The sequence below is a fragment of the Copidosoma floridanum genome, unplaced genomic scaffold (assembly GCF_036245765.1).
Source record: "Copidosoma floridanum isolate Cflo_tuat_1 unplaced genomic scaffold, Cflo_Japanese_pri ptg000009l, whole genome shotgun sequence".
NCBI lineage: Eukaryota > Metazoa > Arthropoda > Insecta > Hymenoptera > Encyrtidae > Copidosoma > Copidosoma floridanum.
In genome coordinates this window covers 1,289,035-1,412,648 of record NW_028321886.1, presented here as the reverse complement: position 1 = coordinate 1,412,648, position 123,614 = coordinate 1,289,035, and the positions used below count along the sequence as shown (strand labels likewise).

At 38.4% G+C, this 123,614-nt stretch overlaps 11 protein-coding genes across 28 annotated transcripts; 5 read left to right on the top strand and 6 right to left on the bottom strand.

The window, feature by feature from the left end:
- The first annotated feature begins 5,564 nt into the window (after nt 1-5,564).
- Nucleotides 5,565-10,010, top strand: LOC149375233 (dietary and metabolic glutamate transporter-like). Of its 2 annotated transcripts, none has more exons than XM_089589644.1 (11): nt 5,565-5,775; nt 6,904-7,034; nt 7,338-7,459; nt 7,660-7,826; nt 7,921-8,026; nt 8,181-8,265; nt 8,524-8,741; nt 8,811-8,954; nt 9,063-9,195; nt 9,445-9,689; nt 9,796-10,010. In XM_089589644.1, the coding sequence occupies exons 2-11, from the start codon at nt 7,007-7,009 to the stop codon at nt 10,000-10,002; spliced, it is 1,455 nt and encodes a 484-aa protein (XP_089445770.1). In that variant the 5' UTR covers nt 5,565-5,775; nt 6,904-7,006; the 3' UTR covers nt 10,003-10,010. The 2 variants fall into 2 exon arrangements, with proteins under 2 accessions (XP_089445770.1, XP_089445771.1); XM_089589645.1 differs by having other exon boundaries at nt 5,565-5,779.
- Nucleotides 10,011-11,398: 1,388 nt separating this feature from the next.
- On the bottom strand, nt 11,399-46,826 carry LOC106645847 (cGMP-dependent protein kinase 1-like). Of its 4 annotated transcripts, XM_089589867.1 has the most exons (11): nt 46,115-46,826; nt 45,740-46,036; nt 27,279-27,445; nt 15,932-16,151; nt 15,534-15,597; nt 14,974-15,146; nt 14,730-14,882; nt 13,132-13,572; nt 12,423-12,722; nt 12,274-12,336; nt 11,399-12,018 (listed from the first exon to the last, which is right to left on the bottom strand). In XM_089589867.1, the coding sequence occupies exons 1-11, from the start codon at nt 46,483-46,485 to the stop codon at nt 11,853-11,855; spliced, it is 2,415 nt and encodes an 804-aa protein (XP_089445993.1). In that variant the 5' UTR covers nt 46,486-46,826; the 3' UTR covers nt 11,399-11,852. The 4 variants fall into 4 exon arrangements, with proteins under 4 accessions (XP_089445993.1, XP_089445992.1, XP_089445991.1 ...); XM_089589866.1 differs by having other exon boundaries at nt 13,132-13,593; nt 14,754-14,882; nt 45,740-46,826; XM_089589865.1 differs by having other exon boundaries at nt 45,740-46,825.
- LOC149375232 (uncharacterized) lies at nt 23,839-24,583 on the bottom strand. Its single transcript, XM_089589868.1, has one exon. The coding sequence runs from the start codon at nt 24,476-24,478 to the stop codon at nt 24,053-24,055; it is 426 nt and encodes a 141-aa protein (XP_089445994.1). The 5' UTR covers nt 24,479-24,583; the 3' UTR covers nt 23,839-24,052.
- Nucleotides 46,827-52,657: 5,831 nt separating the features above from the next.
- LOC149375231 (uncharacterized) lies at nt 52,658-54,928 on the bottom strand. 2 transcript variants are annotated; one of them, XM_089589578.1, is made up of 2 exons: nt 54,767-54,928; nt 52,658-54,575 (listed from the first exon to the last, which is right to left on the bottom strand). In XM_089589578.1, the coding sequence occupies exon 2, from the start codon at nt 54,564-54,566 to the stop codon at nt 52,788-52,790; it is 1,779 nt and encodes a 592-aa protein (XP_089445704.1). In that variant the 5' UTR covers nt 54,567-54,575; nt 54,767-54,928; the 3' UTR covers nt 52,658-52,787. The 2 variants fall into 2 exon arrangements, with proteins under 2 accessions (XP_089445704.1, XP_089445703.1); XM_089589577.1 differs by having other exon boundaries at nt 54,771-54,928.
- Nucleotides 54,929-57,006: 2,078 nt separating this feature from the next.
- AGO3 (Argonaute 3) lies at nt 57,007-63,384 on the top strand. 2 transcript variants are annotated; one of them, XM_089589583.1, is made up of 14 exons: nt 57,007-57,162; nt 57,340-57,531; nt 57,710-57,914; nt 58,890-59,320; nt 59,531-59,665; nt 59,730-59,928; nt 59,995-60,308; nt 60,383-60,650; nt 60,720-61,064; nt 61,144-61,397; nt 61,469-61,619; nt 61,761-61,961; nt 62,040-62,228; nt 62,297-63,384. In XM_089589583.1, exons 4-14 carry the CDS (start codon nt 58,893-58,895, stop codon nt 62,624-62,626), a joined length of 2,814 nt encoding a protein of 937 aa, XP_089445709.1. In that variant the 5' UTR covers nt 57,007-57,162; nt 57,340-57,531; nt 57,710-57,914; nt 58,890-58,892; the 3' UTR covers nt 62,627-63,384. The 2 variants fall into 2 exon arrangements, with proteins under 2 accessions (XP_089445709.1, XP_014217276.2); XM_014361790.2 differs by lacking the exon at nt 57,710-57,914.
- An 8,520-nt stretch (nt 63,385-71,904) lies between these two features.
- On the top strand, nt 71,905-83,276 carry chico (insulin receptor substrate 1 chico). 6 transcript variants are annotated; one of them, XM_089589818.1, is made up of 12 exons: nt 71,905-74,594; nt 74,688-74,833; nt 74,911-75,208; nt 75,866-75,982; nt 76,929-77,240; nt 78,537-79,018; nt 79,417-79,838; nt 80,263-80,698; nt 80,843-81,529; nt 81,593-81,789; nt 81,900-82,264; nt 82,424-83,276. In XM_089589818.1, the coding sequence occupies exons 1-12, from the start codon at nt 74,072-74,074 to the stop codon at nt 82,585-82,587; spliced, it is 4,149 nt and encodes a 1,382-aa protein (XP_089445944.1). In that variant the 5' UTR covers nt 71,905-74,071; the 3' UTR covers nt 82,588-83,276. The 6 variants fall into 6 exon arrangements, with proteins under 6 accessions (XP_089445944.1, XP_089445942.1, XP_089445941.1 ...); XM_089589816.1 differs by having other exon boundaries at nt 79,420-79,838; nt 80,843-81,789; nt 81,900-83,276; XM_089589815.1 differs by having other exon boundaries at nt 80,843-81,789; nt 81,900-83,276.
- Nucleotides 83,277-85,128: 1,852 nt separating this feature from the next.
- LOC106645844 (histone-lysine N-methyltransferase NSD2) lies at nt 85,129-87,179 on the bottom strand. 4 transcript variants are annotated; one of them, XM_089589822.1, is made up of 5 exons: nt 87,004-87,179; nt 86,890-86,923; nt 86,191-86,680; nt 85,720-86,093; nt 85,129-85,657 (listed from the first exon to the last, which is right to left on the bottom strand). In XM_089589822.1, the coding sequence occupies exons 2-5, from the start codon at nt 86,890-86,892 to the stop codon at nt 85,340-85,342; spliced, it is 1,185 nt and encodes a 394-aa protein (XP_089445948.1). In that variant the 5' UTR covers nt 86,893-86,923; nt 87,004-87,179; the 3' UTR covers nt 85,129-85,339. The 4 variants fall into 4 exon arrangements, with proteins under 4 accessions (XP_089445948.1, XP_089445947.1, XP_014217283.2 ...); XM_089589821.1 differs by having other exon boundaries at nt 86,890-86,934; nt 87,004-87,178; XM_014361797.2 differs by having other exon boundaries at nt 86,890-87,179.
- Nucleotides 87,180-98,082: 10,903 nt separating this feature from the next.
- LOC106645838 (uncharacterized) lies at nt 98,083-106,224 on the top strand. 4 transcript variants are annotated; one of them, XM_014361789.3, is made up of 5 exons: nt 98,083-98,571; nt 101,750-102,226; nt 102,773-103,318; nt 103,400-103,736; nt 103,821-106,224. In XM_014361789.3, the coding sequence occupies exons 2-5, from the start codon at nt 101,761-101,763 to the stop codon at nt 104,062-104,064; spliced, it is 1,593 nt and encodes a 530-aa protein (XP_014217275.2). In that variant the 5' UTR covers nt 98,083-98,571; nt 101,750-101,760; the 3' UTR covers nt 104,065-106,224. The 4 variants fall into 4 exon arrangements, with proteins under 4 accessions (XP_014217275.2, XP_023246673.2, XP_014217274.2 ...); XM_023390905.2 differs by having other exon boundaries at nt 101,747-102,226; XM_014361788.3 differs by lacking the exon at nt 98,083-98,571 and adding an exon at nt 99,443-99,689 and having other exon boundaries at nt 101,747-102,226.
- A 76-nt stretch (nt 106,225-106,300) lies between these two features.
- LOC106645846 (ubiquitin-conjugating enzyme E2 T) lies at nt 106,301-107,235 on the bottom strand. Its single transcript, XM_014361802.3, has 2 exons — nt 107,112-107,235; nt 106,301-106,944 (listed from the first exon to the last, which is right to left on the bottom strand). Exon 2 carries the CDS (start codon nt 106,929-106,931, stop codon nt 106,461-106,463), a length of 471 nt encoding a protein of 156 aa, XP_014217288.2. The 5' UTR covers nt 106,932-106,944; nt 107,112-107,235; the 3' UTR covers nt 106,301-106,460.
- Nucleotides 107,236-111,600: 4,365 nt separating this feature from the next.
- Mcr (macroglobulin complement-related) lies at nt 111,601-118,107 on the top strand. Its single transcript, XM_089589717.1, has 12 exons — nt 111,601-111,836; nt 112,323-112,676; nt 112,749-113,273; nt 113,355-113,730; nt 113,814-114,317; nt 114,415-114,825; nt 114,902-115,250; nt 115,339-115,726; nt 115,829-116,972; nt 117,048-117,241; nt 117,327-117,607; nt 117,720-118,107. The coding sequence occupies exons 1-12, from the start codon at nt 111,601-111,603 to the stop codon at nt 117,920-117,922; spliced, it is 4,965 nt and encodes a 1,654-aa protein (XP_089445843.1). The 3' UTR covers nt 117,923-118,107.
- Nucleotides 118,108-119,110: 1,003 nt separating this feature from the next.
- On the bottom strand, nt 119,111-120,946 carry Coq5 (ubiquinone biosynthesis protein COQ3, mitochondrial). The gene is made up of 5 exons (XM_014361796.2): nt 120,635-120,946; nt 120,143-120,555; nt 119,985-120,073; nt 119,777-119,900; nt 119,111-119,690 (listed from the first exon to the last, which is right to left on the bottom strand). The coding sequence occupies exons 1-5, from the start codon at nt 120,810-120,812 to the stop codon at nt 119,601-119,603; spliced, it is 894 nt and encodes a 297-aa protein (XP_014217282.2). The 5' UTR covers nt 120,813-120,946; the 3' UTR covers nt 119,111-119,600.
- Between the last annotated feature and the right edge of the window lie 2,668 nt (nt 120,947-123,614).

The window sequence follows — 123,614 nt, the reverse complement described above, 5'->3', positions numbered from 1 at the left end:
GAGTGAATTTTTCACTCGGCAAATTGATCACGGAGTGACGTTGTACGAAGCAACAACAAAGCCTTCTGTCCCGCATAGATGACTCACGTGAAATGGTAATACCATTGGTACCATCCATCGTCTCCTCGCTGTGTCGATGAAAACTAAGGCCAGAAAAATCCGTCGAATTTGAACCGCGTATAGGAAACTCTGGTGCCTTTAACGGGTACACTTGGAACCACAACTGCACACTTTCAGCGCTTGAAAACCAAACCAGGCATAATGCACGTGGTTTTAGAAAAAATAAAAAATAAAATAAAAGGCGCACACTCGCTGTAATGAAAAGAGGTGCGTATACAAAGACCCACGGAGCAGCCCCGGCGAAGGATGATGCGCTCGTCAAGATTATACAATATGTATACACACGCGTCAGCCAGCACGTGGCGGCGTAACGTCGCGAAACACGCCCGTACATATACATGTATACATACGCTACTTTGAAAATTGAATAGCGAAGGGAGAAAGTACCTACGGGAAAGTGCGCCCGCCGAATGAATAATGAATAAGGTTATCATTTGGCTGATACTCCGCGAGTGAGAGCGCGTGTATCCACGTATATAAAGGATGGGCTGGACTCGTCGAGCTCATACATGCGTGTGTGTAGATTGTATAAGTACAGGAAGAGATCAAAGCGCGATCGGTGCATATCTATTGTGTGAGCGCAAATCGTTCCTCGCAGCTCATCGTATGGGGTCTTTGCGCGAGTTTTTCACCACAATCGCTCGAAGAAGCCTCGTGTATTTGTATGTACATGCGTGCACCGATCGAAAGGTCGATTCGATCGGTGTCCATACATCATGTATATTATACGCCCGATAGCCGTAGCGCGGATGAAAAAATGGGAGGAGTAGCGAGCGCTGCGGGGGCAGGGACAGATGGAGGCACATAACGAGTACACAATGCGATGCAAATTGGCCGCCGCGCCCCTCCCCTCCCCTCCAGTGCTTCTGGTATATATATATATATATATATATATATATATATACACACATCCTCCCTACCGCTGTGCTATTACTAACATCGCTATTCTATTATGATATTACGGTTCGCCCGAGCCGCTGCAACCACCACCAGCTATATTATCTCCCGCCCGTGGAAGCAACCCCCCCAGGCGTCCAATCAGCTAACTCGCTGACTAACTGGCACCGAGCGAGGGGGATACCTTGCTGTTATTGCTCCGCGTGCGTGTGTATGTTCATGTGTCGGACACCTGCCCCCTCCCCCGACACCCCCCAAGGCTGTACTAAGCGAGAGAGTAGACGTACCGGGGGTGCGAGGCGCTTCACAATTGCCTTATGGCTTATCAACTCCCTGATATTGCGCCAAATGTATTCTCTCTTCCCTCCCCCGCGCTCCTTCCTTCTCCGTCTCTATGGGAGGGAGATCATTGCATTGTGGCCCCCCGCGCAATCTTCCAGCATGCGGTGGCGGATCGAGTTGCCAAAGTGAAATTCCGCCGTTGATGCTAATGTTATTTGCTTGGCGGTCGATTGCCTCCCCCCCCCCTTCCATTGACATGGGGAGCGTGGGACGGAAGGGCGGGGGCGTTGAATTTTAGAAATTTTCTCTTCCAGTTTTAGGTTTACCGAGAGTATCTTTCCTTTTTCTTTTTTTTTTTTGTTAATCTCGCGTCGCGGGTGTTACTCGATACTTCTTTCTTTAGAGGGTCCCGCGGGAACACTTTGTACGCGTCGGGAGCGCGGTTTCGGCCTCGTTATGGAAACTCCATTGCGTTTGCAAGTTGGCTGCTGCATTTCGAAGCACGGGAACATTTTTTTTTTTTTTTTTTTTTTTTTTGTACTTTCATCGAGTTTGAATGTGTTTGGGGTGATGCGGGAATAACGACGGATTAAAGGGCACTCGAATTCTTCCTTGAACTATTATAAATTCATAAATAACGTAACAATGGCTCTATTGGCTTACTGTACTTTTGCACATGAATATTTGAACATGTGAAAAATCACTAAAACAAAGTTACCTGTTCTACAAGTGCACAGTCATAAAATAATAAGGTCAATGAAAAATGCTTAAGAATACACAATTTATTTGACAAAACAAAAGTTATTTTTAACTGATATTAGCAGTAACTTTCTTTTAAATTCAATTAAATTAAACTCGTATGAAATACAAATACACAACTTTTATGCCGATAATTATGGTCGTGATGTCACCACTAAGTATTTTTTTTTTTTTTTAGAAAATAAAATAACGTACATCATTTCACGAAACTTGAAAAAATATTTAGTTATTAAGAAATGATTTGTAACCCATTAAATTTAATACATTTTACAAGTTTCTGATACTCTTTCAAAGCTATGTCGAAATATCCTAAGTAAAAGTTTCATAAATGTTTATGATTTTTTCAGAATTCCGATTTTGGTTGAGTCATCAGAACAATCATTATTATTCGTGTATTCCGTCATATTTTTTACTGAAGTCATTACAAATTGTATAACGCTAATACGCATAAAAAAAAATCACCTACAATTTTTGCGATATAAAAAGGCTTATCACTCTAAATGATATTTTATTTTAAATGATTTTTGAGTTGAATCAAAATTTATGGGCACAATAAAGATTACTTTTTTGATTAAACCAAGCGTTTTGTTGACTTTAAATCTTGTTTTCAAACGCAATTTTTTTTATTTGTGCAGTTGAAATTCTGATAGTTGCTTAATTTTCAACAAACCACCTATATTGGAAGACATCTAGATAGTACGACTACAGTTGCCATCTACACAAGCTCAAGTAAATCAACGCGCTTCCAAGATTGTACTTATCAGTATGTGGTAAACTTCATTGATAAGAAAACATTTATATTTTTTCAGGATAAAGCATACGGCATTGCTTGTGAATTTTCTTCACTTAACATTGCACAGTACTTACTCAATATTCTATAACCTAATTATTATTTTTTTAATATTGATTTTAGTGTAAGAAATACGAACTATACATATTTTGTTAGCCTGTGATTAGATAATAAGTGAAAAGGACTGGTAAAAACTGTAAATAAATTGGAAACAGTTCTGTAACTATTTATTAATAAATTTCTAAATTATTAATTATTTATTAAAGCAAAAACGTGAGTTTTTAAAAATCATGATTTAGATTTTATTTGAGGTAAAAAAATTCAAGAAAAGTACCCATTCATGCTACTTTATTAGTTGTTAAATTTTTCAGACGCATGATAACATTTATTAAAATATTGAATTATAATAATTGACTGTAAATTATGTTAACATTTACAACATAAGTATTAAGTTTAAAAGAAAAAAATTTGTATTTTCTTCAAATAAAGGTTTTAAGAGTAAGTCATTAAAAAAAACATTTTGGAGATTTGAAGTGGAAGTTTCACGGAAACATTAAATCAATTAACTACATGAGTACATACACATATGATTGGAAAATTGAAAAAAATATATTTTAATTATCAGATGAAGATAAGATATTTGTATTATATTATTACATCTTTTAATTTTTGTTTGCCGCAAAGCTTCCAGAGCTACTGAAGAAAAATTTGTTTATTTTAAAAAAAATTTACCTAAAAGCTGAGCTATTGCATAAACTACTAGAATTCGGGGGACCATCATAACATATCAATATTTATTTTTCCATTATGAATTTAACAAAGTACCTCTATCTTAACAATTTTGATAGTGCTATTTATAAATATGATAATTGGACAGTTTCTCTGAAACAACAACAAAGCATGGAGGTAAAGTTAAAATTTTTCGTAATCGAGAAAAATTTGTTAACCTTTTCATTGAGCGGCTCCCACCCTCTTTTCAGTTATCCCATCCAATCGTAAGCGTCCAGTAGCAAATAGGGGACATGTAAATGGACTAATTAAAATATTTCTATAACTAGATGAAAAAAATTGTCAATTAAAAAGATAATAATTATTTTCCATGAATGTACATTTACACAGAAAAATAGTTGTGTTTCCGGATTGTCGAAATCGTACCTATAATACCGTACATAACTAACCGAGTATGTAGTGATAATCTTTTGATTTATTTTAGGACGATTCTTTCAAAGCCCTGTAGATAAAGACACCTCGATCTTGTCTTTGGAATAATATGAATTTTCTAACCAAAAGCAATATATTGCTATTATTTTTTCCAAAAATATTGCACCTTTGGAATACCCTTGAAGTTAATAGTAAAAATGTAAATATTTTACTCACCATGCTTTGAAGTTGCTGATGAGGACTCAAGTCAGTAGGAGAATGAGAAGGCTTGGAAACATCTACCCTTGCAGGTGAATCCACCGTTAATTTAAAGGAGATATGTTTTTTCATTTTTCACCATTGCTCGAGGTACAATAGCGATATTTTTTTTTTTTTTTGTACAGATATTTGGCAGATTTTATGAACAGAGTACGTACAAGTCCACCTATTACATCACACGATAAAAAATCTCGCTAACCAAGATAATATTCATAGAGTGTCCAATCATGAGCTGTGTAATTGCCAAAAAATTGATCATCCATTAAACTTAATTTTTTTAAATATTATTTTCTTATGTTATAAAAATTAATTAAACAAAGAGAAATGAAACACGATTATTTTTAATAATGAGTTCCGATGTGAGACCCGATGTACACTGAAAACGCCAGTGAGTTACTGTTCACCTGTGTAACAAATAGCTAGTGCCTTCGGATAAATACGTTGTTATTTACCAGATTGAACGATAATTTAAATCATTACAAACACATTTTTTAAGCTTACCATCAAAATTCTGAGTAAATCAATTAAACCAATATTATTGTATATTTACGAATGTGACAACACGTATTAGTTAAATTATAGATTTCCAAACTTTGTTACTTACATTCTTAATGCTATTATTTTAAAATTGTGTGATATAAGTACCTGGAAAAATAACTTGTTTGTCTATTGAAAAAATGCTCAAAATAGTGAAATAGTTTTCCTAGCCTGTGTTTAATAGTAAAAAATAGTTTTACACAAAAAATTTATTAATTTTGTTTTAAGAACCAAGTTAAGTGTTTAATCAAATAAAAATGAGAAAATAATAAATTTTAATTGCTGTCCTACTGTTATTGATTTAATTGCAAATTTATAACTTCAATAAAGATTCCTTGGTTTATACTTTAGTTTGAGCCAAACCAAATAATACTAATATTATCAATAATCAAGGCTAACGAGTAGTCAAATAAACGAGTCAATTATTTAACAATTTAGTATGCCCATACTTTTTTTAAATATTAAATATTTTGTGCTCCTAAAGAAAAAGGAGAAAAAAAAAAAAAAAAAAAAATTGCACAAACCGAATCTCAAGTGCGAAACTCTCCAGTAAAAAAGCAGTATTTGGAAGATGCTCTTCATTTTCCAAGCGCTAAAAGTGAAACTTTGTCACAATATTACATAGTAGTTCTGTTTTCACTCTTGTGCAATATTTGAACTAAGGGGGGGGGGTTGGAATAGGCGCACTCAAGCATCGTCATTGTCGTTAATTGTTGCGATACGAAAATACATGTTAGCAACGGAAATGAAAGCCGCGTGGCAGTTTAATACGTACAAACGGAGCTTGACGCTTTACACAAACGCAATTGATTAACATCGTATACTTACCGCAACTTTGTTTGCTTTACAGTTTTTTTCAAGTCAATTAGTATAAACCACAGTCACATGCTGCTAACATCCAAGTGAGAATAAACTCTACACGTGTGCGTGGTGTACCTACGTTTACTGGCACTGCGCAAAGTTTTATCTACGTAAGTAGTTCTACACCTAAATATATTGGTCTCAATACTATAGTGTTTTTAATTTTCTTTTACCTTACTTCAGTCGATTCAATTTTTAATTCAGATTATTAAACATTTTTTTGGTTTTTATAACCAAACATTTATTATAGTAGTAGTGATGGTAAGGTTTTTTACCAAAACTGATATGTCAGCGATGCTGCTGCATTAACGCCATCATGGCTTCTCATATGATTTCTACTAGAATCAAATAAATCTGTACTCTTACACTTGAATATTCGAAATAGGTATTATAGTAGTACATGTTGGAATTGTATCAAACTTTAGTTGATTCCCGAAAGGCAACGAAACAAACTAATCTTAAAATTTTTTTTTTAATTTTCCGATCTGTTAGTCGGTATAGTAGTGATTCATTAAGCTAGTATCTGTTATTATGTTATAATAGTTTTTTTACGTTTTTTTAAAATACATAAATATTAACATGCATTAAAAAAAAATTATTTTATAATTGATAACAACATTTTTTCCCGGTCGTTTTGTGATGGTGCATTTCTTGGTGGTAAAGCACAAGATAATGAACTAGAAGTAAAATATATACTTCAAGATACTATACTTATGTTGTAATATATGTTTTTGCACTAGAGAAAAAGACGAAGTTATGTTAACAATTTTCCTCAAATAACTATATGTATTGAATTGAAGGAAGCACCCATCGGAAAAGACTAATTATCCCTAAAATAAATTTGAGTACGTAAAATACCGAATAATACAAGTTAAATCAATGTGAGGTTCATAGAAATTTTCAATAATTTTTTCTATATGTCACCAAGGTTAAACTATTAAAAATTACCAGTGGATTTTTCATGCTTTCTAACTACAAATATTTTAAGCATAATAATATATTTTCCAAAATTCATGTTAACAAATTTATATATATTTTACAAAAAATTAGAGTAATGAAGATACTATGTGATTTTAATTGTCAATGTGCTTTTTACTATAGCTATGTATATCGAGGGTGCTTTCATGGCGTTTCATTTGAATTAACTTGAAATTTTTAATTTGCATGTTAAGTCGTATTGTTCAAATTCACAAGTTTGTTAGTAATTCTTGATTTCTTTTTATCCCCAAAAAATTTAGATAAAAAAAATAACTGACCTTATAGTATCAAATGAAGTATAGCTGGTGTTAAGAATATCCACAGTAGATTTTCAACTACACTATACAGGAACCAATCAAAAAAATGATAAACATTTCGGAAATACTTAGAGGTGAGTAATTAAACTTTTATCCATGAAACCAAAACTGGTCTGTAAAAGTACTAATGTACTATCTGTAAAATAATACGTAAAAGGCCAATTTAATTGATTAATATAATTAAAGTGACCATCTTAATCCCTAATGATATTTTACTTGTTTTTCTTATTTTTCATCGGATAGTATGGAGTATTTCCATAACTGATAAAAAAATCTTTGATATCCAAAATTCTATTAGCCATCATATTGATGATTAAGATTTATTAATTTAGATCTTTTTATTTATTTCAACATTGATACTGATTATTACATTGCAGAATGGGTACCTCGGAGAACCATCGTGTTTCTAATGATGCTTGTGGTTTCAATGTCTTCTTATGTAATACGCGCCATTACAGCTGGTACTGATAGAAACAACGTTCAGACGAATGATGATTTGGTGCGCATAGAGTTTGTTATTATTTTTTCATCATAGCAAGCCTAATTTAAAATTCAAGCACTTTAAATGATTAAATTAAATTTTTTTATTTTATAATTCACGTAAATTATATACTTTAGTTGTAAAAAAAAAATTATAAGTCATACAAATAAGCCGATTGTAGAGTGTTTTAAAAAAAAATTTATTTATTATTTCTACAGTATAGAAAGAACGTTACGTGGAGTCACGAGCCAAATTTTTCGGCAATGGCATTTACAATGGGACAAGAGCCAATTTTTTCGGCTATGGCTTTTTCCTTCGGAGCAATGCTGTCTAGTATACCTGCTGGTATAAGTGCAGAGAGATTTGGTGGCTCTAATATCATCACGTAAGCAAAATTGATAATTACAAATTGAGGAAAGTTAAGATCAACAGAATAAAAATAATAAAAGTTTAATAACACAAGCTACTTTTTTTTATAGCGCAGCAATATTGGCTTCCGCAATTTTATCTTTTTTTGCCCCTTGGTATTCCGTGCTTCCTTATACTTTTGTTCTCATAGTGCGTTTTTTTATAGGATTCTGTTGGGTGAGTATACAAACTTTTGTAACTAATAATATACTTTTGATTCAGTAGATTTTCAAAAGAATTTGTATAATACAAAAGGCTTGTACTTACTATTCATAAAAATAATGAATACAATATTTTAGTTTCATATTGAATACAGTATGTTAATTTATAGGGTGCAGTTAATCCAGCACTGAACGCTCTTATAGCTCGATGGTCACCGCCAGACGAAAAAGGCATATTTATTTGGACAATACAATGTAAGTATACAAACATTTTTCGATAACTGCTGATGAATTACTTTATTATAATATTTGTCAAATATCATTCACTCATGCATATATACACTTAGTTAAAATATGTAAATGCACAATAAATATTGTATAACATACTGTATCTTTTGTACAAAGTGATGAAATAAATTTTCTGCCATGTATGAACTCGGTTATTAACATGATGATTAAAATATAAATAATGATACAACCATACAATATTAACTTTAACAATCATAATTTTAGGTGGTCCACTTGGAGCATGTTTAGCATCATTTTTATGCGCCGATATTATTCCAGATTACGATTGGAAAATTGTATATTTTATTAGTGGTTTTATGTTAGTTTTCTATTGGCTTTGGTCATCTTTGATTTATGACTATCCAGAAATTCATCCATCAATTAAGTTATCAGAGGTAGAATACATAAAAAACAGAATTGGAGAATCCGTCTGCGAACTAAAAGTAATCTCCGTCTTCTTGAAAATCATTTAGAAATTTGAATGAAAACTTAATTGTAACTTTTCATCCTAGGAAAAGTTTCCTACGAAGTACCTCATTACTTCGACACCATTTTTTGTTTTATTGTGTGCACATTTGGCTAGTTCATGGGGTAGTTATTTCATCCCTAATATTATAGTATATGCTTGGAAAAGTTCTAATTTCAGCGCTGACTACGTAAGTTGTTACTATAAGGTTAACAAATAAATATTCATGTACATAAATCCGTACGAACAAACTGTGCATTTTTTGTATGATTTTTAAAATTATTTTTTTTGTCTTTAGATCAAAGTACTAAACATGTTACTTCATTTTCCCGCACTTGCGATGGGATTTGTTTTTGCAATGGTAGGCGATTTCTGGCGACGAAATAACATTCTTTCCTCAGAAACGATCCGTCAGATTTTTATTCTTTTATGTAAGTATTTTTTTTTTGCAGCACATCACTTGATAACGAAATACAATTAAATTAAAAAGATTTTTTGAAATAAATGAACTTATACATTTAAAAAATGATTAATTAAATTTACAAATAAACTAATACATGTAACATTTATATGGTTACAATATATTTTTCTTAATCAAAAGAATGATAGTATTGTCGCTCTCCACAAATATGGTATTTCATAAAATTTTTAACTTGAATGATATGTTTTTTTCTGCTCAGCTCATCTTGCTCCTGCAGTTTGTCTGATGGTTATTATAATATTTACCGAAAATTGCGATCCGTTACTTAATCTGCCAAGAATGGTGTTAGCAATGCTATTTAACAGTGCGGCTTGTCAATCGAGCTTGCGAAATCAACACGATTTAGCCCCAAATTACGCAGGTTACCTTTACGGGATTATGAGTGCCATCAGTAGTTTCTTTGACATCATTTTCATATTCGCTTCTGGACTCACGCTTGATGTGGTATGTAAATATTTGTACGAATTTATAGAGCCATATTGTCAAAATGCATAAATAAACAAGTGTTTGTGTAAGAAAAAATTAACAACAAATCATTTTACTATTATAGAATGGTATTCACGACTGGTGCATCATCGTACAATTTTTAGTCATAGCCTACGCTTCGTCGATGTTGTTATTTTGGATTTGGGGCTCGTCGAAAATTCAACATTGGAATAATTCAAACAGTTTTAATACAGAAGATGCATTTATTGCTGAAGAAATAGTGTGGGAATCATTATCTTATAATTTGTCTGTTAATGATGAATATAAATAAAATAATGTTGTAGGTGTATTCTTTTATAAAATTTTTAAATAAACAACATTAAATGTTCATTATATATTTTGTTTCTGTTAATTATAATAAAAATAAAGTAACACCTATTGCCATTATTTGGATATTTTCACAAACAGTTCAGCACGTCTATGTATGAATGACATACATAGTTTTTGGAGAATTTTTCATTATTTAGTAATAGTTATAGAAAACTAATTTAGTAAAAGTAAATCATAACTTCAAATAGAGAAGATAACGATGTCTTCCAACTCTCACCATTAGAGGTAACAACCACGTGTTATAACATAAAATAACATCTTAGACGTTCTTCAATATCTTCAGCACTGCATACATCTGGGACGTAATGTCTTGAATGCCATCAGCTGATCAGCTATACTACGTTGAAGATATTGTACAATAATACTTTGTTATAGAATATATTCTATAGCCTATAAAATTGTCATATTGTAGTGGAATGTATTTTTAATCAATATAAATTTTAACATATGAAAGGACATCATTTTTTTAAACTGAGTGTGGATGAAACTGGTGTAGTTTAGATACAAATGCCTTTAACCAATAATTATTATCTTAATTAATGACATAGGTATTAAAATACTTATGAAGGTTATCAAAGAAAACCACGGGATGTTATAATATTAATAAAATTTATTTTTGATATTGATATGTATATATATACGCATACGTGTATATATATCAGATGTCTTATAAATTGCATGTCTCTAAAAATTATTTACATAATTTATTTTCTTAAAAAGTTTCTTCAAAATAAAATTATCGTAATAAACTATAAAACGAATCAAACAACAATTAATTATAATCCCAACAATCTATGAACGAGGCATAATTGCTGGACGCATACCGTCCTTGACATAGTTCACAATATCGTGAAATTGCAACGTGAAATGGCAAGAAAATTTTTCTTTTAAAGCCGATCATTTTTTTTTCTCCTACATCTCTTACGTGTACGCTCGCGCTCTCTCTCTCTCTCTCTCGACTACGTCTTTGATTTTTCCAAAACGTGTTTGTTATATTAATGGCACTTGGCACACTGGCATACGTCTCGCGACGTATATTCCCCGACTTATCTTTTATTGATGTGTATATTTTTTTTTCTTCAGCTCGATCGCGCGTCTTGAAGACTATCATCGAGTCGGCAATTAGTTTCGCTCGGATGCCTATCGTCATTCGCACAGCATTGAAACGACATTCACTCGTAACCATAAATTGTTTCGATATTTTTCTCTTTAACATTATCAACGAATTTATATTTTGTTACACTCAAACTATCACTGTGTTTGTGTAAGTCACAGCATTGTTGAAAAACCTGTTGTTCAAAACAGGCAAATTCCTTGGTTCCTATTAAAAAAAAAAAAAAAAAAAAAAAAAAAAAAGTAGTTACGTTGACGCGCTGCTCCGTAATCATCACGCAAACACACGCGCACACAATTAGTGTGAAATTCATTAATTTGTTTCTACCCACGATCGACAGTAGTTTAACAACATGCTCCCAAAATTCCTCGTTTTGAGATCTTCGGCGTAAAGTGGGTTGCATATACATATCAAAGTAGAGGATATTTTGGATCAATGTGTATACACCGTTAACAAGAAAAGAGAAAAAAAAAATCCACTCTATTTCGCAAGTCGAACCTTACACCAGAGGTCGACACTCGTCACAGTGATATAAAAAATATTATTCTTTCCGTCCCGCGGATGCGCGCTAGAGACGAATACCCGGAAAAAAAAAAAAAAAAAAAAAAAACCGCGACTAATTCTTTAGAGAGCCATTCCGCAAGGCTTGGCGTTGGAAAGTGGCTGCTGTTGTTATATTAGAAGTCATTGTCCCAGCCGCTTGTGTCGTCTGGTGGCGATGGATCGGAGTCGGGCGGATACTTGTCGAAGTTGGCTGTGTCCGTGGGACTCACGACTCTTGGCATTATCGGAGGCTCTAGCGTCTTTCCGCGGAGACCTTCCCAATTGAATCCATCGAACCACCTGAAAACGACAATTTTTATTACTCTCGGGATGACGTGCAGTCAAAAAATCATTGGTTTTAACTAGTAATCAGTTTTTTTTTTAAACCAATTACGTCTGTAACAAAACAACAAATAAATAAGTTTGAGAGTGAGTGGAAATTGTTAAGTCAAATTCTCCCACTCTCAAACTTCTACGGTGCTCTGTATTCGTCAGTTTTGGTTTATGTGGAAAAAAGGACAAAGTAACCAGAGTGTGGATAAAGATAAGACTCACTTGTGCTTCTGAATCTCGCTGATGCCTCCCTTTTGGTAACCAAGTCGTTCTGCTGGGTTGTCCCTACGAGCAAGGAAAAATCAAGTAGCAACCAACTAAGAATCAACAAGAGGAAGAAAAAAAAAAACCCTCCTGACAAAGTTGCTCACCTGCAGAGTTTCTTTATGAGAACTGTAGCGTTGCGCGTGATCATCCGCGGGAACTCAATGGCGTCGATGCCCTTGAGAATGATGTTGTAGGTCTTCATGGGGTCGGAGCCGGTGAAGGGCGGCGTACCGGTGAGCAGCTCGAACATTAGTACACCGAGCGACCAGTAGTCGGCGCTTATGTCGTGTCCACGGTTGAGTATCACTTCGGGGGCTACGTACTCCGGGGTACCGCAGAACGTCCAAGTTTTCCGGCCTTGCTCGAGCCGCTTCGCGAAGCCAAAGTCCACCAGCTTCACGTAACTGAAACGCAAAACAGTCGTTGAACGCAAGGATACATTTTAAAAAATAATCAATAAAATAACAATGCTTGTTGATTGATGTTCAAGCTCTTGTGTCGTAGTTGAAAGAAAAGAGAAATCAACGTTTTATGGCTAGGACTTACAATTTTAAATTGCCCGCAATGCGCACAACACGATCTTTAAATAGAACTTTGTTCGTTTGGAAAATTGTAATTGAATGCGAGTGTCTGTATTTTTACGCAACAGAAGGTTAGCTGGAAAAAACATGTCATGTAATGGTTTCAAAATAAACAAAGTGAAACGCTGATAAAATTACTACCAAAAAATAAAAAAAATAAAAAAACTTTAGTCCAACCCCGTTGATCCTCAGGGAATAATAAAAAAAAAAAAAGTGTAACAGCAATGCTCACCCTTGACTGTCCAACAGCAGATTTTCCGGCTTGAGATCCCTGTAGATGATGTTGCGCGAGTGCAGATAGTCGAAAGCCTCGACGACACAAGCGGTGTAGAACCTCGTGGTCGCGTCGTCAAAGTGTCCCCTATCCCTTAGCACGGTCCACAATTCGCCGCCCAAGCAGGCCTCCATCAGCATGTAGAGGTACTTCCGGTCCTTGAAGGTCTTGTACAGCTTGACGATGAAGTCGCAGTCTGCCTCGCCCATTATCCGCTTTTCCGACATGATGTGCTGCTGCTGGCGGGTCTCGACAATCTGGGACTTCTTCATCTGCTTCAGTGCGAACGAGCGCGTGTTCTCGCCGTTTATCTGGACCAGCTCGACTCGGCCGAAACCCCCAACCCCGAGGGTCGCGATGGAGCGCAGGTTCTGCAACGTTAGTTCCCGGAACTCCTCGCTCCGCCGGTTCTTCGTAATCCTTTTTTTTTTCCCCGTTGTAAAACAAGTTTTTATTAGATTATTGCGTCACCTTGAGATCGAGGGTATTTTTCTAAAGGGGGTTGTACGACGAAGATACATAGTATGTGTGGAATTTTTTTATCAGAGATGGTAAGGTCGCTTATTGAAGAAAGGCTCAGTGTTGCAGGATTCATTCAAGTGCAAGAAATCGTAAGAGTCATAACGTGAAGAAAAATAATTAATATTTATTACGTCAGAAGTAACCAATTAAAAATTGAAAATTTTTTTTTTCTATATTTCAATGATTGTTAGTTTCTCATACGAAAACTCAATGAAAAAATGTTTATGCTGACAAACTCTCGTTGCGCGTGTGTGAGCTTACGGATTCAAGAATTTTCTGCACTGAGCCTTCCGTCAAAAGATATCAAAACAATGGCAGAAATATTCAAATGAAGGGAACAGATTCATATAAAACTATGTCAAAATCTTTGGCGTTTTATTCATGCATTGCAGTGAAGAAAAAAAATTAAAAAATAGTTCAAATGATACATCCTAAGCTCAAGATATGGCATAATGAGGATACGAATCTCGTAAAGTGAGAAGAATGGATGTGAAAATGTCAACTCTGGAATTACCAAGCAACAGCTGTGTGCGAGAAGACGGTGCAATCTTGCAAAGAATAAAAAAAAAAAACAAAAAGAAAAATAAAAAAAACAACAGGCTATAAATAAAACAGGAAATTTGCATGACGACCCAATTATCGAGCAGCAGTAGACAGGCAGCGTATCGGAATCTGACATCGGGGCGTGGTCGATTTCGGACCTTGTAGACTCGTTTGAAGAAAAGAAAAAAAAAACCGATCTTCGATTTTTTTTTTCATAAAGATACTTGCCCGATGTCAAATTCTCCAACATGCACACACCCACACAGATAATAGCACTTTGTATAGGACTTACGTTCACCAGTTTTTCTAATTGCCCGCGTCCTTTATTTTTATTTAATGTTATTCAAAACGTTAGACATGAAACACAGTTAGGGCAAATGGTCGATTGTTAATTGGCGATACGAGATTTTTTTACTCGTCGATAAAAAAAATGTTAGTAATTATTAACGAAGCAGTAATATTAAGAAGACCCATTATATAGATGCAGGAGCGTCACTAACTTTCGTATGATCTGCTCGTCCTTGTAGCGCGTCCTGACCTCGTCCAGCGAGGATATCAGCTGATTGAAGGTCTCGCGGTCGATGACCAGGCAGCCCACGCCGTCAGGATCGTCGGCTATGATGTTCGCCGTCCTCAGATCGTCACTATCCAACAAAAGACGAAAGATCGGTAAAATAAAAAGAAATTTATATAGATCAGAGGGGCAAAGTAAAGGAAAATTGAAAAAAAACTCACCCTTGCAGTGCCTTTTCGCCAAAAAAGTCGCCCCTCGTGAGGGTCCTTATGTACTGCTCCTCGACGGAATCTGGTTCTTTGAGGGTCACCTTGACCTGGCCCTTGCTTATTATGAAAAACGTGTCGCCACGGGCGCCCTGTCTGATGATGTACTCGCCGTTTTTGTAGTAGCACTACGGAAATTCAATTACTGCGGTAATTTTAAGATCCCTCCCCCCTTCCAGTCCCAACTCTCAGCCATACACAACTCATGGGTTATACAACGGAAGGAAAACTTTGTAGTTTGTTATGCATCACGCTGTAATTCTTTTTTTTTTTTTTTTTTTTTTTTTTTTTACTGCATTTGACTGTGCATTACAAGCAAACGTGATTATGCAAATTGCCGAGTCCGCGGAGGAGTTGTATCTTTTTTTTTTTTTTTTTTGTTGTCCCCCCGATTATTACGCGACTCACGTGGTCTATTGCAATGAGAGTTCAGTGCTTCGGATCGAGCGGTCTTTCGAGCCTGCGTACCTATACATTACTGTCTAGTGAGATTTCGTTTGTATACATCCACTTACCTCTTCCAGGACGTCCGAGAGTTTGATGAGCGTCTCGTCCGGTACATTTTTGAAGATGGGAACGCTGGAAGAGAAAAATCGGTGTCGTCAGTACGATCCGGTTTACGGACGGAGGACCACTACCGTAAATACGCGCGTACGTCATATCGAGTGTTTGGGTTGGTGGTTCGGACTTGAGTTTATCGTATTTAATGGGAAAAAAAATGCAAGGTTAGGCTGTCAAAGGAACAGTGACGAACCCTTGGAGTAAACAATATACGGTATGTGGTTGAAAAAAAAAACCTCTCCCGAATGCAAAGTAAAAAAATCGGTACATCAACAACAGCAAGTCTATAGCTTTGTGGTTACAATTAAACAATGAAAAAAAAAAAATAAAAAATAAAAAAAAATAAATCCACCTCTTGAGGAAATCCGTGTACTCGGTTTGCTTGGTCATCGCCGTCCTCATCATGATGGTCTGGAAGCATGGCCGATCTATCGCCCACATGCGGCAGTGGGTGGCAGCGGTTATCGTGGCCGTGCGCTTGCAGTTGTACAGAATGGCGAGCTCGCCCAACACCTTGCCCGCCGACAGCGTGCTGAGGTACTTTCCATCCCTCGACACCTCCACTTTGCCCTCTGCAACAAGTATCAAGAATAATTTTTATTTTTTTATTTTTTACTATAATATAGACGATTTCAAGATTTATTTCACAAGTAAGGAGCAAGAAAAAGTCTCTTTCACCTGTCCGTTCGGACTCGATGGAGCACGTACTTATTAATAATAGTGTATCATTTATGATGCCTACAGTACAACAGGAAGCAAAAACTCGATCAGATGAAAAAAAAATAATAATAATAAATAAATAAATAAACGACAGCCGATCGCAAGTTCGTGTACCCGGAGTATGTTATTATCAGCGATTCTCTTTTGTTCTCCGCTGCGAGGAAGCTTCTTATTTTTTTGTCCTGCTTTGGTTTCAGCTACTCGGAGCCCAAGATTTTTTGAGATTATCTTCATTGAACATTGAAAAAAATACTCTACCGAAACCGAAGCAGCTCCTCGCCTGCGTTTGAGAATACATTATTTTGTTCTCAATGCGCAGCGTAGGTGAAAAAAAAACTTTCTAAAAATCTCGTGATCTTCGAAACGGAATTCGTTTCGTTGAAACTTTTATCTCGTAATATGTGGAGCAAGATTTTTAATTGACGCTCGTTGGAAACGTGCCGATCGCGCACTTTTTGAGCCCAAGATGTAGATTATATTGAATTGTTTCGATTACATCTCTCTTTTGGATATGATACACTTTGAGATGGACGATTTTTTCCCTCTTTTCCTGAACTATAATTAAATACAATTTCTTTTTTGGTTTGTATACACTCTTCAAACTATGCTTGATTTCAAACAGAAAAAGCCTACATGGGAAAAATTACCAAAGTCCACAGTGTATCGATACATAATAATCGACCAATCCCCATCCACTTGATTGATTTTCAATTTACTTTTTTTTTTTTTTTTTTTTTTTTTTCTTAGGTTTCGTTCACGTATCGTACAATTTTATCAAAGGATTCAAGTTACATCACCCAACTGGGCAAAGGCGTTTATTGTTCATCGCAAAATTATGATGGTTTCCATGAACCAATCACATGCATAACGAAACATTACAACTTGACGTTGATGAACAATCTCTGGAAAATTCAATTTAAACGCAACGCGATACATCACAACGAAAGACGAGATGATCACCTACTGTTCTACAAAATTGATTACTTCGGAGAGCCACTTTCTCTCGAAAACAATGGGATCGTCGGACTTGACGCGACGCGTAATCCTATTACCAGCACACCAAAAGAGGAGAAAGACGATATTCGAGTGAAAGTTTCATTTGTCCATACACGCAACTGCTTAATAAAAAGACAAACGCTCGCGAGAGGGAGAAAGCATCGGGTACAATGTAAGTGGGTACGTATCGATCTCGACCTTGTACCGATATTCCAATGAATCACGAAAAATAAACAAATGAAAACCATCAAACAAAACACGGCACGAAAAAAGTTTCGCGCGTTGACCCACTTTTCGAAGTGTACTTGGGACGATATTTATATTATTGCGTGATTGTTGATATCAGCATTGTAGGATCCGTCGTAGGAAAAAGGAAAAATGGGACAAAACGCCTGATGGCCACGCAAATACAAGAGTGATGGGTAAACACACTCGCAAAAAGCTGCACGCCCAAGAGCCGAGCAAACTTCCATACGCCGGCGTTCACGCGCTTTATTATGCAAATACTCGAGGAGAGTCGGCCAAGTAAATGCGCGACCAATAAGTTCGCTGCTTTGCATGTTTTAATTTATTTTTGCAAATTCGAATGATATCTAAGCTGCGACGGAACACGCCAAGCTTGGGTTATCTAACAAAAAAAGACGAGTATGTAATATATTACGTGCAACGGTAAGAAAGGGGATCATGAAAGTAGTCGATGGTTATTTAATAGGCGGAGTTTACGTATAAAGTTGCAGTTGCATATCCAATAACGAGAAATATATGTGTTTCCAGTTGTGAGATTCAAGTTTCCCGTGCGTGCATATTATAATGTGGTTAAAGGGGAATATAAACCGGTAGGCTGGAACATCATTATCATCGTGTGCGATTTTTTTTTTTTCTTCTTCGAGGAAAATGTGCATTTTTTCTCCGTTTCTCAAGTTTATAAGTACGTGTTATCTCTTTTTTAATGCCTAAAAAACAAAGTGGTGTATTTTTAATATGCTACGATCGAGTATAGAGCATCACTTCTTCAACTTCAAACTATTTCTCAATTCATCAATATTTTATGCTCTAGCTTTTGCGTTAATTTAATTGTGATAGTTTTTAATAATGGATTAAGTTAATTTTTTTCTGACGGATATAAAAATACGGTCTCGACTTTCGCAAGTGTCAAATTAATAATTGTTATTTCTTCACGGTATCATTTTCTACGCACGAAAAAAAAAAAAAAAAATTAATCATCGCTAAAAATTAATATTTATCACCAAGAGTAAAGAGGCAAGTACGTATCAAAGTTTAGACAGCGGAAAATAATTGATTTATTTCTTTTGGCAGTATAAAACGGTTTCTCGATCCCAGCAATATTGTAGATAGTACATTTTTGGACTGACAAAAGAAAAACAATTCCATAAATAAAAAGAGAATAATTAATTTGTACTCAAAGTAGTTTGAGTATCATTTACTCGTCTAACGGTACAGTATTATCTTGTATGTATTTGTATATATGCACCACATCCCATGTCATACTAGAGTTATTGCATTATCCAAAAAAACAGTTTTTCTTAAAAATTCACTCTTTTATTTTTTTCGTTTTTCATTCACGTTCCGATTAACCCGAAGAAATATCAAATAAAATTAAGGAGAGTAGGAAAGGTAAGGCACGTGCACTTTCAGCAGTACAAAATACACTGCACACACACACGTTTGAAATTCGTGAATTTATTTTTCCGACTGCAAGTATGTATGTTTATGTAAAGCTGCAAGGGTGCAGTTTTAAAGTTCGCGGATACGAAAATTTCGCGGCGAAATTTTTCGCGTGCCTCGTACGCTTTCAAAATAGAGTGGGTACATCGCTATTCAAGTGTCGCCTTTGTTCGGATATTTTTTTTTTTTTTTTTTCTGCGACCGTATACTTATGCGCTGATCCCTCGCATTGTTTTATTTAGATTGATTTCGAGATACGTCGAATGAAACGAGGAATTCCGCGTTGGATGGATTGAAAGTGATCGCAAGGCTTTGCAATCGACATACCCACTTAGGATGAAGGAAAAAAAAAGTCTTAGTGCAGACACAAAATTACCTTTAATACAACAGTGGGTAATAACAATATTAAACAATAAGTTTTGTTTCAATAAATTGCGAAACAAAGAAATGAATCGTTTTGCTTTTTATGCAATATGTATGTTTAATTTCGCAACAAAGCACATAAATGTACGACGTGCCATGCACATCGTGACAGCCAGGAAGTAAAGAAGAGTTGAGCTTTATTTGCAAACACTGTAATTATGCATCTTATTGTTTTAAAAATAAAGTCCTATTTCAACAAATGACGGTCTGAACTTGAGAATATTTTTTACTCGTAAATTAATAATTTTCATGTACGCATTGATTTTTGACAGTCAAGAAAATTTATATTTTTGTAACATGCCCACGACTAAAATAACGAGGCCGTGATATTTTCTCGCGGCAACAAAAGAGAGCCACAACGTTGCCTCTCCTCAACTTCCTGCAAAAAGATCTGCGTCATCTACTGGCTAAGGTAATCCTACATAGAGACGAGGAAAAGGATAAGTGCGTGTACACGAAGGTGCCTGACGTTGCACCACCTCGATTTTATCGCGAAAAATTTATATTGCCCACACTGTGTTGTATTTTTTATTTTTTTTTTTTTTTGTTCCTGACTTCGCAACTTTCCTCCTCGGGCTGTTGACTTTTCGACACAGAGAAAAAAAAAAAAAAAACCTATCAAGCACCACCACGAAAACTCAGCTCGGTCAGATATACACCACAAGTATCAGTATACCGGAGCGTAAACAAAGTTTTCTAAAATAATAAATCCCGCGAAACTCGTCCATGTATATTATATTGCCATACGTTTTCACCGCGGGCGCGCGTGCAACATTATTACTTCCGAGAGAGAGAGAATACATATCGATATGGGTGTGCGGTGCGAGTCAAGAGCCACAAACATACGTCGTGGGTCTACACTCGATTGGATTTCGTGTTTACAATGCGCACTTTGAGTTTCACTGCATGTGTACTTAACAGCGCCTATAATAATAACCCCCCCCCCCCAAAAAAAAAAAAAACCCAGACAAGTAACGCAGATGGATACAAATCGTGACGATTTCCCCGAGAGAGAGAGAGAGACCCTACGCTACATTATCTCTCCCTCTGGATGCACATACTTTCTTTGGACTCTCCTCCGCGCGCGAGGTTTCAAACATGGGACAAAAAAAAAGTGAGCGAGAGAGACAAAGAAGGAAAACACGCGTTCGCTGTACACATGCACATGATCCATAGTTGGCTAATCCAGTTTTTCCACAGTTCGAAGATCGGCCGCGCTCTCTCCTCCTCCTCCTCCGGTGTCAGAGTAAACGTGTATACACAAATCCTTCCGGAGAAAGTTGCCGTTCTACCATTAATCTAGGCACCACGTACACTCGCCCAAACAGTATACTATCCAACTCCTTTTTTCTTTTCTTTTTTTTTTTTTTTTTTTTTTTTTTTTTTTTTTTTTTTTTTTTTTTTTTTTTTTTTTTGCCGGCAAATTCACGCTTTTCGGTAAGTATAAATATACGCCCGAATGGTTTTACGCAACGCACATCCTGGGCGTGTGAGGCAACATCCTTGGTCAAGCCTCGGTATATGATGACCCTGAACCAAATTTGCCGGGCGCTCGAGTGTGTATACGCACTCTCCCTTTCTCCCGGTTGCATTATTACACGCTCCCACAGAGCAAAAAAAAAAAAAAAAAAAAAAAAAGTCGAGGAGCCGTGCTTCCTCCCTTCTGACGCCTTTTTTTCGTATGGACGCCGAAACGGCGCTTTCGAGGCGTGGGTGTTGCCCAATGACACGAGGGCCCTTTTTGTCGGGGTCCCCCCGATTATTGTTGCGATTTTCGACACTTCCTCCTCACACCGGTGCTTTTATCGCTATAAGGCGTGTCCATAGATAGGAGCAAATTCTAACAAAACCCGTACCAAGGAGTATTTTTGCTTTGCTGGTGGAAAAACGAACATGAATCACCCAAATAACCGATCTGATTACGGATCGCCGTACAACATAGATGGGGTTGAAAAATCGTTAAATTACCACAGGACGGACAATCGTTGCGTCTTTTGATGGAAAAAAGTTTACCTATACGCCTATTGATTTTTATTTCACGATTCGGCAGTGATCGTTTACATTACTGTAAGATATGTGCTATTGATTCGAATAATCGATTTTAAAGATCTAAACTCGCACTTTGTGTACAATCATCAGTAACCCTTCGTATATATTTCCCGCATCCTGAGCTACGGAGCAAGTACAATCATTATTCCATTCGCAGATCGAAGACAAAAGTAGTGGCTTGATTGGGATTCGCGACACGTGGCGGTGATTATACGCCGATTGTAGGGTATACGGGAGGTACCGTCTCTTCGATTGACGCATAACCGATCGCGGCAAAGTCCCGTTTTCGTTAACCGCGACCAACTGTCCTACCTATGCTCATGCATCGGTACGCGAGATGTTACGTATCAAACGACTAGGAAGTGTACGTAAGTAACCTGTCAAGGGATCTCTCGGAACAAAGAAAGTTTTTTTTTTCCGTACGATATACGTATATACCTGTGATCCCCTTTCGATTCTAGGGCAACTCTAACGACTAGAATGCGTACGCTGGACTGCTTTGTTGTACCAGAAAAGAAAAAGAAGATCAGGTGGCACGATCTCTAAGACTGAATTTTTTTTTTTTTTTTTTTTTTCTTTACGCAAACTAGTGCCTATATACATATCCAGCAAAGGCCCGTCAATCAGTCATACCGATCGGCGGGTCGTTTCTGCAATTCAAATGCACGAAATCGCATCTCGTGGCAAAAGGAGATCGAGAAAATCGCGTACACTCATATAAACCTCAGGAAACGAAAGACAGCGTCTCTCTTTAACCATGTACAGGGATACTCGCGTGTCAATCGGGTGCGCGGATACACCTCGTCGCCGAAGAATTTGAGAAACGCGATTTCATCGTCAGGGTTACGTGTATGTAGTTACTTACGATCATCATCGCCAGCAGCTTCCCTGTCGACAACAGCCGTCATCACAACTCGCCTAGTATTTCTTTTTTTCTCTCCCGATCCGTATACGATACCCACTTCTCTCGGCGTCCTGTACCACGGGCCTACGATGCATACAAGCTTGCGACTCACCGTATTTTTCTTTTTTTTTTTTTTTTTTTTTTTTTCTGTTTATGCATACTTAAGGCATATAGGTACTCGTGATACACATACCTATAAGTCTTTTGGGGAGGTTCGAGCGAGCGAGGCGAGACAAAACAACAGCTGCGAGACGCGAACAGGGCACTCTCTCGGTTACCGGGTTGTAGAAAGGAGTATACATACACTTACGTACGGGTATATTACAGTTTCGGTTTAGATTTACGGAAAAGAAAAGGTGAGTGACTCGGCGCTTTCGAGTTGTTTTTTGTACGCGATTGTAATTTGACGAGATTCCAGTATGTATATAACAATGATGTGTATAGATGAAACTTGAGCACGGATTCTTTTTCCATCCTTTTCAAATGTATGTTTTATTTTTTTATTACTATTTACAATACGTAGCTTAAGATATTTTTTTCAGCGAAAATAATGCATTGCAGTTTGACTGAAAAAGCAATTAAGAAAAAAAAAAAAAAAAAAGAGGCCAAGTATTTGATAAAGTACCTGTTTAAACATTCAGTTTCAAATAATTTACGGTAAGTTTCAATATCTAAAATGTATTGTATTCAATATCTGCTCGAAACCAATTTTTTTTTTTTTTTTTACTATTGTGTTGGGTATATAGTAATGAATACAAAATTTTATACACAAAATAGGGTTGTAAAAAAAATAAAGTAAAAATAGAAACAGCACGCGCGTGACACTCGAGCCGGAGAATAACAGTTGGGTATTTTTCGTAAACTCCATGTTTGACGCGTTACTTGGTCTCTCGTTAAAATTACGCGGACAGTTGGCATGACCGTTAACTTAGTCCAGTTGATTGTTCTCTTTTGTTTTTTGTTTCCTCCAGTTGTCAGGATTCAACTACTCGGAAAGGTATAATCGTCGCTTTTATCCCGTTAGCATTGCAAGTACAAGAGATTAAGAGGGATCGGTTTCACGTGGCCTGACTTTACTGTTGAAGTATCACTGATACCGATCTATTACCGATCATACTCGAAAAAGCACTTGGAAGGAAATAAAATTCAACACAAGCGTTTGTCTTCCTTCATCGAACTAAATCGGCATTGATTGAAAAAATCGAGCTGTAATCGTGTTGCACCAATTCGACACTAAATAAATCGTTATCGTTTGACGAACTCGGCTTTGGCCACACATGGACATTGTGCTACAATCACTCGATGATTAAACGATTAATGATCATGGAGTGCTTAAAATTAAACACCATAACGTTTTAGGATACAAAGAAACGTTTGAAATCCGTGACGAAAACCAAACTCTTGATGATATAAAATTTAAAAACACTTGGATAATGTAATACACACCGCGTGCCTGTTAAATTCGTCATGGGATGTTGTATTATAATACGCATCCAATTGAAACACAGTTAAAAATAGATGGATTGGATTATTCATCAAATGCTCATCAACATAAATGTGATTTCTTCCATGAAAGCGTATACAGAAATTCTGATTCACGGGTTTGGTACAACAGCAACAAAAAAAAGTAAAATAGGTAGAGTCTCGCTGTTTTTGGCCGACCAACGTTAGCCTAGGATCTTTCGCCACCAAGGACTACTCATCGACGAATACGCATATATATAAATACATAAGCTCCAATAAACAGGGAAAAAATGAATCACCTGGTCTCGCGGGTCTCCTGCAACACCGCACCGGTTGCGGAGCACCGGTTCGCCGGCGCCTCGCGTACGAGTGCACCGGCACTATCAGCCGGGGCCTCGGTATCAAGAAACCCGCCTCCTCCTCCCGGCGACGCTGCAACTCGTCCTCGCTGTCCTCCTCCTCCTCGTCGCTACTGTCAACCCTGAGTAGGTCGTCACTCGAGTGAGCCCGTGCCGGAGTCCTCGTCCAGTTGAGACCGCACTCGCGCCAGCTCGCCTCGTAAAGGAGCTCCATGGCCCGGCCCCGGCTAGCCTCGGGATCGGCAAGTAGTTCCGGGTCCTCCGGAACGGCGCGACCCGGGTGTCCCCGCACCTTCATCGTCCTCCCGCGCGACTTCACGAACCGGACATCCCTCCGAAGGGTATACCCGGACCCTTTTCGCACAATGTATCGCACCGTCGCGAGTTTGATGAGGAGGAGCGGCTCTCGCGCCGCAGTTGCTACCACTTGACTGAGTGTCGCTCTCTCTGTTCTCCGCGGCGTTAGCTCCGGGTGCCGGGGCTCTCCCCCTCTTTTCTCTCTCGGGCCGCTGCCGCATTGACTTTATAACTTCGATCGCTGTGAATATACACACGTATACGTGTGTAAGGCTCGACGCAACTCGAGAGAGGAGAAAGGCCAGGGGTTCTCAGGCGTCAGCTGTTTTAGCGCACTGCCGATTTATACATCGGCGCTCTGTTGTTTGCAGCCTGGCAACCGATCCTACGATCGGTATGACGTGTGCAGGGTGTATCGGTGGATCAGTATTGTAATGTGTGTGGAAAACGATAGCTGCCGGTTATGAGGAAGAGTTGGAGTACAATGAAATTAAAAAAAATTTCATGTTTATAATCCAAGGCCACTGGTGTCGCGGGAAAACGCCCGATGCAGGGAGATCTTTGTTCACGCCCGATCTCCCGTGATGCCTATTATAGTCGAAGGAGAGAGGCGGCTTGGCTTCGCCCTTTCTCCGTCTCCTTGCCGATGTACGTATATATACACTGTCACTTCGCTGCAGTGTTTTAGTCGCGGGTGCACCTTTTTTTTGCTCTTCTTGCACCCAACTATGTGTGTGCAGAGCGGTTCGATCGGGGCTCATTGCCCTTACATTTTTTTGTCTTCTTTTTTTTTTCTGCTTTTGTTTCCACGTGAATTTTGGACGTGCTGTTGGGAACAAGGAAAAGTGACCGCCACACCTTTCTGAATATCGAGTGGGGCTTTGTCACTCGAAATAGTACCGAGTCCTGGGATCGCGGACTACAGTCCCACAATTTTTTGTTAGAGCAATCGTTCTATAGTCTTGAGTTTGATCTCTCAACCTTAACAAAAATGTGGGGTCAAAAAGAGTGACGAAAATTGTCGAAAACGATTATTCAACGTTTATCTTTGACCAAATAACAAAATCAAAGGGGTTTGGGAAAAACTTCATGAAAGCTTATTTCGATGCCTCCCAAACGATCGACGTAGATATTATTTTTTCAACAGATGCGAATCACAAAAATACCTACTTCTCGAAAGTCTTGAGTCGCAGTTTTTATTTTATTTATTTTTTTAAATTTCGACATACTTACTCATTCTTACAGAGACTCTACAAGCAAACTCAAACATATCTGTATATATACCACTTGTAGGAGAGTTGTGGGTTCGTACAATACACGTTATGGGCCTACATCGCGCGGTTACGCCGGCTATGGCGCGTGTTATAGTTAAGTAATCCTTTTCCAGGCCGTTCACCAAGTCCCTCGTTAGAAAAAAAAAAAAAAAAAAAAAAAAAAACCATATACGTGTATACGTATGCATAAACAGGCTGGATTTTTCATTGGCTCAACGTACGACTGCGGGCTCTTTGTGCCGATTTTGCATGGTCACGCGAAATATGGGCACGTATATGTGTGGGTCCGTGTGCCTACACTGCCTGCATGTCATTGTCTTGTCAATTTTACAGCCGCACGTCGAGAATTCGCTGCTTGACTTGGGAAATCCATAAGTATACTGCGCTCGTTTGTTACTTTTTGTCGAGAGGATGGATTGTTCAATGAGGATTTCGACGCATACGGATATTTTTTTTTTGTTTCTTTATGTATGTATAGCCGCTGTAGCAAAGTGAAAGTTGAGCGACTACCAATAATGGTTATTAGAGCTCCTCCCCGACGATTTACTTACTTCCTACAATCAAACTGTCTGCATTATTATAGAAGTATAGTCGTTGAAGAAATTTTTACTTATTTAGTTATTTATTTTTATTTTTTTTAATATTTTTCTTTCCGTGTTCAATCAATTCAATCACAATTATGTGGAAATTAATCACGAGGCTGAAAGAAGTTAAACATTTGGACGCAAGTGTGTGCGAGTTGCAGAATATTAAAACAATGCATGTTTGTTTGAATTGAATGTTAAATTGTTTTTGGCTCGGCAACTCCATAGGAAGGATTTATACGTATACCAGAGCCAGAAGGTATTCTCGTACATAAAATTGTATTTAGTCGCACATTAAATTTCGTAAATGTAGTGCTCAGTTTTGTTTACAAGCTGCGATCTAATGCCTCGAAATGGATCAAATTTTATCCCAAAATTTTACCAGCTTTAACTGTTAGAACTAAAATTACTAAAATAAAATTTTCTCACACGTGTTTTACAGTTACCCTTTTAAATTTATCAATATAACCGAAAAAAATTGCAGATGTTAAAAATATAAAAAGAGCTGTTGAAAAAGCACTGAAAACAGTTTTGCACTATATCTTATTACACACAGTTAAAAATTTGATAATTATGATATTATTTCTTTATTTTTTCTATGGTTTTTGTAAGCCAGGTGATGGTGAAAACTATTTTTTTCTGATCTAACTCCTTCCCTTCTACCAAGTCAATATTTTCACAGTCTTCCTCTACTATACAGCTCCGTGAGAGGTATTTATTCCAATTTCATTTTAATATCCTTTTTTTTTTTTTTTTTTCTCCTACCTTTCTCTACATCATCCGAAATTCACCCAAGGTGCCCCAAATTTTTAAATTCAAAAAAGATATTCTAGGTTTCTTACTCGTTAAATCTATAAAAATATGTAAACAACAGAAAATGCTATTTGTAAACAGTGTATACTAATGGGAAAGAAATAAATAATTAAAAAAAAAAATTACTTACCCTCCATAACAAAAACCGTTGCACCGATCTCTCCTTCGTGAATAATCGTCGTGCCTGCATTGAAAGTTACGGGGTACATGCAGTCGACAATTTCTTGTATTTGCGCGAGTTCCAAATTTTTCATGAAGTCATTGTCTAGTATGGCAGCTTTGATAAGCTCGCGTGACCTATAAAACAAAAATGTTCATAGTATAAGTATCAAGTTGTTAAAAATTTAACTGTTAATTTTTTTTTTATTATGATACCTAACTATTTGACTTTGATCGATTTCCAAGAAAATGGAATAACCATACAAGAAAATCCAAACAGCAGTGCCAAAACGACAATGAATGAGAACACTTGTTATTTTAGAAATTTGTTTTTTCAGGGTTTACAAATTTTTTTTTACTAGCATGAGTTAAATATAACACGAAAAACATTGTTTCCTCTTGTACTTCAATTTTTTTGCCAGTTAAATAACGTCTAATACATTACGTTGTATCTTCTGCTTATACTCGCAACGACTAATAATTAACTTTATCGCTTTTCTATTTTTAACTATGCGAAATGGATAAACAGTTCAACAAACGTACAAGTAATAATTAAATTGCTAATTGTCTATAATAACATGTTTAAAAATAGTACTCTGTAATTTCTTAAAACAGTTATTTAGAAAAGTAGTACAAAATAAATTATCAAATGATTATTAAAAAAAATACTTTCAAGTAACTAAATATGTCTTGTACACCGTACATCTTAGTTTTTGTCAGAACTAAACTCAACATATCGATACTTGTAGGTGTAATTGTATCAATATATTAGCATGAATTTTACGAACGGAATCATATAAAATAAAATGTTGCATTGATTTTTGATGAAACAAATATATTATTGTTTCTAGCAATAAAAACTGTGTTTTTGTATCACAGTTTTAAAAAATATAACCAAAATTGTTTTACCTTTTTTATGTGTACCTTGTCATTTGTAATTATTACGTATTTATTTTTAGAACATATGGTGTATTGGTAAATACTTTTTATAGGAGACATCAATAGACATAAAATGTTGTTTGAAACATAAAATCTGTATGAAATATCACTGCGTCTTGATTATTGTGGAAAAATATTTTACAATTTTTTAAATAGTGGTACATAGTCAATAATTATGTTTTTTTATTACAATGTAATATAAAAATAGTAATTTATTTAATGTTTTCTGATCCTTTTTTTTACATTTTATAAAAAATAGCATTAAATTGGAAAAATATAATAATAAAAATAAATTATTAATTAAAATAAAATAATTAAATATAATAAATAGAACACGTATCAAATTTTCAATAAAAAGATTGAAATAAAATAATTTTTACCGGCACTCGGAGAACCTCTAAATATAGTGTTGAAATAAATAGCCGCCGTGTTCATTGATAACGATCACGACGTGATGAGAAATCACAAATTGGCCGTTGCACGTTACACAAGGCTCTATCAGGAGAACTTATTTGTATTGCTAAAACATTGTGGTAACCGATTGTACAGTAAAAAACTTTTTTTATAAGAACAATGATTTGATAAATTCAATTCTTATTCAAATCGCGTATTAAAATTTCCACCCGTCAGTAGATACATCTTAAGAATGTATAATATAAATTTTTATTTGTTTTTATTTAAACAGTATACTCTTGAAAGTAAAATGATTCAAATTTTTTCTGCAATTTAATACCAGCATCAGTACAAGGAATATTTTTTTACTCGTACTTGAAAAATGTGTACGTCATTGAACAATTCCAATTTTCCAATTAATTCTTATCACATTTAACTTCAGGATCCTTCTAGAGATAGATCGTAATCAAATTGAAACGTACAACGATAAGAGATGTATACCTACAATATGATCAAAAAATGACCTTAAAAAAATAAATGAACCCGCTTATATCCAAAAAAGAGTGTGCAAAATATTGTGATACACTCTGTTCAATTTTGGATATCACCATTAGAACTGACAAGCCGACAAAGAAAAAAAAAAAAAAAAAAAAAATAGATATACGCTGATTCAAAGATAAGAGCGAATAAGTTTATCGGACGAAAAATTCCTGAATTACAAGTCGCGCACAAAGCAAATTCGTGACGTTTATGAATTATCAAAACGATTACAACGTACTCCAAGTGGAACGCATAATACAGTGTTAAATTTGTTCACACCCGAGGTAAAAATTTGGGGAATCCCGTACCTACCCCTACTTAACGAAGGGTTTACCAGTCACCACTTAGACATATTCTGACAACACAAAAGACTTATTCATCCATTCTACAAAGTATGCGGGATTAACAGAGAATTCAAGCAATCCTAGATTAATTGGCCAAAAACCCACGTCCAGTCTCCGACCAACCGGCAAACTGCACCTGTCCGGCGTGAGTAGTCACAGCCACCCCTGCCCACAGCCCAAAATGATCACACCGCACACGCATCGACAGAAAAAAAAAGAAAAAAAAAAAATCCGTGGGGGTAAACTCCGTGTACCTCTGTGGCTTGGTGTGCTTTTCGACAGGCTCGGAAACCTGATCGAGCATCGGCTCGCCGGATATGGCCATGCGCTTGAGCCTCTGGGCCGGATTGAGCGGTACATCCCGGACAACCCCGAGCTCCACGATCTGCCGGAACTTGTCGATCTCGTTCCTCAACCCGCGTATCTCGCAGTCGCGCTCCTCGATCGCCTTCTCCAGCATCTCGATCGCCTCGTCCTTCTGCCTCAGAGCTTCCGTGCTCTCGTAGAGCAGCCTCTTCAAATCGTGTATCGAATCCATCTTTTTCTCTCTCTCCCTCCCTCGTTTTTCCCCAAAAGAGAAACCTCGAGCCGATCCGCTCTTGTTTACTCACGCACCATCCAGGCACTTTTGTGAAAAAAAAAAAAAAAAAAAGAATTGTATCGATTGGGAGAGCGCGTATACGCAATCACAGCACCATCGCGGCCGGGTCTAAAATGCACTCCCGCGCACCTGTGTCAACCAAAGGCTGGAGACCGAAACGTAGTTGACGGAGGTCGGCGACGCACAAACGGGAGCGCCCAGAGGCACTCTGGTTTTTATCTCCTCCTCCTCCTCCTCCTCTTAACGTGCTCCCTGCATAGCACGTGCGGGTGCGTATGTGTCAAAGCTCCGAGTACCTATATACGGCGGACTAGGCTGTGTGTACTTTTGCCGCGTAACTGTCGGTGGGGGGAGAGGTCCCACACCACCACCGCGTATAGAGTGCGTGGAAGGGTCCCCGTGAGACGAAAAAAAAAAAAAGGAAAAAAAAGGAAAAAAAAAATTAGCGCTCGCGGCAACGACGTTTCTATTTTTAAGGTCACCCGTGCGCGCAGCTTCCTTTCACCGCGTGGACACGCACTCGCGACGCCCTACATGACGCAACGCCGGGCGCGACTCGGCCAGAAGAACCCCTCGGGCGGTTTTTTTTTTCCCTCTTTAACTGGCAGTCAACGCGTACTGTACATATTGTATCTTACGGAGCCAAAGTGGAGCGCGCGCGAAAAGTACACACGTGCCCAGGGGGGCCATTGGTTCGAGAATAAGTTTTTCGCTCGTGTATAGACACAATTTTTTTTTGTTTTTTTTTTTTTCTCCTCTTCCTTTCACACTCGTGTATACAGGTATGATATTTTTCGAAAGCCACCAAGATCCCCGGTAACCTTGCTCCCGGAACACCCGTGGACATCATAAATGCCCAAGCGTATGCGTGCCCCCACGTCTCCTTGACGTCAAAGCTGAGAAAATGTTGTCGTACCGACCACCCACGCCCCTATATCACCATAGCCGTCGCCTCTATTTACTGTCTCTTTGCTCCCGCGTACCTATCGGCCTGCCTTTGCCGAATAGTATTTGCGAATATCCAGCCGGGCCAAGTGTACACTTATAATACGGCCGTGATGGCTATGAAAATCTGTGCAAGCAAATACGAGGCGAATCTTGAGCCAGGCCAGCTTTCCGCGTTTAATTTCGTAACGGGTGCCACGAGCTCCGCGTGTTTTTCCATCAACAAATATTTCGCCGCCGATCCCCTCCCCGAGCGTTTATTTGTTTGTTGGCGCGTGTTCTACAGTTAAGTATAAGGAGTTGCGAGGTGCATTGGATGAGGTTTTCGTATCCTTTCGTCGGGGGGGACCTTGGCTCGTGTATACCTGTACATCGGATCTCGGTTGAGTGGCTCCGGCTTTTTCCCCATTTACGGGCGGAAATCGGTGTATACGATCTTTTTTGGATCGGCGATCGGTAGGAATACACGCGCCGTTGATCTTTTAAAGCACAGCACCTGCGTCTTTTTTTTTTTTTTTTTCAATGATAGCGCGGATCTATGTGAGCGATAAGGTCATTGTCACCGTGGTTGGGGTGTGACTTTTGTGAGCCACGCGCGTTTTTTCCTTTCTTTCTTTCTTATCGCGCTTCGCTCAACCTCGGGGGACTATAAATAACACCTCCGTGAGTTAAAAAAAGGGAGACAGAGTCGCGTTGAGTGCTGAAAAAAAAAAAAATAACGCGGCAATTGCGTTTTTCGTCCGGCTAATTAATCATTCATGAGATGGAAATGAGGTGTATTTTTTTCAAATTTTTGGCTATTCAAATTGTTTTTTTTTTTTTTTTTCCTTTTTTTGCCAATCGGATAGACGGTAAATAGAACACGCTTTTTTTTTCTTTTTTTTTTCAAACGCTCCCAATTTCACGGTTGTCATTAAATAGTCGGTGATGGGTCGCGCATTACAATGTTGTGGATAAAACAAGGGTACACTCATTTACGCGAGTCGTGATATCCACACAACGAGTACACATGCAGAATTAGGCTAAGCGTATTCGCGGCTCGTCAGTTTGAAGCTCAACCAAAGTCTCATTAATGCAAGCGCGATAGGGGCGCGATAAAAGTTACAATCGGACACGCCAAAATATTTGCACCTACTTCCCGGAAAACACGCTCCACCTATTGGTTTTCGCGTGGGAGATTAACATTTTACCTTTGAATAATCAACTGTTACTTTTTTATGATATTTTTTATCATGAATTATTTACTATATTGTTGTAATATACATGAAAAGATTTTTGGTTAGTGAAAGAGAAAATTGATATTGTGCCTACTAAAAAAAGTATATATATAAAATGAAAAAGTAAAGAAGTATTTTACAATTTAATTTTGAAAAAAGAAAAATTTCAAAAGTTAATGCGGCCCATATGAATACTTTTCTAATGAATATATTCATAGAGGAACACAGTGGAAAACAACAAAAGGCTACAACAGAATTTTATTCCCCGATTTTTTGATTAAAGAATGACGTTATCATTTTATTTTATATTTACTTCACCTCTAAATTTATCGAGTTATTTTTAAAAAGTTATTTTAACTTGTATAAACTTTAGGTGTGGTGATTTATTAAATAAACGTAAAGTCTGTATTTCCAAACACTGCAGTTTATCAGTAAAAAATACTAATATTAATATATGTACACATTCTGAAGAAAAAATTAAAACTTATGTACCTGAACAATTTTTTTTTGTTATGCATGTATGCCAAAAGTAATTTAGAAAATAATATGAAAAAAAAAAATTTCTATTTGAAAATGAAAAAGCTAGTGAGTTGCCTATAATTATAGATGTATAATTTTTAAATAAAATGAGTCATGGAGTGAGAAATTTATTGAATCACAAAGCTTTGACGGGCTATAATTTTTAAGGCTTTTTATTCTATTTTATCATAAAATTATTTAAGTATTTCTAATTTATACAGCAAAATTATTGTATATTCTACTAGTTTAAATTTATTAATGACCAAAATAAAAAAAATTAACATAAATAGTTAAATTTTATAAAATATCTCTGTAATTGAAAACTGCCTTTTCTCACTCAATACTTAAAATGCAGTGGTATAGAGTGCATATTATGAAATAACATCGTTTGCCACACGCTCGGTGTCATAATACCGTTTCGTACCGAACGTGCACATAATATATACGCAACCCACGTGTTTCAACTTTTATACTCTGGCGCCAATTAACGCGTCGAGGAAGTAGATTAAAGATCAAAGCTTCGAGTGTGCGATATTTACAAGCACGATGTTGAAGTTTGATGTTTACGAGCCTGTTGATACAAAACAGTGGTTTCTCATCAAAAGTATTGCGGCGTTTATTTTAACAGTATCCATCTGGATGGATTCTCGTTGAAACAATGGGCACACGAAACAGTAGAGTTTTCTGGAATGTTGATTGATTTTCCCCAGTTTTATTTAAAAATAGTTTTTTGCTTAAAACATTATTAAAAATAAGGAGCATCTTTGTGATTACTGCAAAAAAGAACATTTGTATTATTCATAAAAAAAGTGTGTATAATCCTAATAATAGTCCGATTCCAAAAATTAATTCAACTAAGTTACGAATCCTTCCTAATAATGGCCGTGTTAGGTAATTGAAGTTTTTTTTCCCGAACTGTAATTAAAAATAATCATCACTACACGCCATTCAAAATCAAATCTAGATGTTATTAGCGCTCCGTAAGTCAATATAAAACCTTTTCAAGGTCGTTCTTTTGTTTGTTCGTTAATAAGCAAAAATTGAAGATAGCACAAGAAACCTCATGATTAATTTGTATTACACCCAAGCATCAATATTTGCAACGTGAAATGGGTAATGGACTTGTACAGTGCGGTTCCAAATAAAGTTAACCAATAAGTACGAAATTGAATAACGAAAAGTAATGATTATACCCGTTGCTTTTGCGCGTTAACGCGCAAAAGTGCAAGTGAGTGCGTGCCACACCGCAATTGGCGCTTCTTCCTTTCACTTTTATACCAAGGATGATTCGACGGTGCATCCAAGACAATAAGCCAGATAAGTGTGTCGATTTATTGCTTAGAATGCATGTGCAGGTATCTATCGTTTAGGGATATTTTTAGGAACGCTGACTCACGCTGTCGTACGAGTAGTGCATTGAAAATAACGTCTAGTAGACTTTGAATAAATTTTATTGTATAGAAAGGTAGAGGTTGCATACGTCTGGAATGAATAAACGGTGCTTGAGGTCTAAAGTTTTTTTTTTTCTTTTTTTTTTTTTTTTTTACTTACATTCCCCAATGAATCACGTTATTCAGCTGGATTGCAAAATCAACGCGGCTAACTATTACCATAATAAGCAAATTATTAGAGTGAATTATAAAAAAAAGAAATGATATGTGTGTACATTACCAAAATAAGTAAAAAGTTACAGTAGCAGCATTGACTCTTGATCAAGAAATATTTATACGATAAAACATATTTCTTGTGAACCCTCAAGTTCAATATGTTACTGTAACTGGTAAAATAAAAAAATTTATTTGAAAAAAAAAAATTAATTTAATTTTATAGTTTTTTACATTAGCAGTGACCTTTTGATACAAATTGGAAATTTCAATGAAAATTGTACTTCCATGACAAAATGTTAAATGGAAAAATTGGGATTTTAATTAAGTACATTTTTTTTTTTTCGTTGTGACGAAGAACTACTTTAATACATTAAAAAATGTGACAAAATTAAATAAAAACTTCTATCTGTACATCTCTAAAAATGTACAACACTTGGGTGCAGAAAATTTTTTTCTGCAAAGGTTATTGATATCAGAAAAAATTTATAATTAATTACTTATATTATGTCAGAGTAAAGAAATTTAACTTGTAACTGATAATCAGTATATTATGAAATTGCAATCAAATACTTTGCTCTGGCCATTAATGCATTAATCAAAAGCCGTACCCGAAAAAGCGCTCTCTTTTACATAAATTAGTTCGCACGTTAACTTATAAAATTACTCTTTAAATTTCAAAATAACCTTTATAAATCGTAATACTGACAAGAAAAACAAATTTCATCAAAAATCAATCTCGTTATCGGAGCTTTTACAACAAGTTGATTTTTATCAAATTAAAAAAAAAAAGTCTTTACGAAAAATGTAACAGACATGGTATTTGTTTCTTCATCGATTGGAATATTCGTATGCATTGTGTTAAATTTATTAATTTATCGAAAAATCTAAAAAATACCTTAAACCAATATGAATACAATGTTTTAAAGATTGAAAATCATTATCACTCTCTAAAGACCATAAAAATTACAGTAAAAAAATCCACACAATGAAACAGCTGAGCATCGGTGCAAAAGTTCATATTGAAACACAATCGAATTAATATTATATATACAAGAGAACTTCCGCGATATCATATCGATCAATCCTCCCGGCAAAAAAGCTCGCTATCTTACCGCACGATCCGTTCGTGGAAACAGAATTCGCCAGATGGCGCCAGAGGTCGGTGCTTCCCCGACAAAAGTCGCGCGCGTATATAAATAGTGTATCGAAAAGGAGAGAGTGGAAAAAATCGGCAAGATCGGCCTCGCTCTTACAACCGAACAAAGTGGTCGGCTGCACGCACGTGTGTGTGGGTAAAAATATTATGTATATATTGTGTACTTAATGACGAGACAGTCGACGAGGAGACGAGGTAGTGGGGAGGGAAGGGAATCGGTGGAGTTGCAGGACGCGATCGGGGAAGGGAGAACAAACTCGTTAGCCGGTTTCTCTCTCTTTCTCGTAGCGCTCGGTGGGTTATAAACCAGTGGTGGCTTTAACTTTTTAAAATATCGCCGTTGGCCGTGACAGGAGCTATTTTTAGCCAGCGCGGCGTCGAGAGATAAGCGACGCGGCGAAGCGCGAAGGCGGCGGGGAGGGACGGATGAGCCGAGGAGAAGAAGAAGAAGAAGAAGAGTAAAAAAGAACCAGCGGAATCGTCGTCGTCACAAACATATACATACATATATAAATATATACACGCGCGGCGACCACTATGCTCTCCTCCTCCTCCTCCTCCTCCTCCTCCTCAAAAGTATGCAAAGCCACGCACGTTCACATGTGCACGCGTACGTACACGCATTAATGTACATACAAATTTAAGCGCCCGCGTCCCTCCATCGCCGACTTGTTCTCTCTCGTCGCGTCTTCTAGAGCAGAGGAAGGAAAAATAGAGTAAGGACCGAAAGTACTTACGTGTATTTTATATTTTATACCCAAACATTTACGAGTCTTTGAGCAATGTCATACATTATTATTATTCGCCAAGATCGGTAGTCCGCGTACATACACTAGACACATATAATAATATACGTATGTAGATGGGAACGAAAGGAGGGAGTAATTATACGTGACATCAACTCTGCCACGACGATTTGATACATGTATATATACCTAGATATGTATATGATACAACTGCACGTAGAGCGAGTGCACCGAAAGATATTGAAAGGGAGACAGAGCAGCGCGTACATTTCGCTCTCCGCATCAGTGTATATATGTATATGTTTTATGTGTGTGTATATAATATATATCGGGTCGCGGAATTCTTCGCTGGCAATGGTCGTCGCCGCCTGTATGTAACCAAGAAAGAGGGAGAGAGATCGTACGACACGTATGGGTAGAGAAAGATAGAACGTATAGTACACCCATGAACGTGGTACAAAACATAATGTATATATACATATATATATATATATGATATCGTATAGAACGAACGACTTGGCTGTATAAAAGAGAGGGTCTCTTTTGACCTCCTTCGCGGGGCCCCCGATGCGCCTAATCGACGCGGAGCGCGTGTTTTATTGAACGAGATCGGTTGCCGCTGCTACGAGCGTTGATTAGTTACAGCACGCGCCCCGCGCTCGATTCTCCGCGTGATGGACCAAAAGGACGCGACAACAACGGCCAGCAGCTTTCAATTCCCTCTCGGACCATCTCGTACGATGAAGAGCTTGCCCGTTTATTGTTGTTATTATACATTTCGCTATTAATTGTTTTGATCGAGAGATGCTTGATTTTATGCGCTAGGCGTGCCGCAGGTGTTTACACGCCACGGGAAAAGGAATTAAACTGTGCTGGATCGAGGGGGTCCCGCCGATTTTACCGATCTTTTGCCGATCAGACCCCCAGCACATATACGCAAAATCAACTCTTTTGGAGGTGAATCACTCGAGCTGCAGACATAATACTGTATATGTATGCAGGTACAATGTAAAACATACACGTGTCACGTATGCGTATACCTTATATAGCTACGATTGTGCAAAAATTGATAACAGGTGTGCCGGTCAGCGAGCGGGAATCTACTCTTCGCACGGCTCATTGTGTTATACGAGATATCCGCGCGGAGGTCGTGGATTTTAAACGCTAGCAGCAGAGACTATCGCACGTAAATGCAGTATACCCATCATATGATTGTGTACTTGTATATATGTACATACGTGATACGAAAGGAGAAATAATCGCTATAAAACGCATGGTATATATATTATTTACTCTGGGGTGTATGTATAGCGGAAGAAGCAATGGGAGACGGGAGCAAAAGTAATTTAATCGAAAAATGCTCCCAAACGATTTTTACATATATTCTATGAAAATCGATTCCCTCGCCCCATTGTAACCAGCACCTATAGGATACACACGTGCCAATATACTTATCCATCAATATAATTTTACTTCGGTTTATGCATACATACATATTTATGTACATGACGGGGTATACGGGACATTGGTCATGATTTTCGAAAGAACCAATTCCAAACCCATGAATAAGCATCAAATTCGCTCTCGCGCTCTTGCATATTTACGGTGCATATATACGTATTATACGCGCGCATGCGGTTATTTTTAGCGCCAACCGGTTGATAATCGGCTTTTTGCGCCGAGTCACGGACGCGCATCGTCATCGCAGAGAGAGAAAGACAGACGCTTTTATTTATTGATAAAAAAATATATATATGTACATACATATACACGCGCGCCCATGTCCATACATGTATATGCACGTACACAGAGCCACAATCGCCAATAGGTGTACATGTAGAGGATTTGGTAGCGTCGCCATGTGGGTGCGTTACGTAAGCGAAAACGCTCCTCTTTGTGGTACAATAACGCGTGTATTAGACGTATAGGAATCGTGCAGTACGGCTCGCGGGCGTATTTTTTAAAAATATTTGATTTGCGCTTTTTCATCCGAATGGCTCTATTTTTATCCAATCGATACATATATGTGTACACCTGCACGTGTCGTGGCGATATCTGATACAGTGGTAAATACGAGCGATTACACCTGCATGTGTTTTTTGTTGTTGTGAATTAATTTTTTTTCTTTTCATTCATAAAAATCCGAGATAAGAATCTATTTGATCGCTCGTTTCGCGCCCAGAGAGAATGAAATATAAAAACCACTGTTATCATCGAGATATCACCAGTAAATTACATTGTCACTTTTTTTTAACCCAATGGTTTCACTACCCGCTCGTACGAGGCGACAAAAGAGTAATTTTTATTTTCATCCCGCATCGGGATCGTACGATAAAAAAGCCACTTGTTAAGCTAATTTGGCACCGCTCGCGCGAACCGTATGTATACATTCCCCCCTCCCCCGCCACTTTGTTCGAGTTTCTTCATTTGAATCCACTGTACACGTGTACATTCACGTTCACAATACAGTTATTGATTCGAAACAAACACTCATACACAAAGTCGTGATATATTGATATTGTTATTGTCGGTGCAACTAAAATTACCCTGCAACACTCGGCTGATCTGTGTATAGCTGTTGATTTGAATAAACATATTTTTAACTTGGGATTTTCAATTTTACACACGTTGAGCCACGAATGGTGGGTACGTATATAAAACTGAAAATGGCCAACAGGGAGTTTCATAATGAAGCGATAAATCGATCAATCGCCGTCGTCACCTAATTTTTCAAGTTTCCCAATGCGCACCGATCAAAGTAGAAAATCAAGCCCAACAGTGTAACGCGCCAGTTCACGATTCAAAACAATACGATACAATCGCATTCCGGTGTTTGATTAGTTTTTTTCTTCTTTTTTTTTTTAACAAAAGATATACGTACATCAAGAAGCAACGTAGTCGACACATTTATGCGCGTAGCCTTGTGGACGTGGTTTTCAGGCCTTTAAAGCGCTAAATAAATCTAAGGAGATAAAAGAAGCAAAAGAAAAGGAGAATGAAACCGCCGAAGAGGTCGAAGCTGCGTCATCCGAGCACTATGGTGACGTCGAATTTTTTACAAGTCTAAATTTTCATCCATCATCCGACAGATCGACCAAAGCCCCTCGTCGAAAATGCATCCGATATTCCTCCACGAACGAACGCGGTTTAGGCGCGCGTCGGTGTGAGTACAATAAATTGAGTCTATTGAGAAGTTTTAGACATTTGTACGGAGTATCAAACTACACGCATCCAGAACGAGAAGGTTAATAATAATGGGTCCTCGTGTGAAACGAAACTTGCTTCCGTGCTTGGTGTGCATGCGGTTCGACGCGCCAAAAAAGGCCGGGAGGTGCGAGTCTTTTGCCATCCGGCAGCTGGAACGCTGATTATAGTGAACTTTGCATTTTTCAATTGTAGGAGTCGATTGTCGAAACAAATGAGAACATAGGATTTTCCTGTCCGTTTCGGCTGGAAATAAACTCAATCTTTGGGGTATCCCCTACTTTGTGCATTTAGGAGATGTTTTTAGAGCCGGAATACGACAGTGACCACCGCCAGCTCGGTTTGATCCGATTTGGCGTGATTGTTAACGGAATTGTATACTCAACCGGCACCTGAAAAACAACGTTCGCCCGTACTCCTCGCGCAATGGAAACGAGACTCGGAGCTACATCAGCATTCCCGTGCCCCGATAAACCCGATATCGCGAATGAAAAAATTGCGTTGAAAAAAAAAAATTAAAGAAAGAATGAACAGCGCACCGTGAATCGCTTTGCTTATCATCCGACGCACGTGTGTGTGCACGTGTACAATGGCACAATGCAACTCCATGGGCTAAATATAATACGTGTCTCTCCCGTATATATATATATATATACGAGCTCATTTCCTCCATACATTATATATATATACACCGGTTATTATGTACCGGCAGTACATAATAATCCAGTCCGTGTATTATAACGTATAAGTGTAGACACGAGCGCTATTAATTTGTCGAGTGAAATAACGAAGTGATAGGTACGTATAATTGCGAGCTATTCCGAGGGACACAATGACAACGACGATACGATTTACGATAACGTTATTGTTATCGACTAATCGTACACGTATAGGCTCTTCACGAGTATGACGTGGTGTCGCGCATAGCAGAGAGAAAAATGATAAGCTTGCATGTGTATATAGGTATATTTACGTGTTGAAAAAAAAAGAAGAAGAAGAAGAAGAAGAAAAAAGTAGGAGAGCCGAGGGATATAATAATATGAGTATATACGTAAGAAGCAGAAGAGGAGGGAAGAGGCAGCATACGCGAAAAGACAGAGAGACGGATTTTGTCGCGCAGCGCTGCAGAGATGACTCGCCGAAGAAGGCTTGCGACTATATAATCAAGTGTGTATACACGCCGGGTGTAGCGACAGAAATAGCTGAATTACACGCGACGCCTCTGGCACACTCCCCCCCCCTCCCCCCGAGCTACGTTGACCAGGAAGAGAGAGAAGCCGCACTAGCTTTGAGTCTCACTTTATTTTTTTCCCCGATACCTATATTGTATATGCGATGCAAGGAATATTACATACTTCCGCGTGTACAGATGTGTAAGGTACAATGGCACGTTGGGCGCGATAAAACGCAGAAAGCACACACAATACCTTGGATCCTTATATGTATATCTCCCCCATATGCTAACCGGTTTTTTTTCTACTTTTTTTGTTTTGTTCTTTCAAACCACACCCAAGCCTGTCTCCTTTACATTTTTCGCGTCTCCGCGCACTTATTGATTCGGAGATGGACATTACCGAATCGATTGTTTCCCCCCGATCAGGATAAAATGCGATCTCACGGTATAGAGGCGACAAAACGTGCGGAACAAGCGATGATTCTTTTTTTTTTTTTTTTTCTTTGAGGCACGTGTGGTTGGTGAAAACTTGCGTGTTTTCGTGTCGGAGGAATGCGCGAGGCACGTACAACATCTCGCTGGCGCGTTGAAAGAGAGGCATTGGGAGGGGTAGGGTGGACGAGGAAATTGGCACTTGACGACGCGCTGAGCTTTTGTTCGAAATTAATGTGCATACTTAGACCGCCTTTAAATAAACGCACGGGCGTACGGGCAATAGCCACAATGCATCTCGTTATATACCATGTAAGCCGGAGCTTGAGACGGGAGGAAAAAAAAAATAAACAAATAAACAAAATATGTGTAATAATGCGCAAGAGCATAATATACATGTGTACGATTCCAGCCCATTGTACGGCAAAGCCTCGGTGGCCTTGATGTTTTACTATGCGTGCGTTGAAAAGCTCCACATCGTTGGCTCGTCTATGTCGACAACAAACAATTTCGTTTGGGAACTTTGAATGCCAAGGTCGTATAGTTATTTTTTCGTTTCCCATTGTACGTTGTCGGTTTTTCCAAGACGCTCGCCGGTTTCTTGGTGTATCCATGCGGGACGGGTGTACAGAGCCAATTGCTAGAGGAAGTCTAAAATCTTTGGTGACAGATGGTACCGATTGGTATTTTTTGGTTTTTTTTTTTTTTTTTTTTTTTTTTCTTCACTAATTTTATTGCAAGTATAATCGTATCGAAGGTCTTACTTTTTTTTTTTCAAAAGTAGTTTAATGGAAATATTATCTTTTTTTTTCCAGTAATTGTAACTTCTCCGACTTCACTTAACTTGAGAATTTAGTTGTAAATATATACCGGTGTTTAAAACATGACATACACGTAATTGTATCTTTCAGAGAATACAAATGTGAAAATTCGTAGTTTTAATTTTTAATTATTGTTTAATATTCATCAATTGTTAAACGTAATCTAATAACATTGACTGAACTTAACACAAGCCACTTGGAACGTAAACTTTTATTCATAAACACCAAAATGTTTTAAACAATTTTTTGGTAATAAAACGACTAAATAAATTTCAAGCAAATCAATTGGATGTAATGCACACGTGCCTATTGGCCTATTCCTCGTTCGTATAGCTGCCAAAAAATGTGTTAATTGAGAACGAGAATCATTGTGATGATACCAGTTAACGGTATACCAATGAATTGCTAACAATAAGACTTAAGATTCCAACGAATCATTTCTCTTTCTTCACGATGAACACAGTTACAAATTACCTTGTTAAAAAGGTTTGACTCTAGACTTGAACAAAAAAAAATAAATAAACGATAAGGAATTTTTTTGCTTCTTGTACCTACTTCTGCGAAAAAAATATTATTGATTTACGCTTGAAATGCTCGCTCGTAATAATTGTACTTGTTATTTCTCGCTCTTGAAAAAATTATCGTTTCTCTGGAAACCATGTAAGTTGTAGTTTAATTTTTTTTAAAGAATTAAATCGAAACAACTATTTTCATTCAAGATTAATTATCAACACTGTCGGTACTCAATCGCATTTTTTTTTTTTTTTTTTTTTTTTTATGAAACCGATAAAGATTGCAAATACGAGGAAGCCTTGATTTACGATAGACTCGAGTTTACGATCTGCCCGACAACCTGTATTTACGCGAGCTCGACGAGGTGTACTTAGTTTTTCGACTTTTCCAACGTCATTCATCCCTCGAGTGTATCATGTGCTCTGTGGTGGTGACGAAAGAAAAAAATAAAATCGTGTATAGATTACACTTGGCCTTATCTCCGTGTGATTGCATCCCGCGATAAGCAGTGTCTATGATACGGTGAGTCAATAATTGTTGTTTGCCGTCGTCGCAGCGCGAAATCACGGGAAAATACGCATTCGATTTTTTTTCGTTTTTTTATTTTCAAGTGATAAATTTCTGAAATTGCTACGGATAATGATAACCGTCTTATGCTGAAAGATTATAATTAATTTAAAAAATCTATTAGTGATAACAAGAGCAATAAAGCGAGTTATTTTCAATCACGAGTATTGTACGTACAAGAATATATTCATAATATTTTTGTCTCTTCGTGACGTTTGATTTAACGATTTTATGAATTATAATGAACGAATAAACTTTTTTAATCATTCGTATGGACTATTGTTTTCTTTACTATAAATATTTACGCAGATGGAAGTGATGACTTTTGATTTTGTATTTAACCATTTTACCAAGTTGTGCGACAAATCATCAGAGTCGCCGGAATACATTAGTATTTTTATGATATACCTTATAAAAAGACTTCAGCCACCTTTCAAGATTTATATTTCTTTCCATTCTCTGGTAACATGTTTTTCAGAAGCCAAAGTATTTAATTACGAAATTTAAAAAAAAACGAATTTGCATAAAATCTAATGTTGATTTTTTGTGTATCCATGATAATAGTAGTAATTATATTGATACTAATAATAATAATAAATCAAATTTTCAATATTTAAGTTATCTTAACAATTTATGTCATTGAGCACGAGTATTATCATTATTCGTATCCGTCCGGTATAACTTGATTTACTCAAATTATATCTAACAAGCACAAATTAGTTTTTAAAATTATAATAATGACTTACCCAACGATTCAAATTGTACAACGACTACTGATAGTTTATCTTTCGAAACACGTATCGTTTTTGTTATCCATTATTTTACTTTTCCCGATTTGTTAAGCACCACTAAATCGCTAGTTCCATACCAATAATTTGTACTCTGACTCTTTGCTGCTTTTACTTAATATTTGTCTTTAGATATTGAGGGTAAATTTAAACTAAATGTTTTACGTAAAACGAGAACTTTTTATTATTGTCAAAGACAAAAAAAAAAAACAATTTTTTTTGTCTGGTACTTCGACAATAAAATTGTATTATTTTTTCGATTGGAGGACACTCGAGCCTCATCTTGAAGAGTTTAATTTGATGGTAAAAATCTTTCGACTAGACTTCGAATCCATTAGGCTTATTCTATTTCTATAAGTACACAAACATGTGCATCCAGCCAAGGCCGGGTTCTTATCAAATTAAATCATCGTGAAGTATCTATTTTAAAACAATACGATTGATTACAGCAAATATCTCGTGAAAATTTTAATTTGAAACAAATGAGTACTGGATGATATTCATATCGAGTTGACTATTGCTCTTTAAAGTTTCGAATGAAAAATCATACATTTTAATAGCAATTACAGACTCGGTGTTCTTAATGTAGCACATGACGCAGGGATTAAATTACGAAAAAAGCCTTTTTTTTAATATCTTTCGCGATAAAGACTACCTTTTCGAAATCGCCTTTTGCGTGCGACAAAACCAAATTTAAAGTATCTACTTTGTGTATTGCACCGTGGCCACTTTTTATCAGAGAAAAAAATTGTCGTTATTATACTTTGTCGAGGTGCAAAAACGAGGCGTACGAGCCCAGAGCTTCTGAGACAATGGGGGTATACATAATGTATATGTAATAAACATTGAACACCATTTGACCGACTAGTATCAGCTCAAAGACGCGTTACAAAACAATTACACTTATAGCTGTAACAAGAAGTACAAACAAGATATATACCGATGGAAACGATCATTGGGATTTGTAAAAAAAATCTTCAACGCACCTAACGCCCAATACCAAAAAAAAAAAAAAAAAATCCAAAAGCAGAGTGCGAGGCAGGCGCTCGTTCCATCCTACCATGCGTGCGAGTGTGAAAAAAAAAAAAAAAAAAAGAGACACCTGTTGCACCTGTTCCGGATGAGTTGCCTATGCGCACTACGACAAGCATATAATATGTCGTTCAAACTATACTGGCAAGGACTCTTCTTTCGATCCTTGAGCCCCCACGAATTAAGAGAACCGATTATCTATCGATCGCCACGAGGTATCTGAATCCATTGGTTCGAAGAAGAAAAGCTCTGGAGTCTCCTCCTTGCGCGCAAACAAGCTCGGATCGACGAGATGCGGATTCTTTACTCAAGTGCGCGAGCTAGGGCCCATCACAATAGCCGCGACACATACATGTATGTATATGCAAAAACAAAAGTAACGGAGATATGTTTGTACGGCAAAACGTATATTGTATTGTATTGACGAGTTGACGATACGAGATCGAGTGAAAACTTTCAAACAATGCCGTGAGTGGTGTAAAAATAAAACGTGCAAAAATAAAGGACCGGCAATTAAGAGACCGGCTACAGAGTATAACAGTGGCCTGCACGTGGAGCGGGGTTGCCACCGGAGACACGAGGCATGGCCATATCTCTCTCGCTGTCTTTTGCACTGGTTGAGCCTCTGCATGGCAGGCACACGAGTAAAAATGTATTATACACGCACTTTCGCGAAAGTGCATAAAACGGGTGTATATGTATACATATACGTGTATACGGGCAACAACTCTCTCGATCGAGAGTAAGAAGTAGGGGGCGGACGGGCCACTGCATAACGCCGCGAGGAGGAGGAGGAAACAACAAAGAGAGAGAGAGATTGTGTAGCAAAAAAAAAAAAAAACAAAAGAAAAAAAAAAAGAAAAAAAAAGAAGAAAAAGCCTCGAAAGCACGAACCTGTTGCTCTTCTCGCAGGGCTCGAGATGGGCGGTGATGATGTCGAGGAGCTTGTCGGTGCTCATCGGCTCGTCCGATATACCCTGGGCCCGCTGCTTTCGCGGCCTGGTCGGCGAACTCGTGAGGGGCGGCCCCTTGAACGGCAGGACGCTCTGAAACTTGTCCAGGTGGCTCCGCAAATCCTGAATCTCGGCCTCCCGCTGGACCAGCTGCCGCTCGAGCTCCGCCACCCGGGCGTCCCTCTGCCGCAACAACTCGCGCAGACCAGCCATCCCAAACTCCCCCGCGCTATCGTCCCTATGCGATTCCGTGGTTGTCGTTGTTTCCGGTGCCGCCACTGGTGTTGTTGCGGTGCTTGTCGCTGTCATTGGGGGCTGTTGTTGGTGGCGGGTACAAGCCGGCTGTTGCTGCTGCATGGCCGGTCGAGGTGCGGCCGCGGTGGGCTCGTCCTCGTCGTCGGCGAGCCGCTGGGGCGGCGACGAGAAGCACAGGGAGTCCAGGCAGACGCGCATCGACACGCAAGCGTCGCTTATCAGCCGGCAGTCGCCACCCCCGCCCCCGTCCATCCAGGCTCCCTTGGCGGGCTCGCCCACGGCCGCCGGGGCAACACTGGCAGGTGTACCAGGGGACGAGGAGGACGGCAATCCCGATAGAGTTGCGGGCGCCGTGGCTGGCGCTGCCGGTGTTGCCCCCGGACCGACGACGCCCGGGTGCCCGCTTGACCCCAGTAGCTGCGGGGATGGCATGCGAGCGAGGCCGACCCCGGGAACGCTACGAGCTCCAATTACTGCTTCCGCGAGCCAGTACCACCGAAACACAACAACAACAACAACAACAACAACAACACATGTATTTCACGGGATATATCTGGGACGCCTATGTCTATGAGCTGTTTGTGCAAACGTGCGTGTGCAATGTTATATCGTATGCTTGTTGGGTGCAATTGGACTCTCCGCGCTCCGAGAGACGTAGTTTTTGATTTTTTCCTCCTTCGCGGCCGCGACGACGCGACAGAGTCGAGCGACGGGCCGACTGTCGCGTCGAAAACTACGCCGCGCTCGGCAGCCGTCGTCGAGTGTCAGCAGAATGCGGGGCCCTCGGGGGAGCTCTCCCGACCCACGTGCCCCTCCAGGTCGATCGAGCGCGCACGCGCTCTACTGGCCACCGCCGGGCAACACCCGCGTTTCGTACGAATCGGTAATTTCTCGAGCACCTCTTGGATCTCGATCGGTTAGATCGGGATTTCGCATCTCGCTGGCGTTTCCATTATAGCGTTTGGTTCGCCCAAGGGATCGACCCTTACGCCAGATGTTGTGGGGTAGCGCGTGTAACTGATAAATCATACGTTTTGTTTGTTGTCTTTTCAAGAAATCGGTAACTAATCGGTTAATAAATGTTTGGGGTGATCCGTAGAGCAATGCGAGTGGGTAGTAATTCTGTCAAGGCGCGTGGACAAAAAAACCGATCGATTAGCGAGCATGAAGTTTAATCGGTTCTCCCGATAATTTTTCGACGAAAAAACCCAAAGTGCAGGGTAAATCGTACGAGATAGCATGCGTATGTACGTATACGTGAATCTCGGATTATACGGAGCTGGGATCAATGCATCGATACTGCGATTGATTGGTTGAGTAGCGCGAGGTACAGACAAGCGCCTTAGCCGGCTGATAGTAAGGATGGTTGCCGATCTCGGGTGAAATTTTCACCGACTGAGTTGGTACGGGCTGTTCGAAGCGCTCGTTACGAATTGAGCCATCGCAGAAAAAATACTAAAAAAGAACATGTTTTTGAGCGAACGAGAAAAAAAAAAAGCTGTACTTCCGTAAAATCTGTTGTTTTTTTTCTCCACCAAATATTATTGCAACTGCACTGTAATGACCGTTTTTAAATTAAGTCGATTTACGCACGATGGTGCTTACATTTTTTGGTCTGGTGAAAATACTTACAAGTTGCTTCTGTGCAGCAGGCGTGTCTAAAATTGTAGAATTCAAATACACTAACTTTAGGTTGAAACACACGAAGAAAATGTTGGTTTACTAAAATAGGGATGAATAAATAATTCAAATGCTGTTGAAGACAAATTTCGTTAATTAACGATTTTCAATCGTTGCACTTACCAAAAAAATATACGTCATATAAAGTTTCACGTCATTTAATCGAATACTTAGCTACTTAACTTATTTTAAAATTTTATTTTTTAATTACAAAGTTATGTAAAAAATTTATGATTCTCCGAACGGTGTAGCACTTTTATAACCATTAGTTAAATTTTACCGAGAACTTAAAAAAATGGATTAAAAAATCGTTCATGTGTCTCTAATGCTTTTATAGTCTTATCGTACTTTTTTCTAATCGACAAAATACCTGGAAAAAATTTTTGTTTTACAAGCAAAATTATTTCAACCAAAGCTTGCAAAGATATTGAAAATTATATATCTTCCTAAAATTTGTTACTCTTATGCAAATATTGCTATTGTGAAAACTGTACCTGGGAAGAGTCAATGTAGTGAAAAATGATTATATTTGAGATACACATATATTGTTAAGTAATGTCCACTTTTTTCAACTTAAACATGATAATCCTTGTATGCATATTGTAAAAAAAAAAATAAAAAAAATACTGAAAGAATTATAGTTTAAAAAACATTTAAGAATTTTTCTATCATGATACCATAAGTTTATTAATCATTCATATTATTCATATTAATTAAAGAATATTAAAATAAAATAATTATTTCGAAAAGGGCATTCAAGTATTAAATTAACATAAACTCAATTTGCAGATTGAGAAATCACAGCGTGTTTTTTGAAGAATTTTGTACTACAAATCATTATACATTTAAACGTTTAAGTTATCAGGTTTTTACTCTTTTAAATTAAACCAGGAAGAAAGACAGTGAACGCAATATTTACATCACAATCAATGTAATTGATGTAATTTACTAAAGTTTTGAAAGAATTATATTCAATTTCTCTGAGACGATAAAACAATACTTACATCAGATGTGTAAAAATTACAGTTGACATCATACTACCGAAGTCAGTAAGAGACGATGTTTGGGTATTTGATAAAAACTAAGGATTGCTTTCGAGAAAATTAGTATACAAGTTATTCAAATAAGATAATGTACAAGTTAATGTGTGTGAAAAATAAAAATGTTTTGTCGCAAAATAAATTAAAAAACCGATTTTCCTCCAAATAGGTTTTAAAGAGTCAGTAGATGTCTTGTAAAACAACAGGTCAACGATATGCTCCGAATCGGTATTTCATTCGAAAAGTTTCCAAAGATTTCAAGGAGTCAAAGCCGTACGGACTACAGCTAAAAATAAGAAAAAAAAAAAAAAAAATTTCACCAAAAACTACAGATCGGTGTGCTGTACAAACGCGATACGTGACCAGCCTATCTCGGTACGGACAGCTTCGAGATTTTCCAACAATGCTGGATACCGCACTCACTACTTAATTAGCTCCAGGTGAAAGTTAAAAATAACAGTATAGTATCAGGCGCACGAAAAAAGCAAGGCGATAAATAAATGGTTTATTTTACGGAGGAAAATCCAAGCCTTGGGAAAGCGTTGGGATACGGCACGTAGGCCTGGCTTAGCGAGTACACTTAACACGCGTGTAATGGATGTAAATATCGGAATATACGTACTCGTGTGCATATTTTTAACAATACGCCTGGCGCTGGTTCCTTCGAAAACCGCCGCAAACGAGTTTGTCGTTGTCAAAAAGCTCAATGCACGATGCGTCGAGAATCAGTTGAAAAAAGATTGGCTATACGTACCCATTCGTGTAGCAGATGAAGGATTGGGAGACTAACCTCTTGCCACGTTTCCAAGCTCCCAACCGAGTCTTCACTTTCCTCAAGCCCCGCAACACTTTTCCGTACATTTTGTCACGCGGTTGCGAATTTTCGAACGTCACAGATCAATTGTATGTATATTATATTACCGCGTTTACATTAATCGGCGCTTGATCGGGGGTACACAGTAAGTATATACTTAGAGTCGACTTATACTTTTGTTCCGCCAAGTTCTTCGGGCAGAGTCGAGGTGGCTTCTTCTTTTTTTTTTTTTTTATCACTTTTATAATAGTTCCAAAGGAAGATAACTACAAATTAATTGCTTTGTTATTATTACCACATTTAGTGTCGAAGAATTTGTGCGCGCGTGCGTTTGAGCACATCATCGGTACCATTAAAATAGTAATAAAATTGAGCAAGTGTACGTGTAAAAATAGCACTGCGGTACAATCTTTTTACAAGAGATATTCCGTTTCATGGAGCCCTTTTGGTCATCATGACACCTAAATTCGGCGAATCGTTTCGATGTGTTGTTTTAAATGTGTCTCGAGCGTATTGTTATGTAGTGTTTGAGATTTTTCTTTTTTCACCCTTCTAAAAAAAGTAAAATGTATTTCCCTGTGTGGACCGAGGCGTCGCATTGGTACTACTACTTGGAGTACCATTTAGAATCACGTACGGGATTTCTTGTGAAGATGATTTTGGTAATTCTAAGTAGAAATTTAACAGTAACTTTGTAGTTGGAAAACTTTAAAAAAATATCATTTTACATTATATTTTCACGTCTAGTAGCATCAGAACAAATCTATTTTAAGTTCTTTCATAAGGAAAAAAAAAATAAATAAATACCTGAACCTTTCTGTCATAGGTGTTGCTACACGGGTGGTAACAGTAGCAATGACCATGGTAAATAATTAACATGAAATTCAATTATTTGTAACTATTTTGCCGATTGTGTAATTCCTGTTTAAATCCCTACTTTTAACTCCACGTGAAATTCTCAATGGCATTTTAAACCTCATATTGTACAATAACACGTGTAATATTACATAATATTATCTATTCAGTAGATTTCATGGCGTGCCTAAGGGGACAACGACTTTTACAATTCTTGGCTGCGTTAATTTTTATTTTATTTTAATGCATGTAGATTAAGTTAAAAAAAAAAAAAAAAAAAAAAAAAATAATCTAGAGGAAGCCGAGAAAAACTGCAAGAAACGAAAAGCGTCTACAACGATCGGCGTAGCTGTTAGTAAATCAGCAGCATGCATAGTTGTAAAAGCAAGAAAGACAAAGAAAGAGGGCTCGTATATAATACTTGTCTTGACGAAAATGTATCTGACATCTGGCCCGTGCTCGTAAAAGTTTTAAATCATTGGAAAAATTTTCTGAGAAAGAAAAGCTTTTTGTTTTCGTCAATTTTCTTTCGTTGAGGACTGGTCTCAAGTTTTATCCCTTATAGAAAAATCGGGAGTTACTTTGTCGTGAAATTTATTAAATTTTTTATTAGTTAAAAAAAATTGTTGTCCAGTAGAAGCCTGGTTGTTTTTCTGTCATCAAAAGAAAAAAAAAAAATGTTTAAATTGCATAGCTGAAAAAACCGTGTATATCGTTATTTTAAAAAATTGATGGATCATTTTTTTAAATGATAGGGCAATTTCTGTGATTTTATTAGTTGACAAAAAAATTAATGTTTTATTTGTTTGTAATGAAAATTAAATATTTGAGATTTCTTAATATTAAGAATTTTAGCGATAAAGATGAAATATTAAAATAAACAATATAAATAAAAAATACTAAATACAAAAAAAGTGAGAGCCTGACACCGGCTATAAGTATTTAACATTTAGTCCTTTAAGAGCATGTGTATTTTCCTCACACATTCTCTGTTTTCCCTTCACTCTCTGTCTCTCTTCCTTTTGTTTTTCAAGGAGAAAAAAACTTTAGTTTGGTCTCCTATACGAGAGGAGTCAGGTATAGGCACCAATTTTAGTGGAGACAATAATTCAAACATGTGGTACTTATGTATCTTTATATCAAGAAGAAAACGAGCATGTTTTTGAATATTATTTTATTCACGAGTTACTAGTGCAAAAAAATTGGTTGTAGTCAAGTAACACGTGGATATAAATTAACACGTGCCACCAGATGCATTTTGTTAAAATGTCTAAAAAAATTCAATAGTTAGTTTTAACTCTAAGTAGTGTGATTCAACAACTTTGAAGCAAATTAAATATTAAAACCGTTGTTAACATTATTTATTTATACAATTAATGGGCTGCAGGCCATTTTTTTTCTTTTTAAATTATAAAATTAAATGGAAGATCAATATACTTGGAAAAAAAAAAAAAAAAAAAAAAGATGTCTGAACTATCTCTCATTGTTTCAGAGTAATTTTGAGTAAACAATCTTAGATTATGGAATTGCCTTCAACAAAATGTACGAGGTAGAAAATAAAAAAAAATGTTCGTGCGAGTCGGTGCATGTTGGTGTATGAATATAATCAATAATGTCTTTGGAATTTTTCTACCGATTTTGATAAAACAAGGCGTTTTTTTTTTATTTGAAAAGTTTTACAATTATTTTCTATTAAATGAAAAAAATATCAGAAATACTATTCGTAGTGTTATTATAGCGAAATAATAAATTTAAAAAAAAAATGCCTATCCATGCGTTCAATTGGGTGTGACATACATAATCAGTCTCATGACTTTTTCGATCAATTTCGATCGGTTGGTATCAAACTTTTTACTTCTGCTCTTTTACATATTGGCTCATGAATAATTTTTGTTTCCACAATCTACTTTTTCACTTTGTTTTTGTTTCCAGAAAATTGTATTCGCGGTTCAGTTTAACCTTACGGACGAACGGCACCTATATCATTCCATTCGCCATCTGACCATCGATTGTCGAAAAGTTTCTCACGTTGAGCAAAAACTGAAAAGCGGCGCATGCACAGCGCAAAAGGGTTTTTGAAGCCACTAAAAAAGCTTTCGGGTCATTCAGAGCAATCGAATTACGCACAATCATTTTAAAAAAATTATCTTTATTTTATAAGTAATGCTTGCGATATTTTTGTAATTTTATGAATACACAAGACTTAGTTCTCGAGAATTATTTTTTACATGGTTCATATTGAACGGCTAAATATTAAGGCATTAATGAGTAGTATTACAAGAAAAAAATAAAATTTTTGCGAATATTTTTACATCTCTAATACTTAAGTACAATTAACACTTCCATCATTTGTGATTTTGCTCAAGATCTGTTTCTATCCTTTCTTCCTTCTCCTTGAGGTGATAGTAGACGGAAAATAATTTTCTCATTTTGTCAGGCTTTAGGGAATTATCTTTGATGGTATTAAAATACTCGGAGACATTGGAAGTTACAGATGCAGGCACTGCCAACAGCTTCAAGGCTAAACTGGCCAACTGAGGATGGGCTCTTCGTGCAAAGCCCCAGTAAGTTTTGGCTGTCATGTTTTCTTTTAGATTCAGACTTTTGAAAATCCCCTCTCCATTGACATATGCCTGCAAACTTTCCAAGCCCTCGGTATCAAGGAAATTCAATAAAAACTCCTCGACTTTGTTCATCAGTTCACATGTGAGCTTTTGTCCTTTATAGGTAGGGTGCAGATAATTTGCAACAAGACTATGGATAACAAGAGCTTCGTCTCGGTATGGTATTATTTTTTCTGTTATAACAGATTCATTTGACGGTATCTGCAGACATAGCCACTGTTCCACTACATCTGCGACATTGGCTTGGGGCATGTGACAGACGGTTCTTAGATCAGTGATTAAATCCAAAAAATTGCTGCTGCTCTCAATCTTACCAATAAAATCTAAATCAAAGAAATTGCCCTTCAAATCTTTAGTAATCTTACTTTGATTATTATCCCGAGTCAGTACAGTTTGAATCATTTCGATGTTGCTGCAACAAAATTGAAGCATGTACTTGATGTTCTCCCAACGTGTTTCATTGCATAGCTTCTTCTCAAGATCGCTTGCTTTGAATGTAGTATTACAGTACTTCAGGGTTTTACATATAATATTTATGAAATTTGGATTTATGCATTCTTTCATAAGATTATTAAAAATTTTCTGGTTGCAAGGAAATTGCCATAAGTCATCATCTTTGTCTAGCTTCAGGGTAAAATTATCTCCCAAAATGACTGCATACACCTCTGTCTTGAATTGATCAGATGCTTCCATTATACATGACTTTGTGATGTCTGTCAGTTCTTGCTTACTATCTTTGCAATTACTCGATAATTCGTAATTATCCATAAAAATCGTTTCATTTGCATCAGTTGGTCTAAGCATGATTGATATGGTCTTTGGATGACCAATCAGAGTCTTCCAGCTACTTATCATTAAAACAGATGTCGAACTGACTTTGGTGTCTTTGCAAATTTTGGAATACACTGTGTCAAGCAAAGGTCCAGCAAGATTCTCACTTGTGATAGGTTTGACAGTCGGATTCAAGGTTTTACAAAACTTTCTGAAGTATGGAGATTCAGCAATCGCAAAGGGTATGTTGCAACCGATAAAGAATTCAGATAGAGCAATGTCTATCTTGTAATCAGAGCTAATGGGTGGTGATGGCTTGCGTTTTTTCTTGAAGTTCTGGTCATCTTGGATAAATGAGCACATCTCACTTTTGTCCCCAGAGCGCGATTGTTCTCCAAGGCAGTTCAATGATTCGTCCACGTCAACGAACGTGATAGTCGTCGAGTTCTCTGGGGTAAAAATCTTGGTGATCTTCCCAACTTCAGGGTCAGCATCGGTCATTTCTTCTAGGTTAGATTCGTAGGAGCAGATCCTCCGGTGAGCAATCATCCGTTTCGAGGCAGTGTTGCACAAAACCTTGTTACAGATGATACAGTAGGCTGCGTGGACGCTGCGATGAGTTTTATCGCATTGCTTGAGTACCTGGCGGAAGCCCTGGCTCCAGACATCGTGTTTGGGTCGACCTGGTGGACCCTTGAGCACGATTTTTTTCTTTGGCGTCGGTGGCATAGTTTGAACCTAAAATACATTAAACACGTTGAGGAGACTCGAGTTGACATACTTCGACTGCCGGAGTTAATCAAAAGCCAGTGTTGACGAAGACGAGAGGTAGGTAAATAAATACACACATGTGTTTTTTGAATATTACATTTTCTACTTGCGGCTCTGTAGTAAATAAATCTTACGCAGTGTGCTAAGGGGTACTTTACCTACCTATGACGAGTTCTTATTTTGATAAGTTGCTGGTAAATGCAATATTTAGGTGTAAACTGGGGAGGAAAACGTTAATTTTTTTTCTCCTTTTATTGCACTTTATCAATATTTTCTACAACAAACAATGAAAATAAGTAAGAATTGAGGTTACTTATTTTGGCTACGTCGGCTAAGAATAGAAGTAGTTTTCTTCGCTTGTGCGACCCGGCGACGTTCGGAACTTAGCGGATTTTTCATAACTTAACACCTGTTCTCGTTCCGAACTGACCCATGGACGAGACCGTGTAAATATATACATATTTATATCACTAGCCTAGTGACACTAGGTTACCGTAGCGGCAGCAGCGGTTCCAGTAGACCCTACGCTCATTACCTAAACATTCACTAGGAAAATTACACTAAGTCTATAGTATTCGCAGCGCAGGGTCTATTGGAGCCGATCTGTTAGACCCTACACTAACTTATTTGAAATTCGCTAGGAAAATGCACTAGGACTAGTGTCCGCAGCGGAGGGTCTATTGGAGCCGATCTGTTAGACCCTACACTAACTTATTTGAAATTCGCTAGGAAAATGCACTAGGACTAGTGTCCGCAGCGGAGGGTCTATTAGAGCCGATCTGTTAGACTCTCCATTCACTTCCTTGAAATTCACGAGAAAAATGAGCTTGGAATAGTTTTCGTAGCGGAAGGTCTATTGGAGCCGATCTGTTAGACCCTTTAGATTGAATAAAATTTTTATTGGCAGTTTGATTACATTTTTGCCATAACACAAATACAATTAAAATTATATTACACACTTAAATACATTATATTACACGCTCTACTTATTGTTAGCGCCATCTAGCGTTATGATTATCGGAATCCACATGTCTAGGGGAAATCGTCTTGGAAAAAACCCTAGATATATGTGCTATATTTTTCAGACCTAGGGTTTTTACACCAGAAATAATTGATGGATTATTGTTGGTATCAAATAAAGAAACGGGCCCTGTCGTACCGACAGTGTACTCACTTACCCCCATTAAAGAATTTACCCAATATGGACCGTCGGTACGATAAAGCTCTAATCTCGCGCGAAATGCCCATATACCTACCGTACCGACGGTCAACATGGACAATATATCTTCGATGGGTAAGTGAGTTAAATGTCGGTACGGCACGTCCCGTGTTTCTTCATCGATACCGAATAACCATCAATTATCAATTCCTAGCGGCGTTACCACCACAACCTACGCAACTTTACAGCCTCTGATTTTATAAGTAATGCCATTTGGTCGATTTTATTAAACCATATGAATATCTGTATTTTTTGAGGTCGACTTTTGGGTAAAAAATAGATTGTAAACTTGCCGCAAATAGCACAAACTGCGTCAACCTTTTATTATCTATCTATAAAATTAGTTGCGGCTGGTTTATAATTGATTAAATAGCTCTACTATAAGTAGTAATAATTATATGGATCAGCGCCATCTAGCGTTGCGAAATTCTGAACTAAAAAGTGGCCCTAAACTTTTCAGCCAGAGCTTTAGCGCGTGGAGCCATTTAGTCAATTATAAACCAGCCGCAACTCATGATAAAGCTATAAAATAAAAAAAAAACGATACATGTGTTTTTGGCGGCAAGTTAATAATTTATCTTATGCTTGAAAATTTATCTTCAAAAGTATAAACACATAGGAGGTCGATTTTTTGATAGAAAATAGATTGTTAACTTGCCGCCAAAAACACATGTATCGTTATTTTTTTATTTTATAGCTTTATCATGAGTTGCGGCTGGTTTATAATTGACTAAATGGCTCCACGCGCTAAAGCTCTGGCTGAAAAGTTTAGGGCCACTTTTTAGTTCAGAAATCCCCAACGCTAGATGGCGCTTATCCAAATAATTATTACTATAACTTATAGTTGTGCCATTTAGTCAATTATAAACCAGCCGCAACTAATCTTATAGATAGATAATAAAAATTTGACGTAGTCTGTGCTATTTGCGGCAAGTTTACAATCTATTTTTTACCCAAAAGTTGACCTCCAAAAATATAGATATTCATATGGTTTAATAAAATCGACCATATGGCATTACTTAGTAGTAATTACTATAATTACTATACACATAACTTCACGTACATCTTACACCGTGCTCTCTTTACCAGAATGATAAAATCAGAGGCTGTAAAGTTACGTAGGTTATGGTGGTAATTCGACAGTGCGGCCTGTGTTCATCTATACAGCTATACCGAGGGAGTTCTTGACTTGAGAGCTCACGCGTGCACGCCTGCACGAGACACATGCCGAAATTACCGAATACTTAAGTATAGCTGCTGATGAAAGCCTTATTGAAAGCTGACTAATTCTAGTCTGTTTCTCACTTTCTCGGAAACCCTGCTGTTGGCTTATTGGTAAATCACCCGTGTGCCAGGTGTCAGGCCGTGTGTTCCAGTAGCGCTCTCCGACAACTTAAACATGACGCAAGGTATCGTAAGACATAATTAAGTTGTCGGAGAGCGTTACTGGAACACACCCAGGTGTGTAACTGAATCCTATAGTATTCTTACTTCTTAATTCTTACATCTTAGTCTGTCTTAGTTTAGCGTAAGACGCCTGCAGCGACGCAACAGCTTGTCCTGTGAAGGCGGACGGAAAAACAATAGAATTACTATATTCAGCTGTAATTATAAAAGAAGACATTTTCAAACCAAAGATTTTTCATTGGCCTCGTTTCTTGGACTGATCGTACATTTGGTGTCCACTGTCCATCACTAACCAAGGTAACGTTTTCAAAACAAATGCACCAGTTTTTTTTTTTTTTTTTTTCATTTAACGTTTAAGGACAGCGGTTATGTTGCATTGTGGTGGTCGTATTGTTAACTAACAATTAATACCATCAATTTCGTGGATAATTTTCATTTTGTCAGACAGCCGAGTTTGTGTCACTTCGTGTTTTAGCCTGCACGTGCTTGCCGCAGGTCGCATGGAGGGAAAATAGGAAAACGTACGAACAAACTTGTGTACGGTTTACAGATACATGCTTACGATCTTGTTTTTATGAGGTCGACGTACCGCGCGTGAACACGTCACCGTTGAGTCGTTAGAGTCTGTCAATCACTAATTCAGCCGTAGAGTTCTCGATACCATTCCTACAGAAGCCAAGGTATTTTTCACAATTTTACTTACTAAAATCAAAATAAAAAGAAGCACGTGCAAAGCACGTTTATTTCGGTAGAACAACATGTTAGCAGCTTATATACTTGTAACGAGATTCGACGACTAAATAATCTTTTTGTCTTCATGTGTTGATTTTGCCGTAGTGCTTGTTTTGTCAACATTTTCATTAGCCCACATTAGGTTGTTTATTTAAACCTAAGTTCGTTTGAACTTGTTAAAAATAAGTAAATGAGTGTACGTAAAGAGGGCGAGCTCATTATTCAATAAAGATTTTAATCGTCAATGTTTACATAATTTTTTGAGTATCAACAATAGTGCCATAGCAAAAAAAAAAGTAACTTACCTTAAAATTAAAACTTTTTATGAAATTTTCTAGCTAGCGTATGCATTGATTTTAATTATTTGCTTAAAATTTTCATTTTTAAATTTTATTTGTTTCCAGCAATTCCGCAATTGTTAACACATAACCAAATTTAGCAATTCTAATTTTACACATGTGTAAGACTAGATGGCTTTAATAGTTATTATACCCACATGTGTAATAAATCGTGATTGAGTAGCCAACTTTTTATGCTCTTAGCCTTTATAATTATAAAAATTCTTTTTGACAACTTTTCAGTAGTTTAAAAAATAAACCAAGCAATAGTTAAAATCAATCAAAACCATTCAAATCTTCTCTGAACAACCGTATCTTTGGCAAATAAGGTAAATTTTGCTACGAATCAAAATAATGAAATCCTTTTCAAATGAACAAAAATGCGTTACTTATATACATTCAGATCAAAATTCTTTTCTGTTGATCAAAACAACAAAAATAAATTTGTCGATAAATTATGTTTTTAATAAAATTTATTCCATTACTATGTGCACAATCAAATGTAATCAAACTCTGTCAACATTTATGATACTCTTTCGTCAACCATAAGTTATTAATGTTTCATAATTATTTTTACTATTTTAGAAAATGGCTTCCGCTGGTAGAGGAATTGGCCGTGGTGGCCTGCTCGATATGATGAAGAAAAAAAAAGAAGAGGAAGAACAGAGGCTAAGGGAAGAGCAAAGGCTTAAAGATGAAGAGGAACAATTAAAGCAGGAAGCAGCAAAAGCGGCAGCTGAAGTACCTAGAGTACAAGTAACTACTTCATCTGTTGGCGTAGGTCGTGGAAGCCTTTTAAGTAAAATGAAACTCAGCAAGGCCGACTCTTCATCTCCAGTTGCATCGACTACTGCATCAGTCACTTCAACCCAAACAGTATCATCAAGATCAGGGCCACCTTTAGGGCGTGGTTCGTTAATGAGTGCGTCAACCACTGCATCTGCAACGTCGACGCAGACAACGTCCACTTCTTCCGGATCTGCAGGACGTGGTTTACTCGCTGGTATGATGAAAAAGTGAGTATGGTACATAAAGTACTGTTTCAATAGATACAATAGATTTTTTTAAATAACGAGATATTTCAAGTTAGTGTTGTACATCTCATGTGTGAAGTAACTTTTTATTTGGAAGATATAAAATATTTTCTTATAATCTTTACCATTTGTTATTACTATAGTCAGAAAGCTTACAAGCGGACAATAATGAAAAACTTTTTCTTCCCATAGGGCTCCTTCCTTAGAAACGTCAGGTGAAACTTCAGGTGTTCTCGGGAAATTGTCCTCACTGTCTCTCGAAGATACTAGATCATCAGCTGTCTCTGAACCAGAAATTGTTTCGCGTAAAGGAGAATCAGGCAAAAAGTATTTAATAAACTTTTCTAATTCTTTGAATTCTGTCAAGTACCTAATAACGTTTGTGTTTCAGACTTCAACTTACAGCCAATTACGTTAGACTAAAGGTCGACAGTAGCAAAGGCATGTTTCAATACGAAGTAAAATTCTCACCTGATATAGACAGTCGCAATTTAAGGTTCAAGCTTGTTAGACAGCACTCTAATGTATTGGGTGAGGTCAGAAATTTTGATGGGATGCTTTTATACTTGCCGATGCTGTTACCCGATCAGGTATTCAAAACTAAATGGAATTAATTTCAAATAAAGTGCTACTAATTTCTTTTTCTTTTTGTATAGAGAACAGTTCTTGAATCTGTCCACCCAATAGATAATACTCCTGTTACATTGACTGTCATTTTCAAAAAGAAACAAGCCATGAAAGATAACGTTACGTTCTTCAATGTTTTAATCAACAGAGTCTTGAAGGCTCTAAAGTTGGTTCGCATGGGAAGGCACGACTATAATCCAAGTGGTGCTCATCAAATTCCAGCTTATAAATTAGAAGTGTGGCCAGGTTACGTGACTGCTGTTAACGAATTGGAAGGTGGTCTATTGTTAAACCTTGATGCATCACATCGCGTTATGCGTACTGAAACTGTTCGAGACTTGATGTAAGATTATAGATGATTAGGCTCAACTTATTAAATGTTTTAACAAAAATTTTAATTAAATTTTGAAACTATAGGGCAACATTATACGCAAAAAATAAGGATCATTTTAAGAAAAATGTTGTCAATGAAATCGTCGGAACATCAGTACTTACCCGGTATAACAATCAATCCTACCGGGTCGATGATATTGAGTGGGATAAAAATCCTACTCATGAATTCGACAAAAATGGTGAAATGATGTCGTTTGTACAATACTACAAACTTCACTATGAAATCACAGTTAAAGATCTCAATCAGCCGTTGCTGGTACACAGATCAAAACACAAAACAACGACTGGTGAAGTAAGTATAGTATAGTTGATTTTATATCGATCATCTACAGTATATGATATTTTTAAATTTTTTTTTAAGACCATTGAAAGAATGACTTTGTTGATACCAGAGCTCTGCTACGTTTCTGGATTGACTGATAGCATTAAAAGTGACTTCCAAATCACGAAAGAACTTGCTACGGTTACTAAAGTTAATCCAGAAGAAAGGAGAGTTGTAATTAGAAGGTTCATCAAACAAGTAAATGGTAACGAAGTAACGAGGAAGATTTTAGCAGACTGGGGCTTAGAACTTGAAAATGACACCTCAGATTTAACTGGGCGAGTTTTAGACCCAGAGGAAATCATGTTTGGAGGTAATGGTAAAGCTAGATCCGCTAATGCCGAGTGGCCAAAAGAAGCTGGTAGTAACAAAGTTTTAAGGACTGTAAGTAAAAGTGTATTTGTTTATTTTTCTTTTTTTCAACCATTTTTAGTAAAATAATTAATTTAGCTATGATTTATAGCCCAACTTGAATAATTGGGCGATCATATGTACAACTAGAAATCAAAAAAATTGTAATGATTTCTGGGAGTACCTGCAAGGAGTTTCTCGTAGAATCGGTATAATGGTTAACAAGCCACAAATGATATTTTTAAGAAATGATGATACGCAAGCTTATGTCACAGCAATCCGTAATGTTGTCCATCAACAACAACCAGAAATGATTGTAATTATTTTTCCCACAATACGGCAAGATAAATATTCGGCTGTTAAAAAGTAAGTGAAATTCAAGTAATTTTGTCAGCGTCCAGCGAAACTGATAATAAATAATTTTCAATCACTCACAGAGTGTGCTGCGTTGAATTTGCCGTTCCGTCGCAAGTTATTATATCTAAAACGCTGAACAGACCAGATAGGATTAAGAGCGTGACGGAAAAAATTGCTCTGCAAATGAATTGTAAGCTCGGTGGAGCGTTGTGGGCCTTGAAAAATCCATTTGTAAGTACTAGTTGCACTGTTCATTTACCAAAATTTGTATAATATGATAGAAAATTGGCACACTGTTCGGGAGACCATTTTTTTCGTCACATTGCTGTATTATGTAGTAGAAAAACAACTATTTCCTAATCATGTTCTCAGCCTAACGCAATGGTGTGCGGCGTTGATGTTTTCCATGGAGGTGCTGGTTTCGGTACAAAAGCCAGTGTAGCAGCTTTTATTTCGAGCTTGGATCAATTGCTTACATCATGGCATAGTCGAGTTTGTCTTCAAAGTCCACACCAAGAGATAATAGATCTGTTGAAACAGTGCTTAAAATCATCGTTGGAGGCTTATCGCGAGGTATGTTGACATTTATTAATTCAGTTATAAAAAAATATTGCTTCTTGTCGTAGTTAATTTTTTTTTTTTTCGTTTTAGAGAAACGGAACGTATCCTGACAAAATATTTATTTACCGAGACGGTGTTGGTGATGGACAGCTTAGTACTGTTCAAAAGTATGAAGTACAACAGTACTTGGAAACATGCACATCTATTCATGCCAACTACAAACCTAAAGTTAGCGTAATCATTGTACAAAAAAGAGTGAATACGCGCATCTTCGAAAAGGTAAGTAAAACTCTTTGTTTTTTAAAGCTTATTTTTTATTTTATATTAACGTTATTTGTTGCTTTCAGAAAGGAAAACTTGGTAATCCTCCCCCAGGTACCATCGTTGACGAGCATATTACTCGCCGTTATTTATATGACTTTTACTTGGTGCCGCAATTAGTAAAACAAGGTACTGTAACCCCAACTCATTACATTGTACTTCACGATTACGGTGAGCTGAAGACTGATCACATGCAGAGATTTACTTACAAATTATGTCATTTGTACTACAATTGGCCCGGTACTATTAGAGTACCAGCTCCATGTCAGTACGCTCACAAGCTTGCATACTTGGTTGGTCAAAGCATAAAAGACACTCCAGATGCCAGGCTTAATAATTTATTGTATTACCTTTAACTTTTTTTTCATCTATGTTGTCTTGCTTAAAAGTAAAAAAAAAAATAAAATTATTCAATTTTTAACAGCATGGAAGATAAAAAAAACTCAAGTTATTGTTTCTATTGACTTTAAAATGTAAGAGTTGTATTTCAAATTGTTTGTGAATTTTTGTTATTAAAGTTACATTTTTTTTTTTTTTTTTTTTTTTTTTTTTTTTTTGTGAATTTAAGTTAAAATTCCTTTTTTTAATTAAATACCTTTTTTAATTATTGCGTTGAAACTATTGTGCTAAAAGTATTTAAATACTCATATAAAATAATTTACCATGTGTTAAAAGTGAAGTAATAATTTTATTTTTACTTTTTTGTGTTTAACTTTTCATTCAACTCTAGTAACTTTCTTGTATAAATCTATTCAGATTTGAAAGTAAAAAAAAAAACTGAAATTCTTTAAAATTTGGATTACTAATTTAAAAATGTAAACGAAAATTCAGGCAGAAACGATTTAAAAAAATTATATTCCCTAATGGCTAAGTTATTATTATAAAATTGAAAACTAAACGTAGTATACACCCACGTAAGATCATGAAAATGTGTTTATTTTCATATTTTAAATTAAAAGGGTAAATAATTTATTTCTGATTTAATGAGGTATATAAGTGCGATACGTGTAAGTGCCTATGATAGTTGCAGTGTAAATACAGAAAAATAAAACATGACTCAAGATTTCATATTATTGTAATTTTGAAAGTTTAAAATATACCTTTTTTTCATGATCGTTATCTTCAATTTTATTTATAAAATCCTTTGAGTTCAAAACTTTTCATTCTAAGGCACCCATTGCAAAACATACTTTTTACCAGTTATATTAATATTAAATTTTGAAAAGTTTTTATTAACAATTATCATTTAGATTATTATATAAGGCGATTTCTAGAATATTTTATTAAAACTCAGAGGTCTGGCTGTACTTTTTTTGATGTAGTAATTGAATGTTTAAAAACAATGATATTAATGTCGTCGAAATATTGAACAAAATATTAAAAATATTTCTCGTCAAGTTTGCTGAGTTATTTGACGGTCATTCAGACCACTGCCTGTCAAACAGATGAGAAAACGGCTTGACGGGCACGTAATGAAAGTGGAAAATCGTTTTTTATGACTGTTTACTGCACGCTTTGAGCAGGAAAAAAACATACGAGGATAATTGGACGAATGATTGACCTAACAACAGAGTTTTCATGTAAGAATAAAAAAAAATTGTATTGTGATGAACAGTGTTATCCTTTCGTCGCGTTGATTCAAATTTTTTGGCAAGGGACGGTGATGATGTCAACTTGCACTCGTCCTATAAAAAAAAAAAAAGAATATCTCTCACAAATCAATTGCAATAGTTTATCCCCTAAAAATTGTAGGTGATGCACGGGCAGATCATCCAATTTCGACGAAGTACAATCGCCAGCGATTGATACACCTATACTTGGGCCGGATGCTCGAGATAAGATTTTTCAAAGATCTTGGCGCCTCGTACAAAGCAAAGAGAGAGAGAAAAATCAAATAAACAGCGGTGATTGCAGAGGTAAGGAAGAGAGCAGCGCCCGCGTCATGGAGACATACACACATGTATATTCCACGAAATAGTCGCGAAGAGAGAGATTTACTCGTCGCGATCAGGGCGTATACAAGTATATTGTACCCATTGCGGAGGGAATCTCGAGACGTGAATCATTTTCATCACCCGCTGCAATTCAACGTAAGAGGCGACTCGGCGCGCGTCTCTGTCGGCAAACAGAGTGGTAAACTTGCGTGCGTGCAATGTACGTGTACCTATGTATGACATATTATACGCTTGTCGCTGAAACTTGGAGTGAACGAGAAAAGAAAAAAAAAACAGCGAAGCACAAACATGTTATTCGGCTGGTGGCTTAACTGTTTTGTTTGGTGAATCTCAAGCGACGTTCGATTTTTCGCAGCCCCTGGTAATGCACCACGATTTGATATTCCCGTGAATAAAATTCAGTTAAACAAAATTACAATGTCCATACTTGCTTGTTGGACGCACAAACAATATAGTTTGTATGAAATTTAACTAGCGCAGCGCGAAAGCAACACAAGTATCTCTCATTTGGGTGCAGTGCGGAAAAAGCTCACTTTTGCGCTCACGTTTTTGCGCGCAATACAAAGTAGCGCAAAAATCCACCTGCCTCGCGCGCTCGTTGCGCAATAACGTACACCCAAGTATTTCCATGCCAAGTGTTTTTTCCCCCTTGCTTTCTCTTTTGCACACCTCCGCACAGCCGCTTTAAACACGCACGCACCGATATACGTTTAATAGACCGCCTCCCCCCCCTCTCTCTCTCTCTCTTTCTACCGCGGGTTGATGTAAGCATTCTTTTAATAGACATCCGGTCTGTGCTTGTTGTTATCATTATTATGAGTATTTTTTTTTTTTTTTTTTTTTTCCCTTCGGCAACGAGAGTCAGAAATTCAGGTAAAGTAACCATACGTACATACTCGAGGCTCCTCTTTTTCCAGTGGGCCATCGATCGTCGCCACGGGATGACAATGGTTTTATCGATGCCGATGCATGTACAAGCCGACACAACGGGCAAAGCCTTGCCTGTACAATAAACCCCCCAAAGATCGACGATGATGACCAACATTTCAGCATCTCGGGAACTTGCGTGATTCGCTATTGTTCCTACTTCATCGTGTTTTGCTCGCGGTATATAAGTATGAATAAGTATACACTCACGCAAACTGTCGCACCGATATACAAATAATACGACCGACCGATACATTTTGTACTTATATATCATACTTCCCCTTACCTAATTATTATATCTTGCACACGTGCGCGCTGTGACAATATATTATATATACATGTTATTCACCGTGTGTGTATATTGTACCACCGAAAATTCGACTCCGTGCTGCGATACTTTAGTGTATGTATGTACATATATACATTACTATATTGATCGGCACGATTCAACCCCCGTAACCCCGTTCTTGGGTACTTGGATACCATTTCAAGTGTCTAATCCACAGTATTTGCTCCACAAATCAAATGGGTGTAAGTATACTTATACGTCACGTACACACGTCGCTCTTTTTTTATACGGTACGCCGTACATTACGCACACGTATAGCATGTAGAAGAGAGGGGGGGGAGGGGAGAAAAAAATTGAACAAATAAATGCGACGCCACGAAATGACGGAGAAAGATCAACGAACCGTTATATTTTTAAGGCATCCGCCGGTGTACGATTAGGCACAAGTATATATACTCATGCGACGTGGAAAGGAACAAGTTGGTAAAGTAAGTATGTAATGTCCAGGCATATAGGGAGATGGAAACAAACCCAAAGTTGAGTATCGAAGGTCGACCAAAAAAAGCTCGTTGGTGTTGCGTTAAGTAGCGCGCGCGTGTCCTTATCGTTTCACATCGGACCACGTGGGTGACTCGCATTCGCGGCACACGCTCTCTTGTCCATGAGAGTGTAACCCTCGATGTGTGCAGGGGATCAACGACACCGCGCACAATATACCAAAAACTACCTCTACGCGTGTATATTATATACTTACTTGTATATATATATGTATATGCGTACATAAATTAATTAACGTGAGAGAATTTTTCCGTGCGCACAGCTGTACGTGTTATTAAGTGTACACATGTAAAGGTATGGCGCAAGAATTTCGTGTATGGGCCATTCGAAAGGGGAAAAAAAAAAAAAAAAAAAGGCTCAAATAGTCCCCGAGTGTGGGTATGTGTCTCTTCAACGCTTTTATTGTAATATACACATTTTATGACGCGTCTACAAGTTCTTACAAACTACGATACAGTGCTTTTAATACAAATATGATACAAAGCAAGTACAATACGTTCACCCCGATGACATTGTGTATCAAGTATTGGGCGCTTCTTTTTCCCACGTGAACTCATCCTTTTAACGACGACTCTCCAAACCTACCGTGCTTCGAAAGATTTTTGTTGGCGTTAAAGAGACCTGATAAATGGCCCCGTTTACGTTGCATTTGTACGACAATACCTACCTTTGTTACATTATTAACAATAGCCGAGGTTTTTTTTTTCATCAAACTTCATGTAATGTGCCTAATTAACATCGACGATTGTGAGCATTGCTTTTTTGGCTCTGGTTAATTTTTTCTTCTTTCTTTTTTTTCAAATTCATAAAACATGGTTGCAATCGAAACTTAATCAAATTCATAAATTTTACTTTATAGGCAACAAATGACTTATACGGTATTGTTAATAAACAATTTATGAATTAACAAAAAATTCCTTACACAATTTACATGAATCATACTTATTTACACGAATTTTATGATAAAAAAACTAACCTTCTACGGTTCAGCCCTAATTAACATAATTTTTTAAATAACAAAAAATTTGTATAATATGTGTATTGTATATTTTTTAGCCTTTCGTTTATTTTTCACCAAATAAAAAATTACGTAATGGCTCATGAGGTTTTTTCTTTTACTCTATAAAGAAGTTAATGTTCATGACGTTTCGAAAACAAACAAAGATCTTAGTAGTATACATTTGCAAAAAAAATGAAAGACCTGATTGCAATTTTTTCCAACAAACCTCTATTATACGCTTAAAACATAGCAAAATATACAGCGTAGCACAAATGAGTTTCATAATTTATTTAATATAAAGTTAACAGAAGTGACGTGTGTGATTACGAGAGCGATATGTTCTTTTTTTGTAGTTCGTCACCTGTGCTTTTTACGTATACCCTACGTAGCCTACATTAACTTTCCCGTAAATATGTTACTGGGGCACCTAATGAACTAATAAATTAATAAACACGAGTTTATTAAAAAGTGTTTTTTCAGAAATCAATAGATTTTTGTCGTTGTTTCCAAATACTCCTCCACAGTTGTCAGTTAGCTTTGGGACTTCAAGTGAGTTGGATTTTCATTGGTAAAATAAAACAGAACAAAGTGTGTATCGTATATTTCAGGAAATAAATAAAAATAAAAAAATTATCTTTCACTCCAAGTAGCTGCAAACGTAAGTATTTGAAACAAAAATATTTCTTCGTATAAGTAGCCGACAACTTTTTCCAGCTGGAGCAGCATTTCGTTACGATGGTCACTGAATGGATGTCCGGAAATAACAAAACAAAATTCAAGTTCTCGTTCATAAAACTATTTTACGTTTATAATCGGATACTTGGGTGTGCAACAATCAAGTTTAACGAAGTATCATTAAAAAACAGTAGTTTTACGCGTTGGTCGTTCGGTTATTCTTATATTGGTTTAGCTTATAACTTTTTTTTGCTAACATTCTTAATAGTAGTACAATTTTTTTACCTACGAGATTATCGAAATCTTTATCATATTGACGATTCGTATCACGAAGTTTCCACTCACGTACATTACGTAATAATTTTTTTAGCGGTCGATTTTTTTTTAATTCAAAATATGGTCAAACAAAAAAGTGCAATTCAAATATTTTCAAAACTCAATTTGGTAAAAGAATCGATAGAAAGATTACAGAAAAAAGATATAAATAACGATAAATTCGTTTTCAGAGCAATCCAATATGTTTCTTTAATCAATTTGAAGACTATTGTATACATATTTTTCGCCATTTATTACTATTTTAATCAAAAAGATCCAAGAATCTCGTACTTTTTTTTAATAAAAGTATTTCATGTCATGATAATTGATGTTATAGTACAAAAATATATTTTTTTTACCATCCTAATCAAAGAATTGTTTAAAACCATTGACTCTCATCTTAGTAAAGCTTTTGAAAAATCTATGTGCGTCGAGAGTATTGATTTTTTCGATTATGACGATGTACAATTACAATATTTGAACGTATCAAAATTAAGGAGAATTCATGTGTCACTAATAAAAACTTCGCAAAGTACAGCCCAGTTTTACTCTTCATCAATATTTTTATGCATACTGGTATATTTTGCATCCTTTTTACGTTACGGTATTTTTATAGTACATATTTGTTTTTCTAAAAATTCTAAGATTAAAATCTTAAACTTGTTACCAACTATGATAAGTTTTTTCGACACTTTACTCATGGTCACACTATTAATCATGTCTGCTAGTTTAGCAACTAAACAGGTAACGCATACATTATAAATTTTCATTTATACATTTTCTACTTAAATATTAAAATCTTGATAAACGTTAATGAATTACGTACCTACAGAGTAAAAGGATTAGGTCAACATTGATCAAGTGCCTATTGAAAAACAACGATGAGAAATACAAAAAAATAATATATCAAGTAAGAATCTGATGATAAAAAAATGTTTAGCAATAAATAACTTACTGAGAACCGTAATATTTATTTCTAGCTTTTATTGTTCACACATCAGTGCAGAAGTACCGATATTGAATTACAAGCTTTGTCTGTTTTTCCGTTAAACGAGTCGTTACTGGTTTCGGTTAGTATTTTTACGAAAGTTTCTTTACGTTATAAATAACAAAAGTAAATTCAACAGGCAAGTAAAAGTATTTTTGATTAAACGAATTGAATTATTATTAAATTTTTATTTTTCAGATGATAACTGCAGTTGCGTCGTACTTGGTTTTAATTTATCAATTCCGCTACCCATAATTATTGCGTGCTGTTACAATAAGTATAGCAGCAAATTTAACACAGATAGCAACTGTATTTTGCCTATTTCCTAAACAAATTGACATTCTATGTACAAAGCATTGAGCATAAAAAACAAAAAATGTTTCAGAGGTCCATTTTTTCCTATGCGAAGCCATTCCAACGTTATAAGAGACGAAAACGATCATTTTCAAATTAATAAAATAGCTTTTCTACAGCTAACAACGTGTTTTGTTCACTTAAAATCATCCAACACAAATTTTGTATGGTATAAAAAAAAAAAAAAAATTTTAGATTGCTTTGTATGTAACATTTATGTTGTAATTTTATCTTCCGGTTCGATGATAAATAAAAGTCGTGCGTTTAAAAAGCGTAGTTTCTCTTTCATAAATTTGGTCGGCCTCTTGTTATTTTTAGCTAAGGTCTCTTTTGAATGGGTGCAAAAAAAAAAATTTACAAAAAAAATTTAAAATAAAAAGAAGAAAATTACGCAAGATGTTATGAAAAAGCCCAGCAAACGATGTAAGTATATCTGTGTAGCGGCAGAAGAGAATAAAGTGTAGATATAGTCGTACACCTATATACAATTTAAACCAAGACCGCGAGAGAGTGAGCGCCGGCTACACGGCGCAACAACAACAACAACAACGTTTGATGCACGCTCGAACGAGGGTCGGCAAAACAAGATGTTATTTATAGAAAAATTTTTGCGCGTTCGCGATTTGAGACACCCCGTACCACACATATAACTTGTTAAAAGACACACACATTTACCGATCTTTTAATACAATACGTACAGGTATAAGTCAACGCACGCGTCTGTGACCCACTTAGCTTTGAGTAAAGTAATCGTGTCACCCTAAGTAAATTATAAATTACCAATATCGTTTATATTTGAGGGCGGCGGGACGAAATAATTGCAGACAATAATACGACCTCGTCGAATGATTCCGATGCTCCATAAAAAAAAAAATTAAAAAAAAAAAAAAAGGCTACCAGCCCTAATATTTTCGCGTGTTCCGACTTACACACACGTGTATATTGATAAATTTATATAATATGACACATACGTATTGCAGTATTAATCGTGTAAGTATATGTAATAAGCGTCAAGTAAATCGATCGGAACAGTAAAAGATTCCAGCAGGGGCCCGATCCGCTAACTGTATTTTGACTCGTGACGCAGTCGATTTTGACCAATCTGAGGGTGCCCTTTAGTAGTGTGTCAAGTAAGTGCATCACGTGCCGACGCAGTCAGATGATCGATCCGATCCTTTATTGGGCCAGACACCTGCCTTGTACGTACAAAATTATCGTACAAATTGTGCGAATTTGAGTTAAGAAATAAATAAAGACGAGCTCATTTGTATTTCGCAAAGTCAGCGACTTACGAAAAACCGCGTTGTGTACTTACGTACGAACATATTAATTATAACATTTGAGGCCCAAGCGTACGTATATGTAGGTACCAATTATGCATAATTACCATACGAGAAATGGGTACTGGGTCCTACAGACCCCCCCCCCCCCAAGCTGTTCAGCTCTGAAAAGCAAGATCGTTAAACCTCTCCCGCGCGCAAGGCCGTCTCCGAAAACAACAGAGCAGCATAAACATATACCGAGTAATAACATATTTTTCGCTGCTTAAGTGACGCGTGATAAACAATTAAGACAAAAGGGTCGGTAAATCTCGCCGTGTACATCCTGCATGTACCTATACACTGGTGTACATGTATCCTCGACGGAGTTGATCATGATGCGTCAATTAAATAAGACTATACACCTATATATAGGTACAGACATTTGTGTACCAAATTAACCGGAAGCAAAGCATACGCCGCCACGCCATTCGCGTTATTTTAAATACCTACTTATTCGTTAACCAGCCTCCTGCTCGCATCTTTTTCTCTCGCTTAATACTTATGCCGTTTGTTTCGTATAGTATCAATAATCTAATGCGATCCGATGTGTGTTGTGCTTCTTCGCCACACAGCTTCGCTCTCTCTCTCTTTGCGGCAGCGGTGCGGCGCCTGCGTAAAGCTTGTTTACAACTGCGAAATTGTGAATAACCTCCCGCTTCTCGCCTCCTTCGCCGCCGCTACCCTGGCCTATTAGCTATAGCCGCGCGTGTTGTGGACGTATCCTACACCTTATACTCGTCAGTGTCGTCGTCGTCACACAGTATACAGATCAGCAGACAGTATACACATGACCTTTCCACAAGATGGACACGAGCCACTGATTCAGCGAACTATAGTTTTGTCATCCTGGCTTGTTTGTAATTATTGTTTAATATGATACAACTCTTTCAAATGCAACGTAGCCCACAAGTGACATGTACGACGATTCGTCTTCACATTTTTTTGAAAAAAACCTTAATGTACACGTCCGTGTCCTGTTTCTGAGTGCTGCTGTGGCTCCCTCCGTTTGTCATGTTGTCATGACTGTCATATGCAGGGTGTGTATACATGTGTGTTAAGAATGCACTAACTTACACGCGTGAGCGTGCATGTTCAAGCAAGTTTGTTTTTCTCGTGTCGTACCGTTGTAAGTATACTTGTACTATGTACTGTCGCAAGTAAAGTAGTAAAGTGCGAGAGAGAAAGAGAGAGAGTGTGTTGTGGAACGCGAATTCCATAGCAGCAAGATATAGGTATAAGGTAGTATATATTTTTCATTAGTCAAGAGAGAAACCAGAGCATCGTATATCAACACAACTAGCAATAGCACACATGCATGCACGAGTCAGCGTGAGTCGCCGTTTGGATTTTGGAATTTTGGATTGGCCTTACGGGAGTTACGGGCCCTGCTGCAGCACATAAGTAATTATCATCATCGGTAAAAGTGCAGTTTGTAGTGTTGTGATGTACATAAAAAAATATACCTACATAAAGTCGCAAAATAGTGTTTTTTGTATTTAAACACCTTCGAAAGAGTTTCGTTGACTAGATCATACAAAATTAATCCGTATCAGTGATTTTAAAGCACAACTTATATTCATTACTATGGCATAACCAAATTTGAAAAAAAAAAAACAGCTCTTTTTACGACGCACATTGTTTTCCGTGGAGTTGGTATACCTATACGTAACCCTGGCTCTCTCCTCCGGCGCTGCCTGCGAGCCAGGCACAAGAGAGAGAAAAAGAAGCAAAAGCAGCAAGCGTGCCCTCGTGTCTCACGCGTGTGCTAGCAGCGCAATATTGTTTTACGGTTAGTGTTCGCGATCAAACACCTGGTGACCCTTCCCGTAGGTACTCTAACCCCGTGGACCATCGTTGACGAAGATTATCATCACCAGTGACAAGTGCAAGCCCTTGGACAACTCCTACTGCTGCCGTAAGTGATGATCAACGTGGCCCTACATTGTATGGACATGCATAATATATACAGTAGTTGTGGTACGGCCTCGTGTTTCTCGATTTCCTGATCATGTACGCTGGATGCTGCGTGTTTTTTCCCACGAGCTCGGAGCAAACGCATGAGCCATAAAGTTACAGAATAGCAACAACAATATAACCATTATATTTGCTACCATCGTAATATTCATCATTAATAATATATTATTATTATTTGGGCAAAGTTGTGAATACTTGATGTACATAACCAGGAGGAGCTGCAGAAAAGAATAAAATCTCCGAGGTCAGTGCACCCGAAAGCATTAAAGAAGGGGAATTCGTGAGAATGATGATGATGCTTCGCGGTGGCTTTAGGTTTGCAATGCTTTTGGAACACACAAGGAGAAACATCAGCAGCGAAATAACGCAGTGCCGCGCCGCATCGTGATATTAGTAAAGTGTTTGTGCGCGTGTATATGTGATAAACATGGGCATCAGCTAGGCATTTGCTGTCACCTCCCTTGCAGTTTACGTGTACGTTGAGTATATCCTGAGCTGCCGGTGTTGATAAAATAATATAATAAACATTTACATGTACACCGGTCCCCAAAAAAAGTCGTCTCGGGTCGACCATATCAACATTGCCACGGGGGCGCCTCTCCGTTTTAGGGCGCGGCGACAGAGGCAGGGTGCCCACGCGACAACATTACAACCCTCCCGCAGCATAGCTCGTTCTCCGTGTGTACGTGCACCCCACAGATTGTACCTTGGACAAATACAAGAGGAGGAAAAAGGAGCAGTGCACCCGCGCCAAAAACGTTTGTCTGTCTGGCGTGCGCGCAAGCAGCAGTGCCGCCCTGTTCCCCTCTCCCCTAATCTGTACGTCACGTATACATAAACAGCAGCTTGTCTGTCGTCGTCGTCGACGTCGTTGTTGATATATACCTACGCACGCGGCGCACAGCCACCCACCCACTCACTCGTCTATCTACTTGCCTACGCATTTACTTGCCTACGTATTACCTACGTAAGTACGTTTCTACACAGCGGAGGGGACGAGAAAACACCACCACGAGAGATATAGCCTTCCCAATGTTATCGCGCGCGTGTCTTACACACCTGTGTGTATATATAAATTCACCCCGTACTACGCAGCAGCTGCAGTAGTACGTACGAACGTTGCGTATATACGTATATACGCGTACAGTGCAGTTCACGGTGTAGTCTGCTCCGATAAAAAAAAAAAGCAGCCCTTGAGTGAAGACGGTAACACGTGCTCTCTTCGCTAGTTATTACTACCTGTCTGTTTTCTCTTCTTTGCGTGAGACTTGCAGCAAGCGTGTGCTACTTAATTATGTTCACCTACGATAAAGTGTCTACTACGTGCAGTACTTGAGAGAGGGGGAGAGAAAATAATTTTCGCGTTTGTGAAATAAAGAGAAAAAAAAAAAAAAAAAAAAAAAATTAAGAAGGTAAGACTTGATCCGTCTATTATTCGGAGATCATGGCATACCTGCGCTCGGTGTTCCGCAGCACGAGCATCGGGGGCTCGGGGAGCAGCTCGAGCAACAGCGCTACAAATAGCGGTAGCGCCGGCGCCAATAGTACCAGCAATACCAGCAACAACAACAATAACAACAACAACAACAACGAGGACGAAGACGAGGAGATGTCGTCGTCGGGTGCTCCGGTCCGTTCGCCGGGCGTCGTCGTGCTCTCGGGATTTCTCAAGAAGCAAAAGTCCATGAAGAAAAAGTTCTTTGCCCTAAAGGCCGAGGCGCCGGGTTTTCAAGTTTGCTTGGAGTATTACGACAGCAAGAAAAAATTCGAGAGCAATCAGCCGCCCAAGCGCTCGATCAACGTTAGCAAGTGCCACAGTATCGAGAGGCGCCACGACAACAAGCATAAGCACGTGCTCTGTTTGCTGTACGCGAAAAATGAGCGCTTCAACATACTCATGGAGAGCGAAAAAGAGCTCAATCGGTGGTACGACGCGATACAACTGCTACAGACCGGCACGACTTTCGGTGAGTTGCGATGGCCGATTTTTTTTTTCTTTTGTATCATACTTCTTTATCCCGCCCCACTTTTTAATGGTAAATGTTGTTTTTCTTTGACAGAGCACACCTGGCTAGTAAACATTCACAAGAGAGGCCTGGGCACGCGGCACAACCTCAACGGGCCTCATAGGCTTCACCTTACCGATCGGATGTTGACGCTCGTCAAAAGCGAGGATGAATCCCGGCTCGAGCCGATCGACATAGCCGTGAGTTAAAAGTTTCGCTACAATGAGCTCTAATGATGAGGTTTCGATTCCACGGCCATTGATGCTGCTCTTTTTAGCTCACCATGGTAAGGAGGGCCGGTTGCGTCGACCAGTTCTTTTACATCGAAGTGGGTCGCTCGTCGTCCGTTGGTGACGGTGAGATCTGGATGGAGGTGGAGGACAGCAACATCGCCCAGAACGTCTACTACACCATCAACAACGCCATGATCCATTTAGCACCGCTCAAAGTCAAGTCGGAAGATGATGGGCCAAAACCGAGGCTGCGCAGCTCGTCGGCTAACGAAGCCAGCAAGCCGATCTCCGTACTCCAGAGAAGATACACGACTCAGAAGCTGCATGGCGTCTCGCCTCTAGGTATGATTTTTCAGTTTATTTTTTGCGATCGACCAGTCAGCCGATCGTGCTCTTTTCCATATATATATATATATAAATTATGTACCCATGTCAACTAAGTACACATTCATGTTACCTCACTGTTGGCAACAATACTTGTTTTACAACAACGTTGTGTCCGCTTTGCGAGCGTGACTCATTTGTACCGGTGCTTTCACTCGTAAGATTTTTTTTTTTCTCTTCAATCGATGTTTTTCATACCGTGATAAATATCGCTGACTCACGTTCAATTACAAAAATAACGTACAACGAACCGTCTAAGCGTTTCGCCTAATGATTTGTAAAATAATAATAATAGAATGTTTTACAGTACTGTGTGGTTAGTTGCTTAAATGTTTTTCCTTAAAAATTATAACAATAATTTACGTTGCACTGTGTCAGTCGAAGTTTTGTCCTTATCTCATTGGTAACTAATTTTTATCTAGCTATGCACACAATAATTAAATTAGTTTTCGTATCACAAATGCTCAAACTGTAAGAACTATATTGTATAGTAAGAAAAAAAAGTAATAAGTTTAATCTACACCTGCCTCAAAGTAGCCCAAATAACAGGTTTAAATAAGTCTAGTAAAATTAAGCTTACTAAATGTAACACACGCGGGTTGCGGGAATTTACAGAGGAACAGAGGATTCACGAGGAGCAATTGGACCCATTAAAGGATAAAAGTGTAACTGCATCTGCTCCATTGCAGAGTACACAATTGCAGACTACCTCTACTTCTAATACACAAATGGGTCTGTTCTGTCACAGTAGTTGTATGCCTTTTTCTAAATTTTACTCGTGCAACTTCTTACTTATAGGAGAATTCAATTTCATGTTAAAATTTAATATCAAGGCACTATATCATGTCCACATAGAGAGAATCCGCGTTTGTACTATCAAATATTTCGATAGTTTTATCTCTGTGTGGAATTTTTGATATAATTGGTATTGGAATGTTTGTTATCAAATCGGATAAAATTTTTAATTTCTTTCGTTTCGTTCGAACAAAAACAAGTTTCCAAGTTATCATTTTAATGCCTGTGGCTACTATATGTTGAAATATTGTTGAGTGCTTCTGCTATTTATTATATTTTGGTATTAAATATCTTTTGCAATGTCATTCACATTCAGCTCAGTTATGGATTTTTTATTTATTTATTTTTTTCTTGTACCAAATTATAATTTTTTTCAATAGAACTTTTGGTAAATTTGTTAAAAACAAGTCCCACGCTTGAAATTCAAAATACAATCTTTTGTTTTAACATGAGTTGAAAATAGAAAGAAAAAGCTGATTACATAGTTTCTAGTAGTTATTATTAAGAAAATTGAATGCAACACTGCTTTGGAATGCTATAGGTATTAATGACTACATCAGGGTGATTAATGAATAAGATACAAGCTGAGGCTGTTTTTTTGATGAAAATGCCTGGGAGGCAGAGATATGTGTTTATTTCTTACTTGAGAGGCTGACAATATCACGAAATAACATGGTTTTGGAAAGCTGTGAATTATCATCATTATCATCATCATCATCATCATTATTAATACTCTTTTTTTAAATTAAATCTAAAAAAGCATGCGCCCACACAGCACAACTAAACAACATGAACACACAAATAAAAAAAAAAATAAAGGGTGGAAATGTTGTCAAAAGAGCTGCTGATGATGACCAGAAGCTGTGGTTGGTATAATTTGCAGCTAGCAGCAGCAGTAACAGCAGTGGCGGTGGTCCAGTCGCGGCAACATCGACGGCGACGACGACCCTAGCATCGAGCCTGAACCACCGTCGGCATTCGGTCGCTAGTCACTCGTCTACCCCCTCCCCCACGGCTAATAACAGTCATGTATCCCAACAACAATCCGCGACCACATCGTCGTCGAGCACGACAGGCACAACCGCGACCCCACCAGCTGTCTCACACCAAAGAACTCTGTCACTGCCTCTAGCCACTTGCGCTATCAATCAAACGCAATCATCATCATCATCATCCAAAAGATCTGTGTTGCGCTGTATGTATCTATACATCCCTCGTGGGCATAATATGGCTCTTTATCACCTTTCATCTTATACGTGATTTCTCGCATCCTATGTTAATATTCTAATCTCTTTCTTCCTGAAAACTAACAATGCTGTACGCGCAAAACATGTACACTTGTTCCATTATTTTTTTTTTTTTTTTTTTTTTTATACTCTGGTCATCGGTGGATTTGGCTTCTTGCATCCTTTGTGAATGCTGTCAGATGTCTGAAGAATATATATAACTTGTTCTTGCTGTGTGTAAGAGCATTGACTTAACTCTTTCTTCAAAATGGTTTTCCTCTTCATTCTACAAATATAATCGCCAGTGCTAAACCTTTTCCGTTTTTGCCTGCGCATGCTGCTTTTAAACTCCCGTGCTTTTTTTTGCCCTCTGCGTCAGTGATGCATAATTATGTAGGTACATGGTTGTTTTTACATTTTTCAATGAAAAACTCAGGGACTTTCTATCAACGCGTGTAATCTCATAGTTTTTGTTGACAAGTTCATGCGTACGTTGCATCATAAAATTTTTGGCCTTACACTCGTGTTGGCGAATTTTCATTATTCATGGAACATTAAATTTTTCTCACTCCTCAACGTTTAATCATATTTATTACATGCCCATGACACAAATGTAAATTTTCAACTACTTCTGCTTTAAAAACGTCACACCCTTAAATCACAAAGTATATGTTTCAATTTTCAAAATACATTATTGCTTATCAAAAACTATATTTTATGATCAATTACACTGTGTACATATATTAACATGATATGACTTGATACCAGCTTTGTATACGTGGTGGACATCTGCATCCAAAACTGAATCATCAAGCGCTGTAAATAACCTGAAAGCCTGACTTGAATCTGTACTAACATAGTTATAATAATTATGATAATAATAATAATAATAATAATAATAATAATACACGAGCACTTAACCAATGCATACAACTACTAACAAAAAAATCAAATTAATACCGCTGTATAGTTATCCTTGTGTTATACATTAATGTAAATGTTGAAAGTTTATTATGCACACTATGATTTGTGCTGTATTGAGTGTAACGATTGCTGGGAAACAATGGTAATGGCTTTAAAAGTAATGGCTAAAAAACGTAATCCACTTGATAATCTGCTGCACGGTGGCTGTTGCTCCGCTGCTACTCTTTATTGTACTATTGCGTATTTACACTATGATCACGTGATCTATGATAAATACTTCTTTCGGCGTAATGAGTATCCTTGAGCATATAAATTGACCGTCTCTTGTCTTGGATTTTTAGGCGTATCGTCGACGGGCCGAGACCGGTGCGACAGTCTGCCCTCGCGGGCGCGCACCACAAGCGAGAGCTACCCGAGCAGCAGTGTCAGCCTCATCACGAGTACAGCCGGGGATGGACAACACCAGCAGTACACCAGCAGCAGCAGACTGGCCCACCACCTGCGACCGCACTCGATGCATCATCACCACCAGCAGCAGCAGTCGCAGCTCCGGGGCCCGACCGGCATGTCGTATTCGCCACCCGTCAGCTCGATGCCCATCAGTCCGGCCTCCGGAGCGTGTTCCACCGATTCAGCGGGCTCGTCCTTTTCGATGGACGACGGCTCGGAGAATACGGAGGAGGGTGCGCTCTCCAAGTACGGGCACTCGCTCACGCCCGACGAGCCAGTCATACTCGAGGAGAACGGTGACGAATACGTGCCTTGGTCGGCTAGTGGACACCAAAAGTTCTCGCCCAACTTCAAGTCCTGTTCACCGTCGCAGGTAGGTGTGGCTTGTTGGCTTGTATCAAAGTTAGCATGGGTGCAAATGTTTGTTTCGGTGCTAGTCGTTTTCTATGACGAATTAGTACTTAATACGGAGACAATTTTTTTTTCAAACGTGTCATTTGACAATTATCTCATGGTATTAGTAAATGCATACATTTGTCTTCAAAAATTTTATGAGCAACAATTTTTTTTCCAATGTTAGTCGTACGGGGGAACATTATTAATGTAATGTACAATGCATATGATCATTAATGGGATGTTGATAATTTGAACCAGCTCGCGATAATCATAAATATTCATATAAAAACATAAATCAACTAATCGCATCGATTCCAAAGTATAAACTTCTCAAATTATGATTCATTCGATACATTATTCCCTGCTTTTGTGTAGCAGAGTTCCTACGTAGATATGTACAGTCCATGCGGTTCGAGTCCAGGCCGAAGCGGCTACATGCCGATGAGTCCAGCCACGACTGGTATGCACTCACGTACCTCATCGCTGGTTGAAGAAGGCACAACGCTGCCCGATGGGTACGTTCCTATGGCGCCGCTTGGTGACGACGGCTACGTCGACATGGATCCCGTTAGCAACGCCAGTCACAATGGACACTTTGTCGACGATATGTCACAGCACGGTGGTAGCAGCTGTTCCGTCACGTCGGGCACCCCGAGTACGGACATGAGGTTCATAGATTTTCATCTGGATAGGGTCAGCAGTTTTCTGACGTCTGCTGACGAACAGCAAGCGAGGCCAACGAGGGCTTATTCTGTGGGATCCAGACCTGAACAAGCTGCCAAGTACCGGAAAAATAAGTAAGAGCGTTGTTGTTGTTATTATTATTAATTGTGTACTCGCGGTATTACATTTTTTTTTTTTTTTTTTTTTTTTTTTTTTTTTTTCCGTAACAAAAGCTATCATGTACGAGTTGAATTGATTTTTTCGGACTTATAATTCAATAATAAGAATCTGTACACGTGTGTATACTTATCTCACTTATGTAAGCTCACTTTTATGAATATATAAACTTGATTATCTTGTGCATAAGGTTTCACAATGCTGACATCAATTTCGAAATAATTTATTCAATGTTAGGTATTTTTTTTAAATTAAAAGACTTTAAATATACATAATTAGAGGAAATAAAGCACACGTTTTGTTTCAATGATTTTTATCGCACCACTGCAATTCGTACACGAATTTTACACGTCTCAAAAATTTCTTTTCGTTCTATTCCAGATTGGAAATCCAACAAGAGATGAGCCGAGTACGTGCCTTCTCGGTCGGTAGTCGCTCAAAGAAGCCAGAAATCATGAATAGGCTTGCAAATGTTGTAATAGCGCCACTTGTCCCAGGCAGTAAAGTTCAGTCGAGTAAATCGAACTCGGCACCTATGCTGTCGGGCTCGTGGAGCCATAATTCGGTCGTAGCCACTTCTACAGCTTCGAAAAATGATCACATGGAAGATCTCATGGAGTTAGACTTTAGCAAACCAAGTCCACCAGTCAACTTTGTGGCCCCACCTCCACCACCACCTACTTCGTATTCGCAAACAAAGTCGGTGTATTCAACAGCTGCTACCACAAACGACACCAGTTCCTACGTCGATATGTCGCCTGGACAGCTACCGATTTCAACCACTGCCCCTTATGTTGACATGAATGGACCAAACAAGGTACGCTTTTAAGCATTCATTATTTATTTGCAGTTCTAATTTAGACATTTCATTTATGTTTTCGGGAATTTAAAATTAAACAAAAAATACAGAGCAACCAGTTGTACACATTATAAGTATCGAGTAAATTAAATTTTTTTACAGATTAATCGAAACAACTTCAACAACAATAGTATCAGCAACATTAACAACAACAACACTACCACTGCCAACAACAACCACGGTCATTCGCTGATATTGTCCCACCCCAAGCCCGTTATAACACAGATCGCATCAGCACTCAAGCCCGTAGAGGAGCAGGAATCGCCTTATCTGCCGATGGACCGTGGAAGTTTGGAAGATTGGTCAAACACAGGCATTAGCCCAAAACAGATGCCGTCGCCATGTCAAGAAGACTACATGCAAATGAACGGTCCGCCAGGCAGTGTGAGAACCGCACCGATGGATCTACCACAGCCACGGCAGCCACCCGAGGGTTACGTCGAGATGTCGTTCAAACCTAAACAATCGGCCTCGATACTTGAGCAGGACTACACGAATATGAGCTTGGGCAGCAGCAATATAAATCAGCGCAGAGACAGCGGTGGTAGCAATCGAACGAAGCCTCATTTGAATAACAATCGCAAGAAAAAGTCCTCGTTGCCGATCGCCATTCAAACGAGTACCAAGTCTTACAAAACGCCTAACTACCTACCCTTGAGCGACAGCCCGACCTCGGAAAGTCAGACAAGCACGCCAGCCTCGCCTCCTCGCGCCACCCCAACCGGATCTACCGCCACGATATTTCCATTTTCACTCAACAGTCCCCAGTCACCCATCAAATCCTTTACCGTCCCAACAACTGCTTCTTTGGTCAAGCAACCCCTCTCAGTCATCACGAATGATCCACCCAAGTCTTCCTGTAGCAGAGCGACAGCTGCTTCTTCCGCGAAAGGTGACGTCGACACCCCAGTACTTATCATGACTTCGAGAAAAATCTCGGCGCAGAGTCCGGTTCCTGGCGTCGACGGATGCCCTTCCTTCAAAAAAGCCCACGACGCCCCTCCTGACAACCCAACCGCGACGACCGCTCCACCTCTTTTAACAGAAAAGTAAGTCTTGATGTGTGTATGTATCCATTTCATGTGAGTTGTAAATAACGATACCGTAAACACCAAATATTACAAACGTACTTATCTAATAACTTTTCTTTAATTTTCAGACGTGTTGTAACAACCGAAAAGCTTGGCAAGCCCGCACCTATTAACATCAACCCGAGCACCATTTCTAAAGAGCCTTTGCGTCACAAAACAATTTCTGTCACTATGGTCCAGGATCCAGCGCACCCCATAAGTCCAATCACGAAAAAATTGTCAGACCTAACGGTGTCCAAGTCACCGCGTCTCATGAACGCATCGCCAACGACGAGTATACCGACCAGTCCTACGCCGACGGCTTTCAAGCCGGTACAGCCCCAACAGCCATCAACCTCGAAGCCAGCCTCGCCGAAGGTAATCGAGGATACGACGCCCACCCCGACTCTAACACCCACGTCAACGCCAACACCTACACCTACACCAACTAGTCCGGTGGACAGTAGTGAAGGCTATGAAAAGCTGCAGCCTGGCGCTACGACAGGCGCAGTGGCTAACCTGCTGGACAGTAAAGGGTACGAGAAGCTTCAGCCTGGCGCAGTTACTGCGGCACCCTCGCTAGTGGTTCCGACGACACCGAATAACAACTCTATCGATAGCGGGGGTTACGAAAAACTCCAACCCGGTGCCACCCTCCTGCATTACGCTAGTCTTGAACTGCCCGAAGCCACGGGTATACCGCCGGTCTCGCCTACGCCGATCCAGGAAGGCTTTAACTACGTGGAAATCGACTTTGCCAAGAGTAAGCAGAATTAATAATTATACTATATAAACACACGTGCACCTGGCGTACCGGTACATACATATACAAGCGGGTCTGTTTATGCAAGTGAATAGTCGCGCAGCATTATTATTGGTATACAATTTACAAAAGCACATTTGTAACGAGAGATACCGCTGAATTTTCGTCGTGTTGGTGTGTTCGACGCCGCTCTGATCTTGTTTTGCCGATCAGAGCTGTTAACAGTCGCGCCCTGTAAATATAACGAATTCTTGTATGTATCTTATAATAAAGAAAAAGAAAAAAAAGGAAATAAGACTCGAATAGTTCATGTACCCTTACAAAAATCGTTTAGCCATGAGAGCATATTAATATATCAATAAATAAAACATACATATGCAGATATATTATTATTATTAACTATTGATAAACGCGTAGTGATGATGTCGGCGATTGATTTTATTGTTTTACATAAATTGTTGTTATTTTTATGATCTTCCGGAAGTTGTGTAACTGTTTTTGCTTGGTGTATTCGTTATAAGTGAATGCGTTGAAGATTATTTATTTTATCAGAAACTGCGTATATTATATAAATAAAGTAAAACAGAAATGTAACTGCCAGCCTCGTCATGTTTATTTAATGAAAAAAAAATTTCTCTTCTGTACATATGTATTCATAGAAATATTAATATTGACAAATAATAAACGAAGTAGTAAGCATCGATGTCTTTGTTTTTCAAATTTTTATTATTTACCTTTCCTGTATCACTGTTCTATATGAAGCTCGTGAAAAAATAACTGCAAACAGTAAAAACGTTTGTTGTTATATATTCATTTCCCGCATTTTTACAGGTCGTAAGTCGTAAGGTCGTAACTTTTTATTTTATATTTAGCACATGAGTGCGTGAACGACGAAGGATAAGTTATGATATATAAACAGATATACCTAGCCTCTACCGTTCACTCGCTCGAACTCAAGAGCTTTTGGTTTGAGCGCAGTCGGGTGTCGGGTCTTTCGTCGTAAACATAATGGACGTTGTTACATTGTTAGATACATCGTCAGTTATACTTAATTAGTTAATCACAATGGGTGTATGAATTTATTGGCGCTCTAGCTGTTCCATAATATGTTTTTGCTTCGGGCGTCGGTGGCCCTCGCTCTTGTATGTATTTTAATCAACGCCATCTAGCGTGCGATTTTTCTCGTCGCTCATAGACCCTACTGACGTTTTTTTTTTGCTTCGGGCGTGATCGGGCTTTGTCGGTGGCCCTCGCTCTGACGCTCGTTGTGTGCATTTTAATCAGCGCCATCTAGCGTGCGATTTTTCTTGTCGCTCATAGACCCTACTGACGTTTTTTTGTTTTGGGCGACGAAGAAAAGCACGACTCAGAGTTTGCCCTTTAAAATGACATAGAGAAATCTGAGTTGAGCTTTTCTTCGTCCGCTGATAAATATTGGCTATATTCGACGGCCCCACATCCTATGGGCGTTTTTTGCTTCGGGCGTGATCGGGCTTCATCAGTGGCCTTTGTTCTTTGTATATCAAGGCAAATTGTTTGACTTTTTCGGCTCTGATTAATTATATCTAGTGACTGTAGTTCATAAAAGCTTATGGTACATTTGTATATCTTTGGTGATGTTCTTTTCATAAATTTTGTAGAAAAAGTATTGGAAAAAAAGTCAAGTAGAACACGGTAAAATCCGAATTTGAGTAACAAAATAATTTCGCGTACTAAGTATACACAAAGGGATTCAGAGTGTATATTACAGAATATTCTACAATTTAAAATAATAAGTCTGAGCTACTTTTCAAGATAATTGTATTTTTGTAACTTGAAAGAAAAAATAATTGTTATGGTTGTTAACTCATTCGCGTTCAGAAATTTAGCTGTTCATATAATCCACAATGTTATATGTACTATAAAGTCTATATATGTATGTACACATTAAAAATATACAATCTGAACAAACAATAAAACTTAATTGTGTGTTATAAAATCGCTTAAAAATAATTAATTTTATCGTTAAGAATCAATTGTCTTCTCATAGATTATCATTGGAAAACTTTCTTTGAAAATCGTTTCGAAAACTAATCACATGTATAACGCATATTTATCTTATTGTACGTAAATTTAGATACATTAATACTTAAAAAAATTTACAATTTTGAATAAATTTATTGTTTCTGACGTTATAAGTTAAATTCATCTGAAAAAAAAGTAATTTTGCAAGATTAAATAAAAGTAAATTTGCAAAATTATTCAAATGTTAATCTATGAAAACAATGTCTTGACGCATTTTAACAAATATTGCCATGATAATTCATTAACAAATATATGGCTTCATATTAAGTATTTAAATGACAGAGTAAGCTTACACAAATAGAAGCGATGTGTTTAAATGCATATCCCAGTATCACGGAAGTTGATCAATGAAGAGAACAGTCAAGGGAAGATCAAAATTTAATCAAAAATATTTAGCAAATTCAAAATATGATTTCATAAACAAGTTGTAATAAGCAAACGTAAAATCACAATCACAGTGCATTTGTTTTTAAAAAGTTCCTTTTGTACACTTATTAAGTCTCTCTCTCTTGCAGTATTATTATTACTTGAATTCTCACTAATTTTACAAGATGATATCAAAATATCGATGGAAAAGGTATTTTACATGTTTTGAATAAACTTCATTTGTCTACCGAGTGATATCTGATACGAATTTTAATTTCATTTGTTTCATACTTGTCAAGAATCTCCCAAATTGTTTAGTTTGTTTTTCTTACGAAGTTAATAAGCTGAATATTTTAACTTCGCGTCATCTTTAAACAATTTGTTCCACATTGCAAACATGTAAGATTTCAAATGCTTCTCAGTTGCACCAGGGTGTTCTTTAGACAATTTATCATATTCTCTTTCGCAAAAAACTTTAAATGTTGGCGTTGGTATTTTGTTGACCATTTTTTTTAAGTGCTTTTGTTTTTTACTGTTCTCTCTGCGATATTCCATAGAATTTACTGGTGATGATGGCGGGGTATCCAAATTTAAATTTTTCACAATTTCATTGTCATTAGCACTTGATTCCCTTTTTGCTATACTTTTACGGGCCTATAAACAGTAAGTTAAGGTGTTACATAAGTATTTTATTGAAAAACCATATAACTATTTACCTTCTTTACTTGTTTACCATCGTCATCGCCTTTTGATTTCCTCTTCCTTTTCGGTTCCGGCTCATCTGAAGAAATCGGTGTTTTTTTTCCCTTTTTTTTAAAATTTTCCAACGCCGACAAATCCAAATCATACAAAACATCCATGGCTTCTGCGACTGCTTTCTGCCACGTTGGAAAAATTGTTGGTTTAATAACCATTGCAGCAGCAAACTTTGGTTCTTTTTTTCGTATATTCTCCGTTACCGATCTCGCACGCTTCCTGAAATCTTCGATTCCATTAAAAGGAATCATGTGATGAGATGGTATCCAGCTGTGACGACCATGGTCATTAAAAAAATGCACATGTATCATGAGTGTCTTAGATCTTCCTTTAGCTAAAAATTAGAATACCCGTATTACTAAGTATGAAGGGTAAACAAATTTTTACTAGACATTAAATAATAAACAATTTTAAGTTGAAAAATACCCTACACTGAATTTTTCGATAAGTTTGTAAAGGTGAAGGTTCATAGGTGACAATGCATGGCCAAAATGGATAAATGCTCATTCTTGCCCATGCAAGTTGACCTAATTCCCATGGGCAACAGCTCAACATTTCTTCAGACGTGGCAAACTCTTTGTCACTGATATACTCTGGGATGAGAAACTCTTCGCTAAAATCCAGTTCGAGCTCTTCCTTGGTATCTCCTGTTGTATCTACTTCCGTTTTATTTAGATTAGTCTTGTCGATAATGTCTTTTGTTTTTGTCCCAACACTATGCACCTGTGGACTAGTTTTTACAGTTTCTGACTGAATACTACAACTTTTTTTCGTAAAATGATCAACCTCATCTTTGCCATTTAAACATTCATTGTGTTTATTCTTGACAACATCGACAACAACGGTACCACATACATCCATTAGAGCACTTTCCTCTTTGGCAATGGCATTTGCAACCTCCGAAAGGTCAGTGTCCACATCCTAAAATAGATTAGACAAAACGTTATTCAAATACGAATACACAAGACTCGTAAGCGATATAAATACCAAGTTTAAATAAAAATAAAAAAAAAATAAGTAGTTTAGAATGCGCAACATAATCAAGCATGAATCAAGGTGTTGTATTTATATAGATATTAAACCGTGAGGAGAAGTTAGGTTATGTCAAAGCTACGACACCAAAGCCTTACCATTCTGGCGTCTTCAACGTTGATAGGCAGCGCACTGTGAACGTTCTTAGATATTTGATCACATTCCATGTCTCAATTTTGGCACTTTAATTCAGAAAAAGGATCTATACCTACCAAGAATCTCCGTAAATCTATATTCCTGTTGTTACTTCAACGCCAAGGAAATAAACACATCGCAAAGGTATACTAGCAACCAGTGTAACCACACGCCACACGGCAGACTATCAAAAAAAGTATAGGTATATATCAATTGTCAACTATATATAAGATAAGATGCGTGAGCGCAGCGTCAGGCGTAAGCCGTGCCGTGGCCCGTGCCCGTGAGACAGACAGAGACTTTCTGGTCTTCCGGTCTTCCCGCGCTTTTGCAGCTTATATAGTTTTCTACCATACCGACAAAAATAATGATCGACTGTTGGTCCCAAATGTTCCATGAATAAATGACCGACGATGGGATACTTATCTCAGGCACACTGTGTTTACCGTTGGCCGAATTTAATTTGTTTTCATAATTTATTGGTTTTGCTAAGTCCTATTTATGACTCAATTACATACCTACACACTATAACGAATAGTTTAAATTAATCAAAATTTTAAAAAATGTGTACCATTCATATTACAAATTAACCCACCGGGTATAGTTTAAATATACCATACACACAAAAACTCTCTCAAACTTCAAAGCTGATCGATTGTTTAAAAAAATATAATGTATATAAATATATACCTATCTACTACTTTACAACTATATAGCTGTAATCACATGGTAACATGATAATTTAAACTAAATTTAAAAGGTAACGCGTGCATGCAAAAAAATAAAATGAAAAAAGTAAAGTGAGTTAAATATAATTACACGAATAACGGTTGTTAAACGAATAACGAAAACAACATAATAAATATGCATGGTGCGAATTTATAAAGCGTTGATGGTAAATTACCCGACATATCAGATATCGACTACAATATTTCACATTGATCCATACAGTTGGACTTAAAATGATTAATTTAGCAGGCAATTAACAAAAGTAACGAGTAACAAAAGGCTGATTCTTATGCTACTTTGCCAACTCATATTATATATCAGTCACGCGCGTGTGTTACTTACTTATCAGAAGCTAAATTTAATTGAATGAGTGCGTGATGGACGCACAAATCAATGGACATGTGAAAATTTTTATTACAAAGCGTTATTTAGAAATCAATGGATTTTAATAATAAATTCCTTCGAAGCAATTTTCGTCAGTCGGCTGGTTGTTAAATGTCAGTTTATATCAGTTTTAGAGTAAAACGGAATAGTAGAGAGCAAAAAAATTATATCCAGTTTTTCTACTTTCATTACAATTACAAAGTTGCGGCAAGTTTGAGTGCACAAAGTAAAAAATCGTTTTTCTTTTGATAAGTTACCTTCTTACTTTTTTAGCTAAAAACAACCAGTGTTAAAAGAAATGTTTACTGAATTAACATCAAAAATGAAAACGAAAAAATTCTCATTCGTTAAAATCTTTTACTTTTACCTCCGAATATTTGGGTGCGCAACATTAACACTTGATAAAATCCAATTGAATAACAGTAGTCTTACGCGTTGGTCGTTCGATTATTCTTACGTTGGTGCGGCCTATAATTTTCTTTTACTTACATTCTTAACAGTAACGCAGTTTTTTTTCCTACGAAATTATTTACGAGTATTTAATATTAGAGACTCGTTTAATACAATTTACACAAAAACATATTATGCAGTAATTTTTGTGGCAGCCGATTTTATTGTGATTCAAAACATTGTCACACAAAAAAAAGCAATAATAATTTTTACAAAACTCATGTCAGTTAAAGAATCAGTTTTACGATTGAAAAAAAATGAAGATTACAAGGAGTGGATGTTAAATCACATGAAATACGTTTTTTTGATTAATTTCAAGTATATTTTTCCCGCATTCCTGTTACTTTCTTATTTTTTTCATGTTGGTAATTTAATGAACATAACATTTCCAATAATTTTAATGATTAATGTTATCATTATTGATGCAGCAGTACTGCAATTCATATTTTTTACTATCTTAGTTAAAGTATTATTTAAAATCATTGATACTCAATTGAAAAACAATTTTGAGAAATCTGTTTGCGTCGGAAATGATGATTATTTTGGTTACAACAATGTGCAAATGAAATTCCTGTCCATCTCAAAGTTAATCAGACTTCATAGATCACTAATTGAAATATCGCAAGATGTATGCAATTTTTACTCCCAATCAATATTTCTATGTATCTCTGCATACTTTTCATCCCTTCTACGACATGGTTATTACATCATGAATATTAATGATCAAAATAAACATAGAAATATTTTTATGTATGCCTCGATACTGTTTCTCATAAACATCCTCGATACTTTACTTATGATAACATTACTGATATTATCTGTTTGTTCAGCGATAAAGCAGGTACCGCAATACTGTTAATTAATTTTTATTATTAGTTTATTTTTATTAGATTTTTAATTTAATAAAACTTGAATAATCACGCAGGGTGAGAAGATCAAGTTCACAGTAGTCAAGTGCTTAATGCAAAATGACAGCGTAAAGTACAAAAGTATAATACATCAAGTAAGCATATGATAACAATCATTGCGTATGAATAACTAATTGAGTTGGGTAATTGAATTGAATTATTTTCAGCTTTTATTGTTTTCATATCAATGCAAAACTACGTTCATCAAATTTGAAGCTTTATCTGTCTTTCCATTAAACGAATCGTTTCTGGTTTCGGTTGGTATTTTTTTTTTTTTAACTTCTAAAGTAACACTGTGCAGTAAAATTTAATAAAATTTTAATACATTTCGTTTTTCAGATGATAAGTGCAATCACGACATATTTGGTAATAATGTACAAGTTCCACCACTTTAAGTGGAACATAATGTCGGATTCAAATCATTAGAAGATAATTATTAGCTACATAATTTGAAACTTGACGTTTGGAAAAAATTGATCGTTCAGAGCATACCAGTAAATTGAAATTCTATATATTTCAGCACAATATTCTCGTAGCGTTCTATTATTATAACAAAAGTTAGTTCCTAATATTTATGCTTTGTAATATATCTATTTGAAACAATGGAATAACATTTTGATTGACGTTATTACATTTATATTTTTGTCCTCGTATAATTAATAATATAAACTAATTGGAGCTTGAAAATTACTTGTCATTTGTAACGTTTATCATTTACACCTTTAATTTTCGTTAATATCAATGTTAGTCGTGATGTTCCTGTTATACGTATGTATCGTTACGGAGAAAGGTGTAATTAAAAGGTATGTCTCTTTGGTTTAAATGTGTGTCCACCATAAGTATCATGATTTTATTCTAAAGACAATTGAAACTTGTTCCATGTTAACTAAAAGTGGCCTATTTTTTCGAATTGTTTTTTTTCCCCCAAAAATGTGAACGATGGGTGACAAATACAAAAAGTTGGTAAAATTAGCTTATAATTGACATAAAAGGAATAAGTTATAAACGTAAGTGAAAGAATTTACGTAAAAGTCATAAAAAACAGTAGTGTATTTTCAGGCACCAATGAAAAATGACAAATAGAGATCAGAATTGTTTCCATAATCGTTGAAGGAAAACTCCGAATGAGAACAACATGCAAATAAACAAACACATCATCAGGCAGGAATACCCGGGGCAAATAACATTGTTGTCCCTCCCAGGGGTATCGGCCTTGTCTTTGCTATACATATACTTTACTTATATATACATCGTATCCTCAAGTGGGCACGTGTCGTCATCCTGTGGCGCGTGCCTCTTCCTCTCCCTCGTGCTGTATTACCGGTAGGTACGCGGCGATCCTCTCGAGAGAAATCATCACCGAGAAACCAACTATACGGTATATACTTTTATATGTGTACAATCAGAGCCACGCGCAGATGCGACTTTATATATATGTATTCCCTTACACGCATCTGGTGCATCATCATCATCACCCAGCATCGCAGCTTTTTTCTCTTTTATCCCTGTTGTTCTTTTTCCTCGTCCACGGGGTTTCGGGAGGACATAAGAAAAAAAAAAAAAAAGGGCTATTCACCGCAGGAACGAACAGACAGCCGGCGAACGCCGATTGCATCTTGGGCTGCACCTGAGTGTATAATGTACTCTCGTGGCGCGGTGCACCTGCCGAATTTGCTTTGTGTTTTTTTTTTTTTTTTTTTTTTTTTTTTTTTTTTGATGGGTCCGAGAGAGGCTCGTGCCGCGGCAGCTTTTTAACTGTGGTGTTGCAGCAGGCAGGAACAGTGATAAAGCGCGGGGCCCCTGGAGCGCGCACATACACGGATGATAATTATCACAATGCATCTCGGTCCAAATAAATATATGATCAACGAAGTTTGTTCCGCTCATCCGAAAAAATACGTACAAGTGCAATTGTTTTATTTTCACGAATTATCATCATATGAGTATAATATATGCGATGCATTGTTTCGCGCAATCGTGCAAATATATTATATGATAGGCTCTCTATCTTTTGAGCTTCAATAGCATGTAGCATTGTTGTAGGCACATTTTATCTCAAAATTATGTGTATTTTTGCACGCACAGATATTATAACGTATATACTGTTATACATTATTATCCGGCTGCATGCGTGGCACGCGAAACCCGACACAAGTCCACGCCTTGTTTTTATTACTTTGTTTGCGACACCCGTAATGTCAACAGAAAAATAGAAATTCCCCAATAACACGCTGATGATATATTACGTACACACATTCTACAGAGATCATCGTTGTACCTATACCATTTATGGAGGCGGTTCGACTCATCATTGTATGGAGTGTCGAAATTTTAACGATCGACTCGGCCAATTTCGATTCGTACTCTTGTTTGTTGCCGATTTCATGCTGATGCGGTTTTATTTTCGTTGACTGTTTTTTTTTTTCTTCTTTTCTTCATTACAGCGTGTTTTGTTTTTTTTATAAAATTCGTATGTGGGTCGATTTCTGAAACTTCGTATTACACGTAGGCACCGCGAGCGGATAAACAAAATCAGTGCCATAAGTTTACGAGGAAATAAAAACAAAAAACAAAAAACAAAAAAACAAAAAAAAGAAAAAAAAAGAAAAGAGAAGTAACCACACCGAGTACAGGAACACAATTTCAGGCACACGTCCGACGCACCTGTCGGCTCTTGCGCGCAGAGCAACAAACATAACAGCGCAAACGAAAACAAAAAAAAAGGGACACCGCCAGCTGCCTCCTGGTTAATAATCTCGGCGCGCGAGCCTCCTTCGGAAGAGAGAGAGAGAACTCTTTTTTTTTTTTTTTTTTTCAGGGCCTTAAGATTCGCGGGGACCGTGAAAGAAATGTGGGCCAGCGCTCGTATCCCCTGCACCAAAGTTTTTCCTTTCTCCTGCTTTGATTTTGTGTCTCTTCCTTTCTTTGATAAATGATTCGTTAGCCTCCCTATTATTTAATATTACTCCCATTTGTTTTTTTGTTTTTTTACGACAATCAAGATGTACATGTATTTTACTCAAGTGGTGTTCAAGTTGAAGAAAATTGGCATAAAAAACATCAGCATGATGGATGCATTTTAAATAAAAAAAATATCAACAGTATTATCTTCTTGAAAGGGGAGCAAACGCGACTTTAACAATTCGCTCTTCGATTATATAGCTTACACATGTATACACATCGACGCTTCAAGGTGTGCATTAAAAAAGTGCATACAAAATGATAACTAAAGGTTAAAGTAAATTTTTTTTCGTGATGGACGAAGGGCTAGAAAAAAAAGCTAAGCAAGCTGCAATTTTTAAAAGAACTACCACATGGGTCCTACTCCTCCCTCCCAGGGGTCGTTAACTCCATTTCGGCCTCGCCTTTCCTGTTTAGTTGAACGGAGGACTCGTGCCAAAACAAAATTACAAGCTGCGCCCGTAGGAGCATCGCGTAGCACCTGCTGAAAACAGACACAATGCCCGATACACCTTCGGCTCGCTAAACATAGACGGCTTACGGTTCTGCGTCCGAATGCAATGACCTATGCTGACTGCGCGGGCCACTCGACGGCGTATTATACTATTATTATGCTTTTTGTGCAGGTATAAGTAAGTACATGATACTAATTTGTATACAAGACTTGTGTCGTGAACTCTGTGCCTAGTGAAGAATATAAGCAAGTATATGTATATTATATGCATAGAGAGAGCGAAAGAGGCGTCACAATGACGCACTTTGGTTGTCCTGCGGAGCCTCCTCGTTTCCTTTTTGGTTGATGGGATGTTTTTTTTTTTTTCCCTCGTTTTTTGCACTGCACGAGCGGTTATAGTTTATTGAACGCTGCGCACAACGGTTTTATTGGCTTTTAAATATTTTTGGACACTGGAATATAATTACAATCGTATACGTACCTACTTTGACAATAAGTGCGACGAAACATGTTTGAGTTATCTAAATGATGTTCTAAAGTTTCGCATTTTCGACATTTTCGAACCAAGAACGTTCAACGACGCAGAAAGTGTCTTTTAAAAATTTCTATAAAAGAAATTCATTGTTTTTCAACATTTTTCGAGGAACGGCAGTATCGTTTGAATTATTTTATTTTTTCTTTATTTTGGAATATTGCGACAACGGTTCAAAAATTTTTCGTTAATGCCTATTTAATATGTTTTTTTGCTTCAAACTCTTGGCAATCCTTATCGCCGTCGTTACTTTATTTTTTTTTTTTATTTTAATCTATCACCAATAGTACTACCGTGTAATCTAGGTATGAAGTAAAATGGAACAATTTTCTCATTTTTTTTTAAATTTAGTAGTAATTTCTTTATTTATTATTTTTTCTTCATATTTTTTTCACTGTACCAACAAATGCTTTTTAACACGAATTCATTAATCTTTTTTTAACTCAACCATTCGTGGAAGAGTAAACGAGGGATGAAACAACTCTTACGATAATTGTCAATTACTCACTAACGAACGATTCGTATGTGCTGTAATCTTTAGACCTAAAAATCACGGATTAATATTTTTAAATCACCCAATGATGAACTTTGTCCATTTTTTTCCAAAAAAATTAATGTTTTTAGCTTGGAAAATTTTAAATAAAAACGTTGTTGTTCTGACAACTTAGTAAAATGAAGTTGTACTAACGGTTAAAAAACGTTTTTTTGAAAAAGTTTAAAATATTTGATGATTTTTCTTACTAACCGGTCCAGAAGTGATTTTTTACAATATCGCCGGCACATTTCAACATTTATGCATAAAATTGTGTCAAAACAACTTTTTTCTAACGTTTATGGAATGTAAGCGTGCTTTTGGGGTCGTGGCGCTTACACGTACCCAAAGAAAAAATGCCTTATGCGCTATGAGTGGTACCTATTGCTCACGATATTACAGTTTTTGTTTTGTTTTTATCAAGGTCTAACGGTACTGCAAATCAATTTTCAGTACAGTTCAGAAGAACCTTTAACATAGTTTTTTTAATCACCACACCGATAAACGTAAATATCTGATCAACGTCTCCGACATAAAAAAAAAAAAAAAAAAAAAAAAAATTATAATTCACGTATATTATAATAATTAATTTCTTCATTTCCACGTTATCCGCGTATCAAGTCATTAGTCGGTGGAAAGTAGAAACGAAATGAAATAAAAGATAAAAAAACTTAAAATTCTAGAATCGTGACCAATCGTCGAAAGGATGTATCAAGTATAACGAGCGAGCGCTCTCCCTCGCATATTTAACATACGACGTAAACCTCAAGCTACGTACTTACGTACGCGCGTCATAAGTTAAAAAAAAAATGAAAACACTCACGCGTGTACAACAGTAGGTACCTCGATAATAATAATATTTTTATCCAGCGACATTCTCTGGAGGTGCTCTCGAGTCGATGGCACGTACTCTTTTCGAGTATACAATATGAACTGATACATAATTATGTACGTTTACCCTCGTTCTCCACTTGCTTTATTTCACGCGGTTTTGCTTCAAAAAAAAAAAAAAAAAAATTACATTACAGTACGACCCAACATCGCCGTCGCGTCCTTGGCATTCAGGCCTCGCCGAGGCTGAAACAGAAGTAATAAGTAGCGCACCAAACCGTCATCCACGCGACGTTCACGTTAAAGGAAAAAAAAAAAAGGTTCACGCACGCGTCCCCTCACCCGCTCTCGCCATGCGTATATACCCACATGAACGTACGTCGCACGAAATCCATGCACAGTGGCGCGCGTCAGCTGCGCGCACCTGCTCCCTCGAAATTGCGCCCTTCCTCCCGTCCAGCTTTTGCTTTGCCGTATATACTTAATTCTCATTTCTCTCCCTTTTTTTTTTCATCCTATAACGATGACTCCTCCCCTGCTTGATGTAGGGCGCGTGTGCATTACCGCCGCGAACAATGTGTGCGTTACATACTACCACCACGATCTATCTCTTTGAGCGCGAGCTTTTCAAGTTTACTTTGCACGCACCCAAATGGTGTACACATATAAATATATACTCGCGCGCGAATATTACACGGATAAATCTTTATCGCGAGAGTCACGGGAGATCAAAGGCGATCACACGGGGTGTACCTATTTGGGTGCGTGCATATATATACATATGTAAAAAAGGGGGTGTACTGGTAATTAAAATCTGCTTCGTCTAATTGACTGTGGTGGTTTTAACGAATGGACGTAGTAGGCACACCCTATACATGTGTACGCGTGTTTCAGCAATTAGAGTTGGGGGATTTTGCGGGGCTGACGGCCGGTGTCGTTAATTTTACAGATCGTTCACTCGACGAGTGCAACGGTGAGGAGTAGGGCTTTTGGAGACTCGGAGTCATTACGGTTGGGAATAAAAATCATTCTTGCGAGGCTTTCTCGCCGAGGGTGTGAAAAAACGTCCCCCCCCCATCCTCCCCTTTCGTCTCTTATCCGTACTTGCAAGTTTTTTTTTTGTTTTTTTTTTTTCATTTTCAGCTTCTCCGAGCTGTACCTACGTATGTTCACCCCACGCTTATGAGAAGGAAAAATCCTCGTTTGCGAGTCCCTGCAAAAAAAAAAACAAAATTGGCCACAGTCACGACTCAAGCAGTGTACGTATAACGTAGGTATATAGTAATAAAAAGCCGCGTGCCTCGGAAATAAATTCCATGCAACAGCGCGCATATAAGTATGACGTCACCCGTGTAGAATGTATACGTGTGTATGCATACCCATCACAACATTTGCGCGTGACGCATGCACGAGAGGGCGTACACGTATATTATACAATAATAATAATTTTATATTCCCCGGTACTTGTACAAGTGAGTACAGTAAAAAAAGAAAAAAAAACAGTAAGCATATAAATAATACACGGCAAGTATCTTCCTCGTGCGTTGAATGATCTTGTAGCCCTTACAGTGACACATCGTCGCATCCACATACACATAATTGACACACTCGGTACTGAAAGTATATACACGCGCTCCCGCTAATTGATCACAATTGTATGGTTCACAGAGTAGCCAAAGGCGCCTAAAAAACAATAATTCGTATACATTCCCTCCCCCCCCCGTCCGCGGCTGAATCTCGCGAGCTTTTAAAGCTTTGCGCTTCAAGCCCCAAAACCAAACAACAGATCAGCGAGGTGAGCATCCTTAATCCGAGATAGGATCGCAAAAAGCCGTTTACCGCATCAGATTATGGAGGAGGAAACCCAGCCCGCGGTGTATTTGTATGTGTATGAAGAACAGTGTCAAAAAAGAAAAAAAAAAAAAGCACACCCATGAGTAGGTACATGCACGTATATGTATAGCTAGTGGGTCCAAAGTGATGGGAAAAAGGGCTCGCCCGCTCTCGATCTCGTCTAGAGAGAGAGAGAGACCCGCGTTTTCAAAAGGTCGGCGAGCTTTTAAGGCGGCGCGCCGCAAGTAGGTTGTGTTACATCCGAAGCACGCGGCTACCAAACGGAACTACAATGCTTGCGCGTACACACGTACATACTTTTACACGTATATACAATATCGCGTCGCATTGGCTCGCTAAACGCATTCCCAGCCTAATATCCGAGCCAGGAGAAAAAGAGAGGGAGGGAACGGCATCTGCGGAAATAAAAAACAGTAAAAAAAAGAAAGTACAGAGAGAGAAGCGAGGTATGTAAGAAGACGACGTTGGGTTGGGCGGGGAATAGGGATGACGCGAGTACTATATACACACCTCTACTACAGGGAGATACGATCGTGTGTGCACACACAGTAAAAATTGTGTGTATAATCTGCACAGGGTGGGGCCTACATGGTGTGTTGTGTGTATGGGCATTGGGGGCTTTTGGCTGTTGGGATCCCTCTGGGTGTGCTGATGTGTATATTTATACATATGTTGTGCCGATCGATCCAGCAGGTGGGGGTTCCTCGACACTCTTCTCTCTTTCCCTTTCGTTTCATGCTTCTCCTTCTCTTCTCCGTGTTCTCTCGCTCTCGTGAATATGTACATGGTTGAACGAGCGAGTTCGTAAAAAAATCGCTATCTTTGCTTTACCTGTTAAATTAAATGAAATATCTCGTTGCAAGAGCTCACAAACAAAAGCATCATCCCTTATTCATTATGAGTTCTTGGCTGTACCGTGGTTCTTACTTACTTTATGCGTATATGAGCAACGTTACTGTGGATATCGAAGAGTGAAAAAAAACAAATATCGTCAACTCTAGTGACACAAAAATCGGAAGCTGACCGGCTGACGGGACAATGTGCGTAGTTTTCAAAAAATCGGTAAGTTTTGATGGATTTTAAGGATACATCCGTAAATTCGTTGGTATTCGATGGATCAGTGAAATTCCATCGTAGGTGGATCAATAACATTGTCAGCGGCAAAAGTATGACATACCGATTTATCGCAGTAGTTAATTACCGATTTTTTGCCTTTTGCCGATTTTTTCGAGGATTTCTTCGTATACACCCACATTATATACGTATACACACGTGATACCATTCCAAATTCGAGGCCTGTATAGCGCCTCGTGCTCTATCTCTCTCGGTGTGCGCGCTCTCCCAAGGGGAGAGAAATAGGTTTGTTGTCGGGAGCGCGCCTCTCTCGCCATCAGGAAGAAGAGGGGCAGAGAGGCCCAGCCGGGTGGTTGGTTGTTGGTCTTCGTCGGTCGTTACAATAATACGGCTGATGGTGTACGTATCGCGTACAACGCTGGCCTGGTAGTCAGTGTGCCTTGAGAGCAGCGACCGAGCGCCAACGCTACTTCGGCACTGCGCGTGCATCCTGAACGTGTGCGCCGATATTATACTTACAACACTCTTCTGTCGTCCTTTGAGACATACTTTGAGTGAGATTCGTGAATAAAAACATCTGTGAACATTAAAAAAAAAAAAAAAATCAATTACACGTACTTTTTTTTCACTTGTCAAAACAGAGGGTAACGAGAATGAGGACTCTGTTTTTTTATACTTAGCGGTGTGTGGATTATATTTGAATACACGATACATAGGGTGTGGTGTACATGTATCCTTGGACCCTGTAAATCGTAAGAGTGTCCTCGTCGTCGTATTGTTGGTGGAAAAAAAAAAGAGGAATTTTGCAGCAGGGAGCACGCGAACGACGGCCTCCTTCTCTCGCGCGTTCTTCTTCTCCCCCAAGCACGTACATATATACATATACACGGCAGTGACGGGCCACCAACCATCAGCGCGGATCTGTGCGAAAGAAAGGTAAGAGCAAAAGAATTTTCTTCCATCTATACTTATACATAAAGTGCCAATGTACCATTTTCGGTTTTGTCTTGGCCGATTATTATTATTTTTTTTAATTCGATGTCATTGCGTAGTTGGATTTATTTTTAGACAAATTTTCAGCTATTCGCACTTTAAGAAAGTTCCAACAATCTATAAATACACCATGAGATTTTCCCATGTGGATGCTGGAATGTCTGTTACCTCTTGTTCCGTTACCTCTTTTTCTTTTCGATTATGGGATATCATACAATATTTGGACCCACACAATCGAATCGTACATACTTGATGCATTTTCAGCAAAATTCAACTACCAATCATGGGTTTCATTGGGAATTTTTTTTTTTTTTTTTCGTAATCCAGAAAATCCCATGAAAGTTAGTGTTATCAGGGGGAAAAAACAAGATTCCTCACTTGGAAAAACAACAGACAGGTTCGCTCCCTACTCTACATATATTTTTAATTTGCTCATTCATATCATAATGAGCCGGGTATATAATATATATATACAACGATAAGATAAACTGCAAGAGTGTATTTTATATGTATACATATATGTGTATATGTGCTTTCGTCAAAAACAAGTTACTGAGGTAATCAACAGTTTTGTGAAAGAGAGAAAAAAAACAACAACAACAAAATAACAAACTCGTGAGTATATATGCATACATATATATATCCATATTCTAATTTTACATAACGCGCACGTGACACAACACATTTACTCATGGTTTTAGTATTATTGTACATTCGTGATTTGTGATTGTGATTCGTTCGTCCACGCAGGTGCACACCTACACACACGACATAATACACTCGTGCGCGAAAAGTCATTAACCGAGACGTTCGGGCTTTTAAAATTTCCAGCACTTTAGTCGTTACCGTGCACCTGTACCTTATACTTATCGAGAGAGAGAGAGAGAGAGAGTCCGCTAGAAAATAACAAAAATTTTTCACTGTATACGTACTATACTCTCGCTCAATGCATTTTACCTATTTACGTATATACATCTATACAAGTGAATAGGCGGTGATTATACAGATGGGCAATACAGTTTCGAGACTCTTCAACACGTCCGTCGCTGTCGATTCGGCAGGTAAATAATATATTAACGCAACATGTATACATATATAGGCACATAATGATTATACATACATGTACGTACACGCCTCACGTCACAGGGGACGCGCACATCCTGTCCTAGCTCCTGTCTTTCGACCATAAAATGAAAAAAAAAGTTTTCTTCCTTTATAAAACAAACATCCAAGTACATTGAGACTCGCAATTCTTTTTTTTTTTTTTTTTTTTTTATTATTAATCAGCCCCCCCCCCCGCCACCAAATATTGTATAGGTGTACGCGCACTTGTCGCTCTTTGGAGCCAAATCTAGCTCGTTCGATTATTACAAATAATCTATATACATATACAAATATATACACGTACTCACAAGGAGAGAGAGCGAAATTGTATTACGCCTCTGAAGTGTCCGCATCCCCTGATGGCCGTTATAATCGAACCACACACGCGTCTGCCCCTTCTCTCCCCGTGAGAGTAAGTGGGTGTCTCATCATCCATCTCTCGTCTTTTGTTATATTTTTATTCTTTGAATTCCGTAAGACGGACGCATACATATATATATATATATATATATATATATATATATATATATATATATATATATATATATATATATATATATATGTATGTGCACGCGCGCTCGCTCGCGGGGTCATTGAGTGTGCATTGTGTATTTTTAAATTTCGCTGAGCCGACACACACTCGTTGTCGTCACCATGCACGCGCGCGACTTTTTCGCCGTTAACTGCATACATTTTTATGCTACATACGTATATGTTGTTTTATGTGTCTCTTGTGACGCAAGCACCAAGTGCTCGTGTGAATGAAACCGTGCACGAAGCCACGAAGATTGGAAAAACGTTTGCGTGCTTGTAGCTTTTCTTTCTTTTTTTTATTTATTCATTATTATTATTATTTCTCTCGTTTCTTCATTTTTATTTCGTCTCTCCGGGAGTTGACGCACGCGACCAAGTTTTCTGATTTATTTTCTTATTTTCTTACCGTTTTTTATACGTATGCGAGTACACAGGGTACACACGCCCGCGTGTACATGTTCCCTCCTCCCTTAGGAATTTACGACTCTTTTTTTTTTTTTTTTTTTTTTTTTTTTTTTTCGTTTTTCCTACCCCCATGCTTTTTTTTATTTTTTCATTTTATTTACATTATATTTTTCTTTGATGTCTCAACAAAGTTGGGTGTAGACACGTGTATTTTGACTCCCGAAAACAATATTAACTTTATTTTAAATAAACGAGTGAAAAAGTCACAGGTTGTATACACAAATATTAAGGTTTACGAATTTTTGCGGAAAACAAAATTGAATTTACTACGTTTTATAAAAATTACGCACGATTATCTGTATTCAAAGTGCTCAATGTAATAAATTGCATTGCACCACCATCTTAAATTTGATGCTGACAATATTATGTATTATTAAAATGGTAACGGAACAAATGCAAACGAGCCATCCAAAATTCGTGTCACGTAAATATCGTCAACTCGAAAAATAATAATATTCCACGATTTCTCCCCCAATTCTTCCATCACCTTAATCCCGTCCGTGTATTACATCATATTATACATACGCACTCGATTATACGTATATTTTTCATATATATTTATATATACCCGTGACTCTCGAAAAAAAAAAAAAAAAAAAAAATTATAACAGTGCGGTACAGTAAGTTGGGTAATTGGGGCCATTGCGTGTACGATCACCGCAATATAGGTATGTGCACCTGTAACATTGGTTTTTTTATTTATCGAGCTGTGGTACACAATAAGAGGTCACTTCCAAGTATAATATTATCCTGTATAGAAAAAAAAAAAATGTTGTTTATTCAATTTAACTTTTCTGTCGATTACCGCGTGTAATGCCGAGGTGATACATGTTTGTAAAAAACAACACATCAGACACATTAGTCGATCGTTCCCCAATATACTGAGCGATGAGCCGACGATGATAGCACGTACTAATGTCCCGAATCACCTCGGAATGTTGAAAAACAAGAGAGGACAAAAACAAAGGAAAGCTCTGTAAACCTCGATTGTACAAAGTACTGCTCGGTGTTTCAGAAGTTCGCTGCACAATGGCGGGTGACGACACAACGGAGATCTGCGGCTTCACGGATGCGAAGATACCCCTGGGTATGCGCACCAAGAAGCGTTCGCTCGCGCCCTGGAAGGTCTGGCGGCGCCACTGGTGCCAAATTCGCAAGCTCGGCGCGAACTTTGGCCTCGAGATCCTGCTTAACCACGGGGTGGGCAGTAGGTTGAGCACAGACAGCAACGCGAGCAGCAGCGGCAGCATCAGGATACCCGCGGACGCGATAGTCTGCCGGACCGAGTCGCGCTCCAAGCCCTACGCTTTTGGCATATTCCCGGCCAAGGAGCGCAAGCCCCTCATATATCTGGCCGCGAGCTCGGAGAGCGAGACCCAGAGGTGGATGGCCAACATAAGACAGCTACTCAGGCCCCGCAGACACAGGTTCATGGAGGGCACCTTCAACGTCTCCATGGTCGACAATGCCCACTCGAGATCGGCTGGATTGACCGGTAAGTGCTGTGGATTTTGTTTCTTTCTGCGTCACGAGTCCCTGAAAATAATACGTCATTGTCAGAAATGCTTACGTGATTTTTTTTTTTTTTTTAACGATAACGTGGTTTTTTTATCGCTCGGTGTCGTTTGCATGGAAGGGCGTTTTTTTTTTCTCCCCCTCCGGCTACCAGTTCTGGAAAAAGGCACGACGCCCGTATTTGTACGGGAGGAATTTTGTTTTTCTCATCCAGCCGAAAATAGCGTTGAAATTAAGGTACGTGGAAAAGATAACGGTGATTTCCAAAAAATTCGTCGAAAACAACAAACAACTCGATAATTAGGACTGCAGATACCTTTGCGGGCGTGAAGTCGACTCGTTATATGTAGCAATTATCGACTAACAAGAGTAATAATAAAGCACAAAATCAGGGATTCCATCTATAATTACCGTCCCTAGCTCTGCTTTGTTTGCCGTTGGAAAAAAAAAAAAAAAAAAAAAAAAAAAAAAAACAAGATAAGCACCTCCATGTGGCCAATGATTCATTTATTATTATCCTCCGTAGGATTGTACGGCGACATGGTGGCTAGCCGATCCGGGGTGTACGTCAAGGACGTGCACACGGGGGAGATAGTCGAGACGTTCGATTGGAAGGACACGGACTCGGTCCACTTGGCCTGCTCGGGCCGCGAGGAGGACGTCAAGCGCATCTGCGTCGTCCACACGACCAAGGGGTTCCGCTGTGGCCTCGGCGAGCTGCACATATTCTGCCTGGACGCGCCCCTCCTCCTTTTGGACCTCATCAGGCAGGGCAGGGGTCCACGACAGCACCGGGCCCACCTGACCCAGCGACCCCTCAGTCTCAGCGAGGGCGACCTGAGGCTCGTCGCCCAACAACAACATCAGCAACAACAGCAGCAGCAGCAACAACATCAACGGGAGCACTCGTGCAAGGAGAGAAAAGGCCAGGGCAACACGCTCAGGAGGCAGCACACCTTCCAAACGATCAAGCACAAAATCACGATAAACGTGATCAACGTGGGCCTGGGTCTGCTGTCCTCCTCGAGAGCAGGCAGCGAGACAAAGCTCATCAACGACGTCGAGAAAGACCGTGAGTATCGACGGGTGGAGCTCTCGGTTCAGCTCGTGATCAGCTTCCCTAATCATTGCGCTCTTGGTACATCCCTCGTAGGTATCCTCGACAAAATGGATGCGACGTACAACAAACGCGCGGTGGACAACGTCTACCACTCGAACCCAAAATCGACGACGAGGCTGGAGCAGACGGTGTGCTCGAGCCTCGAGGAGTTGGAGGAGCCATCGCTCAGGCGGGTTTCCAACATATCGGTCGCCTCGGGCATCTACGAGGAGATCCTCGACGACTTTGTGTCCACGAGGACGATGCACCGTGTGCCGTCGGAGCTCTACGAGGACCTCGGCGACATCATCCTCCACTCGAGCGAGAAGCTGGAGCCACCACCCCTTCCGCCGAGGCAACGCTGCGGCTCCGGGTCCACGAGGAACGGGAGGTTCGTCTCCTGAAATTAAAATTTGTTTTTCATACGATCGAGCAATTGATGATCTACAATATGCATGTCTTTCTTACCGAACAGCGTTAGCGGGGACGACGGTCTCGATTCCGAAGGTGACACGCGCTCGGCCACGCCGAGCATACAGGACGATTCGACCCCGACGCCCGAGGACTTGAAGAACCCGCCGTCCGAGTCCGAGGATAGAATGATCGGCCAAATCGACCAGTCCGAGTACGTGCAGATGTCGCCTCGGCCCAGGGACATCGCCGCCCGTGAACTCCAGCAGCAGGTCCAGCTCGAGAATATGTACATGGTCATGCGGTAGATTTATGGCCCTTTTTCTTTTCTTCACCCCCCCCCCCCCATCATTGGTGGAGCGTCTTGGGGTGATACGCGGGGTCTTAGATAGCCAAATTATGGGATTACTTGATACGATACAATTAGTACATATTTTTACGGAATATATATATACATACACGTATGTTTACGTAAAAAAAATAATGCTTCTGTGGAAGCGTCACCCACTCTGTATACGCGTGATTTGTTACTATTATTATTATTGTTATTATTACTTTTACATCTGCCTCTCAAAAGCTTTGAGCACGTGTACATATAATGTGGGCGGAAACTTGTGCTGCAGGAAAAACGAAAGCATTTATTTGTGTCTTCCCGACGAGGGAAAAGGTTGTCCGAGTAGCGATAAATCATTCAAAAGACTTTTACAGCACGCAATGTGTGCGACAAGTACGTATACCTATACCAGATTTTATGGGGGTGTAAGAAGCCAACTTTTGGACAAACACTCGGTGCGTTATTGCTTTGTAGATATTTTTTAAAAATAAAGTCTACTTCGATGAAAAAAAATAAATAAATAAATAAAAAATAATAAAAAATGATTCGATATGTACTGAGCAATTTTAGCGCGTAAAAAGATGTAGGCCTCTACTGTACGTTGTGATAAATTTAAAATTGCAGCAATCGCTTGCTTTGGTACGTAATATATAGTTCGTATGTGTTATACACAGTCTGATGTCGAACATTCCGATTTTAGATAATTTTTTGAACTTCCAAGTTTCCAGACTACAAGGAAAAGTTTGGATGATGTTTCTAAGCTATCGTATAATAATGTGCTCAATATCAGTATTCATTATGATTAATTGTATATATATATAGAAACAGAGTTCGATTATTCGAGACATTACGGTTGCTTTTTATTACATGGTAATTTTATACTACTACGTTAATTTTAATTTTTTAAGTTTAATTAAGTTTTGTACATAGTTTAGTTGTAATTGGATTTAAATAATTTTTCAAGTCATGCTTGAGTATAATAATGAAAATCTTGATTACAGTAGCAAGAGATTATGTGTTGTGCAAAAGTTACGTGCTCATTCTGAATAAATAATGCCATATCAATAATAGTAATATATACCCATAATCAAGGACTGCAACATACTACATTGGTCATTACGGACGTGAAATCGTAGTTTATTAAATACTCGAGTAATACGCTACGTTCGTAGTTCAGTGCTTTTTAAAAGTACTGTCATTACTTGGCATAGCAGTCCTGTTTACTCAAAAATCATTGATATATAGATGACATATACGAGATACTGGAGGATTCAGAGATATAAAGATATTTTACAAAATAGTATAAAAAAAGTAATGACTTTCCATTTTTCGAACGGGACACGTACAAATTATTGTGATAAAAATAATGAAAATTAATCTCTATTGTATATTAAGATGAAAAAAAAGTTTTTTTTTTTTTTTTGAAGAAGCTAAAAGACTTTGGAGTAAGTAAATAAAAAAAAATTATAAAACTGTCCACTGCCTTTTGCTGTGTGCCTCAAAATCTGTTTATTGCGAAAAGCAAAGAAATTTTTTTTTCTCGTTGTCAGCAAGCTTGTTATGAAAAAATAAATTTCGTTGTATTTCTGTTGCACATATGCGTAATGTCGATTATTTGTAATATTTTTAGATAAATGATACGAGAAAAATTAAAAAATCGCAAATGTTATTGTTTAAAGTGTCGTTTATGTTGCGCACTACTTGTTTATATGAGAATTAACAATTATATGTAAAGGTACACGAGAAAAAAAGACCATTTGAAAATTGACAATTCATACTTAACAAGTGTACCATGTTTTTACGTCAACGAAAAATGATACTTCATCGAGGCTTCGTTTGTATTGTATTAGAATTAAAAAATATTTTGAGAAAAGTTTATAGACACCAATATATGAAATTTCTTCTTAAGTCAATGTATTATGAAAAAAATGTGATAAATTGAAATCATTTTAAAATTAAGACTGGTTGAGCATATCAGCTATAACTTAAAAAAAAAACAAAAAAACAAAAAAAAAGAAATCGATGTATTCTGCTTTCACATTGAATAGGCTGCTAACGTTATTCTTTGTTACTTACTTTGAACGAAACTTAATGAAATTCATTTCTGAGAAATAAAAAATTTTTAATGCAATAACTTTGATCATTATTCTACCAAAAAATAATTCTTTTATTTTACAGTGCAAAAAAAGATACAAATATGTAACCACAGCTAACTTAAACAAAAAATTCTAAAAAAAAAAAAACAGGCTTATCCAAATAAACATCATAAAAATAAATTACCTCATCCAATTTTTCTACACTTTACAGCTTACAAATCAAACTTGGCACATTTCTTTTCGTAATTTAGAAACGTAATGTTTATGAGCATAATTAACAATCGTTTTGCTTTGCATGCTGTCGTGCTAGTTTTTTTGCTTTCATTTCAAAAGTAGCTTTGTTGAACCGAAACTCGTCGGCTATGTCGACCATCAGTGGGTCATCTGGATTGGGATTACCCAACAAGGACAGCACTGCAACTAACAAGCTTTCCAAAGTGATCGTAGGTCTCCAACCACCGTTTGGAGGCATTTTCAGCAAATCAAGGCAAATACGGCCTTGACCATCGATATTAGGATGGTAGATTGGGGTAACAAAGTGTATCCTTGGAGGCAAGAACGGATACTTTCTAGGGATCTCCACTTCCAATTCAAAAAGAGCCCCTTCATATGGCGTGTTGTGCGGGCCGATCATATGAATTGTGAGTATATTGGTTCGTTCTTCCGTTAAATGATATATTATCCCCTCGGGAGGATGCTCCACTAAACGTTTCAATTCTTTCATTACTCTTGAGGACGTCTGCATGCTTGCCTTGGTTCTGAAAATAAATGAAAGTATATGGTGTTGAGAATAATGTAAACAAAGACAAAAAAGTAATCCGATGCGTGTTTCAAATGCAAGTCGTTGACTTTTGTCTAACCTAAAAATCTTGCCATACTTTGACAATAATTTTCTTAATAAATTAAATAGAAAACGAGTACTTACCAACGTTATTTACGATTGAACGTTACAATTAAGTAAAAACGTGCAGTTATTCAACACTGACAGCTACAATGTACGCACTGTATTATACACAAAAACTTTGTTTTTGCTGTTATTATATACAGAAGTTGCAGTTGCAGATGTAAATATGTAATTTGCCGGCGGCTTCAATGTGCGCGCGCTTCTCTTTTCCTTCTGTTGTCAGCACTGGGTAGTTGTACATTTTAAGCGCTTTTAAGTTGGTATAAACTGCTTTAAAAAAGCCGCCAATTTTTTTCTAATTCAAATCGGAGATAGAAGATAGAAGGTGATGAGCGGCAATTTGATATACTTATCTTTGTAATATACGGAGGTGTAAATTGACTGCTTATATTATTCATGAGACATTTAGTCCTGGTAGACATTTTGTACGAATAAATAGAAATATTTTTTAAATTTTAATGAACTTTTTGTTCCTTTGTAAACAAAATCAAATGGCAGACGATTGTTTCTACGTGTTGTTCCAAGCGCCAGATCGCTGCTGAAAAAATGCTCGGATGGCAGTTAACAAATACCTGAAAAATATCTGCTTGGACTTTTCATCAAATCAGTTTATTTTCACAAATACTGACAGATTTAGAGAAATCTCGTCAATCAAAATCACCTGCAAAAATATATCTGCAAGTCCGTTTTTTTCCCCGTGCCATTGTACGAACTTTTCGAAAAATTGTGTACGATTCTAACGCGTGCCTGCCCCATTCACTTCTACAGTAGGTACCTACAATCGTATTTTCATTAAAGCGGTTCGACAACTGTGGTATATTGTATCGGTGATGAAACATCCGTTAAAAAAAAGGGATCTCAACGATTGAGAGTGAAAATTCAAAATGGAGGATCAACAAAAAAAAAAAAAAAGAGGGGGATGGAACGAATTAATAAACAAATTAAAAACTTCCTCAAAAACAGAAAGAAACCGTGCTCGTAGTATGGTATATATATCTCTGCTGTCGCGTATCGTCGTCGTTGACGTCATCATGGGCAGTACATACATATGGGTTTATAGAACATATATTATAGAAGTATATATATATATAACAATATATACATACATATGTATATAGCACCTATAGTTATGGAAGGGAAAAGGCACGCACATGCACATATTGCCACTGCGGTTGATTCAAGTATATACGGCATACATATAGAAACACCGCCTCTTATAAATTTTTATGTCGCATCACGTGTACACGAATAATTCCACAAGAGAGAAAAAAAAAAAAAAAAAAAGTCATCCACTTTGTAGATATTAATTTATTGGTTTTGTTGTTTGGTTGAACGCCTTCGATCGGAACTAACGTGTATATCATATACGTATACGAAAGAAGAAATGATTGTTAATTTTACGTTCTGAAAACTTGACGCTGAATGCAGAACTTTGTTTTTTTTTTTTTTCGTATGTTTTATCAATAAATAAAAATTTCACAAAACAACTTATCAACTTGATCGTTTGAACTGTTTTCTCCAAGCTGCAGCAGTGGATGGATCCAAATGAAAAGTAACGCGTACAGAATTACGAGTATCAGACAACACTTCCCACTGCAGATCTTGTTCCCACTGTGGGACTATTTTTCAAATTAATCAGGTCTCTGGTAAAAAAAAAAAAAAAAAAAAAAAAAAATATCTCCTCCGACCTTATCACATATATAAGTTCTCTTTTGTCCTCGGGACTGCCAATCGGTCTCGATCTGCTACAAAAAATCTTCAACAGAGGGGACCATCTTTTGATGTATATTTTTAAAGAAAAGCCGTAAAAACTTGGCTGGTTTTCTACGGAACCAGCTCCCCCTTGTTCCACCCGCCGTATGTTAATACATGCGATAGCACGGACTGTATATGTACGCGGTTGTATTCAACGGTTAGATATATACGTTGTACCGAACCGTTCTGTGACTTTGGAGTCGAGCCTCGAGCCCTGCACGAACAACAGCTCGCGGAGGACTCCTCCTCGCCGGACCGATCTTTCCCCGCGTTCCCGATCGGCAACCCTTTTTTTTTTTTTTCCAAACTTTTTCTCACCAATTACCAAGTACACATCGCTCAGGTATCGCTCGGGGAAAACAATCATTAATATACATGTGCGCGCGAGTGCGCGATACATAATTCACGGAATGCTGTACTCGTGAAACGGCTCTCGGCCACCTGCCGTCCTGATCGAGGCGCTGGTGCACCGTTCACGACAAAAAGCACACCGTGTACTTTTTCGACTGTTCGCCATCACCACCCCAAGGGCGCTGTGTTTTTTTTTTTATAAAATACATACCGCTGCAGTGTTTTTTACGTCCCCTGCATACATACATACATAAAGGGGAGAGCCGCAGGTAACAGCAGGAGGACGCCAACGCAGGCGCAGGAGGAGGAGGAGGCTGTAAGCTGAAGCCGCCGCCGTCAGGTATATTGTGTTGTAAAGTTAGCCGAGCCGTCAGGTATTTTTGGGCGTTGACCGCGTCGCCGTTGCCGCCACCACCACGCGCGCGCCTTTACTCTTCATCTCCTTTTTTTTTTTTTTTTTTTTTCATATTACTCATTGTTGTTACATCGGTGGGAATTTGTAGGTGACTAGAAACAATAAAGGGCAGTTACTCGGTGAGTTGTATGTTTTACTTTGGGGTAGTTGATACACGCGGAAATCGGATACACGCGTGGACCGATTTTTCGGCGATTTCCTCTGTATATCGGTTACGCGCTGTACTTACAACCTAATACTCTAGGACGGCGTAATGTGTTATAGGGCGTAGACGCTTCGCGATAGTGTCTCTCGTGGTAGGTGCGCGCATATATATATGCCTACAGTGTATAGTGTTTCGTACGTGTGTGTGTGTGTGTGTAGAGAGGCGGTGACCGATGGCTATAACCCGACGACGCTACGTTTTTTAATAACCTACTCCTTCGCAGATCGGCGTGACGCTGCTCTGCTCTTTTTTTTTTTTTTTTTTTTTGTATGGTGCTTTTTTTTCATCGTTCCATGGCGTTGAAAAATCGAGAAACCATATACCAATACATAGTGCATACATCGAGGAATAAAAGGTAAATCGGTTTTATACGAATGCATACATAGAGGATCGGATAAAAGTGAATGGAGTTGAGCTGCAGGTGGTATCGATTATTACGCTCCTATGAAGTGCAGGATAAAGTTTTTTATCCCCAAATTATCAGTGAAAAATCGCGTTTTTTCCCGTGAGTGTGTGATTATGCTACGATTTAGTTCTACATTTTACTTATATCGGTAGATTTTTTGAACCGTTACATATGAATATGTTTTTTTTAAGTACGGACTTGTCGATGAAGTGAACGTGCAGTGGACCGCAATAAAGTATACACGCCCAAATCGGTTTAGGGTCTTTTGAACAGGTACATCAATGATAAATATATATGTATTTTCAACCAACATATCAAACGTGTATATGTACGAGTGATCTACAGAAATGTGAAGAAAAAAAATACACTTACGCCAGCTGTGGTTACTTGTGTCGTTGACGTTAATTTAAAGAGACGATGATTAAGCTCAGAGAGGGACCCTCGCGCCAGTATACCTACATGTGTGTTGTAACGCGTACGTGGGCGTACCTATGTTATTACACATAAGTACAATTTATCTCTTCTTCGCACACTATATTTATATCCCGTATGACAAAATTGGTTGACTCTCAGTCAAATCGGGTTTTTTCTCTTTCGCGAGGCATCAACTTGTGTGCGATCAATTATGGCTTTAATCGAAACTCGTTTGCACGAAAAGATATACAATGAGTATTCAAAAGAGTGCGTGTGTTGGATTTCTTTTTAAAACATGTGTACTTTTAGGTCTATCGGTTCTTTCGCGCCAATAAAATCAACATCAAACTGTACATGTAGCCGATTGCGCAATTTAAAAACTGCAAATAGGTACAACGAGTATACACACATTGTGCGACAAAATGCAATAAACGATTTACTGGTCAACGAGATAAAACAGATCAATCGTTTTACATGTACACGACTCTCTTTGATGTGCGTCCCGCGTCAATGGCACGAATATCGCAATGTTCTACAATAGGTATCTTTTACTTCTCACCATACGTTTACTATAGATCGTTTTCCTACCCGGCTCTCGTAGCACATGGATCCTAATGCGGTATGACTCACGTGTATGCGTATACGCTCGCTTACATTATTTTTAATAGAGACTCGGTGACGCATATACCTATACATTACGAATATCAAGCGAATCGAGGATGCCGATTTTTTTGTTTCTTTTAACGATTTCCCGCGATTTTCATCGTAGATCGCGTTTTGCAGCCCTACTACGATTCGAATTAGCGGTGCAAGCAACTATTTTTACCTGTACTCGACATTTTTTCATTCGTCCAACGAAACTTTATGAAATAATAATCTTTAAAATCCTTCGAACGATGCATATTTCTTCGAAAGGTGTACAAAAACAAGCACACCTCTCACGATCCCCCTTTTTTACAGAAGCATGTGGTGGCGGTTGCTCGCCGCGACGGCCCTGCTGGTGGCAACGTGGCCGAACCACGGCTGCCGGGCCCAGCTGGTCGCGAGCAACACGTCCGAGTTACCCCAGGCGCCCTGGAGCCGGTACAGCGAGACCAGAGATCAGGACACCAACTACGGGAACAGGGACGCAGCGAGAGACTGGGACGGTAACTACGGCGGTGGATACAGGCAGGGCGACAATGTCATCTTTCAGGAAGCGTGAGTTTTTCCTTTCTTTTTTTTTTTTTTTTTTTTTTTTCATCCCGGCTTTCTCCGCGCTCGAATGACCAGTGGGAGACGCTGCAATTCGTGAGAATTTAACCCTTGCTACAAATGAGAGTTTTCGAGTCGTTAAATGTCGGCAGAAAAACGATGTCAATTTGTCGGGGAGTACAGAGACGAGGCGAACAAAGGATCAATTATCGCCGGCTCGTAATTGCCTCCCACATGAGCGTGTAACAAACATCAGCTAGCCCTTCGTTGATGCGTTATATATTATTTCATTGATTCACGAGATGATGGCACAACACCAGAAAGTTTTATTTAACTTTCCGATTGTTTGAAGAAAAACAATATTTCGTTCTTGTCTTTTGACACGAAAAATAGCAACAATACCTTTTCATCCACTGATCAATCGAAATGCGTCGGAACGATTTTTGGGTGAAAAAAAAAATTTTTTTAAATCGTCGATGCGTACACTGACAGGACGTACTTCATCGTGGCGTCGCGAATGGTGCGGCCGAGCCAGGTCTACCAGATAGCGGTGAACATCCTGCACAGCCCGCTCCCGATAATGGTCCACGCCTCGATCCAGCGAAACGGGGTAGAAATCGCGGCGACCTACCAGGAGATCCAGGAGGGCATACCCGAGAAGCTGATGATGAAGATGCCACCGACTTCGGTGCCCGGTGATTACAGGCTCAGGGTGGACGGCAATTACAACAGCCTCACCGGGGGCCAGGCCTTCTCCAACGACACCCAGCTCGTCTTTAGTCAAAGATCCATGACCATCTTCATTCAGTGCGACAAGCCGGTCTACATGCAGGGACAGACCATTAGGTGCGGATTGTTTTTTTTCTTCTTCTTCAAATTTATACTTTTAATGTACGTCATCTGTTGTTGTTTGCTTAGGGTCCGTACGATACCGATCAACACCGAGCTGAAGGCGTTCGACGGTACGGTCGAGGTGCACATACTGAATCCCCAGGGCCGCATAATGCGCCGCTGGCTCAGTCGGCAGAGCAATCTCGGCTCGGTCTCGCTGTCCTACCAGCTCTCCGACCAGCCGGTCTTTGGCGAGTGGAGGATCAAAGTGATAGCCCAAGGCCAAGTCGAGGAACAGTCGGTCTTTGTCGAGGAGTACTACCAGACGCGCTTCGAGGTCAACGTCACGATGCCGGCCTTCTTCTTCGAGAACGAGCTCTACATACACGGCATCGTACAGGCGAATTACACCTCCGGCGCCCCGGTCAGGGGCAATTTGACCCTCAAGGCGAGCTTCAAGCCGATCAACAAGTACCGGCAGACCAGCGGCACTTTCGAGAACGTGCCCGACCGGTACTTCACCTTCGACGAGTACTACCCGTCCTGGTTCAATCCGTTCGAGCGCTTTCAGGAGTCCGTGCCCGTCCTCAGGTTCTTCAACGGGACCTACAAGTGAGCGAAAACGCACATATCATTGTACACTTCCTCAAACAAATTGTTAAACAAGTTAATTTACGCTTACGCAACACGCAGATTCCGATACCCGATGAGCGATCTCCTGCAGTACGTGCCCACGACGGCTGAGGGCGTCGAGGTGCAAGTCACAGCCACGGTGGGTGAGCACTTCCTCGAGGAGGTCATCGTGGGCTACTCGACGGCACGCATCTACAACTCGAGCGTCAAGATCCACTTTGCGGGTGGCTCACCCCAGGTCTTCAAGCCCGGCATGCCCTTCGACCTGAACCTCGTGGCGTCCTTCCACGACAGCTCGCCCCTGAGGCCCGAGCAGTTACAGGGCGCCCAACTGGAGCTGCGCGGAGACATCGAGACGCGCAGTAGCGGCCGACGCAGCCTGGACTCCCACTCTTTCAAGGTCTCTCCGGATAACGACGCCATCTGGTCTCTGAGGGTGAGGATCCTACATTCCGCTGATACCCCTCTCCTCCTCCCGTTTATCCGTGGTCTCAATTGTGGCTTGTAAAAAAAATCCAGATTGATCTGCGGGAGCAACTGTACCTGCCGAGAAACTCGAGCGATACGCAGCACTTGCTCAACGACATAATAACGATGCGCTTTTTCGCGGATTTCCGTGACGCGGAGGGCCACACGGCCCACGCCGAGCTGTTGATGCTCGCCCACGAGTCTCCCGGCCAGAAGCACATCAAGGTCTGGACGTCAACGGAGAAGGCCACGGTCGGCGAGTACCTCGTCCTCCACGTGCAGACCAACTTTTACATCGAGAGCTTCAACTACCTGATCACGTCCAAGGGCTCGATCGTCCTTACCGGGGACGAGCTCATGCAGCAGACCATCAAGACCTTCGCCGTGCCCCTGTCCTCCGAGATGGCGCCCGTCGCCACCGTCGTCGTTTACTACGTGGGCAGGTACGGCGACGTCGTCGCCGACTCCCTCACCCTCTCCGTGAATGGCATATCGCGCAACAAGTTCACCGTTCTCATAAACAACAAGAAAGCCAGGACCGGCGAGAACGTCGAGGTGCGCCAAACACTCGTCACCGGCACACAGTGCTCATTACTGAGTAGTACCCTAATAAAAATAAAAATAAAAAAAACATTTAATCACGCGTGTCCAGGTGGCCATCTACGGCGAGCCAGGCTCTTACGTGGGTCTGTCGGGCATCGACCGGTCGTTCTACTCCATGCAGGCGGGCAACGAGCTCACCTATTCCCACGTCATCGAGAAGATGTCGCACTTTGGCGAGGACACGAACGGCACCCACGCGCACACGTGGATCGACCATTCGGGTGACCCGGACGTCATGCTACTCTTCCCCGCGCCGACTTTCGGCATCGACGTTAACCACACCTTCGAGTACTCAGGCCTCGTCGTCTTCACCGACGCTATCGTCCACCGCCGGCCGGAACACTGCAATCGCACACTCGGCTTTCTCGAGTGCCTCAACGGCAGGTGCTTTAGAGTGGACCAGAAGTGCGACGGGGTGCTCCAGTGCGAGGACGGCACCGACGAGCTTCGCTGTCCGACGGTGAGTAGCGCGTACACGTGCGGATCCGATGGATAAACGTGGACGGTGCGATATGACGGCCTCGCTCGTGTTACAGCGCAACGCGACGGACATAAGCGAGTTCCGCAAGTGGCGCTTCAACAGAATACAGCGCCAGTACGACAACGTCTGGCTGTGGAAGGACGTGAACATCGGACCGCACGGCCGGTACATCTTCAACATCGACGTGCCTAAAATACCGGTCCACTGGATGATCACTGCCTTCGGCATGAGCCCGACCAATGGTTTCGGCATGCTGCCTCAAGCGCTCGATTATATGGCCGTGTTGCCGTTCTTCATAAACGTCGAGATGCCGACGCACAGCAAACAAGGCGAACAGGTCGGCATACGCGTCTCGGTCTTCAACTACATGAGACGCCACCTCGAGGCAACGGTCGTTCTCACGGGTGAGCGATTTTTTTTTTTTTTTTTACTTTTTTACAATGCAATTGTGTTGAAAGTTGAAACACGCGTTGCGCGGGCGCACATACATAGGGTCCAAGGACTACAAGTTTGTGCACGTGGAGGAAAGCGGCTACGTGGAGGCGTACAAGCCACGCACGTCGTTTGGCGAGCACCAGTTTTTCATCTGGATACCGGCGCAGGACGCGACTGTCGTCTACATACCGATAGTGCCGGTGCGCCTGGGCGAGGTCAAGGTCCACATATACGCGACCTCGTTGATCGGCCAGGACTCGGCGACGCGGACATTGCAAGTCGAGGCAGACGGGCTGCCGCAATACAGGCACCAGTCGATTCTATTGGATCTCAGCAATCGCGCCTACGTCTTCCAGTACATGCACGTCAACATCACCGAGACACCGATCATACCGTACGAGGAGGAGCGCTACTACATCTTTGGCTCGAACAAGGCTACGATCAGGTGAGTTGTTGCCATTTTTTTTTCATCATCTGGAGTCGTGACAAAGAAATCAGGTGGACAAGGAAAAATAATACCTTTTTGCCACCATCGTCATATGGTCAGCTTGGTCGGCGACGTGGTGGGCCCGATATTCCCAACGATGCCGGTCAACTCGACGAGCTTGATTCACCTGCCGATGGACTGCGCCGAGCAAAACATGTTCAGCTTCGCGGCCAACATGTACATGACCCTGCACATGCGCCTGATCAACCAGCGCAACTTCAGCCAGGAATCGGAGAGCTTTTACTACATGAACATCGGCTACCAGCGCCAGCTGTCCTTTATGAATCCGGACGGCTCGTTTTCCTTGTTCCGCAGCGACTGGAACCAGTCGTCACCGAGCGTCTGGTTGACCGCGTACTGCGTTCGCATATTCCAGGAGGCGAGCTTCTACGAGTGGGAGAACTACTTGTACATCGATCCCAAGGTGATAGTCCAGTCGGTGACGTGGTTGCTGGAACACCAGACGCCCGAGGGCTCGTTCTATGAGGTCAGCTGGTTGCCCGACCGCAAAATGAACAGTACCCTCAATTACGACGACGAGGACGGGTACTCGTTCAAGCCCAGGAACATATCGCTCACGGCGCACGTGCTCATTACCCTCGAGGCGGTCAAGGACTTGACCGAGGGCCTCGGTGTCAGGGTGGCTCAAGCCGCTGCCAACGCCGTGAGGTGGCTCGAGAAAAACCTACAGCTGTTGGAACAGAAGGGTCGACCTTACGAGGTGGCGATCGTGGCGTACGCTCTGGCCCAGGCCAAGGCGACCACGGCCGAGCAGGCCTTCAACCTCTTGCGCCTGCATCGTCGCGAGGAGGGCGGTCTAGTCTACTGGGGTCGTCAAATGGTGCCCCAGCCACCCACAAAGACGGAGAATCAGAAGCCTTTCTCGCTGCCTCGGTTACCGTACGAGTACGACTCGGAGAACATCGAGACGACGGCTTACGCGCTGCTGGTCCACGTGGCGAGGCAAAAGTACGAGAACGAGCCGATCGTCAAGTGGCTGAACTCGCAGAGGCTAACCGACAGCGGCTGGGCCTCGACGCAGGATACCGCCTGGGCCATGAAGGCCCTTATGGAGTACACCTCGGGCGCCCGGCTCCGGGACGTCAATCAGCTGTCCGTTACGGTTGAGGCCACCGCTCTGCCCGGCCAAAGCAGAATGCTCTACGTCAACAACAAGAACCTCGCCAAACTGCAGACTCTCGAGGTGAGCTGTTGTTTCTTCCTTCCTCCCTTGTCCTCTTACTTAATTTGAGAAAAAATGAATTGCTTTTAATCTTAGATTCCTGAGGCGTGGGGAACAGTAAAGGTCCAGGCAAAGGGCGCCGGCTACGCGATCCTGCAGATGCACGTGCAGTACAACGTTGACATCAAGAGGTTCCAGACGCAGCCGCCCATACGGGCCTTCGATATCCACACTTACGCCAACTTCCACGGGAGAAATCAGTCTCACATATCGTACTTGAGTTGTCAAAGGTGGTGGCGCAGTGCTGACGTTTACTTTCTCGAGCAGTATAGACGAGAAAACAAAAACCTTCAACCGTGCGTTGTACCCTTTCAGATGGATTAACCTGAACGAGTCGCAGCGCTCCGGCATGGCGGTGTTGGACGTGACGATACCCACGGGCTACATAATCCAGCAGCAGGTCCTCGACAGCTACATACTGTCGCGACAGGTGAGGAATCTCCAGCGAGCGCGCTTTCAGCCGTCCAAGGTGCTCTTCTACTTTGACTACCTCGACCAGGAGGAGACCTGCGTCAACTTTACCATCGAGCGCTGGTACCCGATCGCCAACATGTCCAGGTATCTCCCCATCAGGATCTACGACTACTATGCACCAGGTAAGAATTCGTATGAATGTATTATATATGTACCATCGTGTACAGTTTATGAAATGCGTGTAAACTGTAAAACTGATCTGGTGATTGAACGGCCACAAAAATATGCTTGCAGAACGTTTCAACGAAACAATGTTCGACGCACTGCCAACGTATCTTTTGAACATATGCGAGGTGTGCGGGAGCAGCCAGTGCCCGTACTGTCCGATCTTCAACGCGGCGATGCTACTGGCGTCGCCGGGCTACTTCGCCGTTACCCTGTCGATCCTAGTCACCGTCATCCGGTACTTCAAGACGCAAAGACTGGAGTTCGGCTAATAGGTCTCCTGTGTTGTGCTATAAGCTCTCCAAAGTAACGAGTATTCAACGAATACCCAGCTCTGCTAAGGATTTATACATATGTTATAATGGCTCGCAGATGGAGAAACTAGTTGAGCGTGGCAGAGATGGACTGTTGATTTTTTACAAACTTTATCATACTTACTGTTTTTTTTTTTTTTTTTTTTTTTTTTTTTTTTGTTTCTTTCTGCAACAGTGTTTGAATATGGAGTGCTTTAAGGTTGGAAGCACAAACTCATGATCGTTAATATTATATAAGGATGCGATTTGTTGTTCGGGCGATAAATATGTGTCGCTGTACCGTCGTTGCCTTCGTGAGTGTTCACCAGAATTTTTCTATATACTTATGGTTATTAGCGTAGAAAAGTTGAATGTGGACTTCATCAAAGAATATAGATCTACATTGTGAAAATCAATGACTAACAGTTTTAAGATTTTAGTATTTACTTGATCTTTTTTCATTTAATTTAAAAAAAAAAAAAAAAAAAAAAAAACAACATTTTGATCAATAGCAAGTTTTTTGCAGAAAGAGGTTGAGTTTTGGAAGTCTTGCATTTCTGTAAGAAATTTTTTTTACACGAGTTTTTATAATATTTAGTAATGAAGGATCAACGAAATTGTACAGAGATATTTGTACAAATTTTCTTAGAGACAATATGTAGCATATCAAGTACAAAAAATGCAAGCTTTCACTAGTTAATAAGAACGTGTATTGAATGCACTCTAAAACTTATGACTCATTTTCATACTTTTGAACTACGTTATGCAATCTGATTTTCTGAAAATACATCATCGTGATAGGTAATCATAACTTATGCTCAACATTTTAACACAAAATACGATGAACCATAAGAGTATTGCAATTCAATTATGTGTTTGCGTTTTTTAAATATCAATTTCCGTCCAATCATAGATTATAAAGTTTAGGGTTCATCGGATGTGCCTACCTAAAAGTTAAAAATTAAATATGAGATTTGTTATTATAAAATAATTTTTATTATAATTATATATTGTGTTGAAATTTGCTGATGATGAACCCTAGTAAGATAATGCCGTCCACGCGCAATAAAACATTTTTTAATAGTATATTTTGTATTTTTTTACTCATTATCGTTGCGTTATTGTTACGCATTATAAATGATTATTGAATTTTATTCGAAATAAAAAAAAAAAAAAAAAAAAAAAAAAAAACAAGAATCTCTTTTAAAGACATATAGGTAATATCTATGGCAACATTACGTTTGAAAAATGTAAACACCGTCCGCCAAAGATACTATCGCTATTGCGATTAGAATCGTAACAAAAAATGTATACCATGCCTTGTTAGTGTAAAAAAACTGTAATGCTATTTATTTACATGGCTTATTCTACGTCCGCGCGACACTTTCCCGTTTTGATACTAAATGTATTATGTTGTCGTTAAGATTATCAAAACATTTTTCTCATATTTACAAATTAGTTCATTGCACACTGCTGATTAGTTATTTTTGCTATAACGGTAAAAATAACGTTTTTGACATGTTATATAAATTTTTCAAGTTTTATAACATTTGTATGAATAAATATATAAAAAATGTATTACATAGATATTGTGTACTGAATCCTTACCACTTTACAACCAATCGAACGTTATTTTAATAAAATATATGAAACAGTGTTACTGCTTGTGACCTATGTGTATGGCCACTGTTCCAAATGTTAAATTCTCATAGGTCACTCTTTTGAATCCAGCATCAGTGATCATTTGCTGAAAGAATAATTTACAATTATAATTCAAGTATTACCTATATCCACGTATTTCAATACTACAACAGTACATGCTAAATAACTCACTTTAAACTCTTCTTGTTTCGGAAATTTCCTAATACTTTCTACGAGATATTGATAAGGCTGCCACTGACCAGCAATAAGCGTTCCCAACACTGGAATCACTTGAAAAGAATATTGATCATATGCCCTGAAAATTGATATGAGAATTATTCAAACAGTTACAGTTATTAAATTGTTTTTCAGGCAGTTTGTTCAATGTGTTTATACTTACCACCTCAGTAAATCATTATCAACATAACTAAATTCTAGGCACAAAAATTTACCACCCGGTTTCAATACTCGGTAGGCTTCAGATAGAGCCTAAAAATTGAACACAAGTAAAAAAAATCCATGGAATATGCCTATTGCAATTGAAAAATTACAACACACCTTATCTACCCTAGTCGTGTTTCTTATGCCAAAGGCAATAGTGTATGTAGTATAAGTATCGTTTTCGAAAGGTAGATGCTCCGCGTTTCCTTGAACCCATTCAATATCGTAGCCCTTTTCCTTCGTGAAACCTTGTCGCTTGGCTCTGGCTCGCCCAACATCCAGCATATTGGCATTGATGTCACATACAGTTACATGACTTTTGATGGCTTTGGGATTGCATTTGTTCTGCAAATACTTTAGATAACGAAACGTGATGTCTCCTGTTCCCCCCGCACAATCGATGAGCTTACAACCGTGTTCAGGTGCAAGTCTTTCCACGAAACAATCTTTCCAAAGCCTGTGAATTCCAAAGCTCATTGCATCGTTCATTTGATCGTAAGAATTTGCCACATTTTCAAACACCGAGTAAACTGTCAAATAAAAAAAAAGGTAAAAATTAAACGATCACGTCGTAACATTCAAAATACGCTTTTTCATGAATCAATTTACCTTCTTTGACTTTTTCAGATTCTTTAACTGTTTTGAATCCAAAATGTGTTGTCTTATCATCGATGCTTGGCTCAGCATCGTATTTATTGAAATGACAACAGCTTTTGTTAGAAAATCGTTTCTTCAATGTATTACAAACTTGTAATAATAAATATCGACACGGAGTCCTTAAATTCATTTTTGTTAAAATATCAAATATCACATGTGTCGATGTGTCTATAATGATCTACTGACAGTATATACTGCTAGACTCCATGTAATCTCATCACCCTTATACTGCAGCCTCTGATTTTATTGTTCTGGTAAATAGAGCACGGTGTAAGACATACGTCAAGATATGTGTAGTTATCTAGTAATTATAGTAATCACTAGATTACTACTAGGTAAGTGTAAGTAGTAGTGCCATTTGGTCGATTTTATTAAACCATATAAGTAGAAGATTTGTACTTTTAGAGGTCGATTTTCGGATAAAAAGTAAATTGTCAACTTGCCGCACTTAGCACAAAGATTGTTAAATTTTTATTGTTTATCTACACCATTAATTGCGGCTGGTTTATAACTGATTAAATGGCTCTACTGTAAGTATAGTAATAATTTATTTAATCAGCGCCATCTAGCGTTGCGGATTTCTGAAGTAAAAAGTAGCCCTAAAATTCTCAAGGAGAGTTTTACGCATTTTAGGCTCTAGAGCCATTTAATTAGTTATAAACCAGCCGCCACTACTCTCACAGATGTAAAATTAATATTAAACGTAGTTTGTGCTATTTGCGGCAAGTTTGCAATTCAACTTCTACCCGAAAATCGACTTCGTATATATTTATACTTTCAGATAGAAGATAAATTGTAAACTTGCCGCAAATAGCCCAAACAATGTTGAATTTTTATTTTATATCTACAACAGTAGTTGCGGCTGGTTTATAATTAAGTAAATGGCTCTAGGGCTAAACTGCCTAAAGCTCTCCTTCAGAATTTCAGAAGCAATTTTTGGCCAAAAAAGTTTCGACCGCTAGATGGCGCTGATCCAAATAATTATTACCACTTATAGTGGAGCCATTTAATCAATTATAAACCAGCCGCAACTAATTTTGTAAATACAAAATAAAAAGTTAACTGTGTTTATGCAGTTGGCGGCAAGTTTGCAATGTATCTTTTACACGAATATCGACCTCCTATATATTTATACTTTCGGGTAAAAGACAAATTGTCAACTTGCCGCAAATAGCACAAACAATGTTTAATTTTTATTTTATATTTATAACAGTAGTTGCGGCTGGTTTATAATTAAGTAAATGGCTCTAGGGCTAAACTGCCTAAAGCTCTCCTTCAGAATTTCAGAAGCAATTTTTGGCCAAAAAAGTTTCGACCGCTAGATGGCGCTGATCCAAATAATTATTACTATTTATAGAAGAGCCATTAAAACAATTACAAACCAGCCGCAACTAATTTTGTAAATACAAAATAAAAAGTTAACTGTGTTTATGCAGTTGGCGGCAAGTTTACAATTTATTTTTTACCCGAAAGCATAAATATGTAGGTGGTCGATATTCGAATAAAAGATACATTGCAAACTTGCCGCCAACTGCATAAACACAGTTATCTTTTTATTTTGTATTTACAAAATTAGTTGCGGCTGGTTTATAATTGATTAAATGGCTCCACTATAAGTGGTAATAATTATTTGGATCAGCGCCATCTAGCGGTCGAAACTTTTTTGGCCAAAAATTGCTTCTGAAATTCTGAAGGAGAGCTTTAGGCAGTTTAGCCTTAGAGCCATTTAATCAATTATAAACCAGCCGCAACTACTGTTGTAGATATAAAATAAAAATTCAACATTGTTTGGGCTATTTGCGGCAAGTTTACAATTTATCTTCTATCTGAAAGTATAAATATATACGAAGTCGATTTTCGGGTAGAAGTTGAATTGCAAACTTGCCGCAAATAGCACAAACTACGTTTAATATTAATTTTACATCTGTGAGAGTAGTGGCGGCTGGTTTATAACTAATTAAATGGCTCTAGAGCCTAAAATGCGTAAAACTCTCCTTGAGAATTTTAGGGCTACTTTTTACTTCAGAAATCCGCAACGCTAGATGGCGCTGATTAAATAAATTATTACTATACTTACAGTAGAGCCATTTAATCAGTTATAAACCAGCCGCAATTAATTGTGTAGATACAAAATAAAAAGTTAACGTAGCCAGTGCTATTTGCGGCAAGTTTACTATTTGCTTTTTACCCGAAAGTATAAATATATAGGAAGTCGATATTTGGGTAAAAGATAAGTTATAAACTTTATTGGAAAAATGGACAGTGCATCAAAAGTTGAATACCTTATCGTCGACACAAGTGCGTTTATCAAAAATGCAGCTTTGCAGGTGATTGTTTAAAACGTATTTTAGCTTGTTTTTTACTTATACTCTGACGTATAGAGCTGTATAGAAATTTACTATTTAATTGAGGTTTTAATGTTTCTTTTACTGTAAAGAACAATTAATATTCTACGTATAAATGTTTGCAGGATATTGGTAATAAAATCATCACTGAGCCTGGTGTTGTCAATGAAATAATAAGTAAAAGACAGCTTAGGAGATTGGTGGTGCTTCCATATGATCTGGAGGTCAAAGAAGCTTCCCCAGAATATATAAAATTTGGTAATTATTACTTTTTGAATTCAGGGATCGTTTAAAGCGATGATTTTATTATTATTTTTTTTATTTAAGTTACTACATTCTCGAAAAAGACTGGTGATTATCCAAGTCTCTCTGTGACTGATGTCAAAGTCATTGCTCTAACTTTGCGGTACGAAAAAGAAAGAGTTGGCTCAGATCACTTGAGGAAAGAGCCATTGGTCGCAAGCATATGCTGCAAAAATTTTCGTAGTTTTAATGCAAAATTATAAGGGTGAGATCATAAGGGCCATACTCCATGTAATCTTACCTTAAGTATATAGCGCATTAATACACAATTCTGCTTATTCCAG

Bases quoted from the DNA above. Each gene is read 5' to 3' on its own strand.
- LOC149375233 (XM_089589644.1), top strand. From the start codon at position 7,007: ATGATAAACATTTCGGAAATACTTAGAG. The intron at 7,035-7,337 runs GTGAGTAATTAA...ATTACATTGCAG, and splicing joins CATTTCGGAAATACTTAGAG to AATGGGTACCTCGGAGAACC. The intron at 9,690-9,795 runs GTATGTAAATAT...TTACTATTATAG, and splicing joins CTGGACTCACGCTTGATGTG to AATGGTATTCACGACTGGTG.
- LOC149375232 (XM_089589868.1), bottom strand. From the start codon at position 24,478: ATGAAGGTGCGGGGACACCCGGGTCGCGCCGTTCCGGAGGACCCGGAA.
- LOC106645847 (XM_014361803.3), bottom strand. From the start codon at position 46,485: ATGCCATCCCCGCAGCTACTGGGGTCAAGCGGGCACCCGGGCGTCGTC. The intron at 15,147-15,533 runs GTAAGTGGATGT...GAATTTCCGTAG, and splicing joins TCTCGGACGTCCTGGAAGAG to TGCTACTACAAAAACGGCGA. The intron at 13,594-14,738 runs GTTAGTGACGCT...GAAAAAAAAAAG, and splicing joins GACGAGCAGATCATACGAAA to GATTACGAAGAACCGGCGGA.
- LOC149375231 (XM_089589578.1), bottom strand. From the start codon at position 54,566: ATGCCACCGACGCCAAAGAAAAAAATCGTGCTCAAGGGTCCACCAGGT.
- AGO3 (XM_014361790.2), top strand. From the start codon at position 58,893: ATGGCTTCCGCTGGTAGAGGAATTGGCCGTGGTGGCCTGCTCGATATG. The intron at 59,321-59,530 runs GTGAGTATGGTA...TTCTTCCCATAG, and splicing joins CTCGCTGGTATGATGAAAAA to GGCTCCTTCCTTAGAAACGT. The intron at 61,065-61,143 runs GTAAGTAAAAGT...TATGATTTATAG, and splicing joins GTAACAAAGTTTTAAGGACT to CCCAACTTGAATAATTGGGC.
- chico (XM_089589815.1), top strand. From the start codon at position 74,072: ATGGCATACCTGCGCTCGGTGTTCCGCAGCACGAGCATCGGGGGCTCG. The intron at 74,595-74,687 runs GTGAGTTGCGAT...TTTCTTTGACAG, and splicing joins ACAGACCGGCACGACTTTCG to AGCACACCTGGCTAGTAAAC. The intron at 79,839-80,262 runs GTAAGAGCGTTG...GTTCTATTCCAG, and splicing joins GCCAAGTACCGGAAAAATAA to ATTGGAAATCCAACAAGAGA.
- LOC106645844 (XM_014361797.2), bottom strand. From the start codon at position 86,958: ATGGAATGTGATCAAATATCTAAGAACGTTCACAGTGCGCTGCCTATC. The intron at 86,681-86,889 runs GTAAGGCTTTGG...AATCTATTTTAG, and splicing joins ACGTTGAAGACGCCAGAATG to GATGTGGACACTGACCTTTC. The intron at 86,094-86,190 runs GTAGGGTATTTT...TCTAATTTTTAG, and splicing joins AACTTATCGAAAAATTCAGT to CTAAAGGAAGATCTAAGACA.
- LOC106645838 (XM_014361788.3), top strand. From the start codon at position 99,635: ATGGGCAATACAGTTTCGAGACTCTTCAACACGTCCGTCGCTGTCGAT. The intron at 99,690-101,746 runs GTAAATAATATA...TCGGTGTTTCAG, and splicing joins CGTCGCTGTCGATTCGGCAG to AAGTTCGCTGCACAATGGCG. The intron at 102,227-102,772 runs GTAAGTGCTGTG...TATCCTCCGTAG, and splicing joins GAGATCGGCTGGATTGACCG to GATTGTACGGCGACATGGTG.
- LOC106645846 (XM_014361802.3), bottom strand. From the start codon at position 106,931: ATGCAGACGTCCTCAAGAGTAATGAAAGAATTGAAACGTTTAGTGGAG.
- Mcr (XM_089589717.1), top strand. From the start codon at position 111,601: ATGTGGTGGCGGTTGCTCGCCGCGACGGCCCTGCTGGTGGCAACGTGG. The intron at 111,837-112,322 runs GTGAGTTTTTCC...GTACACTGACAG, and splicing joins AATGTCATCTTTCAGGAAGC to GACGTACTTCATCGTGGCGT. The intron at 113,274-113,354 runs GTGAGCGAAAAC...CGCAACACGCAG, and splicing joins TTCTTCAACGGGACCTACAA to ATTCCGATACCCGATGAGCG.
- Coq5 (XM_014361796.2), bottom strand. From the start codon at position 120,812: ATGAATTTAAGGACTCCGTGTCGATATTTATTATTACAAGTTTGTAAT. The intron at 119,901-119,984 runs GTAAGTATAAAC...ATCAATTTTCAG, and splicing joins GATAATGATTTACTGAGGTG to GGCATATGATCAATATTCTT. The intron at 119,691-119,776 runs GTGAGTTATTTA...TTATTCTTTCAG, and splicing joins CGAAACAAGAAGAGTTTAAA to CAAATGATCACTGATGCTGG.